Source organism: Lonchura striata, chromosome 12 (genome assembly GCF_046129695.1).
Source record: "Lonchura striata isolate bLonStr1 chromosome 12, bLonStr1.mat, whole genome shotgun sequence".
In the NCBI taxonomy this organism is placed as follows: Eukaryota; Metazoa; Chordata; class Aves; order Passeriformes; family Estrildidae; genus Lonchura; species Lonchura striata.
The window spans coordinates 19,880,915-20,006,209 of NC_134614.1; the positions used below are offsets into that span (position 1 = coordinate 19,880,915).

At 42.9% G+C, this 125,295-nt stretch overlaps 1 protein-coding gene across 5 annotated transcripts; it reads left to right on the forward strand.

Moving 5' to 3' along the window:
• The first annotated feature begins 20,938 nt into the window (after positions 1-20,938).
• MITF (melanocyte inducing transcription factor) lies at positions 20,939-120,320 on the forward strand. 5 transcript variants are annotated; one of them, XM_021550772.2, is made up of 11 exons: positions 20,939-20,957; positions 21,292-21,409; positions 76,171-76,417; positions 100,948-101,175; positions 102,302-102,385; positions 103,708-103,803; positions 109,256-109,373; positions 111,905-111,961; positions 112,954-113,029; positions 114,125-114,272; positions 116,342-120,320. In XM_021550772.2, the coding sequence occupies exons 2-11, from the start codon at positions 21,306-21,308 to the stop codon at positions 116,741-116,743; spliced, it is 1,560 nt and encodes a 519-aa protein (XP_021406447.2). In that variant the 5' UTR covers positions 20,939-20,957; positions 21,292-21,305; the 3' UTR covers positions 116,744-120,320. The 5 variants fall into 5 exon arrangements, with proteins under 5 accessions (XP_021406447.2, XP_077642293.1, XP_021406456.2 ...); XM_077786167.1 differs by lacking the exon at positions 20,939-20,957 and adding an exon at positions 21,096-21,199; XM_077786169.1 differs by lacking the exons at positions 20,939-20,957; positions 21,292-21,409 and adding an exon at positions 28,791-28,924.
• Positions 120,321-125,295: the final 4,975 nt, after the last annotated feature.

Below are 125,295 nucleotides of genomic sequence, written 5' to 3' on the forward strand. Positions count from 1 at the left end.
ATGATGATAGAGTTAATGAGAACCCTGGCTGGTGCTGAGGGCAGGGTATTTAGGCAGGCAGGAGGGTGACAGAGCTCTCCCTAGGCTGTCTGACAGTGCTTAGGAGGGGTTCACTGCAGAGCTGCAGTTCACTGTAGCATAAACACCCCTGGAAGTCTCAGCATCCTGCATTGCTCCTCAGGAGGATCAGATGAGTCAGGAAAAAGAGAAAAGTTCCAGCTGGGATCTCCCCTTCTAAGGAGGTACTGACCTGTAATCCAACCCCTGAGGCAGCTGTGTAACCACACGAGGAGTGTTGGCTTAACCGTGAAAAGGAGATTATGGATGAAGTGGCTGTGCTGCCAGGCCTTTAGCTTTTGAGCCAAGTCACTGTGGGAGCTTAGGAAGCTTCCCAATGAGCAGAGGGTTTGTTATTATATATTAATGATGGAAAATATAACATCACTTTCTTCTGAGGTGTGGGAGCTGGGGCATTGTTGAGCACAGGATTAGCTCCTGGGAGGATTTCTTGACACCCTTTCCACTTGGAGCTCACTGAAATCTGTGAGCATGAATCCAATGAGTCAAATGTGTTTTAATTTATCCCTGGGCTGTTGCAGGCTCTGAGCAGGAGCTCTTGTTTATGTGTTAGCTACAGTGCCCTGCTTTGCCTGGGCTGTGAGGGGGAACACCAGCACCTTCCCCAGTTTCTGGTAATTCTGGGATTTTCTTCTCTGGGCTCTCCTCTTGCTTCTCCCCAGCATTCCTGTGGTACTTCCAAAGAGCAGCTGCATAGCTGCTGTGCCATGGCTGTTGTCACCCACTTGATCTCAGCTTTGTGTCCCAAGATTTCCCTGGTGTCTCTTTGTACTGTGACTTACCCTACCTCTCTTAGGACTGGAATATTTACCAAATGCCATCCAAAATCAATGGTAGGGAGGTTAAGGTTTTAGAAATCTTGGCCAAATTTTAATTACAGCTGCTGTAATTAGCACTTGGGCTCTGAGTGCACCCACATGGAGTGGTAAAAGCTCCTTCTATCCTCAGTACAAAGAAAGGAGAATTGATCTCAGCTATCAGCCTTAGTCAGCAACGACCTCTTCTCCTTTGACACTTAGCTTATGATTTTTTACCATGTTTGTACATGTGAAGCACAGCAAAAGGCCTGAGAAGCAGGTAGGGTTGTAAATTGGGTGTGTGACTCTCTTGATGAGAAGAAGGTTCTTCCCCCTCTGACTTCCTCATCTTGTGACTTATCAGGGCACAGGAGAGCTTCCAGCTTGTCCTGTTTGATTTCAGGTGGCTCCTGAACCCTCCTGGTTACTGACTGAGGGCCAAGGAGCACTGAAGGAGAGTGTTGGAGTGTGTAAGGCATATGCACTGCCCTCCCCAAGGCTTCTTTGTTAAACAGAAGAAATCATGTTAACTCTCTACTTGATGCTTCTCTGAATATGATCAAGCATCATTCTACAGGCAATAAAACTTGGTGTCAAAACACCGAAGTAATTTATTTTATCCAGTCCATCCACACCCTCCTACTCAGGATGGAATAATGCACACCAGCTGTATTTTAGAGCCTAGCTGGCTTTGAACATTACAAAGATATAAGCTAAATTCAGGAAATTACCTTGCTAAGGGCTCATTGAAGATTTCCATTTATGGTGCTTATTACTGTTATTACAAATGAATTCATGGGAAATTTAATTAAGTTCTCAAAAAGAAACAAATGGGTTTCTATCTATTAAGTACACTGGCCAAGCTTACTTTTGGCATATTTCCTTGTCCCATAAAGGTTTTCAGAACATTACTTTTCTCTGAGTAATCTTGTTACTAATTTAAGCCTTGGGGTCAGCACCAGCTCGCTGTCTAACATGGGAAATGTGGATAACTCCAGTGTGCTGCACCTGCAGCCAGAGATGCTTTAAATATTGAAGTCACTGCTCTCAAATAACACTCACAAAGGGCTCACATTTACTTTTCCTGCATGTGGCTCCTCTGTATTTCAGAGTGGATATGTGAAAACATCACCTGAGCTGGGGAGCCAAAGACTGCCCTGCCATGCTTGACTGTCCCTGCCAGGCTGGCACGGCTGAGGCACCTGGTGCTGCTTTTGTCTCCCCAGACCCCAAATCCAACAACCTGGTCAAAGATGGGAGCTCAGACCTGTCTGCTTCCAGATAAGGACTGTGCTAATATGGGATGATCAATGACAGAGCAGTGGAAGATGGGGATCACTCATCCCTAACCTGCTAAACCCGAGGAATCCTGCAGGAGAACACAGGCCAAGAGAGCTGTAGAGGGGAGTGATAGGGCAAGGGGGAATGCTTCAAACTGGCCCAGGGAAGGGTTAGATGGGATATTGAGAAAAAATTCTTTGCTGTGAAGGGTGGGGAGGCCCTGGCACAGGCTGCCCAGAGCAGCTGTAACTGCCCATGATCCCTGCAAACATCCAAGGCCATGCTGGATGGGGCTTGGAGCAACCTGGGATAGTGGAAAATGCCCTTGGCAAGAGGGATAGAACAAGATGACCTTCTAGGTCCTGTCAAACCCAAACCCATTCTATGGCCTTATTTTGATGAATTAGCAAAGACTTTTCACTGTAAATCCAGAGTCTTATCTGCAAAAGGAATGTTATAAGCATGAGCAGCAGCACCAAGTCTTCTGCTTTTGTGCCCCTTTATATCTTGATGGGGTTTGTCATCTGATCAGTGAGGGTGAGGAGAATGTGATTTTAGCAACATAGATCAAAATAATACCAGGCATGGAAAATATTCTTCCTAAATTCTGCTATTTCAGAGCAACTACCTGTTCATCAGGCAGTGCTTACTGATTCTGGTATGCTGAAGGTGCTTTGCACAGGCAAAATCCTCGCTGCACTTCAGTGAGATCCTTATTCAGCACATGGAGCAGAACACAGATGGATCTGCTGGGCTGGAAAGAAATCCAGCAAATCTTCACCCCAAATGAGAATTTTCATGCTCTATGTATTCTGTCATTGTTCTGGAAACGTAGACTGGTCAGTTTTAGAGTCCATGGTGGGGAAAGGGGCTTCTGAGACTGAACACCATTGACACCACACCTGACAGCTTTAAAGCCATCCAGAAAGTGATGCAGAAATTGTCTGCTTGGAAACAGTAAGCTGCAGGAGGCATATTCAATCACTGCTCCACAGTGTGCATTCAGTCTCTGGGAATTTCAAACAGCATGTTACAGGCTTTATCTGCTCCCTGGAAATCTGGATAACTTAGGAACCTTATTTCTGAGATGCTGCCTCTCTGCCTAGGACATGCTGCCCCCAAAGAGCAGGGGATGGGCAGTGGCTGGAGGAATGCTGTGACTGGTCCAGCTGATAGAAGCTTGGCCAGATCTGTAGGGCTTCCTATCAGCCTGCTGGGAAAACTTGAGGGTGAAATAATTCAATGGCCCCAAGTTGCTGTCCTGGCAGCTTGGGTGGAGGAAAATATTCCCCAAAGCCACCCTTCAGCCATCTTTTCCTCCTAGCACAGGAAGATGCAGTGGGGTGGCAGAGATACCTCAACTAAACTGTGTTGTGTCACCAGATGTGCCACATGTGATGGTGAATATACATATATATGAATATGCATATATATACACGTGTAATTACATTGCCCAAATTAACCTTGCCCCAGACAGTTTGCTGGAGGGGACCAGCCTGGGGTGAGACTTGGTTGCTGGAGTACTGAAGGTGGCTAACTTAAAAGGACATATTTCACATATTTGCTGCAGATCTCTGAGGACATGAGACAGCCATCCTGAGCTTGGAATTACAGCACAGAAAAGTGGGATTTGCTGATTGGTTGTGAGGTAAAGATTTTTATGAATTTAGCAACAGACAGTAAATGATGTAATGCTTGGTCACTTTGGCCTTTCTAAACCAGCTGTACACTTCTACCTCATTTATTATTTATAGCTAATAGGTTGCTTTATGTGGTGAGGAATTTATGCTCTCAGATATTGATTTGGTGAAAAATCATACAGATACTTTGGGTATTTCTATTTGAGCTTGGAAAAAAAAGCTATTGTCAACTGTGTGCAGCTGCCCCAGGTCATGGTCTGATCTTGGGGTGATGGAGCAGGCCAATAATATTAATAGTATTTCTAATAATAATAGTAATGAAAAGCAAAGAGAGGAATAAAACTCCATCACTCAAACTACAATTGCTCATCACCCACTGGCCAATAACCAGCCCATTGCTGAGCAGTGATCAGTGGCTCCCAGTTTGTGTCCTGAGTGTGACATTCTCTGGTTTGGAACATCCCTTTGGCCCCTTTGGGTCAGCTGTCCCTGCTGTTTGTGTTCCTGCTCACTGGCAAAGCATGGGAAGCTGAAAAGCTCCTGACTATGTCAGCCCTGCTCAGCAACAACTAAACCACCAGTGTGTTACCAATGTTGCTTTCACCCTAAATCCAAAACACAACACTCTACCAACTACTTGGAAGAGCATTAACTCTATCCCAGCCAAAACCAGGACATTATGGATACCAAACCCATCCCCTCCCAAGGGGCAGGGATTCAGCTCAGGTAGTGTCAGACACAAAATGAGCTTCTTTTGTAGCATTTCTGAAATACTTCAATCCCTGCTTTCACTGGGAAGAAAGGAGGTATCCTAATGAATTTTGAGCAAAATCTCTGACTGGGAATTGGAGTTAAGACAAAAGTAATTATTTTATTTAGGGTGAGATCCTTATATCCAGGTAAGAAATTTTTTTTTTTTCACTCCCAAAATGGATCATGCATATTAGCAAATAAAAGGTTGTATATTTTCATTGACTTATCTTAAAACTTACCTGGACCCAGCCTGCTTTCTAGTTGGAGACTTGCAGGTGCTGGACAGCCCTTGGTGGGGTGACAAGCCCAGGGAAGGGTGGGAGGTGGGCTGCTCTGGGCCCTTTCCCAGCGTTAGTGGCTCTCCGGGCAGGGTGGAAGCGATGCTGGCTCCCGGCGAGTCAGCAGCACCATCTGCTGCAGACGGCCCAGAACGGCAGGATTTGGAATGAAATGTGGATTTCAGGGCTTGGATGCTGACTGCAGACAGCGCTGGAAATCACACAAACATTAGGCTGAAGTTGCTCAGTGCAGCAGCTCCGGTGCTCCTCAGTGAACAGCAAAGGGCTCTGCTGGTGCTCCAAGAGAAACACAAGCTCCGGTGTAAATCTGACTTGCTAAAATAAGAAATGTCAAGTTTCCACAGAGCCTTTGAGGCATTGCAGATGGAAAGGAGTTAGGGGAAGTGAGTCTTCCCTAATTATAGAAGTTGGTCAAAACCTCTGATTTAATCCCTGAAAAGGAGGAAGTTCAGCAGTGACCTCTGTATCTGAGAGCTATAGGACACAGCAGTTTTGGGACAGTAGTGGCACTTGGTGAGGTCATTCAATGAGAGGACTGACCCTCCTGCTGTGAGAGCTGTTTGGAAATATCTCTGCTGCCCTTTTCCACCCTGTATTTGGTAGCCTGTTTTTCTGCAAAGAATGGAAAATTGAGCAATGTGCTGAAGGCTTGATCCAAAGCATATTGGTTTTGAAGCCCATCCCAAAACTTCAGCATCTGGGGAATTCAGAGTGTGCTCATCCCAGTAAATCTTCACTTGGAACAATAGAGAACAAGCTTATTTTTCAACAAACATATAGGAGGTGCCAGACAGATGCACCAATCACCTGAAAATGTGGGTACCACGTCTTGAACCGATCTCAGCAACTGGAAATACTGTGGAAATGGTGTTGAACAGGGGCATTTTACCTCAGGGACCTGTACGCATGAATAACCTAAAAATTGCTTGTAGGTCTATATTGTGTCCTTGAAATTTTTTCTCTGGGAGGAGTGGAGGTGCCCAATACCTGGGATCCCCAGCTCCTTGTCAGACTGATGAGCAGATGAAGCATCCTGAGGGTGCTCCCCTGGGCATGGCAGGATGGTCAGACTCTGAAGCTGGGGATGCTCTGGGGCCTTTGGCCCTGCTCCATCTTGCTCAATGCCCAAGCGCAAAGCACAGAGGAGTGTAAGGAGACACCCCAAACAGCCTGGCTGTTGCATCTGTTTTCCAACAAGGCTTGCTCTGCACCCAGCAAGGGCAGCCCAAGGCTGTTTGGCCTATCCAAGAATATGTGTTTCCAGTAAGCTCCTCTCATGAGAGGAAGGCATGTTCAGGAAACCCAGAGCAATTTTATTTCCTCATTTCTAGACACACAAACAAAAAAAACCCCAGCAAAACCCAAAAAGGCTGTCAGAAACTCCCAGCAGAATAGAAGAAATCTGGTGGGGGGAGGACATTGGTGAGAAGGGGCTTTGAGATGGTCCTGTGTGACATGGGCCAAGAAACCTCCAGAGCACCCCAATACCAGGAGAATGCTTGGATGCCCACAATATTGTGCCACTACCTGAGCCAGAGTGCAGTCAACCTTCTGCTGGGGCTTTGGAAAGCAGTGATCAAAGCTGGGATGAAAATTTCCTAAATTACTGTTAAAGAGCTGCATCATACATAAGGGGCTATTGCAAAAGTAATTTTAAATGCAAAGTTCTGCCTTAACCCTGTACTTTGCAAAGCCCTGTTGATGGTAGGTAGAAGTTTTACTTCTATCTCAGTCCCACCCATCACATCCCACACCTGATGGCTGTGCTGGAAGCAGGGCTCTACCTTCTCCTCCAAGTGAAAGGTACACAGGCCTCTTAGAGAAAGCCCCAAGTTCATCCTCTATATTTATTTTGGGGACAGGCTAAGGAAGGATCTAAGATCCTGACCTACAGTTACATCAGCTTATTCAGCTTCAGCAGCCAGAGCACGTGGCTATTAGTAATCTAGTGAAAAATGTAACAGCACTTGCTTAAAAATAAACAGCCTACTCAAAAAAAGGAAGTTACAATAAATAATCTGCATGAGAGGTAGCAATAAAAACTTCATGGCCGGAGTCACAACTGGCTGTAGAAATAAATGTCTCCAGAGCAGGAGGTATTGAATATTTCCCTCCATACTTCTTGCCACTGAGATTTCCCCAACTGGAAGAAAGCAAGTGCTCCCAAGCCTGAGTGCCTGGGAAGGAGACATCACTGTATTTAGAGTCACCTCGGTGCTTCTGCCCACACAACTTCCTTTCTTCAAGTCACGCTGGAGAGAGAAAATATTTCCCTTCCACTTGCTCAACAGAGCATGGTGAGCTCATGAGCAGGAGACTTCAACTTTCAAAGGTTGGACTCGGCCAAGGGCTGATTTCCCTCATTATTTATGTTTTCTTCAGCTGCTCCCCTGAACTGAGGAACATTCTGCTAAACTCATATCCAGCAGCTTTCACTCCTCCTTGTCTGGAAAAGTTGTTCCAAGTGGCTGTGGTCGGCCTGTGAGTAATCCTCCAGAATTACTGCAATCCCAGATAATCGGGACTTGCCAGATGAGACAGGGACAGCCCAACAGGGGGGTGGCAGAGGTTGCTGCTTACATCTTCTTTTTGCTAGTTTTGAGTAAGTTCATCTCAAAAATGAATTGCTTAAAAACTGCTCTAAAATAAAGTGATAAAAGCAGACAAACTCTCACCTAGCTTTGTACCACCAGACCCCCAGTCAAAGAGAGGACCCAAATCCCATTTCCAGGGAAGAGAACAATCCAGACCCCAATAAAACCATGGCAATACTGCCAATCTACTGAAGCTCTGACCTGACAGAGTTCAGAGAGTTGTTCTTAACTGCAACATCCCACCCTGTGTTGCAGAGATGATATCCTCCCACACATGTTGATATTGTTCTCCAGAAGGCGTGTGGTTTTTATTGTGCTGGTAGAGTTAGATGAAACTAATGAGTCAATGGTCCCACATTTTTTAACAGATGGTTGAGATACAGCACTTTTGATTTTAGTCAGCTGATGTGCTCCAGTGCCTCTGTGTTTTGGACTGTTTGGGATTACACCTGTAGGGAGAAGAGGCTTAAAATGTCTGTGGATGCAGATTTTGGAGGGGTGGTCCCTGCTGCAGGAAGCCTTCCATGGGTTTTAAGACCCTTCAAGGAGAGTGGTGCTGTTGAAAAAGAATAAAATGGTGTCCTGAGAGTGACTGGGACATACTAATTAGCCCCACACAGGGAGTAAGTTGGTTGCCAGTGATGTCAACCAGATTTCATTGCACACCTTCACCCTCTCTCAAGCCATGATGTTCTTATTCATGCTGAGCAGTACCTCTCTGAGGAAGCAGTCACTGGTTACAACAGGACTACTCATGGCAGGCACCAATACTCAACATGAGTAAACAGCTGTACGTGTGTGATGGGGTGTACATGGTTCTTCAGAGCCTCTGGTTTGCAAGTCCAGGAATGCATGCACACTAATGCCAAATTCCAGATAAATGCCCTCAAGGTTGTGTTGGCATTTCTGCAGAACCAAAAAACCAAGGGTGTTCCAGTGATTTTTGTCGGGAAGTTTTCTTCTTCTCTGTTCTGAACTGATTTCCTTCCTGTCATTTTCTAGGTTCTTTTGACTGAGCTTAGAAGCTAGGAGAAGTAATGTGTGTAAAAAATAGACCTCATGGTATCTGAGTTCCTGCTTGGAAGTGCCCATACTGGCAGCTCAGAGCATGGCAACCAGCTTGAGGGCTGCAGAAGTTGTCAAGCACATTGCCATGCTTAGTTTTGCCACTTTATGGATGACTCTAAGGAGTGTATTTGTAGCTTCCTGTGTTGATTGTGTAGAAAAGCCATCACAAAAGAGCTGCTTGACATTTTGGACCCATTGTGCAGATTGGTCCATGCACCTCCATGGCCTCCAGGGCAGAGATGTTGGGCTGCCAAGTATGGCAACTCTCAACTGCAGGCACACCCCAACACCACTGATTTTGGGCTCCTCTGGCACTCAGTCCACAGGTATTTCAATAAATCCCACTCTGAAACATTTCAGAAGAGCTGGGAATGGATGAAAGGAAAAACTTTGTTAAGAGAATGGAAAAATCCCATTGCCTATGCCCTCTCCATAGACTCCTGGAGGTGGGAGGGTGCTTTGAGTGGCATTCGTAGAGGCTGCCAGTCCCACGTAATTCACGTAGGAAGTTTCTCACTGTTACAGTCTTCAGGGACATTTCTTCCCCCTTAGTGACCTAATTTTGGTGAATGAGCAACCGTTTGGAAGGACTTTCCTGCCTGACTTTCCCACTGCAGCTCAGAGCCAGCAGGAGCAGGAACCAGGTTCAGAGCTTCCCTGGTGGCACACGATCCAGCCACCCCAGGACTCTGCCTGGGAGCCCTCTTGCCTCTGGTGTCCTGCTGTGTCACAAGGTGACACTCCATGGACAGAATCTTGCTGGAATAAATAGATCCTTAAGATATTAAAGCAGCCTAAAGCAAGCTTCAGATCCCACTGAGAGTAACTGGATGTGGCTCACTGAACTTTCATAGAGCTTTGCCAAAAGAAAGTAACTTTTTTTTACACAAGGCACATGATTTTCCTTTGAAAATATGTTTACAGAATAGAGCCCATTGCTTCATCAGTCAGTGAATCCTTGATATTTTCATTTCTGTGGTTTCTTATTCAACACGTGTTTGAATCATAAGACTTCTGCCCCATTATCTGAATTTATCTACTGGGAGCATTTTTAAGAGTGAAATGTCAGGTGCATGCCAGACATGCAACAGTTTTTTCTCTGCTCCCCGACTCAGTTCTCTGGAATTCCCCTCTGCTTCCTTCTCATTTTTCATGTCCTCTTTCTAGCAGAGAAGAAATACAAGGTTTTCTCTGACCAAGGGAACACAGTGAGGTCCTAGAACCAGCTCCTTGCTTAGCATCTTCAATCCATTGACATCACACCATGAGATCTTTTTGTCTTCCAGATGAGAGTCTTTGAAGACTCCTCATATTTTGTTAGCTGGTCTGTTCTGGTTTGGTCCTGGAAGGCTCCCTGCAAGCTTTTGATGGGTCTAAAACCTGTCAGCAGCTGGTTGTGCTACTGAAGTGTTTTTCAGGTGGCTTTTTCCTTGGCTTTATTGACATAGCAAAGGAAAGGCTTTATTGACACAAGCAAACGGGTCAGGAGCATGGGAATCTGTGGGTGCACAGCCAGACCTGTCAGCAAGCACTTTTCTTGCCCCCTCTCTGCTCTGGATGTCCCTGGTTTCTGATCTCTTGTGCTGCAGCTGCATGGAAATCTGAGGATGTGGGCAAAGCTGGAATGGAAACAGAATGTCATTACTTGTGGTGAATTATTTCTTCATGCTGAGAGTAGGAGAGACTGTAAATATATGCAATGGCACAGCATTACCATACTTTTCTCTTCACAATCATAATGCAATTTTCTAGCAAATCTCATAGAAATCCAGGCCAGAATTTGGGTAAGTGAAATAGATATTTGTTTTTCCCACATTTAGTTTTTCACTTAAAATATTACACCTAGGTGTCACCAATAGCATGATGCATGGGCAAGAATGATGACAAAGAATAAACATGGGGGTGGTGTGATGCTGAGCAGAGGCAGCTTGATGTTTGGTGGTTTATGCAAGGCATGTTTAGGACCAAAACACTGTATCTAAAATATATGATCTTGCATATATGCCCCTGTTAGCTGCCCCAGAACATTCTCCTGGCTGCTGTGTGCACTGACATCACAGACAAACGTAGCTGCTGGCATTGATGCCTGTGTCACATGCATTGTATGAGAACAGGGCAACATCTGGCAGTAAGTATTTGAGGCCCTCAATCAGAAAATTGAGTGTAAGAGGAAATGTGGTGGTTCTGTTGTCTCCTGGGTGCTTTAAAAAATAAGACAGATTCAAGAACAAAACTATTTCTTAATGAAGCCTACATGATCTTTCCAGTATTAACACTGCAATGAGCTCAGATAGCATCTCCCCAGAGTGCTGATGTGGGGTTTCAGATGTGTCTGTAGTCAGCAAAGGTTTCACCCTGCTGCTGAGGTCCAGGGCAGAGCCCTCTCCATCACCCAGGGAGCTGAGGGACAGGGTGGCTTCAGCTCAGCCACACAACAAACCTGGGAAGGCCAACACATGGCGACGTCTTTTTTCCTTGCATTTTTGGATGTGCTGAATTTTACTGGCGATGTCCAAGCTGGGCAAGAATCCTGTTCACCCACCAGCAGTGGAAGAGGAGCTGCAGTGCTAAAGGGGCCTGTGACTTCCCACTAATTACAAGGTGCTGTGATTGCACATTTACATTTGCTGCTGATGACGGTGTCTTTCAGAAAAAGGTATAGAGGACTTTACATGGCTTTCATCTGGAACACAGTGTCACCAACACTCCCCCTCCCAGGCTGGTGAAGCAGCTCTGATTGCTTGCAACACTTTATTAATAGACTTGCTAACATCAAGGAAAGGTTGATGAACACTTAGGATACAGGAAAGTGCCAGTGACTGCACCTTGTGCTGCTTCTGCTAATAATGTGTAGAAATTATAAATAATGTATTTTTATTTTCTGCCTGAGACAAGTTAGTGTCACCAATGGGTGGCCTTTCCTTGGCCTTTCACAACAGCATTCAGCAGCCCTAACCTCTCTGATGTTCACACCAGGGCAGGAACAGGGGATTGAGTGCTTTTTGCTCCATGGTTTGGCAAGAGTCAATTTCTGGTAGCAGAAACCTGAGGGCTTTCATGCCTCAAACAGAAAGAGGCGTGAATTTCTTTTCCCAAAGAAACCTTTATTCCAGAGGTGATGATTGGTCTTGGGTGCATTGCTCTGGAGGGGGTTATGAGAGCCTCAACCATGTATTTGATTCTATCTCAGCAAGGTACATCAAGGTTATCTTCAGCAAGGACACCACAGTGGCTTGAATAGTGCTTTATGCACTTGCAGTGGATGAGAAATACAGCTGGTTAAAAACCCTTCTTCATGGGGAGGAAGATGATTTTCCATGAAAGGCTAGACACATATTGAGGTGCCTTGTAATCACCTGGCATGAACAGAGTAAAATTTAGCTCTTTATAAGAAGCAGGACTTGAGTTCCTGGGCTTGGACAGCACCTTCTCCAGGCTTTCCACAGAGCTTGAGCTCTGATCCTGCTCACCAGTACACCCTGAATCCAGTAAATCCAGCCACTGTTGGGGAAAATTAGGTGAGATAGGCTTTATCAGCTCCAGACAGAACAATCTACTTCAGAAATACCTCTCCCCTGATAGGGATCAGGTCTAACTGATACAGGAACTCCCACTGGTGTGTATCAGAGCATCTGTGAGCCACAACATGGAGCCTCCTCTTTGCCTTTATTGAAATGTAAAAGATTTCCGAAGGTTCTGGCAACAATCAGACTAATTAGCTGGATGCAGATGGGTGTGAGTTAACTACTGGGTTCCTTGATACTGAAGGCTGCTCTGCACTGCTTGGATGCCACAGGCAACCAGGTCTGTAGCAGTTTTCCTCAGCTTTCCTGAGAAACAGAGCCATCCTCACATCAACAACACTCAGGTCTAAATTTGCTTCCCAAAAATCCTATTACAAAAGGTGAGACTAAAATCACAGCCTGTTTTTAAAATATACAATCTCATCAATTTAGAGGGAAGGTGTTTGTTTCCTTTCCCACTGTCTAATAATAGTTTTGAATGGAAAAATTAAAGCCTGGGTGAGCAAAGGAAGGTGGATTTCAGGTAACTTTGGCTACTCTAGACTCAACCCTTCCAAAGAGGCTTGACTGGCTGCTGAGCAAGGCCTTTGTGCTGCAAATAACTTCATCTCAAGGCCTGCTGTGCAATGATTTTCCATGGATATCACTAGACAGTTTCTTCCATTCCCCCACAGCTGTACAGAGTGTACTTTTTGCTTCATTTTACCCCAGTAATGGCATTAACTGCTGGGAAAGCAGACAATATGAGCTCCAGGTCTGGCTTGCTGACTGACGAGCTCCTTGGAGAGGAGTCAGCTCACTTCAGCCATATCCCTGAAAGCTGCTCTGCCAGATAATTGAGGCCATCTGAAGTAGTCTGAGTACCCAGTTCTCATGCACTACATCATTGGGCAGGGTGTGGAAGGCTCAGCCCTGTGTCTGCTCATGGATTCGAGTCACTGAGCTCAGCACTGTTTGGTCCAGGCTGTGCCATCCTCTATCAGTTGTCCCCACACAGAAAGGAGCATTGGTGCTTCCCAGAGGACTGGGCTGGCACTGATGGGAACGAGTGCTGGATGAACACAGAAATGTGGGGAACAGTTGATGGAGACTATTTGCATCCCAAACAGAGGGGCAAAACCACAAAAGCATTTTACTGTGTAAGCTAACATGTTTTTTGCTTCTTGTAGGCACACATTTGAAGTAAACATTTAAACTCCTCCCTGGATTTGCACTAAGGGAAGGGACATCCCTTCTTCATGGCTGAGTGGCCTTTCTTCACAAGCAGGACATGGGCCCAATGGATTCACATTCAGCACATTGGGTTGGGCTAACAGGCCTTTAACTGCCCTTTTCTTAATGAAGCCTCGTTAAAGAAAAAAAGAATCCTCTGGAAAATTATCCTTTCCAGGTGGATGGAGGCAATGACATGGCCTTACAAAGCCTGTTCAGATCAAATGGCAACCTGCTGAGACAATAAGGGGAAAAAATGTATTACAGCCCTGTGGGGATCTGAAATAGGCACACATTCTGAGCAAAGCATTTTATGATCATTCAAGAAGAGTTTTGGGAAGATTTTTTTTTTTAATATGGGCAGTTTTGATCTCAGCTATACACAGTTTTGGCCCTTGATGCTGCCAATTACCTCTGTATAATATGGATTTAAAATACTTGCCACACTGTCTTGCTAGCTGAAGGCATCCTTTTTGTACATCTAAGAGTGTGAAAAGTAACACAAAAAATTTAGCAAATTGGCCTTCATCCCTTAAATCCTCTGCTTCAAAAGCCCCACAAGTCTCAGCAGGCTTTATGTACTAAAGACTTTTTTATTTTGCTTTGGATTTATGATTCTTTCACTGCTTAATTTTTGTTTGAAGACAAACTCTTTAGGTGGTGACATAGAAATGTAGAAATATAGCAGATAAGGGAAAAAAGGGATTCTGATTTCAGGTGGAGAATATTTTAGTATTTATTAGATTAAATATTATTATTAATATTTGATATTCTGATTTCAAGTGAGTGAGTAATTGAAGACATTTGAGGAGGGCTTAGTTTCATGATGTGTGTGTAAAGGCCTGTTGGAATGCAGAAATAGGAAAGTCTTGGTATTTGAACTCATTGTGACTACTAATATTCATATTCTAATGTTCAAAAAGTCTTATTCTCTTCAGATAGTGCATTTAATAAAATATCTCAAAAGACACATAAAACACAGAAATCATTCATGGGATTGTATAGAAACAGAAAGGCTGAGAAAGTTTTCACTGAAAAATCTTTACTTTTTCCATTCAAAACTATTATTAGACAGTGGGAAAGGAAACAAACACCTTCCCTCTAAATTGATGAGACTGTATATTTTAAAAACAGGCTGTGATTTTAGTCTCACCTTTTGTAATAGGATTTTTGGGAAGCAAATTTAGACCTGAGTGTTGTTGATGTGAAGATGGCTCTTTTTCTCAGGAAAACTGAGGAGAAGAAGGCACCAGAGAGCAGGGCTGCTGGGCCAAATCCCCTGGTCTCAGTGCTCTTTGCTCCTGGTTAAAAGCAATTTCTTACATGTCTCTACAGGTTGTACTGGTTTAAAAACAACAGGAGAAGTTTGGCAGAAGTCTACAGTTTGCTTTTCACTTTAAAGCAGTCCTGTTAAATCAGTGCCAGTACTTAGGGCAAATGTATTTAAACCAGTTAACTCTCTAATCAGTTTAACTACCACTGATGCTGTACTGAATTACATTAAATCAGCATAAGTGAGAGTTTAACCTGGTTTATCGATGTCTGCTCTGGCCTTTGCACCAGTTTAATTAACTGGATTTGCAATGCCGTGTTGGCCAGATGAGGTTTGGCCTCAGAAACTTTATTCCACAGAGTTTTACTGAGTTTCCAGCCCTTGTTGCCAGCCAGGCCATGGCCGTCTCCGAGTCCCAGTCTGTGAAACCTGCTGGGCTCCAGCTCTGGCTTCTGCTCCCTTCCCTGCCCTCCTCAAGAAACAAGACCCAAATGATTTCCCACTGGAGGAAAAATGCTCTGGTCCCCAGGAGCAGCTGATGACACGCAGCCTCCTGCCAGCCCTTCTGACCCTGTTCTTGGCCTTGGATTTGTCATTCTCAAGGCAGTAGTTCTCAGAGCTGTTCTAGCTCAGGAGAACCTCAGCTTTCACTCAAAGAAAAGGCCAACTCCCTGCTTCTCCCCTTGCAAATGCACAGTCACCACTTCCGAGCTGACCGGGTGTTACTGGCTGCAAGCCCAGTTCAGAGCCTGTCAGATCCTGATCTCCAGGATCTGAAGGCAGGAGTCCCCAGACTCTCCTCTCCATCCTGCAAGTCCTGTCCCTGAATACCTCAGCAAACCATGCAGGACTGACTGTTTGTCCCTGCAGAGGCAGCTGTGACCCCCCCACACCCTCTGTTTGAACCCAGGAACATCTGCCTCGAGCACCAGGCTCAGTCTCTGGCGTGGAAATCATGAAGGCAATTCTTTTGATGAAGAACCAAAGGGAATTACTTAATCCCAGTCTAGGCTTTTTGGTTGAATTTTTTTTTTTTTTTTTTGCCCTAAAGCCAAGTCAGAATGACATTGCTCTTCCAGCTTCTGTTTGTGCCACCACTGCTGTTGCTAACCAGTGTCATGAGTTAGCATCTGGAAAGAGGAACATGTGAAAATCAAAACAAGGATATTGAACAAGAGAGATTGTCCAGTTCCCTCTTGAATTCTTCTGTTACCTATCCAAATATGGCAGAGATGAAGAAAGGGAGGACTAGGAATTAGTGAATGATTCATTAGAGTAACATAATTCATTTGGGAGCCTCAGCTGCAGAATTAATCTTCAGTTCTGCTGATAAAACCACCCTGGGACTGACAGGGTTTCAGACTTTGTTCCAAACTGATGACACATTCTTAGAAACTATATTTTAAAATATGAACTCTCCTTATTTCTCCTGGTGTATTCATGTAACAAATTTTCAATTTGAGAACTCCAATTTTTTTTCTAAGAGGAGCAAATGCAAACTTTGGCAATAATATTTGTGTGGGACAGGCTGTGGAGGGCAAGGCTGTTCTGCTGAGACGTGGGGTAGCTGGCCTGTTGTTCTCCCTCATAAAACAATTTTTGGATTCCTTCTCAAAACATCTGGTTGTTTTTGGCTGTCTAGCAAAGCCCTGCATGAAAACTGACAAAACTTGGAAAAATGATCTCACAGTATGTGGCTGCTGGTTTTCACGTATGTCAGAGATATGTCACGTGCTGCTCTTGTGACAATCTGGCTAAATGATAATTCTTTGCAAAACCATACCTGGTATATGCACAGCAAAGCAGCAGTTAAATGTCCATGAATTTCATCCCTCTCAGGCATTTTCCACCCTAAATGGAAGCAGGATTTCCTGTCTGTTACACTTCTGAGGTCTTGTCTATAGAGAGCTGAGAGGAGATTATATTTTTTTCCTGAGTGGGGAAAAGGAAACCCTGGGTTTGAAAGCAGAAAGGGTGAAGACTGCACATTATTGGAGAAAAAGCTCAAACATCACTTGGGGTAGGCAGAAACTGTGATTAAATAAAAGTGTGTGGGTATCACTGGGAGGTGGAGGGAGCTGAAGTCCAAAAGAGGGAAAAGATACCTTGCCTGGGCAAAGAGATGGGATGGAAGCTGGGGATGGAAAGAGATGGGTGACAGGCTGGGGGTCCCCAGCGTGGCTGGAAAAAAAGGAACAAGAAATGAAAGTTTGGAGATGGGAGATTTTACCTGGCATTATATGTGTTTGGTGGAGCAAAGAAATGGGACAGGGATGTTCCTGTGAGACTCTACAGAATCTCTCCATGGCTACTGGAAGCTCTCACTTAAATGCCCCCTTTCTTTCCTACTCAATACTGAAAGCTTTTACCAAGTCTTCTGCCTTGTAGGGAGATAAAGAAACATAACAAGTTCTTGTATTTTTGTCTGCAGGGGTAAATTGCATTCTCTTCACGAATTTTACAGTGTACAATGCAGAGTATGAATGCAAAAGTCTGGGAACTTTCTTCAAAATTAAATCACATGTCTGTTTATTTTTTATTTTGAATAGCAGCATTGACTGCTTCCTATCCTCTTCACATGAATGCACAAATGGTTGGTGCGGGGGAATTCTTGCAAACTGGGAACTCTGCTGAGTTGTGTGTCAATTTTTTGCCTACTTATAGAGATATCAATCTATGTTGTTGCTCCCTGCTGTCAACTAGAGATCCCCAGACTGTGACTGGAGTAACATTACTGATGGGAGAATAATTTTCAATGGTACTTGTAGGCTAGAAGAAGAAGAAAAATACAAATGATGAGAATTATAAGTGAGTATATTACAAATAAGGGAAGTGCAGAGGGGAATGGGGGGGAAAAGTAGCAGCTCTGCTCAATGTGCTTGCTGCACATTAAATTTTGTACCCCACGGTGTCTGAAAAGCATTGCTGAAATCACAGGAAATACTGAATGAGGAAGAGCTGTGTGTCCTGATAAACCTTTCTCAGGAGCTGCACAACCAGAGTCCTTCAGTCTTCTGAACCTTCGTGCTGCTTTCTCAGTCTTGATGGGAACCTACTCTGAAAAGGAGGATTTGCCCAATAAGCTGAACACATTTTAATGGCTTTAGCAAAATCAGACCCATAATTTGAAAAATAACTGAACAATACTGACCCAGTATCTACATGGCATTGAGGAGCCCAGATAGAACTGCTCATGGCTTTTGAGGGGGTTGAGTTAATTTGGGTGAAAAATGAGACAGGAGTGTCACATAAACACCGAGACTGCCTTTATTGCTGGGTTAATTTCCAGCTCTGGAAAGGACTTAGCAAGGACTGGCTTTCAAGCAATAGAAAAATCAAGGTGACCACCCCCTGTGAGCCCTAAATCAGAATACAAGGCTATCCCTTACGAAACCTGACTTTACCTCCTAGAGAGTGTTTGGGACTTGCTTCTAGGCCATTATCCTTTTTGGAGTACAATTCTACAGAAATACTTCCTAGTAAGAGTCTTAGTAGGGTTATGTCCATGATGTGAACACCAGATTGAAGTTCATGTTCTGCCACTGATTTGATGTTTAACAAATGACCCTTCTGTGTTTTGTTTTTCACTCTGCTAAACTGGATAATTGTTCTTGCTCACCTCCCTAAAGCAGTCTGACATTCTTAACTGGAACTCAATCAACAGAGCTGTACAGAATTTCAGCTGTAGAGAGTAACTACAGAAATCTGTACCTTGCAGCAACACAATATAGTCACTTCATCTTAAATTTTGCCTGATATGTATTTTGGGGTTAATTTCATGTTTTTTTACAGCAATTTAATTGCAATATTGGCATAATAAGATTAATTTTAAGCACTGTTTTTGTTTTGGGGTATGCTTACGAGTCGGTATCCTGCTTAGGCACAGTTGAAGTATTGTTCTTTTACCCTGAAAGATGAACTCTAAGATGATATTATAAACACGGATGACATCTGTTATGAATAGAACACTTTGTATGACTCAGCAAAGCAGTGTCCAGGTCCCAGCTAGCCCAGGTGGAATGAGAAATTGCCTTAATCTGAACACCAGATAAAACTTTGCATTGCACAGAGGTTGCAGGACAGAAATAAAAGATTCATGGTCTGATGAGAAGTAATCCAGATTCCTTTCTCCCTGGGAGCCGCACACAGCTCCTGCTGAAGCTGTGGTAGCTCAAGTGAAGCAGCATTACCCAGGATATGTATTTGCATAAGAGATCTTTGCTCTTTAGAACTAGTGCTATAATTAAAACAGAGCTGAAGACTCATAAGCTATACATTTTGAACAACAGAAGAGAATATCTCATTTTTACACCTGGAAAAATAGAAGCAAAATCATTGCAAAGAGATGAGTCCTGCTGTTTACTGCCTTCATCAAATCATGGAGTGATTCCTCACTTGTGAAAATACAGCTCCTCAGCAACACCCCCTAACCCACAGAGGCTCAGGATGTAAATCTAGCCTAGCAGTGGGTTTATTCTAAGTTGTTTTTAATTGTTTGTTGGTTGCCTTTTTTTTTTATCCCAAAGCACTGTTAGCAAGCCTACTCCTCTGTCGAGCCATCCCAGCCATCTGCCAATGTGGGCTCAAAAGAACATTCTTCAGGGCATTATCCAATTTGTTGTATCTGATTCATTAAAGTAATTACACTTGCTATTAAGTCATTGCTTGGAGTTTGGCAGCTGCATGATAATCTGAGATTTGAATTTCTGAAACAAGATAGAACTCTTGAGTTTATTTTATCAAATCCTCACATTGCGTGAAGTGAGCAGCAGTCCTGGCTGCCCAGGTGTGAGCAGTCCCTGGTGCAGCTCTGAGCAGCTTTGGCAGTTGTGATGGAGGAAAAGGATGTAGGGAAAACACAACTTTTCTGTTTCATCTGGTGTGTTAGAGTCACCAGTGTTCCACTGGCACAAAACGAGCAGTGTGATTTTAGCTGTGCTATGATGGCACCACAATTATTAGACATCAGTTATCAACAGCATCCTCAAATGTCCCAGGTCTCTGAGTTGTGCTATGACTCCATTAAGTGAGGCCAAAGCTCTGGGAAAATGCTGTGAATGAAATTCCCTATGGAATTTCTGTACTGAGGTGCGTCCCTGCCATCCTAAGTCACAGTATGTAAGGAGACAGGACAGAGCTGGGGAAGGTTTCTTGCCCTCTGTGTTGTAAAGGAAGATTAGCCAGTGCTGACAGAAGGCCCCTCGTGAACACAGGGACGAACCCCATTCCTGAAATCCATCTTCCTGCAGCACCAACCCCCAAACTGAAGAAAACAACAAAGGCCAAACAGGATCATTTAACAAGTTCTAAATGGAACCCTCCACCTCCAGCATCTTTGAACCCCAGGAAGGACCAACACCATCACTCAGAGGGGCTGAGCAGGCACAGGACATCTCTGATCCCTGACACCATCCAAATGTTCCTGTGCCAAATCCTCCTTGCCACCCTCCCACCCAGCCCTCCCTCCTTGGCTCTCCCTGGGACTGACACCGGTGTGGGTACAATGGTGGGTGGCAGAGGCTCTTCCCACCTCCACGTTCTGAGATTATCTGCTCTTAGCGTCCCAAACACGCCAGGAGCCAAACTGGAAGATGAGAGGGCATTCAAACATTTCTGCTGGAAATAACTGAAGCCCAGCTGGGTTTGAATGCCCCATTTTACTGAATCTTTCTTTGCCATGTTTATGAGCTTTGGACTCTTGATAAAAGCAGATAAAGTTCAAAGGAAGCCACTTAGAGCTGTCAATTCTTCTTCTGGGAACTTAATTGGAGAAGTGCAAAGTCCTGGGATTGCTTTTGTACCCATCAAAGTAAGTCACAATAAATGTCCCATGCTCTGTCACTGCTTGAGCTCTGCTGTGGGCACTCAAACCCATCACAGCCTCCCCTCTAACAACTCCTGGCAGGGCTGATTCCTGGGTTTGCAGCAGCGCAGGAATGTTGTTTGCAGCTTGTTCCCAAGGGGAGATGCAGAGCCCTTTGTGCTGGTCTCTTCCAGTACCTGAAAGGAGCCTACAAAAAGACAGAGAGGGACTTCTTACAAGAGCCTGGAGTGACAGGACGAGGGAGAATGGATTCAAACAGAGAGAGCGCAGGTTTAGACTGTATATGAGGAAGACACTGTTCCCTGTGAGGGCGGGGAGGCACTGGCACAGACAAGCTGTGGCTGCCACATCCCTGACAGCGCCCAAAGCCAGGCTGGACGGGGCTTGGAGCACCCTGGGACAGTGGAAGGTGTCCCTGCCCATGGAGGGGGTGAACGAGACGGGCTTCAAGGCCGCCTCCAACCCAAACCATCGCACGACTTTGCGGTTTTAGGAACACCCGCAGCGCTCTGCGGCCGCTGCCGCTGCTGAGGGGGGCTGCGGCCAGCGTGACGTCACGCGCGGCACCGGTGCCGTCAGAGCCGCGTGACGTCACGGCGGGGGCGGGGCGGCAGGTGGCGCGCACGGCCGGGCCGGGAACGGGGCGGGAACGGGCCGGGCCGGGCCGGGCCGGGAATGGGGCGGGAATGGGGCGGGATGCGCGGGGCGGCCCCGCGCTCGGGCTGACAGCGGCGGCCCGGCGTGGCCCTGCCCTCCCGGCGCGGCGCGGCGGGACTTGTAGTGCGCGGCGGGCGGAGGCGGCCGGGCCGGCCCCGGGGCGGACTACAAGTCCCAGGCGGGGCGGGCGGCGCTGAGTGTGAGCCCGGCCGGCGGCGCGGCGGGGAGCGGGGCGGGCGGCGGGGCTCGCTCGGCGCCGCAGCCGTAACCTCCCGTCTCTCCCTCTCGCAGCGGCCGCGGCGACGATGCAGGCGGAGTCGGGGATCGTGCCGGACTTCGAGGTGGGCGAGGAGTTCCACGAGGAGCCCAAGACGTACTACGAGCTGAAGAGCCAGCCCCTCAAGAGCAGGTGGGGGCGCGGGGCGCGGAGCATCGTCCCCGCGGCCGGCGCTGCGCAGCGGGGCGGCCGCCGAGCGCTCCGTGCCATAATAGCGGCGTTGTTGGCGGAGGGCGGGCCGGGCCCGCGTTATGTAAAGGGCATTGTTGGCCGTGCGGGCCCGGCTGTCACCGGGGCAGCCCCGCCGGCAGCGGGGCCAGGCCGGGCCGGGGCCGCGCCTGCCCCGGGGAGCGCCGCGGCGAGACCCCGGCCGAGCGCGGAGCTGCGGAGGGTCTGGTAGCTGCAAGGGCTTGTGGCGTATAAGGTTGTTCTTGATTGTTTTTGGTTGAGGATTTTTTTTTTGTGGTTTATTTTGTTGGTTTTTTTTGTTTGTTTGTTTGTTTTTTTTGTGTCTGAGAGCGGGTTTGTTACTTGCTTGGGGACTGAAAAGTTTGGCTAGGTAGGTCACTTTCTTCCTAGAGTGGTTCTTCCCTGAAATAGACACTGTTTGCTTATCTGGAGCGGCTGCATCGCGTAGATACGCTCCGTAAAGGAAAATAAGGCGGTCTGCGTGTGTTTCCCTCCCTTGTGGGCTGTTAGCGAGCTGTTGTCCGTCCTACTGCTGCAAAAAGAAAGTCACTGCTCTCCCGCGCCTTGAGCATCCACCTTGTCAGCTATGGCACATTTCTCCCTCTGTTTTTTCATTCAGGGAACCCTCCATTTCACCTCAACACTCCTTAGCAGCACTCTGCTGGATGTAAGGTCATTGCTGCAAGTGTACTGTGGTTTTCATCAAGTCTGTTGTTAGCCTGTCTCTGTATTCACTTTTTAGTTTTGAACACTGCTCTTCCTACGTCTGTGTGTAATGGAAAAATAAATAAGAATATAAATGTTAATAAAAAGGTGCTAGAATGAGTTTGGATTGTACAGCCTGTCAGACAAACTTCAAAGTAAATAAATTACTTTTTGATCATTTTTTCAGTGTTTCAGAATACTGAAGGTTTGTAGTAAGAGGTGTTAAAAATTCTGTTGCTGTCACAAGGGCTTACAGATGTGGGGCCACCTCCTGTGGCTTGTCTTCATGGCAGCGCTGCCTCATGCTGTACCCTTGGTCTGGCTCAGAAACGGTGTGGTGGTGATGTACAGCCTGACAGGCCATCCAGCCAAACTGAAGTTGCCAGAACTCCTTTGCTCCCTAAGGTTATGCAGGGAAATTGCCATTACCCAGGTAATTATCTGAGAGCCAGGCTAATGTGCAGAGCAGATGGAGTTCACCAGCACTGATGGGTTCCAGCTGTGATGGAGGCAGCTGAGAGACACACAGGGCTTTGGGTTTAGTGCTTGTGTTGCCAGGGGAGTGCAGCAGTCATGACTGCTGTGCTGTGGCCCAGTAGCCCTGTTTGTACCAGCTGTGTGTCCTAACTGGTGTGCAGTTGTCCCTTTGTGGCTCTCCTCTCTGTAGTCAGCAGTTTGTCTGTGCTTTCCTGGTGTGAGCATGGATAGCAGGTCTGCACTGGAGCTTAGGTGGTAGGCCTGCATTTGACATTGCACAGATGCTGCAACTGCTCTTAATTCCTGTGACTTGATACTTTGGGACCCAAATGCAGCCTTGCATTGTTCACCTCTCTCAGGGAGAAGTGAATAAACTCTCTAATGAAGCACTGGAGTATTTTACTGTCTTCTAAATGTTGTCACTTCAAACTTCCCTGGATTGAATTTCCCCAGTTCATTCTTACCTGATATTCCTGCAGAGACAGCACTGCCCACCCTCTGGGTTTAAATCCTGATGATGCCTCAGGCCAACATCTGTCCTGATGTTTCCAGGACAGCTTTTTGGAGCAGTGACCAGTTCGTCCCAGTCTGCCTCGTGTCCCTCCACATGTAGCCGTGTGTGTGAGAAGAGGCAGCCTGAGGGTGGAATAACAATCCATGGCTTTTCTGGCAGATAGTGAACTGACATGTTAACCTCAGTGTGGAGCCTGCCCAGCTCACGTACAGCTCGTACCTCGAGGGAGAGTCTCAGCTGTCTTCCTGGTATTGTGGGAGATGAAGATGCAGAGGAGTCAGGGGCCCTGCCAGGTCCATATAAACCTGTCCCTGGAGCCAGGCTGATAAAACTTGACGATAACAGGAGGCAGAAGTTGCTCCCAAACCTGTTTGTTTCATGATCATATCTCGGAGAACTTCTGTAGTCCTTCAGCTTTGCTCAGGCCTGGAACCAGTCTGACTGATGATTATCGACGGTATCAGCATCACCCTGCTGCTTTCTCTTGTGGATGTAAATCAGGAGTAATTGCATAGCAGTGAGTGGAGTAGCAGCAGGTCAGCGTGGTGTAGTTGTGGAACTGGCCATGGGAATTGCTTTCTTACCCTCTCCACAGCCTGGCTCTGGAAGGGTGCCTGGGGAGCAGGCAAACCAGAGCTGATGTGAGGAGCTGAGTCTAAACAGCAATCTGCTCTTTTCCCTGGTGAGAAATGCTGATTTCCTAGCAACGTTCAGGGCTTTCTCTGATCTTTCTAGCCATAAGAGTTGAGAAGCATCTTTGGCTTACTCACAGCAGCTGAAATTGTGAGTACAGAGAAAATTTCATCCTGCTCAGAAATAGGTAAGAATGTCAGTGCTCTGAATCAAGAAGAAACAGTTTTGTTGACCAGTTTAACTCAGCCCTGCTCATACTGCCATCCTTCTCTCAGTGAAATTCTCCTATTTGCTTCCTCCCACATTACTTGTTTTCCAATAGTGACATCCAGTTAAAGATTTCTCCTCTTCAGTATGCCCTCACAGTTACTCTATCCCTGTTTCATAATTCAAGTCTGCAATCCAAAGCCGCAAGGGGTCCAATAATAAAAGCTTTTTGCAGTAAATACTGTGCTAACTTAGGCCAAGCCACAATTGAATGCTAGAGGCCAAGTTAAAATGTAAGCCCAGCAAAAGCTTTAATCACAGGGGGTGGAGAAGATGCATGGGGCTGAGATCGATCAGTCAAACCCATACTTCCCAAACCCTCCCAAATCTTGAGAAGTTGGATCCTTGGGTAAAGTAATACCTATATTCATGAGATCTCTGGAATTTGCCGTGGTCGGATGTCTTTGAAAACTGAGATGATGTTTCAGTTCCTTTGGTTTTTCCAGAGTCACTTTTCTCTATGGGAGGAAAATGGGCTTTCAGGCTACCCAGTAAGAAAATGAGATCTATTTTTTTCCCCCTCATATTCATATTTTTTTTCCTCTCCTACCATATTAACAAAGTATAATAGTCTTAATGTACAAGTACATACACTTAAATATGTATGTGTTTATGTAATGAACAAGCAGATAAGGTTTGTTTCCTGGTATGAGCACTGTACAATGAAATTGATGGAGCTTTATTACCAAAAGTCAACATGGGTCCTGACGTGTCTGCACACAGTCAGCAGGGCACTGGAGGATTGAGTTACATCTCAAATGGGGACACTTTAAATCATTTGGCAATGTTTTGGATGTCAAACTGGTATCTGGAGGTAAAGGCTGTACAGCCTGCCATTGCACAGGGCACTGTGAAGGAGCCCAGGTGTGACAAATGCAGTAGAGTTTTTGATATTAAATTGATTTTCTCTGTATTTTTTTGTTGTCTGCAATGTGTTTCCATTTGGATGGTCTGTGTGACATCGCAGGCACCAGCAAATTATTGTCAGCTGTTGTAATTTACTGCCATGCTCCTAATCCTAGCAGATAAATTACTGCTATTTGTGCCCTTTTCTGTTGTCTATGTTTTCAGACTGTTTAAAAAGCACCTGAATGATGCAGTTACTGAAGAATTTTTAGTGTAAGAAAATATTAGGAAATGCATTTAATTTGCATGATAGTTTCTTAGGAGGCTTATTTTTGTTTTATGAGCAATAACATTGGGATGTAGAGTTTGTTATTATTAAAGCAGTGATGTCTTTATAAAATCCTCTTCATTCCTGCTGTCCAAAAACCTTTTCCTTTGTGAAAACCTTCAATATTTTACTTATATCAGCTTATATCTCTCTCCAGTTAGGATCCCCTGTAAAGCATTCCTGTTTGGATTTTTACTCTTATCTACTCAACACTGAAGTTTTGATTTAGTTAAAGCTTCTCTTTTAATACACAATGATTGCTGAGGAGATACTAATTTTGCCAAATTGAAATGTATGCTTACTCTGGAGCCAAAGAGGACTCTTCTAAAGTGCCCTAGTGCCTTAGCCTGCAGATGATCAAATTTAATTTTGTAAATGAACTTTGCAGCGTGATTGAATTTGAACTTGATTACATTAGGCTTAACATTGAGTTTGTGCCTTATTGGAGGTAGTCTTTTCATATTACTGCTATTTATGGATCTTGTTCAAGTGTTTTATATTCTGGTTGGGTTCTGCAATGCAGTTTGTTCAAGCTACTGCTTATATCTGTTCCAGTTGTGCAAGAAGTGGAAAATATCCTTTATTTAGAACAGGTCACATGTTCTTGCATCCAGGAACCGTGTCTCAGTGTGATTAAAAAAAAATCAAAATGTATCTTGGAGGAACAGATTTAAAAAGTTCCTGAAATATTTTTCCGTCTGTTACAGAGGAACATTACATATTTTAAACTAAAAGGTAATAATAGCTGAGCTGGAAGTGCTACGTAGGCCAGTACTGCCTGAAATCAGTGGTAGAAGTCTGAACCGACGTCAGTGGGAGTAGAGCTAAGCCAGAAGTATGTCTCTGAAATCTCTCTGGTAACATTTTTGTGACTGAGTCAATAATTCCATGTTTATTCTGCACCTCAAATTCGCTGCACTGGGAAGGAAACCTTCACCACATCTTTTTGTACTTTTTTATTTTTGAAAACAGTCTTAAAAGGAAAGGCTGCTGTTGGAGTGTCTGTTGTATAAACATATGGAGACAATAAGTGATATTTCCATGTATTTCTTTACATATATTTCTTTACACGGGAAGCTGGTGCTGCTCCCTGTCTATAGCACAGCATTTGCCATGGTGAGAGATCCTGGGTGACCTTTTCTCTCCTGCACAACTCTCACTCTGCTATTTGCAGTAGGCCTTTGCTATTTAGCAAGGAAACAGAAATAGCCCATGAAATTCAGTTCAGCATTTGCTTTGATACGAACTATTGAGCGTCACCTTTTTGCTTCTCTGGCCTGCTTTCCTCGGGAGGGTTTTGTGTGGCTGCCAAGCTGATCAGAGAGGGCACAGATATTTTGAGGCTGAGTTGGCTGCACTGACTGTGCATCTTTTAGCAGGCACATGTGTTTGCTTTTTATTTATCAAGCTGCTGGCTGCGTTAGTTGTGTACAAGTACAGATGCATTCTGCTTGAAATAAATCCATTCTTTTCTGGTGAGCAGGAAACTTCCCTAGCTGGCTGCTGTTGGTTTGCAGATTCCAGGTGATCATTTGAATCAATATATTCTGTCTCTTAAAAGGATGAAAATAAGCCTGTGCAGCCCTGCTGATGGAGAGCTGGGCTGCCCCTAGTAGTGGTCATTTCCCCACATAGAGTGGAGGTAATTTCACAAGCTTCTGGTATAGAATTTGTGGGGCTGCTGTGAATCTATCCACTGTCATTAGCAAGTAATTGCAGAGCCTCTTGTGCACTGTGCATGTTTTTATTTGGCACTTAGGGCAGTGTATCAGAGGTCCTTCCCAGCAGTGTGGTAGGCAGCATGACTAATTCCTGCTGTACAGTCTGGTCAGGATCTAGGAGAAAACTGGAAGCAAGAGCAGAAGAGATTTGCAGATGTACAATTTTACAAGCAAATTCAGACTCTTAAACATGTTCTCTGATTAAAAGTTGATTGGGGAAAAATCAGTACAGCTGCTTAAAAATGAGGGTACAGGAGAAAGCTATTCTGACACTTAATGATGCTGTCCTGTTTCTGTGTTTGCTTTTAAAAGACTTAGAAAATGAAACAGAAGGAGTAATTTTCTGTTTACTTTTCTGCTAAAAAAATGTAAATTGTGTGTTGGCTCTTAATTGTCTTCTGTGAACAATCTGCTGTTTCAGTGTTGGGAACAAAATGAGAGTCCAACTTCCATTAAGCTGGTCAGGCTCTTGGCCATTATTGTCTGTCTTGTTCTATTTTGGATTCAAAATGTTTTTGAAATACACAGGCTGTAACATTTTTGCTTGGAAAAATTAACTGTCTTTTAATATAATTTTTTTCTGGAACAAAGACAACATGATTAAGCAGCCTGGCATGGCAGATTTTGCTGGATAGTTAACTGTTGCATCACTATCATACAAGAACTGTGACAATTTATTTTTTATAATCTCTAGTTAAACAGTAACAGCACAACTAATGGGTTGTGTGTAGTTTTACACTTCATTTCATACTGGAGGAAAAAAAACAGCACAGGAAAATGAATTTTATTGCATATTCGCAGTATAACTATGCCACTACTTTATCTGCAGCAGCTGTGAAAAACCTGATGCTGCTTTGAATGTCAAGATTGAAATATTCAGGTTCACTGCAGTCAACGTCTTGGAAGAGGTCATCCTTGTTCTCCAGTCCATCTGGGGCAGAAGTTAAGTGCAGTTTTCAGTGTTAGGCACCGCAAGGCTCTGCACTAACAGTTTTGGGGTGCCTTTTGAAAGGCTCTGTCTCAGTATCTTTGCCCAGAAATTCAGCTTGAGACTTGCATAGACCTGAGTCACTGCTGCCTGTGGGCTTCACCTGAGAACAGGTCTTTGAGAGGTCACAGCAGTGTCCAAGTGAAACAGGATAGTGTGGGTATCGCTGGTACAGGCACAAAAATGGTGACAATTACTAAAGAGGGCTTGCACTACAACTCTCAGCTAATACTTCAACACTAGTAGTGCCCTTGGATGGAGCTCATTTTTTCTGGTAACATCCCTGCTCCAAGGCCTGCTGTAATGTTTGTGTTAGCAGCCTTCTGCCAAGCATGCAAGACAGGGGCTGGTGGTTTTTAGCTTTTTTTCTCTTCATGGTAAGCGATTATGTAGAAACACTCTCTGTAGGCTCCCCCCCCAACCCTGACCTGCTGCTTGCAGCTGCTGCATGGACTGGACTGGCAGGTTGAAGGGCAAAATTGTGTTGCTGTGATGTATAATTACTTCTTCCAGCATGAGCCAACAGAGCAGCTTGCTGTGATGATTGTTACGTGTACTGCTATGTAAAACAGAATGCAAGTGTAATGTGGGGTTCGGGCTAGTATTTTAATGTTGTAATTAGCAGCCTCTAACTGTAAACAAGTTTTTTTTTTAAATCAGTTCCCATGAAGATTATTCCTTTACAATACAGGCGGACATACATTTGCAGATGTGGGGTTTATGAATTCTGTGTTCCATGCAGAAATGAGCATCAAGAACAAACAAGTGCCTTTTTTTCAGACCCTTTTTCTCTTACTTTAGAGCACCTCATGTGCAGTGTCAGGTGGCTGGACACCAGTTCTGCAGTTGGTATTTCATAGGGATATTACAGCTCAGGGAAACAATTGCATTGGGGATGATGCTGCAGCTGCCACCTCTGGGAAGACTTGGATTCATCCTCTTCAACTGCTTCCCAAAAAACACTGATCTAGATTCACAGGTAGGTTGCACCTTCCTTTGTGCTACTCTTCTGGCACAAAATGGGAATAAACCCACCTGAACCTGCTGTTTGGGCTGGTGTGGCTGGGGAGAGCATGTTAGGGGTCTGGTCTTCTCAGACCACCCTGTGAAGCTGCTTCTGAAGAGAGGACTGGAAAGTTGAAAGGATGTCTGTGTCTGTTTAAACCTACAAAAGCAATCTTTGTGTGCAAGGATTACGTTCCTGGTTTGGCCTACTGTTACATTAAAGATTTTTTTGGGGTGAATTCTAAGAAAATTCGGGTGAATATTGGTATTTTGGGTTCTTGGAAAGATGTTGGTAATTGCTGAGATATTTAGGTGCTGGAATCTTGCCAGTTTTAATGTGTTTAAAGCAGCATGATGATAACGTATTGTTAAAAGCTTGCCTGTAACCCAAATGCTGAGATGTTGTCTCTTTTCTTTGCAAATATGTGACAGAACAAACTGCTGGAGGAATGGGGGAAATGAATAGGGCAGGCAAATTGGGGTCTGGAGGTGGGAGAAAAGAAACAAATGGGGGCAACCAGAATGTCCCAAGTGAAGGATGCTTTGTAGGATGGAGACTGGAGCAATCGGTGATTGTTACTAATCTTACTGCCAGCTGTCCTGTGGTAACATATAAACACATACAACAGGAACTGCTGTGATCCTGCCTGGAAGAGGAGCAGCCAGCTAGAAAACTTGGGCTTGGAGGTGCTTTTGCAGGGTGAGAAGATAGGAGCAGACTTAGGAAGCTGTCAGATGGTGAGAAACTGGGAATATGGGCAAGGGGAACGTGGTTCTGGGGCTTCAAACTGGGAGGTCGGAATAATGCCATAGAAGTGGAAAAGGATCTGAGTGGGAGAGCCTAGCTGAGCATGTTTTGTGCACATGTACTATTTCCTTTCAGGATTCTTTGGGTTTTTATCTAAATAAAGGAGAGAGCTTCTATAAAGTACGACTTTGGAAATGCTTTGTCTGAATGTGTCGCTGCATGGTAATATGCAGCTGTAAAGCCAAATTAGAAATACAACCTCTTTCTATAATGTTTGTGAATTTCGGTCTAGATAAAAGTTGCAACCTGAGAGAGTGAAATCAGAAAGGTATTGACATGTGTACACATGCAGGAGGGAATGATCTTAGAGGAAAGCAAAGAGAAACAAAATTAGGGGCTGTTCCTTGGAAGCTGGAAGGAGTTCAGGGGCCTGTGGGTCTCTTGCACTGTGTCCCCTGGATGCCATTAACTACTGTGTTTGGGTTTCTGCTCAGTCTAGCAAGCTTTATTTTATTTGTAGCAAATATTTACAACTCTGCCCAAGCTCAGCCAGCTAAATGCACATTCCAGCTGTTAGTCTGTCTAGTGAAGCCACAGGCACGGTTCACAAGAGTCGCTGGGATCATTTATTTATGTATTGCTGTTGTATCACGAAGGTTGCTATCAGATAAATAATTATTCCACCCTTGGAGAAGGTACATTGTAAATCTGCTAAGCTGCTCCTTTGTTTGTTAGGCTTGTGCATAATGAGTTTGGAATTTAAGATTAGTAGTGTGCTGTGCAAAGTGCTCATTTTGTGACCTCATCTCGGCCGGGCTCGCCTGCCCCTCCACCTGTCACATCCTGTTGGACACTTGGGGCTATGTTCATTAGGGGAGCTTTGGCTTAGCCTTGCGTCATCCTGTTTTTATGTCTTCTGTTGCTTAGTGGAATTAAAAAAAACCCCATGAGGTGGGTGTCTGGGTGTTAAAGAACCTGGGGTGGCTTCAAAGTGAATGCAGGCCTGGAGCTGGGGAATGCCTGAGCTGTCCAGGGCAGGCTGTGAGAGGCTGCTGAGCTGAGTTGGGTGTCGGGTCCAGGGGAGCTGTTGCTAAACCCTCCTGGCAGTGACGTGCCCAGGGCAGGTGTGCTCTTCCAGAAATGAGGAAGAGCAGGTATTATGACATCCCCCTGCCCCAGCTTTGTCCACTCAGCACATAGAAGTTTTGAGTTCCAGTTCTGACTGTGATTCAAGACACAGGATATAAAGTGCCCACTGTCCTTGGGAGTGCCCAAAACAATAAACCGTGGGCTTTATGAGGTGTCTTTTTTTGCAGAAGCTACTCCATTTTTTGTTAGAGCCTGGTAGGGGCAGGAGTGACTTGGTGTAGCACAAGGGAGAGAATATTTTCATGAGATATTCTGACTTTGCTCCAGAAAATAGTGGTACAAAGTGGAACAGCTCTACCACGAAGCAAGTAGGATGTGCTCAGAAATTAGATGGTTTTCAGCTCCATCTAAAAAGTAGTTGTCCCAATCTCTGTAGTTGAGGTCACAGCATGACATATGGGGACCTCAAAGTAAGAGTGATGATATCTGGGGGAGAGAGAGTTGGATGAAGGGAAGGAGTCCTGAAATGTTGCAGGAAGGCAAGGAAGTTGAAGGGTGATATGGGTTCTGATTCCCAAAAGGCCTCTCAAGAGTGGTGTGTGTTGGTAAAGCAGCTTCAGGCAAAAGTGGATATTAAGAGTGACGACAAACATACATTAGTTCTTAGGAGTGCTTAATTTTTTAGGAATGTGAAGTCATTTGTGGTACAGCAAAAGAAGCTTGAATCTGTGTAGAAACAAGTTACAAAGGAGTAAGGTGAGTAAGGCAGGAGCTGAATTAAGAGTGTCTGTATCACAAACTTGTTTTTTAATTTAGCTGGTTGCACAATTTACAGTTTCAATCTAATTGCAAAACTACTGTGCAAGTGATAATTTGGTTCCCAGCTAATGCAACATTTGATACTGTACAAGGCTGTGCTGTAGGGGCTTTTAGCCCTGAAGATGTTGTGGGCCAGCAAGGACTTTGTGTTTTTCAAGTGTGTTAATGTAGAAAAGTGTGAAATGGGTCTGCCTGTTATAAGGCTCTCAAAGGTGCTGGAGCTGCCCCTACAACAAAACCAGGGTTGGCTGGAAGGGGCTTGGTGCTGCTGCTGGACATTTTCAGAGCTGGAGGCGGGGTCTTCCTTGCAGCTTTTTTGGTATTTCCCAATGAATTGGCAAACCTTACTTTTACAGCAGCCTCCTGCTTTCTGGGAGAAATCCCTCCAAGCAGGCAGTAATTGCTGTCTTTCCAAAGCAGTCCTCCTTTGTTTTATTATCCCTCACTTAGCCTTTCTAATGAAGGTGCTTGTAAGAGTTGTGCTGAGGTGCAAAGATGTCCATAAGGCAAAGTTTCCCTGTCTGTGCCTGCAGTGGTCTCTTGCCCCAGTCTGGGGTGTGTGTTCTTGGTTCTCAAGTGGGATCTTCAGGCACTTGCACTTTGAAACTGGGGACTATTTGACTTTTTGCCTTGCAGCACCACTTGAGACTATAAACAGACCTGCAGAGAAACAGGTCCAGTGATCTTGTGTTCCTGAAAGCTGCTCTGCTGTGCTGAGAGGCACTCTGGGCACCAGCTGCTGAGATAAGGTGGCTCTTGCAGTGAGCTTCAACCAGGGGCACCTGATGGTGGCTTTATCAGCTGCTGATCCAACCATTTCCATCCTCTGAGCTCTTCCTGGCAGCCTGAAGAGCTGTTTTAGGAAGGCACAGAGGGCAGCTGGCAGGGTCCTGCTCTCCCCAAGGACTGTGAGAGCACTGCTGCTCTGTCACTGTGCTGCAGGGCTGGGGATGAGGACAGCCAGCAGCACTGCATGAGAAAACAAACCAATGATCTACAGAAGAAATACTTCAGGTATTTCTTCCTGTTTGAGAAACTCAGTTTAAGTACTGAGATTTCTCACTGGCCTGTTTCCTCCTCTCAGTTTTGGGGTGTATTCAGCAGGATGGTGCTGGTTTGTATGACAACCAGTCCCATCCCCTGCTGTGGGGTAGCTCCTGCCCCATTGCTGTGAAACATTTTAGTTAGATGCCATGTGAAAGGGATGAATATCCATCTCTGACTGCAGAGAGATTTTTTTTTTTTTCATGGCTCATCTCTTGCTGATCAGTTTTCTGATTCTGCTGGTGGTGGATTTGAATGATTTCAGGTGGTGTTGTGTAATTATATAGATGCTTGTTTCCCTATCTGTAATTTAATTCCTTGCATTGAGATTTATTAAATAGCAGAGCACAGAAAATTGCAGTATCTCTCCTCATCTCTTCTCAGTGGGTTTATTTTCTGTGGCAAGGACTTTCACAGCCCTTGAAATTCTAAATCTGTAATCACTATTTAATCTAAGACAGTTTTCCCTGTATTTAAGAGCTGCAGAATCAGGCTGTGCTTTGGAGAAAATAGCAAATTTGCTAAATTTGGCTGCTTGCAGAGTCATTCAAAGTACATAGGTTGTTCAGCAGGTGCTCTTTGGCTTCTTGTGCTGTAGGGAATGCTGGGTTTTGGAGGTTAAGTGGGTGGGAATGCAGTTCTTCCTTTCTGCATGTAGCACAGGAAAAATTGAGTGGTTGAACTGTGTGCAGTTTATTTGGTGGTGCTTACAGCTGCAGAGCACCCCTGGCAGCAGAAAGATGGGTCCTTTAGAACTGCAAGATTGTATTGATTGTGCTGCATTTCTGCTGGAACAAAAATATAATGGGCTCAGCATTTGCACTTTCCACTTGTGCATTGTTTTCTCTTTATTTTGTGTATTTAGAAAACGCTATGCTTTGCAGACTGCTGGTTTAGTATTTTCTGTGGAATGAAAACCATCTGGGTAATTTAACTGAATTTTACTGAAGTTTTTTGGGAACAGGCTCTTTTCTGTTTCCTGGCATCTTGTTAGAAGAAGATGAGAATTTGTGTTAAACTTCAGGGAGGTGTCTGATGTGCTGGAATTTTAGAAACAATTTGGGCTTGTTTGAGGTTGTAGAAGTAATTGAAATGTTAAAATGATGTATAGTGACTCCCAAAAGCATTCTTCCTGAGCAAATGCCTACATAGACTGTTCCCCCCTAAATGTACTTTAAATCCTTGGCATAGTAGGAGCAGCAAGCTAAGAAAGCATCCAGTGTTCAGGATGAGGCTTCTTTAAAAGAGATCAGACTTAAATGCCAGCTGAAGTTAAGCATATGTTTAAAGATCTGCCTCAATCAGACCTTTGTTCAACAAGACACTTCTGTGTAGTCTTTATTTCAGAATCCTAAATAATTCAATTGGTTTTGTACTGGTAGGTTTCATCTTGTTGTAGCCCCAGGCCTGTAACAAACACAGGAGGGATCCACCAAGCCTAAAGCATGTGAGTGTGCTGCTCAGAACTATTTGTGCTTCAGTTTCAGCTCATGCTTTGAGCTCAAATCCATGTTGTTGGATTGGGAGAAAGTATTCAGCATATGGCAAGATCCTAAATCTGATGTACTTTCGAGCCTGACACTGTGCATTTAATATGTTCCACTTTCACTGAAATACTACTTAGAAAAGTGAAAAATCCCACTAGAAAAAGATAAATTCATAATCTTTTCAACATGGGTTGCAGAATTAACTGAATTTTGGTATATAGTCTGTTTAGCAGAGGATGATAAGTATAAACTGTTTTTTTTTTTCTTCTTTTTTCCCCGAAAGACTTAACTGCCCATTTAGTTTCTGATGTCCTGATGATAATGTTTGAGATGAGTATTTAGATCTTCACATGCTTATATCACAGACCAGCTCCTTCAACCCCCATATGTGTGTTTGCCTGCTGTTACAGGGAGTGCTCGTGTGGCTTCCCTGGAAAAGAAGCTTGATATGACCACTATTTTGTGGATCCAAAACTAGGTTGTTCTCAAAGCCAGCCACAACGTTGTCACATTTGATGCTGTGTGTCACAGGGGCAGGATCTGGAAGTTTGGAATACAGTTGTTTCCAACAGTCTGAAGCTTTTCCCAGTGGCTAGACAGACACAGTCACTGAGGAGACTTCACAACTTTTCTGGATGACTTCTTCCAGTACTGATGACCCTCACAGTGAAAAACGTGGAGCTTTTTTTTTTTTTGAGTTATACATGAACTGTTTTCCGACTTCTTTGTCAGAGTGCATACAAGATGGAATATGCAGGAGGCTGCACATCTCCCCAAGCTGCACTCCCTCAGCTTTGCTCTTTTGAAGTAAAACAAGGAGCTGCATTTCTTAGCTGAACTATTGGATTTTGCCCTAAAAACAATGGAATGTGCAGGTAAAGCTTAAGACATGGTGGGCAAAACTTCTGCATCCTTCCATCATGGCTCAAGGGCTGACAAGGTTTCTTCCTCATTTTGCTTCAGCCCTGTTTGACACATGTTAGTTTTTAGCTCTGCCATTGCCCATTGTGGATGGATGCAAAGCACCCCACAACATAACCTTGCATTTAATGAGCAGTTCAGAGCAGAGGTTGTGTCCAGTGCTGCAGAACTGTGCCTTGGTGTTGTTTGTGCAGAGCATTTGACAGATGCTCATTGCTTGCGATGTTATCTGGACTGTTTAACATGTGTAATAATTCCACCAGGCTGTTGACTAAAATATTCCTGTTCTTTGATGCACCAGCACTAACTTGTCTGCTATGAATTCGTATACTGAAGTTGAAATTACTTCCAAAATAGTAAACATGAACTTTGGCCATTTCTTGCTCTGGGATAATTCTAGAAACAGTTCCTTGGTGAGCCATGCACAAAAGGCTTTCTGTAACCTGTAGCTGTTTCTGTTCATCAGGACAGAACACAATTCACTTTGGCCAAGCTATATTAAATACATATCACATGGAATTGAGCATCTAATCTTTAGCTGGGACTGATCATCTCTTGGCTCTGTAGGGCTATGCTTTAGTTTCATGCAGATTATTTTTGTCAGCTTCAAGGGCCAATAAACTGGGGATTTTAAAGAATATGTTCTTTAGCATAAAGAAGATTTTATTGGAATTACTGGAAAAGTTTATTTCAGAGATGTCTTTCAGGATAAAATGAAGTGTAGCAATTAAATAAAAATCTTCAATGACGCTGTGAATAACAAGCAAGAAGACATTGCTATGTCCTGCCATAGCAGTCTCACTTGATTTACTTGGTATCAGCCATCAAGGTGACCATGTTCAGTCTCCATCTGTGTTTTCTGAGGCTGCCTTCATTTCTGTGTATTCTCCAGCTCTGACATGTTCAGATAATTGCAGTTGACTGGCAACATCATATATAGAAAATAAGTCATGTTTACTGTTCCAGACTTTGTTCCTTTTGCATTTCCAATAACCGTTGAGAAATAAGCAGAAAGTTACAGGTGATTTCCCAAAGCAGCATTTTTTGGGGAAGAGATAAGATTTCTTAATGCCATCTAGAAGTTCCAAAGGAACCCAGGACCCTGTAGATTCAATGGTCCTTCTTACTTCACAGTTTTAGATGAGGATGATATTAGCATTTATGCAATGCTTTTGGGCTTTTCTTGTGTAGATTAGAGTGCCTGTGGATGGGTAACAGTGAGCAGCAATACCTGCATTAGTCAGGTTACTTATGGCATGGTTAGCTGTTCAGTGCTTTAACACCATGTGAATGCTGAATGTTGGCAGATTTTGATAGCTGTTTTTGCATCTAATTCATGAAGTGAGAGCTCTTTTTACCCATTGCTTTTTGTTGTCTCCTCATGTTTATCCCAAGGCTCAGTGGTGTGGAGGAGGTGGGGGAGAGGTCTGGACATCTGCTTACAAAGCCATCACAAAATGCCACTTGAGTGGCTGACTGCAAGTGCAAGATTCGGGGTCAGGAGTCCTTTTCCTTGTCATCTGTGTAAAATGTGGGATCCTGGGAGGTCTCAATGTGTGAGCTGCAACTCGAATAAAGCTGTTGGGGCAGTTTAACTCTGCAATGCTTAACTTCAATTAAGTTGTCAAGTTTAGCATTGCTTTAGGCATTAATAGAGTTTTACTCTCACTTAAAAATCTGGTTTAGTAATTAACCTCCATTTTATTCTGGAGTTCAGAAGGTGCTCATTTAGTGCAGCAAATCTAATGTCATGTGAATTAAAACATGAAAGATATGCAGTAATGAGAAACTGAAACAGGGTAGTGCAGAAATTTGATTATATGCAGTTTACATAGAGCTGAGTTCTTAATGAGAAGTGTGTTAAAGGCACAGTCTTGCCTCTGCACTTGCAAGGTTAAGGGATGTTCTGAATTAAATTGGGAGTTAGTAGTGGAACTGGTATTTGTCACATTGCACACTGAGTTTTTGTTGCACTGAGGTTTTATTGTACAGCTGTTTCTGAAATCTGGACATGGAATGGCTCTGACTGTACAACTACCAAAAGATGTGAGGCATATGCAGGGGCTAGGAGAGATGTATAAAGATGAAGATACTCTTTTGTGTTCTAATGGAAGTTTGAACCCCGACTCCAGCATATTCTGCAGAGTTTATTGTTGAAGAGAGGTGCTAAAGGTGGTACATGAAGGAAAAATGTACCTGCTGGCAGCAGAGTTGCTCCACAGAAATTGGCCTGGTCTTCATGGTTTAGTTGGTAGAGCTTTTCATTCTGCTGTGCCTGTATTTTATACATCCTACCACTGCCATTAGTGTTGTAAAGAAAAGTCCCCAGCTCCTTTGGAAGGGGGGTGTTTAACTACTCCCAGCACTGGGTACAGATGTGTTTAATTTTTGTCAGAAGGTGTCAGTTTATTGCACGTGTGATATGTGGAGTATGTACCAGCAGGTGAGTCCTGCACTTTTCAGAGCTGGACTGCTGGCATCATGCTGGTTTATACAGGCTGACTTGCCTTTGGATATAAGGTACAGGCTCTCAGCTTAGAACACTGCACCAGTTTCTGCTGCCCTGGAGTTTTGGGTGACTGCAAGGATAAAGCATAGGTTTCCCCTTTTATACTGGACACTGCATGCACAAAATGCTGATTACACATCTCTTTCTGGTCTGGGAACCAGAGACTGTGTAACAGATCCAGTTCAGAACATGGACATTTTCCCAATTGTTTGTCATTGTCTTACTTCAGAAAACGTCGGCGAAGATGCAAAAGGCTCGAGTGTTTTCCAGCCATCTCCTCTCTAACTTAGGTATGTGAAATCAGAGGCTTTGTCTTCACTATCATTTGAGTGATTTAAGGTAAAAAATAGCTTCTTATCACTTACTTAGCTGCTTGATTTCCAAGGCAGTAATGTGGGGTAAAAGTTCACCTCACGCGTGTCAGAAGGACTCTGCACTATGTGGGTGTGGTTTTGTGCTACACCTGATCTCTGCAAGGTATGGCTGTGCTCAGTCCTGAGAAGGACCTGGGCTGCTAAATGATTGTAAGGAGAGTTGGTTTATCTCACTGATTCAGTGGGAAGGGAACACACATGTTCAAATACGAAGGGATTTCTATCTTCTGACAGAGCTGACTTGTGCTATGGCCACAAGTAACTACAAGACCCAACCCAGGAGAGGACTGAGAACCAGACTGTGGGCCAGACTCTTCCTGCTGTGGCAGTTTGCAGTTATGCTGGGTTGGATGGAACTTGAAATCGTATTGCTGACCTTATAAAAACATGGTAAAAGTCATGTGTGAGTTGCATGGTTGCTGGCCTGTGGTTGTTTCTTTGTATTCAGTTGAATTTTGCCGTCTTAAAACCAGCATTCCAGTAGAAAATGTGACAGGTACTACACTTACAGCCAGTGGCACCTTTACCAATGAATCCAATTTGAGGACTTTGTGTCTGATTCTTGACCTACTGAATTTCTGAAATGAACAAGAAGCATATGCCAGTGTGTTAACCTGCCAGGGCTCTCTTCTGAGCTTTATGCTTACTCCAGAGGAACCATGACCCAAAAATACAGGCTCACTGAGCTAATCATCTTACAGCTCAAGCATAGTTGAGTTAATTCTGTGTAATAATTTACTGCTGTCAGCTCTGCAGCAGGAGTTATCTGTGTGCAAAGTCCTGGTTCACAGCAAATACCACGCAATGGAGGTTAGCACTAACCCCTCTGACTACAGACTAAGCTGAACTGACTTAGAACATGCTGGCTGTTGTCTGACCACACACTTGGCTGCTCTGTCTGCTCTGCTGCTGGATAGTAACTTGTTTAGCCAAAGGATTTTGATGGACTGCTGGAGTTCTCCGGCCACCATGGAGGCCTGGAACCATTTGTGTTGGCTGAGGTTGTGATGGCCAAGTTATCCTGTGTTAATCCATTTTCCACGGAAGACAAAGTGTAGATCAAGGATGAAATGGGGTTAAATTCTTCCAGTGAGTTGCTGCTGCTGGTAACTGTGGACTAGTTTGACAGGGTTCACATCTGTATTAACTTTCAGAAGACAACATGAAGCTATTATGCAGTTACTACCCACTCCAGGATCTGCACATCAATTAGGAGAGGCTGCTTACTCATGCTCCTCAAAAGTTGTGCCAAAATAGCTATTACATTATGTCAGAGCCCATATTTTCATCCTGAACAATTAATCAGAATATAAACCTTGTTTCTCTTCAGCAGCTTTGAATATAGACCTACAACTTTGATACATGGTGCTTTCAGCTGCACTGGCTGAAGAGGGCTCCTCTGCTGTTGACACACATCAGGGAAATTGTGATGAAATGTGATATTATTTTGTCAGCAGTATATCTGGGAAGCTCCAACAACACCATGTTCTGTAAACAGCTTTAGTTCCATGTGTTATGACTTATTCTGCTGTAGCACTTTGGGTCCCTGCTCGGGACACAGCATCCCGTGCTGCTGGTAGGTGCTGTGTGAGCATGAGGGGAGGTGGTGGGCTGCTTCACAGCAGCTCTGCCATCATCTCAGAATAAGACACAAGAAGCAGATGGCTGCAGGGGGAAACAATGAGGCAGAGCTGTCAGCATGATGGGATGGAGTCCTTGCACACCCACTGCCTTGCTGTTGGCAGCGCCCTGCTCTGTGTCCTGCCCTGGAGAGAGCTCTTGATGGACTTGGTTGATGCAGGTACACTTGGAGGTACCTCTGAGGATCTTCCTTTGTAAATGGGATAAAGCACTGAGCAGGTGTTGTTGGAGAAATGTGGCATTATTTGTGACCAGCTTCCAGCTTTCCTTCTTGAGAATCAGGAACCCGGGACTCTGGATCCCAGCCCTGTCCCCTTGGGTATTTGTGGTGGTTTATTAGAGCCCAGAGGTTGATGGCAGCAGGGCCTTGGATACATGTAGGGTGTCAGGTAAGATGTGACATGTCAAGGAAGTAATGCCTGTGGTGAAGTGACAAAACCTGTTGTAACGAAAGCAGAATATTTGCTTTACTGATGCTTCTGCTTTTAGACGTGGAGGAACATGGAGACACGTTTGTCTCCTCATTTTCCAGGCTCTCCTCCTCTAAGAGCTGCCTGATAATGCTATTCAGGAGCTTCTCTTGTGTGAATATTTGTACTGTGCAACACAGGACTTGAGTGAGGATTCTGTACAGAAAACAGTACCATCATGCTGATGGCCAGACTAAGCTCTGTGCTGTTCTTGATCCTAATTCACAATTTTCTGTCTTTTTTGTCTTTTGCCAAATACCTTTAGTGCAGAGAACATTATAGCTCAGAAAAGAAGGTGTATGATAAAAATAGAAGCACTTGCTTCAGTTCTTCCATATGTTAATGGCTGGATTCTCAGGCAAGAGATCCCAGTGAGATGTGCCAGGAGCCTGAATACCTGCATGTGCTGTGGCCTTCTTTCCATGAAAAAGCTGTTTGGGTTGGAGACAAGGGTGAGGTCATTGGGAATTTGGTATCTCTAAATTGGATCCAATTTTATTAGAAGAGATTATGTATTGTAATTCCTGAGGTACTTGCAAGGTTCTTGCTTTGGAAATTCTGTCTTGCTTCCATTTATTTCTTCTCAATTGTAAAATTGTGAGTGCATAATTTCAACACACTGGAGGCCATCTGGAAATAGCTGGAGCAGGCTAAATTGCACATTACATTTGATAAAAACTTTTCAAAGACTCTTTCTCAGGGGAAAGGGAAGGATGGAAGCCTGGAAAAAACTTCAATAGGAAAACCAGAGAGAGATTAGGGTTCAATAAGTAGGAAATTATGGTAATGTTTTCATTGAAAGAAAATGCACAGGCAGACATATTAGATGATTGAATACAAATGTTGAACCATCAAAGTGTTCCCTTGCCAGTGGCTGGTTCTCTTGGTTTATTTTCTTCTACCAGCTAATGTATATGACTTCAAGATGCAAATCACTTTTCCATAATTTCACGATATACCTACCTGGATTAAAATAAAAGTAAACACGTTAATTAAATAATACAGGCTTGTAGGGAAAGTAATAAGCTTAAGCAGGTAGTTAACACATGTGTTTGGTATGGAGGTAGATTGTACTGAAAGGCTCTAAAAGATTGGGCAGTTTCATGGACAAACCAGACACTGAGGGCAGCTGGACTGGGGTTGCTCTGTCCCTCAGTTAATGATTGTGGATGCTGGAGGGGAGCAGAGCATAGAGAGTAGCTGGGCTTGTGCCCTTTCCCACTGGAAACAGGGTGCTGAACAGGACAGAGTGTGACTCTGCCTCTCCCGTGGCCTTGCCCAGCACCTGGGATCTGGGTACCACTCAGCCAAGCTCTGGCAGGTTGGATGTCTCGTTCCTTCTTTCTCTTGTTGTTTCCAACCCAGGAGCAACTCCTCAAAGTGTGGACTAATGAATCATTGCAAGTGCTTGATGTGTTGGCAGCTCCTTGCCACCCAGCTTCACACTCTGTTCTGCTGCCGTAATTTTAAGAAACTATTGGAACAGTGCCCTCCTCCCCCAGAAAAAGTCTATCCAGAGATCTGGGAAGTAATATATGCAGTCCTCCCCCAGTTTATTTGTACCAAGCCATTTGGGTAGGCCTTGGTGTTAGTTTTAGCAGCAGAGCAGGTTCTAGTCAAGCAATCAAAATCTTGGATATAGTTTATCCTGTGAAGGTAATTGAGTGAGTTATTCCAGAATTGGTGAAAACAAACTCATCTGAGTTGGGAGAATCTAGACCAAGACACCAAAAATCTCCCAAGTCCATAAGAAAGAGTTTTGCTTTACATGGGGTATTAGTCATTATCCTGTCAGTTGTGTTTGGTAGTTTGAATTAGAATTTATGTAGCAGTCTCTCACGCCTAGCTGTGTTCTGTGTTCGTCTTTGCATGTACAGGAGACTTGTTTGTTCTCCCAGTGTCTTAGTTTAGTTGAAAAATTGAAAACTGTACTTTTATCAACTATATGTCATATTTTATTTGACTCACAAGGTCCATATCATGATGTACTTCGGGTACTTCAGTGTGCATGTTAAAACAACTTAGTCCAGTGTTTCTAAAAGTCTCTGGGGAGCAGATGCCTTGTGAGGGGGATCTGTTTCCCTTGGCTTGACTGTGGGGTCAGTAGATGCTATTTATGCTTTCAGCAGAGAAGAAATAAGGAGTTATGGAGTATATGGTCCTCTCCTGACTGGGTACACAATGAATCTTTGGGTTTTCACCCACATCCCTGTAACACCCTGACCCTTGCTTTCTGAAGTAAACCACAAGTCACATTGCAGGTGAGCCTGGCCAGAGGAAGAGTTTCCATTTTACAGAGGGGTGAAATCAGGGACAGTGTTTCATCTGGAAGTTGGGAATTGGGCCTTTCCTTCAAATCCAGAGGAACAGTCCCCTTCTCCAAGAGCTTAAACCCTTTTCCAGTATTTGAAAAGTTGCCTGCTCGCCTCTGCTAGTGTTCCTGTCTTTTATTTTCCTCCATTTCTGCAGTGTCAGGAAGAAAAAATAAATCTGTAATCCAAGTAACATCCTAAATATAGAAGTGCTAGTTTACAAATGAGAAGTCTTTCTGATGGCTTCAAAATGGTTTTGTAATAAAAGGAAATGTATTTGACACTGCCAGAATTTACAGTCCCACCAGAGACTTGTGAAAGAACTGCTATACCAAACAGCCTGGGCTGAAATGGAGCTTGTTGACACGTAGGGGTTACTGAAGGGTATTTCTGGCTGTTGCCATGAGGATGGCTTAGCAAGAAAAAAATACCTTCTCTGTGACTACTGTAGGGCTTGTCTGTACCATCAGCTTTAAGAAAAAGTATTTAATGGATGGTGGTTAAAGGGGGAGGCTGCTTTTTAGACCTGGTACTAGGATATGGCCCCTGAGAGCCAGGAGGAAAGGGTTCTGAGCAAATCTGGTGTGGTGGTATAATCTAATACTGCTTTTGGCTGTTTAACTGAGTAAAAACCAGGTTTTTTGGAGTCCCTGCAACTTTCAGGCTTTATTTTTTTTCTCCCTCTCTTTCTTCCTCCAAAATTTTTTGAGCTTAGAGTCTCTCATATGTTCAGTTATAATTGCAGGAAGGTGTCACAGTGGTCTTCAGGTGCTGTCAAGCACAGAGATGATTCTCAGCCATTTGATGAGATTTCAGCTATGGGTTTAGAGGTGAATGGTCTTATTCCATATGACAGCAGTTACTTACAGCAGCATCCAGGGGTCCAGTTCTGTTTGGCACTTAGAGGCATAACCACAAAGGAGTTAGCAAAAATGGGCAGTTTGCCATGTCTTCTGCTTGGTCTACTTTTGGAGGCACTGCCAATGTGTTGAGGAGAGAGGAACCTTCTACCCAGCTTCTGAGAGTGTCCAAAAATAAAATGGGAGGACTTAAAATGTGGCTGAAGGAATAGTCTGTAATGAACTTTTCTCCTACCAAAATTAAGAGTGAAATAAGATGGCTAAAACAAGTATTGGAAGTTTGATCAATATAATTGTCTATAAACTGGGGATCTAATATTTCATTGTGTTCAGAAGAAGTTCCTATCTTATTCACTGTCACACACGAGGTTTGCACTATATTATTTTCCTCTGCAGGCCTCCTAAAGGCTTTATTGCTTGTCTGGGAATCCTATGTTGCTGCATGATCAGAAAACAGAATGTCATGGGATCCTGGACATTGAGGATTTGCATGAATGTTTTGCTAAAGATCGGTTCCCCGTGCTGAGTGGTAGTGGTTTACACAGCAAAACCCCAGTTTTAAAGCCTTAGTTTTCATCCACGTTTAGGCCTGTGATTGTATAACCTGTTTCTGTGGGTGCTGGGGCTTTGCTCTGCTTTTTGCTGTGATTTTAATTTGAGGGCTTCTGCTGCCCTCACACCACTGGCTCTTGTTGAGTCCCCACTGTGCTGAGACCACCAGGCTCTGCTCCACCTTGATCTGCAGTGAAAATACCTCCATGAGCTCTCAGAGATGTTTCAGGTTACATAAACCAGGATTTAAAATAGTATCTTTTTCACAACATTTGGAACACGTGTTCGTGAATATAAATTTTCAGCGCAGTGCCAACAGAGTTAGTTTAACAGATGCAGAACTCTGTTACTAAGTATAGTTTCTGCAGTTATCTCCCCACACAAATTTCTCCCTGGGCATTTGCTATGTGCTTATCAACACTGCAGAAGATCATATGCATGTTCTTTTTTTTCAGAAAACAGTCTGCAAGCTTTCTGCTTTCAGAAGCAATTGAAAGCACGTTCTTCTGAAGCCACATTGAGTTTCAACTGATGAATCAGAATTCTGCATGGAAAGATTTGGGTACAAACACAATAAGAAAATTTAGCAATACTTTTTTTTCCTTGTGGTTTTTTTTTTTTCCCATTCTTGCTTTTCCTTGGTAAACAGCAACACTTGCTGGCAAGAATGGGAATAACAGATCAATCTGCTTATTTTCAGTTGTTAGATTTGTGTGTGTCAGTCATCCAGCTCTTTTCCAGCTGTTACCCAGTGGGAATTTGCCTGGTGGAGAGGAAGATTTAATGTTTTGGCGAAAGATCAGAGTCCTCCCTAGTGACATTAAGTCCACAAGAGAGCCTGAAGTCAGTTTCAGATTTTATTTGAATGAAAGCCGAATTTTTGGAGTTTTCCCACCAAAATAAAATGCTCTCATGAGTTAGCCAAACGGGATTTGGTCACCAGTAAGGTCAGGAAACTATATTTAAATAAGAAAGTAGGAGTTAATTGAAGGTTGCCTACCAAGCAGCAGGACTTTTGTAAGGTGTGAAACTGTGGTTATTAGCCGTGTTGATGGGGATTGTCTTATTCATTACCACGCACTGTTAAGAGTAACTGTTGGTTCCTCTGTTCAAGCAAAGCTTCTGTTGCCAGTGCTGTCAGGAGATCTGCTTCATTTAAAAAAAAACAAAGTCCTGGGCTTGGTATGTTAGTAGCCATTGAAGTGGAACATAAAAGGAATACAATAGGAACAACATACTGAAAAGAAACACGGCTTTTAAGGTTGTTGAGTGCTTAATTCTTTTGTAATAAAAGAGAATTCAAGTGCCCACACACAGTAAAAATAGGGCTGGGGAAAAGAAAGCATCAAAACTAGCAAAGAGGCTTTGGGTTTGCTGAAGTAAAAGGGAAAAAGATGGGGAAAAGTATCAAAACCCCCTAAAACTAGCTAACCAAAATAAATAAGAAAACCTCTAACCAGATAGAAACCCCACCTTGTTTTGGTGGAGGTTAAGGTATGTAACTTGATTTGCCATGATGAACTTTGTGTCCCATCACATCTGGAACATGGAGGTTCTGTCTGGAACATGGAGGTTCTGCATGAGGTGTGAACACTGCAGAATTGTCTTCTGTCTGCTTTGATGTCCACTAACTTATCAATGGCTATAATTTTAGAGAAACATTGATGTTGAGGTTTTACATCTCTATTTTTGTGCATGTTTTAGGTTTTGTTGTTAAGATTGTGTTGTTTCTTATATGTGGGACAGCACAGTCCTAAATCTTTGGCTTATTAAGGAAAATGGAAGAGTTTCTATGAAAGAGTGTGGAGTGATGTGTGTGGCTTTGCTTGGGAGGGGGAACCCTTTGCCTGGGTCCTGTGAACATCACTGCTCTTGGGTTGTTGCTGGGGGTTGGCAGAGTTGGACGTGCTTGGATAACTCTGAGGCAAATGAGCATCTGCTAGAGAGGACATAGCTCTGTGCTTTGGGAATAGCAGGGGATAAGCTTCCCTAATAACTGGGTATTTTACTTTCTTTTATTGAACTTTTATAATAGCTGTTGTGAAGGTTGCTGGGATTAGTGGTGTGGTCTGTAGTGTGAATTCTCATCTTCCTAATTCAGAGTTCAATTTGTTGGCACCACTGGCTCTGGTAGGTCCAACCTCCCTCGTTGTCCCTTCCCCACCTTGGTGTTTTCAATGAAAAACGGATTTTTCAGCAATTTAAAACCTTTTCTGTAGCTGCCGTTGCTTTCTGCTCACCTTTTTCAGGCTTCAATATTTGTGGTGCAAAAATGCTGGGGTATTTTCAGGATTCTCTAAACAAGGAACTTCTGCTCCAAGTGTGGCTCTGAGTGTTACTGTCACTTTCCTTGCATTAAGACCACCTGTGTGGTTGGATTCTGCATGGATTCATCTCCTAAATGTTATTTCAGGGGCTGCTCTTGGGGGAAGAAAACATTGCTGGAATGTTTTCTCCAGCAGGAATCTGGAGCCTGCTGTCATGTACTTTACTTGTCTGCACCTGGGGGCAAAACTGATTCCTGAAGTTGTGTAGGACTTCCCCCCTTGAAACAGGGAGTAGGAATACGGGGAGGCAAAGGAAAGCTTGGGATTTTCCATATCCTTGTGCTTAATTTAAGACAGTGATTCAGCCAGCCAAGGGAGACAGTTTATCTGCTCAGCTCTGGTACAGGCGTTGCCTCTTCTTGTGCCAAATACCTTTGAGGATGGGAAGAGACAATATGGTCCTTCTGGAAATCTGAGAAGAATTTTGATGATTAAAAAGAAATAAAATAAACTTGAATCTGCTGAGTTTGTGCTGCCATTTACACCTAATAGAAGAGAGCGGGGATTACAGCATAGTTCAAGAAAAAAACCTCGAACCTATGAATGTGTAATATTAATGCAGCCTTTTATTTCTAACTGATCTGTGTACCTTGGTATTTTCATGTCTTCTGGAGAAGGCTACTGTGTGTCGTTTGTCCATCCAGCAGCTGTGGTAACCATAACTCTGGAGTGTTGTGCTGTAGGTCTGAGATTAGTGTTGAAATCTGCACGTTTATTTCTGAAACACGATACAAATGTAACTTCTGCAGATCAGCTATAGATTAGCAAATACTTGGTGAGTCATTCCTTCCCTTTGCTGCCTTTTTTTTTTTTTTTTTTTTTTTTCCCCCTTAAGCATGTCATAAACGTTTAGGAAAAGCTCATTCATCCCAGATAGGTGTGAAATCAATCTTTGATGCATAGGGCTGTGACTCAGGGAGTGGAAGCAAAAAGGCTACTTGGTGTAATGTCTGCTGCTGTGCTCTTGCCAAATGCCATAAGCTGAGGGGGAAATCTCTCCTGCTCCAGTTTGTTTGGGAGATGCTTTGAAGATTATGGATCTCTTCCATATAGCAGACACCCAATTAACTGTGATTAGGAGTGTCGCAGGTAATAGCTCTGCTATGAGGATGAAGAGAAGATGAGAAAGATGAATAGCACAGGATGTGCAGGTATTGGCTGGATGTGTGAGAGGAGGTGATGGGGTATTGGGAGTCCTGTTCCCCGTGGAACAGGACAGCAGGGGAGAGGTACAAGACAGCAGGGGAGCGTGAGACATTCCAGCCTGGAGAAGCTTTTCCAGGAGGGTTTCTAGGGCAGGTGTCAGCAGCCTGGCTGGGAGCTGATGTCAAGGTGAGTTTCTGCTTGATCTTCTCTCTCTGGCTTCAGTCTCTCTTTGTTGTGCCTTTGGCCCTTCTGATGAAATAAGTGGGACTGCATCCCTACAAGATCCTTAGGCCTTTTATGCAGCACAAAGAGGAACTCAGAGCCTTTAGAATCTGTCTCTTGCCCATTCTTTCTGACTTGAAATTAAGTATGTCATATATATCTTTCACTGTGAGAACTTTCCTTATCTGTCCTTCCATGGTCCATCTTCCTGTCCCCAGGATGCTCCCCATCCCTTTCTTCTCATACTTGCTATTTCAGCTTGGAGGTGGTGTTGTCTGTTAGTAAAGGGAACTGGTTGCCATAATTTCCTAACATATTCTTCACCTTCTTCCTTCCCATCTTAGAAGTCACTATTCCAGATTTGTCTTGTGTTACAGCACATCTGCTTCCCCTTCCCAAGTTTTTGCTGTGTCCAACAGATCAAGTTCCATTATTGTTATCTTTGTGAGCCATTTAAAATGATTTTGTTAGGGAACTGTGCTGTAAGTTGAGAGATGGCAGAGAGTGGGTGTCATGTTTTTAAGCTCTTAGTGGCACACAGGAGCTTCTGCACTGTTCCCAGTGGATGCCATGTACTCTGGAGCTTGCTGTCCCAGGCACAGATTCTGTCCAGCCTCTTGCACTGGGGCAGCTGAGGCTGATGGAGCAGTTCTCAGGGCTCTCTGGTGTGCTGAGTGTGTTTGAGCAGTGCTGCTGTTTCTGTAATTGCACTGGGTAGACAAACAGGCTGCTTATTGCTCCTGTGATTGCCCAGGAAATGTTCTGTCAACTCCACCCTTTTTTTCCTGATGTGTAGCACATCCCTCTGATCCAGTGTTGAGCTAAGCTGGAGAGGGGAGCAGGACACGGGGTGAGTCATCTCACAAAGCTTTTGCAGCAGGTGTCTGGCTGAATCTGCTTACCTGCCTTTCTTTCCTCATAGTAGTTTTTTGTCCCAGCTCTCCAGTTTCTTTGGGTTGTTTAACAAGGTGCTCTTAATAGAAAGAGACTTGTTAGCTTATTTTTTGCCATCTGTCTTCCATTATTTCAAGATCTTCAGTTGGAGCGCAGGAGATAAATTGGCAGGTAAAGATGATCTTGAGATACTTTCTGCTGCAGCATTTCTATGGCAACTTCATTCAAAGAAAGTGAAGGGAAGGGTCAGCAAAGAAGCACTTGGGGAGGAAGGAGAGGGAGGAATCCCAGCTGCAATGCTGTTTCAAGAAAAACTTTGTGTTGGCTTTGTTGCATCAAAATGATTTGACCATTTCATATGGAAAAGATATTTCTCCTTCCTTCAAAGGGAAGAAGAGATTCACAGTATGAAGTGGTTCAGGCTTTTTTGTCATTATTAAAAAAGACAAACAAACCCTTTGGCTAGCATCTATTGTGAGGACTGCTGCTGTCTCCTGGCACTCTTCTGTCTTCCCTCATGTTTCTTATGTTGTCTGTCTTCTATAATTAAAGTTTTTCAGGACATGAGTGGTCACGTTTGCTATTTATGTGGTGCTGTTTGTACAAGATGCTGATTGATGTTGTCTGCTCCTGTGCTCTGTGGCAGTGCAAACAAGTAATTAAGTAACAGAGATTTGGTGTATGTATGAGTGAATGTGCATAACCCCCCTGATATGCTAATATGGAGGGGGAAATACAGAGAGAGATTTAGGTTTTGTGACTTTGATAAATAAACTGTTTTCAGATAGTGGATAAAATACCCAGTGTGCTCAAGGGAATGTGGCAAAATAGAAGCCTGAATACAGGAAGCTGTCAGGAATTGCAGACACAAGTTGTTCAGCAGCTGCTTTGTTTAATAGTTTAAAATATTATTGTAACTTTTTATGCAGGTGGGCAAACCTTTACCCATTTAAACAATTAATTTTGTTCAAATGTCTGTAATAGAGTGTATTAATGCTTTTGGTCCTCATCAGTTTTTTATCAGTCAGAAAGAGAAAGCTGTAATAGGGTCTCCAGTAAGTCCATTTTGATATAAGTCCACTCTTCAACTCCTCCATCACTGGATAAATGCTGAATGGTTTCTTTTCACAACGTAAATATTTAAAGGGAACATAACTTGTCGGTGGAAACCATCTAATTAAAAGTATTAGTAGCTGTGTTTATTTATAACGTGCATGAATAATTATTACTCAAAGTCTGGGTATTATTTTCTTGGGAAGTCCCTCATTAGAAACTCTGCATCATCAAGGGTGAACTGCACTGTTACTTAACCAGTTTCGGTTTGTGTCTGGGCAGAGGCATCAGAAGAAAACTGCAGAGGCAAAAGGAACATGCTGTGAATATGAAAGCAAATTTTCCAGCATCCCAGCATTTTTTGTAATTATTTTTATATGTGTGTCTGGAGCTTAAGCACTGGCAGTGCTGAGCTGCTTGAGCAGTGCAATGTGACGTGTGTGCAGTGTTGTTCTGGGTGGTGCAGGGAGGAAGGGGGAGAGCAGTCAGGGGTGGGGGTTGTTTCCTCCCCTTAATGCCAGTGCTGCTGAGCATCTCTGGGCTGCCATGCACCTTCTGCCAGACTGCACTCCCTTGGTGCAGCTCTGCTTGGATTATACATCCAAGCATTTGGCTCCTCTCCATTTCCTCTAGAACAGGGACCATTGTTTGCGCTTGGACAACAGTGGCTGTGTATTATAGTTCAAAAAATACCTTTATCATCATCCCTGCTTTGCAAATGGGGAAATAAAGAGAGAAGGGAACAGCTTACCCTCAGGTGATGGAGATGAGTAGCAGTGAGGAGCAGGATCCTTGTCCTCGCCAAGTCCTGTAGTTATTTCATCTGATGTTAGAGCCATCAAGTAAAACTCTCCTGTGAGATTGTAAAATAAGAGTTTATTGCAGAATATTTCAGAACACAAACAACCTTTCCCTCCATGCAGCCAGAGCTGGATTAATTGCAATTACTGGTAATCATGGTCTTAAGCTACTGTCAATGATATTCTTTGACAGGTAGGGGACAGCTCAATAGTCAGTGCTGGAGCTTTGAGCTGGAGAGGCCTGTGAGACAATAACAGCAACAGCAGGCTGCTTCTCATCCTTCAGGTTCCTGGGAAGGGAAGTTTCTGTACTGTTTGCTCATGTCTGGGGCTGGGAAGTGTTCTTCTCATGGTCCCATGCATGGAGAGTGAACTCTGACTAGCTCACTTTGTGAAGCTACTCTAGATTTTGTTACACAGCACTTGTCCTTTCCTTAAACAGAACAAAGCCAAAAGCCTTTGGGGTTTCTTGTCCTTATTTTGTCAATTCTTCAATGTTGTTTTTTTTTACATTACTTCCCTTTTTTTAAGATCTGATGGTTAAGTTCTTCCTGAGCCTGTAAATACTCATCTCCTGTCCCATCTATCTCTACATACATCCAGACAGCTATTCTTCCATCTTTACTACGGTGATATTCAGTTGTGCTCTCCACACTTTTCTGGCCCTTTCTTTTTTTGCCTTTTACCTCACCTACCCTGTCTCTTACCTTTCTCATGCTGCTGATGCTTCAGACTCCACCTGTGCCGCATCCCTTGGGATTGTTCCTCACCCACTGACTCTGTCCTGACAGCTTCTTCTCTGCATCTTTTTCTTGCATTTTCCTGTACCCTTTTCTCCTGAAGGAGGAGGCCTCTTTGTGCTACATTATTGTTTTTGTTTTATATTTTCTTCTCTTCACTTTATTCTTTGCCCTCTCTTTTTAGTATTGAAGAAATGAAATTTCTGTAGCTTTGTGCCTAATAGCCAGATCTTGGTTCTTTGTGTTTTCACAGTATAAAGGAATCCCAGCTCTACCTCTCTACTGTATGGTGTATTGTACAGCACAAACCCAAGGGTGATCACCACAACTCTTGTTTTGTGAACTTAATTTGGGGAGCAAAGGATAGGAAAATAATACAGAAAGAAAGAATGGTAGTAGTAGTTAGAAATTCAGCTTGCAGGACAAGGAGAGGCTGCTCTCTGTATTAAGAACTTTTTGTTCAAAAGTGGAAATTGTAAAGATGTTGTGAACTGTCCACTTCTGAGACCAGGCTAGGGTGGAGAGCAAGCACTTGTGGCAGGACATGAGTTTGTTTTGTGTTCAGGATAGGGTGACAAGTGATTCTGACCTCTGACACTTTTTTTCTTTTATCCTCTGTTTGCTGTCCATTAATCCTTATATCCATGACCCAAACTAACCATACTGTGTGCTTTGTAGCTGTCATCTCACTGTGATTTATTTCTGCCTGTTTGCTCAGAGCTGTTTGCTTCTGTGACTAGAAGTGGGGTAACCAGGATCTAGCATGGGGGCTGTACTGCATGATGCCAGTGATGTTAAAGCCTTGCTGTGTTTCTGTCATGAAAAAGGAGGAATTCAGCATTAAATTTGCATGTTCCCATCATACAGCAAAGGAAAACTGAATTGGAAGCTGAGGCTTGATTGCATTTTTCTATTCTGTTCATAAACTATTATTTCCTGTCACCCACCCCCTCCCTCCCCAAGACGAACAGAATTTAAGCAGTCAGCTTTGCATCTAAGAACTGGGCTCCTGAAAAATGCAGTGGAAATGAATCAATTAATGCCTTAAGAACTTTACCATAGAAACATCTCAGTTCTTCCACAATAGCAGCATTTTTCTTGGTTTATGCAACGAGTCAGTGTTGCTAAAGATGATCCACATGTTGACATGCTTTTGGAGCAGCAATGTACTTCATGGTATTTTAGATTTGTCAGCCATCAAGCAGTGTTTTCTGATAGTTTGGTAGTTTTCCTTAATCATGTGACATTGTAGATGCTGGAACTGGAATATAACCTTGTAGAGCTCACAGGAGAGAAATGGCTTTGTCCTGTGCCTTGTCCATAAATACCAAAACCAAAAAGGTGTGTTTTGGAGGCTGGTGTTGGTGAGTGCTGTGAGCATCAGGAAGCCTAATGAAGAATTTATCTGCTAGAAGCTTGTGCATTCCCCTCCAAGTGTTGCTGTTGATCTAAAGAAGCAGTCTCCTTGCAAACTGTGGAATTGCTCATGCCCTGTGATCCTTGTGGCTGCCAGCACATTGCTTTTTTGTTATTATAAGAATATAACTTTTGATGTCTCGGCCGAACGTGTTTGTTCATCAGCTGCTCTTAACAAGTACTTTGTGGATGCATCCTGCAGGCATCTGTCCTGATTTTCTTTATATTTAGGCAAGGCAAAGGAGCTGTACTGAATACTGTCAAGATTGACCAAGGGTGATCTGGGCCATCTCCTTTGAGTCTTGCAGTGCTGGCCCAGGATCTTTAAACAATGACTTTCCTTGCGGGTGCCCGAGTGCAGCTCATGGTATCTGCAGCCTGTCACCCTGAGTGTGGGGTGAGGGGTAAGAAAGACCAAGCTGGAAGGAGGAAAAGAGGATACAGACAGGCAGACAACTTTGTCTTGAAGCTCAAAGCCTGACTTAGGGAGGAGATGTGAGAAGTGGGGGCTTCTGTAGGATTTGCTGGTTTGTCTAGAGCACATTAGTACTTGAGCTCTAGTCAGTGACAATGCAGCTGAAATCAGAGGCAAGTACTGGGGCACTGAGGTTTCCCCTGTCCCCACCAGTGCTCTGTTCCATGCAGAAACTGGAGAGATCATGAGTTTTCTTCAGGAGTTTTGGGAAGACTTGCTGTGTCAAGATGTCTGTGCTGCAGTGTCTGGTGGCATGAGTGACACTGCCAGATGGATTCTGTGCTTGAGTGGCTCTGACCACTGGCCAGATCTTCACATGTCTGAAGGCTTAGTCACCTATTAGATGATGTTTTTGAAATATTTTTATTATAGTTCATCAAACAAGGCTTACTAAATTATTTCAAAATGTATGGAACATTGTTTGTCTTTAGTCCAATAGAAACAGTAATTTTAAAGTGCTTGGAAAAAGTGTTTCTCAAGATATGCTCTGATATTTCTGTTGACTGAAATGGCTTATTAATTTGGTGGTGCAGCAAGGCTGCTGTCTGGAATAGATCATCTAATACACCCTCTACTGCTCTGCTCAGTCAGTGTGTGTGTTTCCTTTAAAGTGCTACAAGAAGCACGAATATAGCTAGAGCACCTAGTCTGGAGTCAGGGACAAAAATAAACATGACATTATTATATTAGCCTTGGCCACAGTTCTGACTGGTGGTGTTCTTTGATAACTTTGACATCTAATATTTTTAAGCAGACTTTAAGGTTCAGAGGCTTTGCTAGTTTGGATAAGCCTTTCTCAGTCAGTTTTTTTCTTTGATGTTCTTGTTTTGGTGTTTGTATCCTTCTCTTAAGGCTGCAGTTACAGAGAGCCAGGTTTGTGCTTTTCCTTGCTCATACCAGAGTGGCACTTGGACATGATGCCCCAGCTGCAATTTTTTTTTTTTTTTTTTTTTTTTTTTTTTTTTTTTTTTGGTACAGCAAGGTCAAAATTACACAGATCTGCAATCAGCTTGCTGTGCTACCTTACTAAAGCATTTTTGTAGCTCTCCTACCTCCCTTCCTGCACTGAAACACCTAAATTTAGAAACAGCAAAGCCCAAGGGTTAGATTGTGCTGTGAATTTGCCACAACTCATTTGGTGTGCATTATGCCCATTCAGACAGTTCAATGGCAGTTCCCTTTCTCCTGCTTGTGTTTTGGGAAGCCACGGGCTGCTTGCCAGCTGAATTTGGCCACTGGGCTGCTTTGGGTCCATGTCACTGCTGTTACTCCCACTGCTATAGCAATAGCTGTATTTATATTTGCAGTATCACCAGCTACAGCCTTTCTATTTTAAGAATCCCTGGCATGCTGTAGCCTTTCCAGAACATGATTTGCACTCTTAGGAAGAATGAAAGATGCATCCAACAGAAAGGAGCAAGCTTGCAGAAGTTTGGATGTACATCAAGTTTTCCTTGGGGCGTACCTTAAGAGAAATGATGGCTGGTTATGAATTATGACTGCTAGAAGATTTCTGCCACTTACAGAAAACTAACAAGGAGAGATTCAGACTGATTCTGATTAATTTTTTCCAATGCATATACACTGGTCAAGTACTTCTTGTTTTCAGTTCTGAATAACTATTAACTCAGTATTGTGGATTTGTCACTGAAACTGATGTTCAGTAAAGAAGGTGCTTCTCCAAGCCTTAATCTTTTCCTAAACTTGCTTAAAGGTGATAAAAAGTGCTCTGGCACACTGGCACTGCTATGGAATAGCAGTATGCTGAGCAACCTGTGTGTGTGCACGTGTTGGGTTTGAGCAGGAAGATTGCTGAAGGTTGACTGTTGTTTCAGGGCAAGAAGGGGAATTCTGACTCCGTGCAGTCAGATTTGATCCATTAGTGTTTAAGAAGGCAGTCAGGGAATTTGCTGTCTCCATGTGAAGTTCTGTGCTTGATGAGGAAAAGAGAGCATGTGTAAGGTTTCAGTGGTTTCTCGTTGGCTTGGCTAACTGGATTTTAGTAGTTGTCAACATTATTAAAAGCTTACATTATATCTCTAGTTAATTCTATTAAAAGGGTTTGGCTGGGATGAACATTCAATCTCCGAATCTCTTAAAATTACTGCAGGTCAACAGACAAATTTACAAGGATTAATAAAGAATTTAACAACAAGGGCTCAGAGAATAAATGACTTGTGTAGAGCCTATGTAGCAATACATGCACAGAGGAGTTACTGGAGAGGATCAAGAGTCTTGTTGCAACTATAAATGTTCTTATTAATCTTTCCAGTGGGTGATGCAGTGCCTGGGCCACATTGTTCTTGATCCTGTGGCTGAAACCTTTCTAATGTGGATGAACAAAATATTTTTAGGTCTATGACAATTAATTAAGAAATTAAGGATTGAATGTCACAATTTCTGGACCAGAAATCATTTGGGTTGGAAGGGACTCCCAGAGGTCTTCTGGACCAACCTCTTTTGTCTGACCCCTTTGCTTTGCCCTTCTAACAGCCCCAGCTCTAAACCATCTTGGCATTGAGCAGCCAGCCAAGGAACCAAAACAGGCCCACTGATTTCTGAGGTATTTCCTTTTAGTCAGAGGGCTCAGCCATGCCAGGGCTGTGGGGCTGCTGCCTTTCCTTCCTAGTGCCAGGCACTTCCCAATGCACTCCACAGCCTGGATGTTGCAGGTTTCAGAACATTCTCAGCTGCACTGATAGGTACATCGTGGGTGGGAAGAGTTTGTTTCCTACTGAAGAAATTAATTGCTGGTAACTTCCCACATTCTTCTTTCTTGGTTTTGTCACTGAATATTTTCCAGGACCTGGCGGTTTTTTTCCGGTAGCAGTTTTGGCTGGAAAAGCTATAGGCTGTTTCTCAGTGCTGTTCACTCAAAAGCAGCTAATATTAAGAGAAAAGTTCATTTGCATTTTCAGAACTTGTGGATGATTAATTTTTTGGTAGCAGAGGGTTTTTTTTTTTTCCTTTATTTAAGTGCTAACAAAATATGTGCATATACAAAAGCTGTGTTTGAGTGCACAGAGATTAAGCTGGCTAAAAATAACGACTTCTGTGACCCTGCTGGAATTTTCTTTAAGCTTGGAAACACTGAAGTGTGTGTTTTGTCAGATTTGAATCATGAACCTTGAAGAAGAGCTAATGACTTCTTATTTCTCACCCCTAATCTTGAACTAGAGCATTCTTTATGTGAAAAGCAGATCAGTCTGAAACTGTACCTCAGGCTTCACTTACCTTATTTAACTTTGCCTACTTGCTTTGTTCATTGTAACATTTTTTTCTGCTCCAGTGAGTGTGTTTATGAAAATCATTATTTTCAACCCTTATTGTCAGACCCATGCAAGCTGTGCAATTGTTGCTGGGAGTGACAGTTCCCCAAATCTGCCTTATTTTCTGTTGTACTTAAAACCAAGCTTTTCCTCTTGAACATCTTGTAACTCTTACCCTGATGAAATGTGTGGCTTTCTCTGATATTCCATCTTGTTTTCCTGGCAACTTAATGAAGATTTTTTTAGCTGGGACTAAATGATGAACTCTTGGGACAAAAGCTGTATTCTCTGCTACCTGTCCTGGTGGATCTGGTTGTAGGTAAGGGATGGCAAAGCTCTCGTTTGCTTTTGGGGCTGAGATTCAGTTCTGGCCTTCAAAAGTGTTCCCAGGATGTGCTGCACCCAAAGTGGCTGGGGTGCAATTAGCAAAAAGTGTTTTGAAACACCCCAGTAAAGTTGAAATTGAAACGTTCTTGTTGCAAGCAATCCTAAAGCCTTGCACGTCCCTTTTTGATGCAGAATTTCTTTCAGATATATTAGTATTTAAACTATAATAGATGTTTTAGTAATTGGTTGAATCCTCGCTTCAAAAAATCTTTTCTTTAAATTTGTCTCTGTTTCTGTGTAGAACAGAATTGCAAAAAATAAATTCCAGTGCTTGACTAGCTCTTGTTTGGCATGAAGTTGTATAGCACTTAAAATTCCTCATAGAACAGCTTTAATTGCTTGCTAATCTTGCCTAAAGATTGGCTGAGAATGTCGGCTCAGTTCTCCTGTTGCTTATTCTCAGTAGCACAGACTGCAAATGCTTGGGGAAAATGTACTGGGAGCGTTTACTGTGGAAGGTGGGTGAAGGGGTATGGAAACACTTGCCTAAAGGTCAAACTGTTGACGTTTTAGTAGCTGGTTATTGATCTCTATCAGCAGCCTGACAGTTGTATGCCTTTTGTAGAATGAGTTAATAATTTCTTGGTGTGATGCAAAATCAACACCCAATTGACCCGAGCCCCTGAGTGTGACCTCTGTGGAAGGGGATGGTGTGAGATGTGTGACCTCTGTGGAAGGGGATGCTGTGAGATGTGTGACCTCTGTGGAAGGGGATGCTGTGAGATGTGTGACCTCTGTGGAAGGGGATGCTGTGAGATGTGTGACCTCTGTGGAAGGGGATGGTGTGAGATGTGTGACCTCTGTGGAAGGGGATGCTGTGAGATGTGTGACCTTTCTGGAAGGGGATGCTGTGAGATGTGTGACCTCTGTGGAAGGGGATGGTGTGAGATGTGTGACCTCTGTGGAAGGGGATGGTGTGAGATGTGTGACCTCTGTGGAAGGGGATGCTGTGAGATGTGTGACCTCTGTGGAAGGGGATGCTGTGAGATGCTGCTCCCAGCACGTCGGTTTGCTCCATGGAACCCTCCTCAATGAGCAGCTCTTCTGGACAAAGCCTGCCTGATAGCTGTGCCTTCCTCTTTCCTTCCCACGTTGTGCTGGGCTTTGATGAATGTGTTAGTGCTCATGTTGGTGGCTGTTCCCTTTTTTTAGAAACAAATCTTACCCACAGTAACTCTATATCCACAGTGAGTAATGGAGAAATCATTGCTCGTTAATGATTCACTTGCAGGTTCCTGTATTGCTCTTGCTCAGTCACTGGTGTTGCTGTTGGCTCCAAAGTGTTGCTCAGCCCAGCACTTAGACCTGATTTTCACAGTTTCAGTGGGGTTGTTGTAATGACAGGGTGGTGGGTGGCTGCCCTTGGTTACAAAATACATCCCTCCAGAGCTGGTCCTGATGATGCTTTTGGTAGGATTGAAGAACTGTGCAGTTGAACCTTTCAACTGCATGCAGACCACTTTTATCAGCTATTTTTTTGTTAGTTTGCAAAAACTGTTGAGTGTTTGCTTAAAGACTACCTCATGATTTACCTCTCTTGCTGTGTGTATCCCCTCTGTGCTCAAAAGGTTAAATACTAAACTTGAAATTTCCATTTTGAACCTTATTTTCAGGTAGAGTTCTCATCCCAGCCTCTCCAAAGTGTTTTTTTGTGTGCACACTTGGTGATACATTTTCTTGGGAAATGCCAGTGCTTTGGTGCTGCACTTGTAGGAGTGGTGCCTCTAATCAAGGAGCAAAAGCAAACTTCAGGTTTTAATAACTCAGAAACAGAATTCTGAAGGATGCCTGGGGTCACAGAGTCCAGTCCTTTGTCTTGGTCGTGCCTGTCATATCCTCCCTAGGCTGATTGAGTTACGCAGACAGAGCTTGCCTAATAATTCAGCTTCCTATTTTGTAACAGTCATTATTGTAGGCTGTTTCATGGTGCTATTGTTTAAATAAACGAAGAGAAAAAAAATAAAAAAGGGCTCACACAAGAACAAGAGGATGCTTTCGCTGCTTTTGGCTTGGTTACTTCCTGTGAAAAAAAAACATTCGCAATGCAATGCTTGGGATCATTCAGCAACAGTCAGCCCAATAACAGAAATTAATAAGCTAAAAACCCCTAGAGGCTTTAGGATGGACAAATGCTGTGGCTTGATTTTGAATATTCAGCATTTTTTTTTTCTTGATGTCTACTCACCTTCCATCATGGGCAGCCAAAGCTGAGTGGCTCCGAGTCATTTTCCAGCACCATTTGTAGGATAACGGAGGCCTTGGTCTTGGCTGTGCTGCATTGCAATCCATGATTGGTGTAAAACCTGCACCCCAAAAAAAGGAAGGGAAGAGACGTGTCCTTTGCTTGGCCAGGGACATGAGTATGGGAAGAGCAGGAGGCTACAGCAGACCCCAGGCCAAAGGGGGTGTGTGGTGGCAGGCTTCATCAAATAAAGCCTGGCAGGCTTGGGGTGATTTGGGATCCTATTATTTTTATTGGTTTCAGAAATTCTTGTAATTGATTTGATTGCAGAGAGGAAAAGCAGAATTTTGTACCAACAGTAGTTCTTGTGGCTTTTCTCGTTTCTTTTTCTCACATAAGGGAAGGCTTTCCTGCGGTCGTTCTCCCACTGTCAATTCACAGCAATGGCTTTATCCCCTCTCTGTTTTCTTCCTCTCTTGTTGCCCTTCTCCACTTTCTCTTCCCCACACGCTGCCCTTTCCCTGTGTGCCACCTGTTTGCTCCTGGCACAGTCAGGGCTGGGCAGGAACCAGGAGCTGCCCGAGCTCCTCTGCCTCCCCGAATCCATCAGCTCTCCTGCCAGGGAGCTCAGACCTGCCTCTAGTTTGTGCAAGAATGTCTCTGTTCAGATTTATTTTTAATTGAACTCCCAATGTCTCAAATGAAGGAGCACAAAACATGATTTTTAAAATTTTTTTGTGAGGGAAGCCCCCTCGAACAGCCTGAGATCACTCCACATCGTGTTGATCACAGAAATTGTTCCAGAGTCCTGGGCCTAAGCTCATATGGGGAAACAGCCCTGGATCAATGAAAGAAAACATTCAGCAATGTGCATTTTATACAAGCATTTAAACTTTTTTTTTTTTTTTTTTGGTTTTGTTTAGTAATAAAAGGAACAAAGCTATTATTAGTGACCATGGGCTTGGGAGTTTGCTAAAGCAGCAATAGTTACTCATCTGTTTTCATTTGCAGAAGTGTTCTAACAAAGGCAGCCACAAATGCAGCAGCAGGGTTAGGAGGTGGATGGTAGGAGTGGAAGTGCAGTTTCTGGAAGCCAGTGCTTACTGAGACCTTTCTGTTTAGTCTTGGTTCTGTGGCCACCAGGAGCTCAGGTCCCAGGGAACTCTTGCCTTGCCTTGGATTGAAACGTGAAAGGATGAATCCCCGGGGTAAGTCCTTGGTCTTTTTTGTTCTCTGAGCTGCAGCAGAGCTCCACAGAGCAGTTGTCCCTCCTGGTGCCAGCCTGGGGTTGTGCCTGCACGTCAGCTCCTGCAGCTGGCTGGCAGAGATGGAGAAGCAGTGGTGTGTGATCATTCTGTTTTAGTTTTCCCTCTCTCCTCCTGGCCCAGGTAGGAAGAAAACAGAGAAATTACCTGACTTGGAGCCACAAAAAACTCCAATATTTTCTTGCTCATTTCTTTTTCTTTCTCAAACCAGCTGAACAAGCATACACAAGAGCTTTTGCATGTGCTTTCATGTGCAGCCAGCTGGGGCAGGGTTTGCTCCGTGGCAGATGCTGTGGACTGCAGAGCTGGCTCTGTACGTGGTGGGATCCATGCTGCCTGCGAAGGCAGTTTCCTCAGGTGCTGCAAGGGCAGGCAGGTTTTTGGCTAAAAATGCTGTGTTGTTCTCAAAGATTCTATGGGAAATCAGAATAAAATACTGCTATTGATTTCCTTGGGTTTGGGACCATGTCCCAAAGTTTGGTTGTGATGTGCTGAGTACCTGCCTGAATTTAATGCTGGAATTAAATGTTCCGTGAGAGTTGCTGTCTAATAATTTCAATCAGCCTCTTTTTCTCCCCAGTCCTGCAGCAGTTAAAAGTCTGATTTGCAATTTGAGTTTACATCCTGAGGTTGCTATGACAAATACCACAAGAAATATCTTGAATAAGTAACAAATTTCAGGAATTGCTGTTTGCCCACATGTCTGTGTGCTGAAGATACAAACTTAAAACCATGGTATTGCAGAAGACCTAACTGGAAAGGAGAGATACAGAAAGAAAACTCTTGTTAGTGCACAGGGATCTGTTGGGGCAGCTGAGCAACAACCTAGAAAGTTTCAATTATTTTTCTAGTGTCAGAAATGATACTGGGATAACAGATAAGCAGGGGAGGAGTCATTGAGCTGCTTTATCATGCTGCTTACAGAAATGTGAAATTTAGCATGATAATTGAATAAAAGGTCTTATCTGCAGTTACGGTTGTTAATGGTCAGAAACTGCCATCTAAGAGGACAGATTATGTAATTTTTACCAACGTTGTAAATACATCTATTTTTTTTTTCTGGATTTCATGCAAACATTTTTTTGAAACAAACCTTCTCTGTGCACTGCATGAATAATATTTTGGATTCAAAGATTCCAAAATTTTGGAAGTAGACTGATAGAATCAGAAAGATGTCAGACTTGGTGATATTTTTACACATGGCATGTTGGAAGGCTTTTTTGGTTTTTAGGAGTGGGTTATTAAAATTTTTCATCTTCAAGTTTTCTTTTTTTTAAAATTGTTTTGAAGGTTTTGCAAGCATAGTAAAGTATGTAGGCACAAAAGTTTGAAGTGACCTGGCATTAAAGGGAACAAAGAAACCTTCACCCTCTTGAAACAGGATTCTGCACACAGAACTCCAGTTTGCTCAGTTTTCCTCCATGGCAAACAAATTTTTGACGTTTACTTTGGCAGGAATTCCCACCACCATTATGTTAAACAGAAATGGAAGGGTGTTTCCAAGCAGCATGTTTCTTTGTTGCCATGCGGAAATACAGTTTTAAATCTGTTTTCTGTAGGCACTTTGTTTTGTTTTTCATTTCCTTGTCTTCTTCCCATGCTTCTCACCACCACTGGGAATCCTAGAATTACAGATTTGTTTGGGTTGGAAGGGACCTTAAAGAGAATCCAATTCCAACCCCCATGCCAAGGGCAGGGACACCTTCTACTAGACCAGGTTGCTCAAAATATTTTAAGATAAATAGCTATATTCATGTTTTTATTTGAATTGAGGAAAGATCTTCGTTCTGGCTTGAACTTCACTGTTTACATTTTTTTGCATGTGAAATGTTAACTGATACAAAAATGCCTGCAGGTTGGGATCCACCTTACATTTGTGTATTTGTTTTTTTTAGTACTAAGGAACTTTATTACATTTAATCTCAAATGAAAAATTATAAAGAAACTTCGCTGTAGAAAATCTATCAGTTTTCTGCCAACATAATTATTTTTTTGGTGCTCTAGTGATTATGGAAAACCCCATGTGTGTTGCTTCCTGGAGGGTAGTATTTGAGAGGTTGATAAAATGATGCTGCTGTTGAATAGTGCAATGAGAAAATCATAAATATGGGAATTTTTGTGCTTAAAACCTGTGTTTTCATCAGGCTAAGGCTAGTCAGCCCATCCCTGCTATCTCCAGCTGTTTGCATGTGGACATGGAAAAGGCTTTTTTTCACCCTCTCAAACATTCACTGGAATCACAGTAGCCTTTTAATGCCTTTTTATTTTTGATGGTAGTATACTGAGCTTTTTCTTAACTAAGGATTAGTACAGTTCACCTGAAGAAGTAACTGTCAGGCTGGTTTTGGTGTTAGCACCTCCCTTCTGGCACTTGCTAGTGCTTCATCTGCATTTTTTGTCCTGGGCCACCACAGTACCAAGGTCTTGGACCTGCTTGAAAGCCCTTTGGCCTGGGAACTGCTTTATTCTGGCTGACTCTGCAATCCCCAATTTACCTGATGCTGGTTCTGCAGAGGCATGTGGTGGGATGGGTGGAGAAAATTGATTATTATGGTTTTTTGCCTAGGGCTTTTTTCCTCTTGTTTCAGGGAATTTCTCAATCCTAGTCTGTAAAGATTTAATGTGCTGGCATTTTGGTAGTACTAAACACTTGTGAGATTTTTAGAAACATATATAATCACTCAAATATTAAAGACTCCAGTTTCAAACAAGTTGGATATAGACTTACATTAATATATTCTTGTGATTAAATTATTTGCTCTGCTTTGTGTTTTTTTTTTTTCAGTGTAACTTTTTCAGCTTAGCATTGCTGTGTATTTTTGAGATCATCTCTGCTTTTCCCAAGTTACTTTTAATAAATGATTTTAGCAGCAGGAGCGGCTAGGAGCTAGTGTGTCCTTAGAAAGCACTTGCTCTGCCAGACAGGAAGGTGTTTTTCAGGTTCCATACTTTGGTTTTGTCTACTTAATTATTACTTTTTTCAGAATAAATTAGCCTGTATTAAAAGCACACCGGAGGCTGGAGTTCTTTGTTCCCAGGCTGGAAATAATATGGTCAGTGAAGGTGTTTTCATTATGCTCCACTCTTGAACTTCAGGGGAAATTTTGGTGGCACGTTGAGGGTGTTGAACAGATACAGGCTGTCACAGGTTTGAGTATTCATGCTGCTGTAACAAACTGAAAGGTTCTTCTCTGCTAAGGCTGTGAGCAGATGTTGTAAGAGCCTGGAAGCTTCAGTTGTGTCTTGTGCTGCTTGTCAGTGCTGGATAGGATAACAGGGCATGGCTGTTGGCTACAGAGGATGGAGCGTTCTGGGATTTAGAGATGTTTTCCCCTTCTGTCTGTACTGCCCAGGCCGTGTGTCCCCAAGGGGCTCTGCTCTAAAGCCTTGTGTTGGAAGCCATTGGGTGATGGTGGCTGTTGGACTCTCCAGCTGCTGTCTTGCCTTCAAAAGGTATCCCTCTTAAATCTGCTCTGGATGAAACCTCCTGCTCTGCATGCCTTCTGTCTACTTTAGGATGTCTCTTTTTGTAGTAGCTATTTCTTGAGTTTGTTTGTTTTGAGGGAACCTCTAATCTCTAATTTAGAAAGGAGGGGTTGCATTTTTGAGGTATTATCTGCTGCTTTAATTCAGCATGGTGTATGTGAAGGCAAGAGCTCCCGTTGTGTGCAATATTCCAGTACTTCTTCAGATCCATCTGCTTTGCCAAAGGGTTTGCTTTGCTCTACATCTGTCCTTTTGCCTGCAGGGCATCTTCTGTGCTCAGGAAATGGCTGGACATGGCACTCAGTGCTGTGCTGTGATTCACAAGGTGGTGGTTGGTCAAAGGTTGGACTTGATGATCTTAAAGGTCTTCTCCAACCTTATTGATTCTGTGATTCTCTATCCTGCAATTCGTTGCTGGCTGCTTTATTCCACAGTGACCTACTTTGATTAGGCAACCAGTCTTTATTTGCAAAGGAGCATGTTGTTCCTTCGCCAGTCCTCCAGCTGGAAATGGTTCCAGGTCTGAACTTCTCAGAATGAGACTGCTGATACCAATTTAATCTTGTTCATGGCAGGTTTATATCGCTTGGTGACGTGCCAGGGTTGTTCTCTCCTGGGTGTTTGTTTCTCTGCTGTATTTATAGACAGCAACACTCACTCCTGTCAACCTCCAAACTTTTCTTTAGCTTCCCACTATAATGTGGGCTTGTTTCCCTTATCCCCTCAATTTTAGCTCCATGTTCTTGGGCACGTTGCCCAAGCAGGAGCCCTTGCCCACAAGGCACACACAGGTTTTGTGCTTCTCCATCCTCTCTGGCATTGCCTTGTCTGATACAGCCTGAGGCTGCTGCTTTTTGTGCTTTGCAGTGCTTGGCCATTTGTGACATCGGGAGTGACTCATTCCCCTGGGCTCCTCTCAGTCCCATTGAGTTTAAATTCATCAGGGAAATACAGATGATGTACCATATCCTGTTGTGCTTTGAAAGATCCTAATGGAGTTGTGGCAGCTCACCAGAAGGATGAGCTGTTTCTTTTGACCTGTGATTTGAAACAATACAGACCAAATCCAACAGATACAAATCATGGGGAATTTTATCCATGAGTTGCTTCCCCAAAGTGTCTGCGGATCCAAGGCTGGAGCCTGAACAGAGGCATTTGGAACAGATGTTTCAGGTTAATAGAGAAGAGATTGAAGAGCTTATTTTGAAAGAAAATAACTGGGAATATGAAGAGGGATACAGGAAGGCCAGTGAGCAATTCAGGTCTGTAATCTGGTAATAAGCTTAAATGCTGTCCCTTTATAAGGGGAGGAAAAGAAGAGTAATTTGACTGTGATGGGAGCTCAGGCAGTGCCTTGCAGCCATGGTAAAGGCTGGTAGGAGCTCAGCATGGATTGGCACATGGAACTGTTGAAATCTTCCATTCTTCAAAAATGGCAAAACAGGGCTGTGTTAAAATCAGAGAGCCAGGAGGGCACGGTGAGAGCCCAGGTCTCGCTGGTGTCTTGCTGTTCCTGAAGCCACTGCTGCAGGCTGTTTATCTGGGGTGATGCTGCTGTTTCTCCCTTTGCCTCTTTACCCTTTTTATTCCAGCTCAGGGCACTGCCAGAGGGCTGGTGAAGAGGGGACAAAGCTCCATCTAGTGTGGAAAGGGAGATGTCTGGGAGCTGGCCAGATCAGAAATTCTACAGAAGCTGCCTTCCCCCAGTCCAGGCATGGGGGTTGTCTTTTTGGCTGTTTCTGTTTTGGGGTTTGTTTTGGAAGCTTGTGTAAGGATTACAAAGTGCTTTGGCTGTGTAAGTGTTAATTGAATAACTCTGGCATTGACAGCTGATGTCTGTTTTTGGTACTCTGAAAATTACTGGCTTTAATGCAACTTTAAGTAGTCTATATTGTCAATTCAAGGCAAATTTAAATATATATCCTTCTACTGAGATTAGAAATTCTGTAGCCAGGTTGTAGCTGTGTGATGGGAAGTGACACAGAAGTATAACACTTCAAAGGTAGAATATCTTAGTTTAAGATGAAGTTCAAGATTTGTACAAAAATACACTTTGGTAAGATAGATGATAAAAGCTGTTATCCATTATACTTGCATTATCTGCTTTTAAAAACAAGAAAGTTTAGCAAATCATCTTGTTTGTTCTGGAATTTGTAAAAAAAAAAAATTGTTTTTCCTCCCATGAATACTTGTAAAGCCAGTTGCAGTTCGTGAATGTGGAAGGAAAAAATATTTTCAGTGTATTAGGTATATATTTTTTGTTTTACTTAATCCACCTGTGATGTCTTATTCTTACCCAAACACATGCTGCTTGTCCTCCTGCCTGCAGTACCTCAATGCCAAAGGCCACTGGGCAGAACTGGTCCCTCCCCGAAGTGGTAGATCAGTGTAATCTGTGGGAACTTGGGATCAAGCATCTCTGTGGGTTTTCATTGTTGTCTTGGGGGTTTTCATGGTTTCCAGTTTGTTGGGAATATTGGGGATTGTTCCTGCTGGAGGAGGATCGTGAGGAATAGAAGGTGGTGAGTGCAGAGAAGGTGAACTTTTCTTCCAGTCTAGTAGGGTGAGGTGAAGGCATGGTTTGTTTAGCGCTGACTTTTCTGAGCCAAGAAGCTGAAGAAGTGGCAGGGTCACTTTGCTCCAGCAGCATGTTTCCAAGCATTTGTTTCCCCCAAAGTTGCAGCTGCAGGTCTTGACAGAGAGCTGCTACAATGCTGCTTTTTAGGGATGGCAGTACAGTTGGCTGCTGGGCTCCAGCAAGTCTGGAGCTGCACATCATTTCCAGGTGACTTTGCTGCGTGTTTATGAACGTGGCTCACTAATGCAGCACTGTACAGTCGCCTGCTGAGGCCTAAAATAACAGAAGGTGTGAAATGCTGCTCCACAAAAATGGTGAGTGCTCCAGCAGGTACTTTGCCAAGGTCACAAATGCTAAGTAAACCAGATTAAACAAAACCCTGTTGCAGGAATGCATGATTAACTATAGTCTTTGCAGGATTTATTGGTTATAAGCTAAGCCCTGCCTTTATTTTTTTGTCCTAGTAACTAAGGCAGATGTGAACTTCAAGTCCAGTGAAATATTTTTTTGGCTCCTGCCTCTGTTTACATGATTCAGGAGTTTGCAGTAGTTCCACAACAAATATAGCTTTGAACAGAAATAGCCATTCAAGTGCTGTGCTTCTGGCCGTGCAGAACAGATTAGGAGGGTCTAACAGAAAGGCTTGTAAATAGTTTTGAGTTGGCTGCTCTTTTTTCAAAAGTAAAGCAAGGGCTGTAATGTATTTTGAAAAGTAAGAAGTAGTGTTCCTGCTACAAGTGGCATGGGCAACATGGCTCAACTGTGCAAAACATGGGCTGTGCTGAACAGTTTTACTTGCGATAATCCCATTTTCTAGAAACTCAGCAGCTGTGTTAATTTTTGAGATTGTATTTGGTTGCATAAAGTTATTTCTGAAGATTGTTCCTAACATCTCCTCTTTGAGATGTGCTTGTGCATTTTAGATGCAACATAAGACACGCAGAGCAGAAAGGTAATTGCAAAATTAAATTAAGGCTGTGTATTAGCAGGACCATATTTGAGGTGTTAAAAGACCTATAAATAAGTTAGGGTAGGTATTTTTGTATATATTTTTGACTCTGTGAATTCAAGAAGTATAAATGTTGCTTGCATGTTTTTATTTTGAATGAGACTTCATTCTGTACCATGGTTTTCATTTGGTATTTCTTGTATTTACATGTGATCCCATGTTTAAGTAATTATTTTCCTCATTCTCTCTCTGATGTTCATGAGCCGTTTCTGGCTTGAAACAAGATGCAGAATTGTTTTGATGAGGGAAGAGGGGGAATTACCAAAAAAGTCCTTGGAGATGCCCTTCCCCAGTGCTGAAGGCTTTAAATCAATGCCAGATATTTCTGTGAAAGACTGTAGATCCTGAAAATGTGACAGATTAAAACAGAATTTACAGCTGTGGGTTGGCAGGTAAAAGGTCCCTCCAAATAATATTTACACTGTTCTGCCCCAGCCATCCTGCCCCACAGTGCACACTCTGAGGTTGCAAGCACACAGAGACTGTACCAAACATTGGGAATCCCCAAATTTGGGATTTGGGAGAGGTGCTGATGACAGAAGGGCTCTTTACTGGGTGTGCCTGTACTGAGGATGCTGCTGACAGCATAGCAGTGATGCCTAATAAACTGAGGAGGTTTGCTTCCTCCAGGAGCCTTGTTTTGGGGTTCTCCCATGTCAGGGGTGTTGTGGGAGCACTGAGTGTCTAAGCAAGAGAATTAAAGGCCACCTGCCTTTAGCTGTTTGCAGTTGGGCAATTCCTCCGTTTTGCTTTGCCTCAATTAGCAAGTTTGTAAACATCACTCATGCTTCCTTACATGGACAGCTGGAGCTTATCCCACCTTCCTGTCTGTGCTGTGAAAACCCAAGGCAGCAAGTCTGGCACATCTGTCCTGCAATTGCAAATTGTAATTGCAGTGTAAATATCCAAGCGGTTGGTAAAGTAACTTGTCACTGGATAAGAGCTTTTTTTACCCTCGCCCCAAGTACTTCAGCTTGCACAATCCTCTTTGCCCCAGTAACTTTTCCACAAATAGATAAAAAGGTAGAAGTAACATGAGAAATGCTTAAGGCACTCTAAAACTGAGGTTTGTTCCAAGCATGGGGACACTGAGGAATTGGTTTATGCAGCCTAGGGAGTTGCTTTGTTAGAAAGAAGAGTTGCTAAAGACATTGCTGATCTGATCAGGTCCAGTAATGAACAGCTAGTGCTGTGGCTAGAGACTCAAGTGAGAGTTTGCATAATATCTGTCCAAGACTGGTTTAATGTTAATATTATTGCAGTGATGGGTTGTTTGTTCCCTTGCACATTGCTTTTAGTGTTGTGAGCAAGTCCTACGTGCTGATAATGCTGACATACCAAGCACAGAAGTCATTGTGTGGTTCTCATCATGACTGTTTGGGATTCTTAATCATTTAAAGCAAGTCTTCCATAAACACTTTCCCTTTTGCTCCTCAAGATCCTGTTTGCTCAGCATGCCAGAGCCAGGATGTCATCTGCAGGAGATGAGGCTTCCAGCTGCCTCATCCTCTTTGGAAGGTGTTGAATAGTGCTGTAACAGTGGAGTCAATAAGCAGAAAACCTTGGATGAATGGAATGGTTTAGGCTGGGAATTGCTGGTCCTGTAAGCCTTGAGGAACACTTTTTAGCAGGGAAGGAGTCTGGGCATGTGAATTATGGCTAGAGGCTGTGAACACTACATGATTGAGCCTTGTCATCTGCTGCAAACTGCCTCTGTGAATAAACTTGTTATCCAGCTGTGGAAGCAATAATTTCTAAGCCAAGATACAGCAGAAAAGTGCTGTGAAGCCAGACCTGGGCACTGTGTAGTTGTAAAGTACCAAAAAGTGTGGTGGTCATACCTCATCTTCCCTGTCAGCAACAGTGTTATCATCGCTGTTTACCCAGATTAAAAAAGGTAAATTCTGCATTACAAAATCAAAACCTACAGATTGCTCTCGGAGCCTTATCTCCTCGCTTTTTCTTTTATCACCTCTTGGTTGTTTTAGCAATCTGGCTTTTTGTTTTGCAAATTTGCGTAGAGCCCTTTAGAGAGGGAAGTGCCCATAGATGTGGTGTCTGAAAAAAAGTTTAAAAAGCCTTTAACAAGGTCAGACTTTTAAGTGAAAGGCAAATCTGCACCATGCCTTTTTTTCCTCTTTTATTTTTTTGTTAATGTTTTCTCTGAGTTTGTGATAGAAACTTCAAAAATTTGAGGAGAAGCATCAAACCAGTCGGCTACATTTTAAATTCATTCAGCCCTTCGTGGGACATTTTTGGGAGCTTGGGTATTTGTGTAGCTGTGTGTTCTTTTCCAGCCTGTTTGAGCAGAGGTGGAGCTGGGGAAATGGTGTGTGCGCTGTCACATCGACTCTGTGCCATTACAGATGTGGTTCAGGCTCTTGAGAGGTGCATGTCCAGTGGTTCCTAGGTGGAGGTTCGCCTAGGTGAACCTTGAATGCGAAGAAGTTGCATCCCAGAAAACAAATTTGTCTTGCACCCACCCTTTCCCTTCATCTTTTTGGCGATAAAGATCGTGAGAAAACGGTGCTGTTACAGACAGCCCTTATCCGCTGATGGTGTTAATGACCTGATCACACCCCTTTTAATTAATGAATGGGAGAAGTGCTTTCAATGCCAGCCCGTGTCTTGGGTTTCTCCCATTCCTTGCGGGGCAGTGAGGGTGGTGCAGCCCCTGGGATCCGCTCAGCCCACGGAATTTACCCCAAATCCCGCGGATCCAGCGTCCCGCAGATCCGTGCGCATCGGGCGGCTGCGCGGCGCTCCCGTGCAGGTGAGACGGGATGCAGCAGGATGCTGACTCCAAACTCCCGGGCTGTTTCGGAGCCTTTTCCTGGGACCCCCTGGCCGTGCCGCCTCAAGGCCGTTGTTTTCTCCTCGGTAGGTGCTGGATTGCACAGGTCTGCAGTGCCGGGAGCCGCTGCTCCCTGGGGATTGGAGTTGCCAGGTCCTTATCTGGAGCCTCCCCTGGAGACACAGCCGGCCCGGGCGCCGCTTGGCTTTCACCCGGGGGTGCTCAGCACAAGCCCTTGGACACAAAATTTGGGGGGAAAAGATGGAAGCTGTCCAGATGTTCATGCCCTGCTCCTTTGACAGCCTCTGTCTGTGAGTGATGCTTTGCCGGGGCACCGTGAGCGGGGTTGGTTTGGTGTGGTGGAGGTTGTGCTCTGGGAATTGAGGATTACTGTGCCTGGGGCTGGCCACTGTTCTCTGCAGAGCCACAGCAGCTGGGCTGCCCAGCTCAGGTACTGAGGGTGCCTTTCAGGAGGGGAAGACTCTGTGTTTAAATGTATATACATATATGTGTCTCTTGGTCTGAAACTTCATGGCAAAACCACCGATTTGGGCTAACAGAAGTTCAGTTTCGGTGCAAAAAAAACTTGGTGTATTCTCACTGTTATAATATGGAGGTCTTTGATGATACTTTAGGTTTGCAATTTTTCATCTCCCTTTTATCAGCAGTAGTAGTAAAGGATTGTAAAATGTGACCTTTGCAGCTTCTAGACAGAACCTCTTAATTTTACCTTGTTCCTTAATCTGGACAAGATCAGGCTTTCCAGGCTATACTGCAAGCTGTGTCCCCAAGTAAATGGGCATTCAAGCAGATCAACTTACGGCATTTTATTAAGTCAACACTCATGCAAAAGCCACCTCCAGAGCTTAATAATTATTTACTGAGCGCTCCTGGGTCATGAGAGAGGTTTTCATTAAGTTCAGAAAGCATTATGTTCAGCCACTTGTGAAGGTGTGTTTTAAATACAGGAAGAAAAATGGAAAACTACTACATGGTGTACAACAACTTAAAAAAATTTTTGAGGATTGAATATTTTTGTTTGTGGGGTTGGGTTGTTTTGGAGGGGTTTTGTGTGGTTTTGATTTTGTTTTGTTTTAAGCAGGTTGGTTCCCTGAATTAATTTGATTTGAAATTCAGCCCTTAGCTCCTTGGTGTAGTAGGTGTGCATGGTGGATGGAAGTTGCAGGGTTCTGCCTTCCCCACCCAACCAGGTGCACTCAGTGCATCCAGGCAGATGGGTGGGTGCCTTCTGGGCTGTGTTCTGTTCTGTGGGTGCAGCCCGTGGTACAAGGCAAGCAGTGCAGGTCAGGATGCAAAAGCATTTAGGAGGCACAGAAAACATTTACCTCCATGGTGGAGCAGGGTCAGGCAGCCTATTTCTTTAAACGTGTAACCTTCGAGTGCGGAAACCTTTCATGTAGGAGCCTGAAACGTTGTCCTGGCTTTATTATAAAGGCTGATAAAGGTCTCCACACTGCTTTGTCCTTGGCAAGTCAGGACGTAGGAGGGTGCCAAATCTTGGACTTGTTTTTTTTTGCATTGATACTTCAAGCAGCGCCAGGCAGTTGGCGCGGCGAGCGGAGCGTCGCTGTAACCCACAATCAATTATTAAATGTTAGGAATGAAGTACAAAGTGCTCCAGGGAAAATGCTGTAGTAGTTACAATCCCTTACCTTGGCTGAAGGGGAAAAGGATTGTGTAGGGGTTTTTTTGTTGTTTCTGGACTTTTTGTGTTTTGTATTAGACTTTTTTTTTGGAGTGGTGGTGGTGCGTGCAATCTGGCTCCTCCTTGCATTTATTTTTTTCTTTTGCTATTCTTCACTTTCCTGTCACTCCTTTCTGAGGCAAACAGCATTGCTGGCTAGAAGGTCAGAAGCTAATACAGGCATTGTTGCTTCAGCCACATATGCAGTACAGGGAACAAAAAAGTTTCTTGAGATTTTACTGCTTGGTTGAGAGATTGAAAACAGAATTTGTACAAATCAACTTTCATTTTGAAGAAACTGTAGTGATTTTCTACGAGCTGAGTGGTGGTCTCCTCTGAAAATGACTTCTGGAGGTCAAGTATTTAAGTATCCACCATTATAGCATAGCACAATCTTAATCTTTAAAGTAAGAAGATGAGAGGTTGCCAATATTACCACTCAAATGTGGATGCCTTTATTTTCTCTATGAATAATTATGAATGGGAGAAGGGTAGGACATAAACAAAAACATTTAAATCTGGTGTTATTACCTCTGAGATCTGGTCCAGCTCAATGGATTTCTTGAGGTGCTAAATCTGCTTTTCTTGGCTGTTTTCTCAGTGGACTAACCCATTAACAAACAGTTGGCATGAACGGAGGAAAGAGAGCAGCAGCCTCCCTCTTATGTGCCATTTCTTAGTTAATAGCAGGGTAGTCCATCCTTCCCAGAACAAGTGGCTTTGAAGGCTCTTTGTCTAATTTGTCTAAGAAACATTACATTGGAGAAATTTTTTTCTTAAAAATCTTCAAAAACAAAGTTTCTAAAGTAGTTAAAAAGCAAAGTTAATTTTTTCCCCACTTCACAGTCTCCAGAGAAGTTTTTTAATCAATGCATAGATAGTGCAAAATAATACTTGTACATCAGATAACTCATAATTAATGCATGTGACCCAGAGCATTTGTTTGATCAATTTATAGAATCTGAAAACAAAACTGTCCAACGAAAGATGAGTTTGTCTTTTTGCCTAAGGGGACAGATAAAATAATCAGTAAACATCTGGGAAGGTTATGGTTTCTGTGGGTCTATGACAACAGAATCAAACTTGATTTTAATGTGATCAGTTGCCTTTTATTATGTAATGGCTACCTGCATAATAACTCACATATGCAGTAGCTAACATTTCCCAGGCATCTGTGCAAAGGATGTGTAATTTAAACTATTTAATACAGCTTTATCACTTCATGATTAATTGTATCAGCTCATGACACATAACTAATAACTCCCAGTCTATATTTCACTGTGCTTATTAGCGTGCTAATGGATAACTGGTTTAATCATGTGTCAATTAAAAGGATGAGTCGGTTTCATTTATTGCAATTAGATGGTTTCCATAAATTGTTTGCAGGAAGTATCTGAATTGCATAGTATATTAGCTGTGTGTGGGCTCTGCTCCTGGCTCCACGTAATCTGGGGGTGAATCAGTTTGTGTAGGGGAGTTTTGGATCCACATGTCCACTCTGGATTGTTCTGTGGTACCTGGCACCGAGCGTGGTCATGGGAGATCTGCCTGTGCACAGCATGTAAGGTCAAGAAGCTTTAAAAATGACCATTTTCAAAACTCTCTGGATGAAGCTTGTGAAATAACAAGTTTTTAATCACTTCTTTGGTTGGAAAAGTGAGTTTCTGACAACACTCCTGTTTACTCTGTGGAGGTACATGGTCACAAAACCCAAACCATCTTCTGTTCCTTCTATTCTGTGCTTGAGGAGGTGAGCAGACGTGGTGCAGAAGGGAAGCTGGACGGGAGAATGATCTGTGTGATGCATGGGGCAGACTTAGAGGAAGATAGACTAAAGTTTCAAAGTGTTTTCCATGTTTGATCAGTGCCACTCTTGGCAGGTGGAAAGAATACTGGTATGGGGAGACTGTCACGCACATAGGAGGAGCTTTGCAGACACCTGGGAATAAATGACAGGAAATCTGTCCATGTTCCTTCCCAGTTCTTGTGACAGAAGCGTCTGGTTAGGCAGGCAGGTGTTGTGCAGCAGCTTTTATCCCAGAATAAGCATTATTTGAACTCACCTGCGCTGATGGTGTGATGGTTGGGTGCCCATCTCCCTTTCCCAGTTAGTAATGGGTAAGATAAGAGGAGATGGCCCCAAGTTGTGCCAGAGGAAGTTTAGATTGAACATTACAAAGAATTTCTTCACTGAAAGAGTTGCCAAGCACTGGAACAGCCTGTCAGGGAGATGGCTGAGTCACCATCACTGGAGGTATTTAAAAGACATGTAGATGTGGCACTTGGGGACGTGGTTTAGTGGTGGGCTTGGCAGTGCTGGGTTAATGGTTGGACCTGGTGGTCCTGGAGATCTCTTCCAACCTAAACAATTCCATGATGCTGTGGCAGTAGCTGAAGTCTGGCAGCACGTGGCTGTCCACACTCTCTGCGTTCAGGGCTCCCCTGCCTTTTTGCCATGTAAAATACTGAGCAGAATTGCAGAAGAAAAAAAGTCTGGAGCATCTTTGCCCTTTGAGGAGGAATTTGGCAGACCAGCATTTTCAAGGACTGTTGTCTCATTAAAAGACACAATACTTGAAGCTTTTGTTTATGATTTTTGATCAATAGTAGAGTTCTGAATCGCCTGCAGGAAGCTGGAAGGACGCTTGGTGCAAGTAGGTAAAATAGTTGTGTGAGCAAGATGAGGTTCCTGGCAGGATCTGTTTGAAATGCTGTGGAAATAATTTCTCCTTCCTTCTCCCTCTTTCCCCAACATTTTTTATGTAGGAAGGTTCTTCTGAGATGGTTTTTAGCGCACTTGGCTTTCATAGATGGAGAAACAGTTCAAAATGAAAGAAGGTGGGAGGAACTGCTGGGTTACCAATTTTGCAACATTAGGTATCTGTAAAAATTGCCAGTAACACACAAATGAGAATGCTGACAAGTGTGGTACAAAATTGGCCTTTTTCCAACATGAGGAGAATGAATCCTTCCCTGAATGCAGCATTTGGGTGGCTTTTATTTTTCTCATGGTATTACAGTGGTCTCTGAGGTGGGATGTGCAGTGTTATTAGTGGGCAGAAAGAAAATATGAGCATTTCAGCAATAAATGTATGTAGTTCATAAATAAATAAGTAAATTTATTTTGGGGCTGCATGTTCAGACATTCCTGGTAGGAATGCATAATCAAAACAATTGGGAGACCACTGATCTATAACTATCCTGGTCATGGAAATAAAGCATCTCTTTTGGTTTGGAAATGTGAAAGTGGTTTAGATGTGCAGCCAGAAAACAAGCTGCTGGATTTAGATGTGAGAATGCTTCACCCTTAATTGAAAAGGGAGTGTTTTTTACAAGTATCACAGTCAATGACTTGTCTTGAGCAGCTAATTAGTACGATTATTCCGCAGCTGCATTAGTTTCACCACAAAGGTTTTCTCTTGTTTCATCAAAAGGATCAGTGTCTCTGTGAATGTTTCAACATGACAGGTCTTAAATAGCAAGATGGTCCCCTGCCTCCCTGCCCCCAAAATGTGTGCTCTGGAAGAGCAGAGTTTGATCTCTTGGGGTAGTAAGCGTGGGTTCTCCTTTTTTTTTGTTTCTGCCCTGAACTGTGTTCAACATCAGTCCTAAACAAAGCCGGAAAACTTCCAGCAGTGCTGGCTCTGGCTGTCGGAGTACAAGCAGTGCTCAGTGCCCGCGGCTTCTGAGCAAGACCTGGAAGGGATGCTGGCTCCCAGACTTGTGTGTCCTGCCAGCATCCTGCAGGTATCTGCACCGGTGCCAGGGGTGGGGGTTTCACAAGCAGCTTCCTCCTGGAACCAGGAGGGTTATTGCTGGCTTGCCAAGGCATGGCCCATGGGTTTTGGTTCTGTGGGCTAAGAAAATGATGAGTTGCTCTAGAAAGTGTCCCTGCAGTCCATGGCCAAGTCCCATAGACTGTCCCAATGCTCTGCTTGCCAATGGCCTAGATTTACCTCTTGGGTAGTAAAGTGTTGCGTGCTGGCTTGGGCCAGCCTGTTGCTCTTTGTGTAGTATGACTGGAATAAAGCTGTTACCGTTGTTTATTTTGCCTGTTTTTTGTATCTGACGATGCTTGGAAGATGCTGGGGGGCCTGGGGTGGGAGTTGGCTTTTTTGTAGACGTCTGTTTTCTATTTCTGAAAAGTCACTGCCAGCAAGCCCAACCCTAAGGTAGCATTATGCAGGAAATAAGTGAACTATGTTTTGTTGTGTTTTCATGGGACAGGTAGATTCACTTTACTTTGAGCTAGATCATTGGACTGGAGTCCAATTGGTATTATCCATACCAATATTAGACTTGCTTTAGTTCTTTATTACTAGTTTTCTTTAAAAAAAAAAAAGGAATAAATGTGCCTACCACTGTCTATAAAAGCATTTCTTTTTCTCGTGGGTGGTTACTGAAAAATTTGAAAGAGCAAATGGCTCTTTACAGCTGGATGTTGGCGTTTGGGGAATGGCTTGGTCGTAGTCAAGTTAAGGTGGCCGCTACGTACCTGAAGTAGGTCGGCTCCGAATTCCCCTCTCGCGGTGCCGCGGATCCTCGCCCATCGCGCCCCACGTTCCCCTGGGACTCCACCAGCTCTGGCCTGGAGCTGCCATCCTGCTTGCTGGAAGCTGACCTGTCTTTCTCTCGTCTTCCCACAGCAATTCCGAGCATCCTGGCGCTTCCAAGCCTCCCTTAAGCTCCTCCAGCATGACCTCACGGATCCTGCTCCGACAGCAGCTCATGCGTGAGCAGATGCAGGAGCAGGAGCGTCGGGAGCAGCAGCAGAAGCAGCAGGCAGCTCAGTTCATGCAGCAGCGAGTGCCCGTGAGCCAGACACCTGCCATCAACGTCAGCGTCCCCACCAGCCTGCCCCCCGCCACCCAGGTGCCCATGGAGGTCCTCAAGGTACGCACCTTTCCGCTCAGGAGCTCCTCAAAACCCGCTTCATTTAACGGGGACGCGGTTATAGGCGTTTTCAGCAATCAAATTTTGCAAATAAGCTGTGCTCTGGCTTATTTTGCAGCTTGTTTTGTTGGGCTGGTAGCAAAGAATGGAAAAACTTTTTAAAGAAATTTATCTAACTCTTGTTTTCTTTCAACTTTGCGATCTCCGGAGGGAGGTTTTGTAACAAAACTAAGTTTTCCGTCATTTTCCCATTGGAAAGCGCTTCTCCATCTTTCTAGTGCGTAATTTCTTTTAATACAAAGAAATTATTAGTAGATAACAAATCAGTGTTTTGGTTTTTAAAGGAAAACAATGAAATAGTTTTGTAAGATGGAGTCAAAACACTTTACAAAAGAACTCCTCAGAAAGCCTTAATCTGAAATATGGGTGAGTTTCCAGCTACTTGCAACAAGTCTTTGTAATCCTTTTTTTGTTTAAATGACTTGTTTGCTATTAGTAGCTTTGGATTCCTTGTCCCACTGGAAACTGTGGGAGCTTGTTAGTGTCCCTCTGTCAAAGGGGATGTAGCTTGCTAATTACTCAGGGAAAAACGTGAACAGCTATAAGAAAAGAGATAATTTCACGCACTGTTTAAATTCAAGTAGGCTGAAGCACCGTGAAATGTGTGAGTAAAACAATGTCAAATGTTTTGGAGAAGTTTGCTGACATATTTAATGAAAATATGATTTTTACCAATTTAGTAGAGTTTGCTCTGCTTTGTTGTTGGATCTTTTTATTACAGTTTGTTGTTTAGTCAGCGAACATATTCTTACCACATAAATTACCACATAAATTTGGTGACAAACCGCTCGTGTTTTGCTTGTTGCTGTTGTATACCAATTATACGCAGTCAGAAATTCAGTTTTAAAATAGACTTGCTCTCTCAGGATTTTGGGGGGGGTCTGTGTGACAGGTTTATGGGGAAAATATAGGATCATTTTATTTATATAATCTGCATTATGGTGTTGTGTTTTCAGCACTAAAACTTGATTTGGGATAGTAGAGTCATAGTCCAGTATGTGATCTAGGAGCAAAAAGGCAGCAGTTGAATTTTTAATTCTGTCTCCATACACACATTTCCATTAAAAATTAAATATAATATTCTTTGAGCACGTGGGCATATATCCATCCTAAGGAGTCTGAAATTGTCTGGGAAGAATTGTTTTGTCTAATGTTTGTGTATTACTCACAGTGTTTGCGTATAACAATTTCTTCAGCTTGTTTCCAGGTTATGCCTGTAGTTATAATTCAGATCCAGCAGATGTGTAGGTGCTATGAAATAGGGGTTTTTTGTGATGCACCTAGCTAAATAAGCATATATTACATTTTTTACATCCTTTCATCCTAATCTGTTATAAAACAGGTTTTAGGGTATTTTTTAAATACTGTGAAAACTTGTAGGAAGGTGTTTATTTTCTGATGATATTTTACTGATCAGGAATGAGCGTAACATCTTGAAAGAACCATTAGCAGTTGTCATTATTGTTCATTTTGCAAATGCCTCTTTCTATGGGAGAGGAGGGAAGGCAGCACTTGATTTCTGAGGGACAAACTTAGAAATCTCTGCAGAGGGACAAACCTCAGAAATCTTTGCAGCCAAAAGGTGATGGAAATGGGGTTCCTGGGACCTAGCTGGTCACAGGATTTGTGTGCAAAGCTGTAACCTGCTGGAGCATTGCTAGGAAACTGCACCCACAGGACTTAAACTTGACCCCTCTAACCTTAGGATTCTAAAAAAGGTATTTGTCCCCCATTTCCCTCTGATGGGGAAGGATCTCCTGGAAAGAGGCAGGACACCTCTCCTCCACTTGTCTTTAGCCTAAATAGGAGTGCATGGCCCTGTAGAAGAAAAAATTAAGAGTATGTGTCCTTAAGCGACTTGTAAAATAAAAATAGGTACTGGCAACAGGTACCTTTTTGGCAATGGAATTCCATTTTGAAGGTGATAGTTGTGGAAATATGAGCAAACTGCTGGACCAAAATGATGTCTGTTTTCTCATCACCTACATTTCCATAAGTAACAGTCAAAACTAGCAAAACCAAGTCCTCTTGGACTCTGCCTGTGAGAAGAGAGGAAAACTGCAAAACTGAGAAAAACAGCAAAACTGCTTTGCATAGTTTTGCTGTGTGTGTTTTTGGTGGAGGAAAATGCTCACCTTTTTATCCTTATTCATAACAGTGGACCAGTTCTGTACAAAAAAATAAAAAATAATTAGTACAAAATTCCAGGTTTGAAGTAATGATCTTCCTGAAAATTACCACTGAGGCTTCAGTGGGAGTAAGATTTGGTGAAAGATCCATATAATTTTCTTTGTTGTTTTGGGTGGGATTGTTTTAGGGTTTTACCTTTATTTATTTTTTTGTGTGTGTTTTTTGTGGGTTTTTTTTGTTTTCAGATACAATATCTGGCTCAAAAGCTGAGATTAACAATAACTCAGGATCTTCCTGGTGCCAGTGTGCTGACAGCCAGCTCTGGCTGCAGTGACATCATTTCCCTGCAGCTGCTTTTTACACTTCAGTTGTTTTTTAGCCGTAGACAAATTTTCCATATGAGCTGTACAGAAGTTTTAATAGATAGATGGGGAACTAAGTTGCTAGCTTTACTATCCAGATGGCCTGGATTTAGTGGCCTTAAAGAATGAGACAAATAGGGAAAATAGACAAAAAGTGGATTTTTACACTTTCAGAAATGTTAATCTGCAAGGCACTTTGTTTAAAAGTGATCTTTTTTCAATGTTACTTCACAAACAAGACCAAATCTAGCAGCTGTTTTTGAGTCTGTTTGTTTGTTTGTTTGTTTTGGTACTTTGCATCAAAAAATCCCACTCTAAGCCTGTTGAATTTGTCAGTATTTAGTGGTTTTAATTATGTTCTGTGACTTGCCCTTTCACCCATATCTCACAGTGTGAGAAGGAGAATAATACTTGCATATTATCTGAGGATGGTAATTCAGAATGACTGGTTGAAAAAGAAGCCAGAGGTGTTAATGAGCTTGGATTTTATATTTGTTTTCAAGATGTCCATTTAGAAACAATACAGAAAGAGAAATATGTACTAATCTATGTCACGTTGCATAGGCATCTCCAGATTGCATAACATAGAATGCTCAAGGCCATGTGAATAAATGGGATTTCATTTTCTTGAGTAATGACTTCTCATTGCATCACTCCTTTGCCAAGTAATGTAGCTTGGCAAGGTAGGAGATGACCTGCTGGAATTCAAATTTTGCATTGCTTTGTGCTGCCTAATTAAGAGATTGACTGGGAGTAGATTTGATGCTTTTGGAACAGTATCTCTTCAACTCTAATAGCAAAAGGAAGATTTGTTACAGCTTGTGGTTATACTTCTGCAGAGTTGGGGTTGGCTTCATGGGCTGGTTTGTCTTTGAGCACCTTCTCATCCATCTCCAGCACTGCAGAGAGATGTCACCAGGAATTCTTTGCTTCTGCTGCAATTCACCTTCTTTCTCTGCTTTGGAAATAGGAATATAACATAAAAAAATTATTTATTGGAGTGATTTCAAGCCCTAGTAAATCCCATTAAGGATGGGATCCCATAAGAACCCATTCCTTATGGTTTTTTTTATTTACATTTAAAAGGATTAGCATCTTTGCGAAGAGTTCATCTTAAAACTGAATTGTAGCTGTGCTGTGTGACTTGTATTGCTTTGCCTGATATCTGGATCAAGCTTACTGTATAGAAGTATGACACAATGCCCTAAATGCTTTGAGCCTGCCTGCCCAAAAGCCAGTGTGGCATTGCAGGAGCTGAGGCTGGTGTGTGTCCTCCACGGGAGCACAGGAGCATCCTCAGGAGGCAGCAAAGGAGGCTCAGGGCCAGCGCCGGCCCACAGAATTGCAGATCACTTCCCCTGAAAATATTCCCAGTTCTTGCAGGATTGAAAACATTACTGGTGGGCAGCTGACACCCAGCCCTCTGCATGTCTCACTAAGCAGATGGAAGGTGGAGAATTAAGGGTGAACATTTCTTCCCTCTGGCCCTCCGTGTCACTTGTTGGCGTTTCTCAGTGCGTGGATGTGACACTTGCTGTCATGTTTCTGATGTGATGCACCAGGTCACGGGTTGATGGAGCCTAAACTGGGGATGTGCTCTGGGTCCCTGTCCCTGCTGCTGGATGCAAATGCTCCCAGGATGAGGTTGCTGCACATCCCCTTCCTCCTGAGCATTGTCACACCAAATGCATAGCAAGGCAGAAATCTGCTGGACTTCTCATACCTCTTCCTCCTTCTTTGTCTGCCATTGGGGTTTGAAGAATGTAACTCTTCCTTGGCACAGATGGGAGATGCTTGATAATACTGCCAAGAAGAGCCTTAAGGGCTGCAGTGGGAACCTGCAGTGGTACAGATATCTTTGGAGAGCTACAAAAATGCTTTGCAAGTAATAAAGTAAAAGCAGGTCTCCTCACCAGCAGATAATGTAACAGGTCCATTTCATCCCCTTTGAGCTTGTTTTTGGAGAATAAGAAAACAGTTCCCATGCTCCAGGGGAACTGGAGAAGGTGGTCCTGCTTTGGGGATCTACATGTTGAGGTCTTTGCTTTCTGGAGAGAAATCTCGACTTGTGCATATACTGCCAGCTCTTGCTAATAGGGCAGTTCACCCCAAAATAGACACATGTATATCTTATATATATGTATCTAAAATCATTTGTATGGAAGCATAGGCCACAAACTCATTTTTAATGTTTGTCATTAAGGCATTTTAATAGTCTGTCTCTATACAACAATGCTTATAGTATGATAAATATTCAAAAATTTGTCTGCCACTAAAGCCCTCACTGCAGATTCCCCCTGCTAAACTGCCTGGGTTTGTCTTCATGGTAGATCTTAATTGCTCTTTTGGTGCCAAAATTTCATCATGGCCTTTCTTTCTTGTCCTAAGCAAGATGAAACTTCTTCAAAGCCTGGAACCAGATCCTGTGTACTGGATTCCCTCTCTTGCTTTATTATTCCAACATCTTTGCTCACCTCATGGTAGTACTGTGGGCTGATCACTGCTGATACCAGGGTGGCTGTGGTTGTCTCCTGCTCAGTGCCATCCCATTGCTGCAGTTTGTACTCATCTTTCCCTGTTCCCACTTTTCTGAGTGGACAGGAGTGCAGGCAGCCAGCCTTGCCTCTCTCCTTCACCCTCATGTCCTTACTCATTCAGACTTTAAATGTGCCACCACAATAATCTCTGCATCAGAAACCCTGTATTTCTTCATTTTTGAAATGCCAAACGTTTCTTCTGTTTGATTTTAATGACTATTGGACACATATCAAAAAAATACCTCCTCCTATTATTTTTCCAGAGTGACCTGTGGAAGCTCTGCCTGGCAGGAAAGGCTCAGCAGCTGGCAATAGTATTCTTGGTGTAATAATTACCATAAGACTTCATTGTGTGGAGGACTTATCTCACAGTTCTGAAGAAGAGAACAATGGGATGGCAAGATAAACGTGTGGTAGTGCCTGCCCCAGCAAATGTGTGTTTGTGGACATGATTATCTGATTGAAAGTTAATTTAATCTCACCTGACAATGGTAGATAGTAGTGTGTGCTGGTGTGTTAGGTAAGCCTGCTGTGTATTTGCAATCAAGAACTTAGACAAGTGATTTGCCAGACTGAGTCTTGGTGAGCTGCAGATAAAACATTTAAACTAAGGTTACTTACTTTTGGTGACATACCTTAAGTCATCAGCAAATTCTTCATAAAGAAGAACTTGCATTTAACTACAGAACTACTAAAGTCTGCCTTGCTTCTTCAGCTTTCATGTAAGTAAAAGTATCTCTCAGGCCTTAAATCTTTTGCTTGCTCAGTGGGTTGAAAGCTATTTTAAAACAAGCACTGGTGCTTGAGGTCTGCATCAGTAATAGGGGTAAAATGTAAACTCTTGCTTAACACCCAGGGTATTAGACATTAAAAATGCATGGAATTCGAGGGGGCAGCATACTTCTGTGTACAAGTATCTGATGGTTGACTGCTAGTGCAAAACGCTGCTCTCACCCTTCGTCCCAAATGCCCTTTTCCAATGCATGCAAACATGTGTGTTGCTTGGCTCTTGAGAGAACTCGTTGCTGATGAAGGTGTCTGATCTTTCCATCTTGTTTCTTCAGCTGTGGTCGCTGTGACATAAAAATGCAGCTCCCGAAGTTGTGAGACAGACTGTGCTGCTGCTGGGGGTGAGAGGATTTCTTGGGAAAATGATATGAGCAGAGTGGGAAAATAGGTGAGAAACTGCCCTTCACAGAGCTATTGCCTTGCAAGCTCAGTAGTTACCTGGAAGTTTGAAATAACAATATTTGGCACAGAGGAAAGCAGGATATTCTCCGACAAAATGCTACAGATAGCTGGAGGTCCAAGCTCTGATTGCTCCTTGGAAATTCTTGCTGGTTTATATCCTAGTTGGTGGTCTTGAGGATTTGCTGTCTTCCCGCTGGCAGGGTAGCATCTACAAAATTAAGAAGAGCTTGCTAAGTTGTGTCTGTTACAGCTTCAAAGCACTCTTTTTTTTATGGTCTAGACATATTATCTGCTGGCTGAGTTACCAGACCTTGGGAAAATGGTAGTTCACCACGTGTCAGTGGCTGTTTTGGACCTGCAGAAGATGAGTTAATCTTGTGCAGATTAAGATTTGTAGGTGCCCATAGTTGTGGGTATTAAGAGCATTGCTGAGGCTCCACAGCCCCCAGCTAACAGGTTTTAGCAGCTTGTACCAAGTCCTTTGTCAGGCAACATGAATTTAATAACCACCTTACTCCTGGAGCCAAAGCTGTAAGAAGAGGGTGAGTGCTGGTCACTGCAGTTGTGTTTGCTGAAGCCATGGCTTAATTTAGCAGAAAATAATACCCAGAGCCACACACAGTGCTGGAAAATGTAGGGGCTGGGGGGAGATCCAGGGGGGCCTCTGCTGACACCTTTGATAGGCGTTAAATTTTAAATGTGAAAACTCAGATCTGCTTAAAGTAATCGTTGGGTATTAGGTATACTCACAAATATTTCAGTTCTTCAGCTGGTTTGGCAGCATTATTCTCTGAGATGCTGAACCTGTGTAGTGAATGAATTCAAAGTGACAAGCTGGAGGCATTCCTGCCATTCAAGAGAGGCTTAAGGAATTTCTTATTGGCTAAATTACAAATATGTAGCATTTTGCCCAGCACTGCATGGCAATTTCAACCTGCCTGACCGTGACAAGATTAGTACTTTTCTTCCCTCTCCCCAGCAGTATTTTTTTTTTTTAAATTAGATTAAGAAGTACCAGGCAGAGATGCAAAAGCTTGAAAGAGTGAAAACCAGCCTTACCTTGAATGATTCTGTCTGTCATTGGATTGGTTCCTTAATTAGCCCCATGTCCTTTAACCTCTTGAGAAATAAGTAAGGGATAAATTTGGGGATAAAGACAAAGACGCCTGGAGATTTACCACACACCGCTAGGTAATTCATCAAGGAATGTTGGTAATTAGCCCTGCCTCTTTCCTTTCTGGCTCATTTAATAAAACTGGTTGATTTAAAATAATGCCTGCTGGTTCATTATCAACTACTTTAAGAGCCAAGTTATGAACTTGAAACAAAACCCAGTATTGTGTTGCCTCCAAGGACCTGGCAAGTGTGTTTTGTTTTGTTTTTTATAAGAAAAGAAATTACTCTGTCTGGTCATCAGTCTCCCCAACTTGATAATTAAATATTACTTTGTTTGGATTACCATTTGGCTTTTTGGGTGTATTTATTCCTGGTGTCTGCTGCTGAGAGGCAGAGAAGAGGGGAAAAAATCCAAGATCTTGAAAAGGTACATGTCAGATTGTGTTAAGACAGCATGGCCTGATGGAATTCAGCTGAATAAGGACTTTACAATAGTAGTAGTTGTCCAGTTGAGGAAATGGGCAACTGTTTTAACCCTTTATCTCTCAGATATGAGTGCCAAATACGTTCCTTTGTTCTTTGAGCAAAATGATCCATTTTATTAACCCATCTCTTTAGTGCTTGTCGTGGAAGTTTTCCCAAGCTAAGAACAGAACTCATTTAGTTTGTATTTGCTTGGGAAACCATGCACCAGTCTCTCTTTTTCTTTATAGATGGGAATAGCATTACTTGGAAATTAAATGAGAGGATCAGGCTAACACTGGCTCAACACTGCTGCTTTTGCACTGTCTGGGAGAGTTTCTCAGCATCCACTTCGAGTTTGTTGCAGGAACAGTTGCTGGCCAGTGGATCTGGTTGGGTCAGTCTGCCTGAATTAAAGAATGAACTTACTGTAAATCTTCCTTTAATAATTAATGTCAGTCTTAGGTTGCAACACTTCTGAAACTGTTGTGGGCTAGCAGCAGGCAGTGCTGGCCTTCTGCTGATGGAATCCTCTATAAGACTTTCTGAACATGGAACCTCTCAGTATCATTTGGAGCAGAATAGGATGTAGTGTTTCAGTGCAAATAAGGAAGAACATCCTCCTACTCATCTTTCATCCATCAGGAGTAGTGCTTCCATCCCCTGGGGTAGTGCTAATTCTGGGGGATCTTGTGTTCCATAGGTGCTTTTGTGACCCAGCAAAACTTACATGTCTGCTCTTATATGTTTGGCAGATTAGTAAATAAAAAAAGAAATCACATGTGATGGCCTCTGTGGAAATATAACTCTGTCAGTGATTCTTTTGTCACCAATTATAAAAATAACTTTCTCCTGCAAACAGCTGCAGAGAGGCCTCTGGGGTTATGGGGTAACAGCTCAATCCTGCAGGTTGTCACTGGAAGTTCTGCCACTGGATGCCAGTTCCCTACTTGTTTTGAGAGCTGTTAATAAACACTGATAGTTTAAATTGATTTTAAACTGGGTTTGGTTTTTTCTAGCTTATAATGATGTGGAACAGAAAATCGATTCTCTTTTAAAGAAACACCCAAATAACCCCCAACAAACAAAATTCTAATACCATTTTTCGTAAAGTTAGAATGTCCACACCAAATTAATAGTTTGGGTTTTATACATCATACTATTATAACATACTGGAACAATACTTATTATGGACCTCTGTGACTTTGTGTCCTAGACTTACTGAATGTCAGTAGTTGAAGTTCCACTCAGTTGTTTGAAAATTCTTGTGTAAGTTACATAGTGCAAACAGATTGTTTCTGCATTGATCCCCAGCAGTAGGCACTTCCACATCAGCATTACAGTAATTAAGCAGTAGCTCATGGTGCTGCACTTCTGTAATTTCTCAGCAGATGGCATTACTGTTTCCAAGACTGTATTCCTTGGGAGAGCTCTCAGCTGCCATGGACTTTATAATTCTAGACTATTCCCTTTACTGGTGAGGGTCTAATACTCAGCTTTTAAGCCTGTTTTGACACATTGTTCTGATCGTGTTGTTTGGTTGTGTTACTGTATTTTATTTTTCCAGAGGTGCATTTAAGCCACTAGCCAGGTAAAATGCTTTGTGTGATAGTTATTGCATTCAAAAACTAAGGCAAGGCTGCCTGTTTTCAAATAAAAGTGCTACTGGTGTCCAGCAGAAGTAATAAACTTTGTCAGCAGGTAAGACTAGAACATTAAAAAAGGTGAAAAGACCATATTTTCATTGAACATGCCCAATCCTTAAAGATATGTAAGACACAACAAATTCTACGCCCTTCCTGCTTTGTGCTACAAATCCTGGTTTTTGTAGAAAATGTCAGCCAATGAAAAAAAAATAATTTCGAGCAGTATTTGATGCCATTGTGGAAACAGTAACAAATATTAGTGTGTTCCTAAATAAATGTGGCTTGCAAAGCATAGAAGGCATCAGCTGTTTTTGGGCACCCCACTTCTGTGCATCCCTGGCTTCTGACCTGGCTGGAATCCGTGTCCTGTCCCCAGTGGACGCGCTGACATCAGTAGGAGCATGTCTTGCGTGTCTAAAGAAACCAACGTTTCAAAGAACTGGTGTTTTTGTCTTGGAACAATGTGCTCCTTGTATCTGTGTGTCCGTGCTCTCCTCCCGAGTGCAGAGAGGGGCAGATCTGCTCGGCAGGGAGCAGCTCCGGCCACGCCGGTGCCGCGAATCCGGAATGTCCGGCAGCGCCGCGAGCTCGGGGCAGCAGCAGCAACCTGGGGTTATCCTGACCTGCAGTCCAAACCAGTCCACTAATCTCAGAGCAAGCTTGGAAGTTAAGCAAGGTGAATCAAAGCTTGTATTTCAGGCTGCCTTCCTAAAAGTCACCCAGAAGCTCCTGGTTGAAACTATCAGAATTTAATTTCGGGAGGTAACGGTTAGCCGTGAATGAAATGTTTCAGTTCTGTCAGGAAAAGATCAATAAGCAATTAATGGAAATTCTCTTCTTGGAAAATAGTCCCTTCCTTGAAGGCGTTTGAAGGCTGAGGTGTAGCAAACAGCCTGTCTCCCTCTTTCAGGTCTTCATAAAGCTCGTGTCAAGAGCCTGCAGGCAACACACTAAACTTCGTGTTTGAGACTACTTCTAACTTCCTCAGGCTGTGATTTCTCTGCTTGTTTTTTTTTGTTGTTTTTTTGTTTGTTTGTTTGTTTTTATATAGGTGTGTGGATTTCTTTGTTTTGTTTGGGGGTTTTTTGTTTTTGTTTCTGTTGTTTTTTTCGTGTAGATATGGGTAGCCCTGGGAGTAATATTGTCAGGAAAAACTTACTCCAGTTTACCAATATCAGTAATCCAGAGTGCCATTGCCCTTAACCAGCATCTCTGTCCTGACAGCACCTAAGTGATAAACCTGCTTTTGGGGAGAGAGCTTGTTTTTACTGGGGGGGAAGACCTGCTGTTAGTTCTGCTACAGCTTCATGTGAAGTAGGGCTGTTCTGTTGAATAATGTTCACATTTCAGAAACTGCTTTAAAATTAATTATAATAGTGATTTAAATTTAATTTTTTTCTTGTTAAACAGAAAATTCTTAGAAGTGAAACTTGCCTTTAAAAAATCTTGGCAATCATCTATAAGTTACTGATTGAAAACTTGAGCTGTCTGAAAGCCCTTTTTCTGTTGTAATAATTTGTCTATTACACAGTTCTGCTTCCTGACTGCCACTGAAACCATACTTTGCTGAAATACCTGTGTCTCAAAGAAACAGTTTGTTCTGGGAGGGAATAAAATGACCTTGAATGAGTCAGCACTTGTGTGTAGCAATCGTAAGCCTTCCGTGCTCTTTGCTTTCCAAAAGGAAATGAATTCTGGACCACAGGCACCATTCATTGCAGGGCACTTAATGGGCTCCATTCACATGAAAGTTCATATCTTCCTCAAGGCTTCAGCCCTGCATGGTTTGCTGTGTAAAAGGAAAAATACTATTTAATCATGCTACTTCAGCTTTTCTAAAGAGTTGATCCTTTTCCTACACTGGCTTTTTGAGGGAAGGAGTGATTCCTTCTTATCTGGAGTGCTGCTTTATGTAATTAGTGGTCACGCTGTGTAAAGTGCCACTTCCTCTGCGGGTCACTGTTCCAAATTGCCTTCTGCCTTTCCCTGCAGTGTTTGATCTAAGACATGAGGAGAAAGCTTCCAGGCAGGGCTTCTGCAGGATTATCCTTGGAAAACCCTTCTCTCTGAACTTGTACCTTCCCCCAGGAAATGTATTAATTCTGTTTATCTGCTTTGGTTAAAGGCTGAAAGGACTGAGTTGGTTCTTGATGGCTCTGCATGATCTGAACACAGAATTTGGATGCTCCTCCCTGGGTGCAGAGTGAGGAATGTGCTGATTGCTACTGGAGCCAGGGAACAATGATAGGAAACTGTTAGAGGAACACAGTTCAACTTTGCATTTTCTTCTCTGGTAGCTGCAATTCCAGAAAACATGCCCAGATAACTATTGCTCTCAGCTGTACATATTCAATAGGCAACTTGATGGGCTAAATCAGAAGCAGATTTGGCTGTTACTCAGTCATGGAATCCTGGAATAATTTGGGTTGGAAGGAACTTTAAACAATGTCTAGTCCAACCCTGCTGCCATTGAAAGGTGACTTTTAAAAAATCAGTTTAGTGGTTTTGATTGCCTGGGTTGGTGTAGTCCTGCAGACATCTGTACCTGTGTCACAGAGAGCTGCTGTGGCAGGGCAAGGACAAGCATTTGGACACCAGCCCTGGGTATCCAACCTTCTGGGGCTGACTCTGCCTTTAGTGTGTAGCAGCAGCATCGTTTTGAATTCCCAGTTGCCCCCATGTATTACATATTAGCTTATTTTTGCTCAGTGCTGTTGATAAGTATTAATTAGATTATTGTCAGAGGAAATTAAATCAGGAGACCTGATGGTATCCAGCCACTCCTGGGAGTTCAGTCACTGAGAGCAGACTAGAGCTGGTCTGACACCAGTGGCTTGAAACACATCGTAGTGTTCTGAACCATTCACCTGTGGGTCCCACATCTCAGACCATGCTGTTATCTATGGTGGATCTACTGGCATCCCCTTAGCTCCAGCAGATGTTAAAATACCCTAAATTTTCACTTTTCAGCTGTTCAAACTTCATTTAAAATGAACTCTACAGTGTGAGCTTATTTGTATTTTTTAAGCAATTAGATCTCTCAAAAAATGTGTCCCATCCTGTAGTGTTATGCTAAAATGGGTTTATACTTGAGTTTTAAAAAAAGGCAATGGAGATGGGGAAGTCTGAGTTAAGATCTAGTTAATCCCCATCTACTCTGTAATTACATCCCTAGCTCTAGCATCTGGTTGCCTTGAATTGTGTTATGAGTTTCTTGAGCAGCTACAACCTTGTCAATCAGTGTTGTGAGGTATGTTGTGAAATACATGTCACGATGTTTGTATTTTTCAGTGTTAAAAGGAGATGCACATTTTTTTGCATAAATACAACTTTAGTGAAAGATGCTTTGCCTGTTTCCCTGTGTGAAAATCAAGCTGTTCTTGCAATAGCACTTCAAGGGTTACATTACTTCAAGGGTCAAGTGCGGTTTAAAATAGGATTCTTCTGAGACCAAGCCTGCAGGCCCTGAATTTCTTTCTCAAAAGACATTTTGATCTTCTGACAAACTGTTACTTCTGAATTTCTTGGTGCTTCATATTTGCAGCTAACCTTTGGAGAACTGGAATGATAACACACACTCTTCTTTGTATTTTGTGAATGTGCTTCCCCTGGTGAGTTGATGGCTTGTCCTTTTTTGAAGTTCAGATGAAATCATTAAAAAGAGTTTTCTGTAAGATGTTTGGAAAGATGGAATTTTACTGGTGTCATGTAATAAAATGTGTTTCCAGTCCTGCAGAAAGAGCCCTAACCCTTTACCTTGACAGGACTTCACACAGGACAGAATCAAGAGCTTGTAGTCCCTTGCAAGCTGGAGGGTTTATATTTACTCACATGCTGCAAATGCTGCTCTGACAGGTTTGTGCATATGTTGGAAAAACACCATGGCAGGATTTCAGACTATCTCTTTATATAATCTGTTTTTCAGTTCTAAAATGTTTGTGATAAGGAACACGCTTATGCAACATCTGTTGAAGTAATGAACCTGAGTGCAGTTCTTTATTACAACTGTAATATAAACAGAGCTCCTCACAGCTGACTGGGCTTTTGTCCAAGATTTCACTCTTTCAGCTGATGGTGCTGCCAGCACCCCATCTTTTGGCCTCATCGAGGGCCATTTATATGGACAGCAGCTTCTCATTTCACAGGGTAAATAATTATTTGCTTGCCATATGTGAAATAACATGAGGAGGAGGGTTTTCAACAGCTCATCTCGGGAAGATGTGGAGGGGCAGGTGGTGGGGAAGGTTAAAAAATCGGCCAGAGGGGATGTATCTTGTTTATGTAGGTATAAAATAGATTGTGATGTCATGGCTCCATGCATGTAAAGCTTGAGATCTTAAAGGGCTGAATTGTTGACATCCTTGTTTAATAAATGGGCCCATGTTACTGTTGGTTATTTTTGGGAGCCAGACGATAGCTACTGTCTGAGTGTTGTGGGAATAAGATCATGGGGTGCAGAGGCGAGGTCATGCAGCCTAATGGCTCTTTGTCCTAAATATGTCTTTCTGTTACAGAATTATTATGGTGACATGTCTTTAGCTAAGAGATAACTAAAACACTATATTTCATTGTGGTTTCTGGATTTAAAATGAAGAGTAAAATAAACATACTTAATTTCTTACTCTTGTTACTTTTAATCTCTTGTGGCTGCTTTGCTGTCTGCTCTGGCATCTACTTTGTGAGTGACATGTCAGGAAAGAAAAGATGTCATGGTGCTTAATGGAAGTGTTGGACTTAAGCACTCCAGTCCCAAGGAAAAGCCACCATCATTCAGAAGTAACCCTGACAGTGTAGCTTTCAGTTTGAATGCTCTCTGTGGCATCATTTTGGCCTCTGGGTTAATTCTCCTCCAGAGTGGTGTCATGCTGCTCCACACAAGGAGTGACCCACCTTCGTGGCTTGCCAAAGTCCTGAAAAGAATCCCCGTTCTGGTATTTAGCAGAATGCTTCAGATCAGAGCCAGTTGGGTTTGCATGAAGGTGACTTGGATTATCTTACCTTAGCGAACATGATGATCAAGCACTCTGAGGGACTGAAACTCTTTTATTATAACTCAGTAGGTTTTAATACAGTAATAAATAACAGCACAGCTCATTGAGCAGAAGGATAAAAATCAGGGAGTTCAGTGGTAAGCCAGCTTGCATTTCCTTCATGTAAGTGAAGTCAGCGATTTATTATTATTTTAGGCTGTGTCTAATGATCATATTAGTGGTGTGAATAAAATGGATGTATCTGGAGTGCTTTATTCTTCTGCTTATTTGAGCCTTCCATATTGGGGCTGACATGAGACATCATCAGCTGTAGGCAAAGTAGTATAGAGCCTGGCTAAGTCCTTCTAATTCATTATTAGCTGCCACATGTAGAAGCTCAGAGCATGTTACTGGTATAAAACTGGTTTCAATTAACACCATCTTCATTCTCTTGCTTCTTCTGGTGGTTCTGTGTGTTTGCTGTAAAGCAGATACCCTCCAAACAGGTGTGTTCCAGGACTAGTGACCTTTGTGCTTGTAGCCAGTGTGTTGCCAAGTGTTTTGTTAAAATAAATGGTCCTTTCAGAATTATTTTCATTATTTTGGGATGCTTCTTCAAATGTTTTGGTTGGAAGACTTTCCAGTTGATGTTGAAAGCTGTTCCAGCAAGCACTGTTTGGGTCTTGGTGTGTATTGGGGTCATGAATGGTGGCATGCTCTCAGTATGTGCTGTGTAAGTGACCTTGAGAGCAACCCAACATGTCCTGTGGAATTATGTGTACAATGAATGGGGCAGTCTTTCACTTGCTCTTTTCCAGACAAGTAGGTCAGGAGTGTAGATGTCATTGGACAAGTAAGCAACAAGATGTGGAGGATGGGCTTGATGACCTTTAAAGGTCCCTTCAACCCCAACTATTCTGTGACATCCTGCTGATGTACAGTGTGTCCCCAAAAAGAGGAGATTTTTCCCCTGTGATAACCCAAGAGTTGCATTTGAGTTTACAAATGGCTTTTATTTTAAAAAGAGAAGGATACAACTGTTTCTGTGTGTGGCATTTGGGTGTTTGATAGATTTTGATCTGGTGCCATCTTTACATCTCTTGTGTTTCAGTGCTGAATGTTGAAGTTTTGTAAATAAATACTTCAGTAGCCCGCAGGCAATATAATGAACACCAATTCATTCTCACAAGCTAATGCTGTGGATTTGAAAGACTTGTAAATCAAGCTCTCTTCTTGCTTAGCCCCAGAATGCCAACAATTACACTCCTCAACAATGGAAGTTATCTTGGCACAGGTGTATGTACATGTGCTCTATATTTGAGCAACCCTTCACAAACCTCATGGTGACAAATGAGACCAGGTTTGAGGGTATCAGGTTTTAGGATTTATGAAAGCAACATGCTGGGTGCTTTTCCCACTCTTGTACTTCTTATTTATGGTTTGGGCAAAATAGCCAATTTTAAATTAATTTCATTGTGAAAATCAGTATGGCATGGTACATTAAGAGAAGATCATGCAGGGGTGAAGTAGATTTACTACACTAAAATTTTGAAGCTACTTGAGTTTTATTTCTTAAAGTCTGGACAAGCAAACAACCTGTGCTATTCTGCACATGTGTAACCCTACATCTCTAGGAAGTTGATGATAAGGAGTTTCATTTAAAAGTCAGCATGTGCTGTCTCTCCTACTGTTTTAAGCTTAGCTGTGGTTAACTTTTTACCCAACACCTTTTATAAAACTGTTTTCAATTTTCACCATTATTCATTTTGTATTAAAGATACCGTAATTTTTACCCAGTCCCATTTGTGTTCTTCACATTTTGCAAATGCCTGATGGATGAGCAACCTGAGCAAAACCAGGTGTGGCGAAGGATGCCTCTTCTACCTTGTGGAAACTGCATACTCAGGGCTTCTCAGGAGCTGAGGGAAAACTCATGTTCCTCCTCTTTCAGAGCAGAGAGCATGCTTTCTTGCGTTTGGGCTCCAGAAATATACCCAGAATCTCCAAATCCTGTGCACATGTGAAGGTTGATGTGATTTAAGCAGCACTCTGACCTGTCAAGGATTTTTTGGGCCGAGGATGGGCATTCTGCACCTCTTCCCTGCCATGGGAAATGCAGTGAAGTTATTAAAACACCCATTTTTGCAGCTGTCTTACAGCACTGGAGACCTGGGAGCTCCTGTGCTTTGTCCCTTGGGTCTAGCAGAGGTTACTGTGGGCTGGAACAGGGCCAGGGTCAGTCCCCCCTCGGAAATGTCACTGACCTGCCCAGGCTGCCAGGACGTGACTGCCACTCTGAGCTGGCCTAGCCAACGCTGTGCTTGGCAACCCCTGAAGCAAGATAAGGTTGGACAAATTCTTTTACCCCTCTAATGTGACTCTTTCAAGCCAGTAGTGATCTATGAGAGTGCTCTGGTAAATCTTGTGTTGGTGCGGCTTGGGCTGTTCTCGGGATTGTTTTCGGGCTGTGGAAGGCTTTGCAAGGGGAAGCTGGCAGAATAGATGGCTTCAGACCATCTGCCTGAGCTGGTTTTGGGCTTTCAGGCAGCTGAAATATCTGTAGTCCTATGACTGTGCTCCCTCTTGAATTCACATCTCTATGCCAAGTCTTGCAAGAGATTTTGGAAGCAACTTTATGTCTATCTTTGACAGTTCCTTTGAGGAGGAGTCATCAGTGTCCCACTATCAGTAATCTCAAACCCTCTAGTGCTGATACAACTGCTGCTCAGCTTCCTTTTGAGAGAGAAGGGTGGCAGAAGTGGACCTAAACATGTTGTGCTTGAATTAAGCTTTTCAACGTGGTAGTACCATAACTCAAACTTGTGTGCCAGATGTAGTTGTGTGGCTGCTGTTGCTGCCTGTGAAGTCAAAATATTTATTCTCTGAAGCACCTGGGGTAGGTAAAATTGTTGCAAAATATTTGTGCCTGACATTTTATGGAGTCAGTTGCATGTCTGTCCTAAAATGTTGCAGTGTTTTTTGGTAATCTTCTCAGAAACTGTATACAATAAAAATTTATGGCATGTGTGTTGGGAAGTAAACAGCTGAAATGTTGGTTTCCTAACAGAAAAGTAGCAGGACTTCAAAGGACCGAATTCTGACTGAAAGCCACACTTGTAGAATGGCAGCCAGCAGGCCACTAACATGCAAATGACATCAGTTCCTATCTCCCTGAGTACATTTGGCTAAACTCTTTAATTTCCTTAGATACAATTGTCATGTGCTTCTATAGCTAAAGCACAGTATTTAAATACTAATCTACAAAAACTTTATTATTGTTTGCTTCATGGCTTTCCCTTGGATGAAAAAGCTCATTATGCAGAGGAATTTTTGGTGATGGACTGAACAATCCCTGGTTGTGTAAATGATGATCATTCTGTACAATGTGCCTTTTCTTTTTCATAACGTTGTGCTTGAAGATGAGTGTTGGATTCACTTAGACTGTAATCATGATGCCAGATCTTAAATAACTTTCCCCTGTCTGCTTTGGTTTTCAAGTTCAGAGGGATTTGGGGTGAATTAGGTAACCAGAGAGTTTTGTTTGGTAACTGATACAGTTTCCTTGTGTTTGCTGTGTCCTAAGTTGAAATGATGGAATCAGTTCACCATGGTTGTCATTCCCCAGTCAATACAAGTTACTTTTCATCTTTTTCTTGCTCTTGGGCTTTCTGGTCAGTATTGTTCTGGCCATTTTTCCTGGGTAATGGGCTAAAAGAAAGGGAATCAAATGTACTTTAGAAAATTTGGCATTAAGGGGAGAATGGCAGCTGGAGAAGTTACTGAAAAGGTTTATATATTACTAAAAGCACAATTGGCCCTGTGGGGAATCACAACCCAATCAACTTAATTTTGATGACATTGTAAATGAGGTGGCTGTTCCATCTTGGAGGACTGGGAAGGTCTCAGCAAGAGGACTGAACTTCTCATGTGAAGCTACTTCAGGCCACTGACGTCCGTAGAGGTGGAAATGTGATGTTGTTTTTTAATGTTTGAATGCAGCATGTGAGAAGATGTCTTTGAGGATAAGTTAAACCATTGTCTGGTTATTTGGATTGCTCCAAGCTTTGTGGTAGGAGGGTACTTCCTGGCATTGCCGTGAAACCCATGATCAATATCTAATAAAGTTAATTGAAGGGGTTTTGTGGTCTTTAAGATTTTCAGTCTTAGTAACCGACCAATGGTGAACATGATTTTACGGATTAACAGAATCTTGAACCTACTGGAAAACTTAAGGAGAATAAATCACTCTTACTGTAAGTGGCACTAATTGATTATCTTTCTCAGATACCATTCTCCTCAATTTTTTTTCCCTAGTGATAAAGAACAAACACTTATTGATACAGCTCCCTATTTTTATTCAAAGTCCTAGAAAATAACTTGTTCCTGCTGTTGTGTTTTTATACTTGGAAGGGATAGATTGAAGCAGCTTTGAAGCCCAGGACTAACATGGTTAACAGGCATGGCTGTGCAGTGGACACAGCTGAAGCCTGGAGCCCTTGCAGAGCACATCAGTGGATGTGATTTTATATAGTTTTAATTTGGGTACCGTTAATTGTTAAATGACACAGAATTTTAACCTTTCTTAAGAATCCCATGACATTTAGCTGTCTAGGCAACAAAAAGTTCTATTGAACTGAGAAAACTGACCCAAAAGTATTTTACTTGTAATTGTAAACTGTAAGTCCTAAGGCAATTTACTTGAAACAAATGGTCTTTTTAATTAAAAAAAAAAAAGGGGGAGGGGGGGTTGGGGGAAGTAGGGTGGGGAGAAGAGTCTTCCTCCCCTTCGGCTCACTGTCCTCTGAACATCTCTGGTATGTCCCTACTTAAATAAAGCATTGAGTGCTTCAGCTCTACTGTCACAGGAAGCTTCAGAGATGTTTTTGGTGAGAACAATCTTGTGTGTGGTTTTGGGAACAGGAATATGTTCCTTCCCAGCTTGTGGTGGCCAGAGCAGTGGGGCAGCTTGGAGCTGCTGGCATTGTAGTGGCCTTTGGTCAGTTGTATTGCACCAACAGAGGATTTTGGGGCATCTTCAGCTTTGCTTTGAAAGCAGAAGTACTTGGAGATGAGACAAGTAAGATTATGTGATTTGAAGTAGTAACTGCAATGACAAAAGCAATTCTTGGTGTTCCACCTTCAAGAAGTACTCTCAGCACAAGACCTGCTGGGTTTGTGCTTGCTTCCAGAAGTTACCCATTGCAGAGAAATCAAACCTGTGCGAGGACAAATTCAGGAGTGTATAAGGAACCCAGACCAGCTAACTGAGCCGGTTACCTTCATCCAGAGGTACCAGAGACTCAAAGCTTGAACCTACAGCAATTAATTGACTCCCAGCTATGGTTGAACTTGACGGCCTTAAAGGTCTTTTCCAACTTAAATATTTCTATGATTCTATGACCTTGAAGCTTTCCTAGAGGATGAGTGGTAGTAATGCCACAGTTCATTAAATAATTTTATTCTGGTGTAAGTCCCGTTAGTTTTTATTGTTAGCCATTTAATTTCTGGATTACATTGTGCAAAACACATTTCCCAAGCCACTGACCTGTGCCTGCCCAAGAGTGAGCTCTCCTGGGTGCCTCTCCAGAAGGAACTTGGTTACTGCAGCACTATTCCAAGTTCTTGCCATCATTAGCAAGTCATTAGTAAATTAAGTCTGACTGATTCCCATCAAGACTGGACGGAAGGAGCAAGAATCAGCAGTATTGTTTCACTTGTTTGTGTTGGCTTCATGCAGAAGAACTACTTGAGCCATGTGCTTTGTGCTTAAGCACACAGCTATGCTTTATGTTTAAATTCCTGAGTCCTTGATCAGGAAACTTAACAGGAGATATTTTTTCTTTTGGAAACTGAAGGAAGTGTGTGGGTCTACTCAGCGGTTCTATTACTGATGTGTAATATAATGCGGATTTTGAAGAACATCTGAAGTACACCTAAAATTTCCACTGATATGGTGTGTGTGCTTCAAGCTAGTGAAAGCCATTGATTGAATGTTTGCTTGATTGATATCAGACCCAAGGTCTGTGAAATCTGCTCTATTTATATGGGTTATTACTGTTCTTTTCATAATGTGGAAGAAAATAGTTACTCAGATACTTGAAGTGGATGTCTGCACTGGGATTAGCAATCAGATTTCAAGATGAGTGAAGGTCTGAGAAAGCCTTTCCCTTGTTTCAGATAATGTTGTTCTCCAGGGTATTCCAAAGTGTGAGGGATGAGTGCTGAGTAGTCAGGGTGGCTCCATCCAACACTTTTCTAGCCCAGCTCAGCCTTGTAGGCCTAAGTTGGGTTACACGTGGGTGCAGTCAAGCTGATTTCTTTCTGCTGCCTTTCTCTGCTTCATCTGAAGAAAAAAGATCCTCCTCAGTGCCAGCATGGCAAGAGCAGATGGAGCTTGAGTGGCTGACAGAGAGACTCAGTGCAGGAGTATGGTGCTGGGACCAGCCCATGGAGAAGTGGAGATGCTGCTGAGCTGGCATTGAAGGCTCTTCTGGAACTGAACCAGATTTGGGGCTCTACCTCTAAGACAGTGTTTTACTCTTGTAGCCAAATTCTTGTGTTACTATGCTGTGATAAATTTAGCTTTTTTGCCTTCTCAGCTCATTTCTGAAGTACTACAGATGATGATAGTAATTCTTATTCTTGTTTGTCAATACCAAAATGCCCAAAAACCAATGTTATACTCAATTGAGTAACAGTACAGCAAAACTTTGGTTGAGATTGCTGGAGATAGATGGTTGGAGATCCAGAGGATTTGGTTTCAAGTGGGTTTGTTTTTCCTTTCATGTTCTTATTCTGTCACATTTCTTAGGAAGTGTATCCAAACCAATAATTTGTCATCTTTCACTTTGTGTCTCATGAATTCGGATGAACAACAGGAACTATTCTTCGCCCAAAATGCTTGAAGGGGCTGAGAACCAAAATTAGATCTTAAAGCTTTTATTCACGGTTTCAAGTTCAGGGTAGTGGAATTTAATTGTAGGGTTTTTGGGTTTTTTTGCAACTCTTTGCTCATGAGATATTTTGTCAAAAAGGAAGAGTGCTTTATGGTTTATCTGCATAGTGACCCTGGGCCATCTTGGGAAGTTTGCCTGAGAAGGCACATTTAGATTGTCTTTGATGTAGAATCTGCCAAACAGGATACTCTAGACCAAAGACAAATTCTCAACAAACAGCATGGAGTCCATTAAGGTAGTCCCCACCAGATTTCCATGATGGAACTCCTAAGGAAACTCAAGAGAGCAGCCAGTGACAAAACAGAATCAAAGTCATCTTCATGTCATTTTGGAGCAACTTAATGACAAAAAAGGCACTTCACTGTGTTCTTTGGTTCATGACTAGACTTATGTGCTTGTGACATGTGAACTCAGAACTTGCCTTCCATGGCATGCTGAGGGCAGCACAGGCCATTAAAAAAATTAAACTAATAATTAAGTAGCAAAATAAAATACTGTAATGTAGAATGGCACAACAAAATCACAGGGAGATTATGTTCTTGTGACATAAGTTTGTGTTTAGCCAATGAAAATCCTGTCAATTAGGTGGTGTGTGTCTCAAAACTTGACATATAGTGGATTCAGTTAAATATAAATATGTTGGTATTTATTATAAATAATGTAGTATTTGGTGATACAGGGTTGAGATGTGGATATTGGAACTTTGATGGTGTGTCTCCTGGGAGTGTGAAGAGTGGACAGGCAATGGGCAGAGAGGAGAGACTTTGCTCCATCCTGGGACAGAGAACAGCAGGGGTACCTGGTGCCTGCAGAGGAATAGGAACGTGCAGATTCTGACAGGCAGTTAGGGATTGGTTTTAAAATAACATATTCAAAGAGAAGTGTTACAAAATGTTCTTGTTTACTGGCAACTTCATCTTCTTGGAAGATGAAGATTTAGTGAAAAATAGACTTACCTGGATAGAGTAGCTCTTAGCACTGATGATAGGAAAATCAATAATGCAGTTTGGGACTGACAAAGTGCATGCTGTACTTATCACAGCACAGTGTTGTCTATTGATACAGTGCAACAAAGCAGATTAAACTTTCTAGAAATGCTATCTTATTGTGCTTCCCTGTAAGCAGAGACTTCAGAAAATAATGCCAGTTGGGCAGTTTTTATGTGTTTGAGGACCTTCAAGGAGCTGGATAGAAAGAAAAAGTTATGGAAGGTGTAGGGACTGTGCCCAAGTGCAGATAAGTGCAGTTGGAACATGCATTAATCTTTTTTCAGCCATTCCTGAATGGGAAGACTTCTTGCAACTCTGGGTTGAGACAGAATTAATGCCTCTGAAGCACCAGGGAAGCTGGGGACAGGGTAGAGCTTCTTCAAGTGCTTCACATTCCGCTGCAGGTCCTGGGTTGTGCTGGGAAGCTGAGGACAGGACTGCAGAGCCCTGTGGGTTTATCCAGGGTACCCACTGCCAGGGAATACGTGTTAGGCTCATAGGGCGTTTATTCAGTTATTTGTTACTCTGTACTTAAAAACTTTTAACCTTACTGCTAAAGAAAACTACCATTGTGTGTTAGTACGACTGGAACGAAAGCTGAATAGCGAGTTAGCCTTGAGCGAACTGTCAATCTGACTTTGATAGCCCATCACTTAAAAGGTCCTTTTATGTTTATGAAAAAGCATGACATCAAAGCCAGGGGAAAAAAAATACCAATACTTAGAGCTTAACTTAAACTTGCATAACTTCCAAGAAGAGGCCTTGTGTGAACTGTTTGTTTGTCCACTTGCGTGGCTAATTAGCATAGGTTACTAAAAGTCTGAGCAGTGGCCATCAAGTTTCTTCTGCTCTTCTGGGGTTCATTGTGCTTCCATATGTGGATCCCTCAAACTGGAATAGCATAGACAAAGGATATTGCAGTCGCTTCTCTTGCAACCTCTAGGTAGCATGCTGGAAATGCTTGAGTATAACCATTATCAGGTGAGTTGTTATTGGAGACTTATTTTAAAAATTATTGCTAAGATGTACACTGTACAGGAAATTCTTTTCCTCTGTGTCTTGTGTGCTTTATTTAATTTCTTTCATTCCAATTACTGGGGGCCATGCATAGTCACTTGTAACAGCAAAAGTCACTTTAATGGAATTGTTTTAAAGCAAAATAATTTCTCAGCCTGTTGCCATATTTTGGGTTGATTTCTAGCTGCCAATAATAATGTTAATGATCAATGAAAGGTGACGAAGAGTTTCCAGGATATGGTGGAAAATTTTAATGGGAAAAAAATGCCCTTTCTTCTCTTGCTTATTTAGAGTGTGCAACAGTTGTTCAGTATGAGGATTTTCATATTTTGTATGTAAAAAATTCCTAAGTACTGAGAAGCTTATCTTAAATACAAAAATAGCTGTTGCTGACGACAGTGATTGATCTGAACTGAAACACTTCTTTTCTTGCATCTTATTTGCATGATGTGTTTATAAACAGGCTGTCTTATTTGTATATGATTTAGGCTGTATATATGAGCTATAAATAATCAGTAGGCAGAAAAAGGTGTCTTTGTTTCTTCTTTTATTTTAACGAAGGTATTAATTTAAAAAAACCCAAACACTCAAAACCTAAACAAACTTTATATCTTCTATATCTCTGTTATTTGATACTAGATTAAGGATAGCAATCCATACTTCTTGATTTTAATTGTTAGCTACTAACAAGCATAATGAGTCTTGTGGTACATGTAATTTCTCCATATTTTAGTGAAAACTAAATGTCACATAGCGGAAGGTCTGAACTCAGAACTGACTGTTCTGGATTGTCTGTATCAACTGAAAACCCAAGTGCTGGTCTTAAGTGAGAAATCTCATGTTGTAGAAAAATAGCTGGGACTTCTTGGTGTACTGATAGTAGTCAGCTGTTGAAGGACCAAATCATAAACTGATTTCTTGCCACCAAATGCGAGTTAGTGAAGCAGTGTGGACTTCCCTTGGAGTTGTACAGGTTTGTGTTTTGTCACATAGCTGGTCCTTATGTCACAAATCTGTAGCTCAGATCCGTAGCACCTGCATCGATGTTGTAAAACAATAAAAACCTTTTATCCTTTTTAAATTTTGTCCTACAGGTGCAGACTCACCTTGAGAATCCAACCAAGTACCACATTCAGCAGGCCCAGCGGCAGCAGGTAAAGCAGTACCTCTCTACCACTCTAGCAAATAAACATGCCAACCAAGCCCTGAGCTTGCCATGTCCAAACCAGCCTGGGGATCATGTCATGCCACCTGGGACGGGGAGCAGCGCGCCCAACAGCCCCATGGCTATGCTCACCCTCAACTCCAACTGTGAGAAAGAGGTAAGAACTCTCCTGTTCCTGTTTTCAGTAAAACAGAGCTGTCGTCTGCTTTAATTAAGTTGTTTTAAAACCATATTTGCTCCCTGTTAAGATGTTCTGTTTATCTTTTCTGTTCGTCGTGAAAATGTAACGGCTAACTCTGTGTCTGCCTGATCAATAGATATTTTTGGCAAAAAGCCCACGTCCCTCTAGCTTCCTCTGGTTTGAACCATTTTAGCTAGTTTATACTTACTAAAACTACTTTTCTTGTTTCCCTCTCTGTTGCTTGATGCACACAGTGAATAATTGACCTTTGGAGAATACAAAGCAGCTTTGTCAGCTGTAGCTTTCTGGAATAATGTTATTTATGGCTTGTTCGTCTATAAAGTACAAAGAGCATAGCGAAAATAACTGAAAAAAAAACAAAGCTATTTTGAGATATTTTAGGTATTTTTATGGTAAAATTTGAGCAAGTCTCATGGGTAGCTGGAAGGCCAGATTATCCAAGCTAATATGCCCTAAAATGTTACCAATTGCTGTTCCAGTGCTGCAAATATAAGACTTCAATAGCCTATGTCTAGAAGTCCTTTGCAACCTTGCCTTAATCTTCAGTGGCAAAAACTGAGTTAGATGTTGTATGTGTGCTCACGCTCCAAAGGAAAATGGTTGGGAAGATATTAACAAATACAAGAATCATGTCAGAATTTTTGTAACATGAAAACTAGGAGGCAATTGTAGAGTTCCTCTTGTCTTCTCATTCTCCCTTCAAGCTTTTGTGCCAGATTTTTAGTACAGATGCATTCCATGAGCAAAATGTTACACAGCTTGGAGAAACAGTGATTACAGAACATATTTTGCACATGCAAGGGTAATAATACTTGTGCTCCATAGTTTTGAAAGAAATGAAAATGAGATATTTCCATGCTATTGTCTCAGCTGTACCCAAACACTTTTTTCTTGAAGATATTTACAGCTTCACTTTGCTGTGTCATCAGGAACATGTGTGCATGACACTAATTTCATTCGTGCTCTTTTTGGGACTGAGACTGTGCCATGAACTCAGATCCATGCTTTGCTTTTTCTTCCTCTTCTTTTTTTTTTTTTTTTTTTTTCTTTTTTTTTTTTTTTTTTTCTTTTATATCTGCAGGGATTTTATAAATTTGAAGAGCAAAGCAGGGTTGAGAGTGAGTGCCCGGCTCTGAATACACACTCACGAGCATCATGCATGCAGGTACTGGATGACACATGAGGTGGAGCACAGGTCCCCTTTCTAAAGAGCATGTTTCTTTCATGATATGTTGAAAAATAAACTTATCCACAGTGTCTTTAAGAAGTTGAATAGAAGATGTATTTAAGGTACAATACAGCAATGTTGTTTATTAGCATTGGTGTCAAAAGTACATGAAGATAGCTGGAAAAGGCTCATGCTGTTCTAGCACAGTAATGCCATAGCAGAAGAACACATCAACCATTTAAGGTCTTGCATCAGGAAATGTTTTCTAACTGGATTTTCCAAGACTACATGGATGTGGTTTTGCCCTGATAATCATTAAGTCCACATTTCTATGCAGATCCCACTTGTGCTTTAAAAAATTATTGGAGAAGGCTTTGAATTACCATCTGTGGTAATTCACCCTCAGTAATAACCCTCTTATACTTTCATTCTTTTTCTTAAAACTAAGGGTTTTTATTTCTCACCAGAATCAGTAACAAGACTTCGGGTATGGGCTGTAACTGTTGCTTCCTTTCTTGCCCTCACTTCCAGTCAGTGTAATTTGTTGTGATCACACTTCCTGGAGCTGATAAAAAAATCCCATGTACTTTTACCATCACCTTTATGCATTGATTTGGTAGATCTCTGTCATTTAAGCTCCGTTTTTATAATGAGCAAAAAGGAAATAGCCCTGTCCTGAAATAGTCAATCCTGCTGGACAGTTTGGAGCACACGTGTGGGTGCTGTGAAGGGGTGTTTCCTCCTGCCTGTGCAGGAGCTTATGGAAGCTCCTTCCAGCCCAACCCCTGAAAAAAGGTGTTTTGTACCACCTAAAATCAGCTCTGAGCTGCCCCTGGGTGGTGCTTCCTGAGAGGGTGTATGAGGGACACAAATCCAATGGATTCTGCTCTCAGGGGCCAGCAGCAAATCTTTGCTCCCCCTCCTTCCCTGCAGGTGTCCAGGGCTCGGTGTTCCTGCCTGTGCCCATGTTTTGGGTCCTGTTTTATGGAGGGCAGGCAGCAGTGCTGCAGTGGGGAGAGGGAGTCATGTCCTTAGAGTAATTTATTCCACGGGCAGCTTCCTCCTCCCCTGCTGCTGGAGGAACAGTGTGTCTGTGGGCAGGGGTGCAGGGTGGCTGCTGGTGGGAGGAGGGGGTTGCACCACGAATCCTCGGCTCTGCCATGACCTGAGTATCCTGCCAGGACAGCAGGAGTCACAGCTGGAGGATTGCCCCGCTGCACAGGCACCTCTGCTGGGTGGCTGAAGTGCTTTGCCAGGCTCCAGTGTCCCAGTGGTTCTGATAACTGGTGTGTTTCTCTTTGTCCACCTCTCTGCTGCAGATGGATGATGTGATTGATGACATCATTAGTTTGGAGTCCAGTTACAATGAAGAAATCCTCGGCTTGGTGGACCCAGCCCTGCAAATGGCAAACACGGTACAGTGGTCCTTTCCTTCTGCTTTCCCTGTTAAGTCTAACTGGTTTTCCTTGAGAGGGGCCAAAACTGCAGCAGGACTTTTGTTCCCTGCAATTAAGTAGTTATTGCATTACTCTACAGAGAGTAGTTTTCCTTTGAAGTGTTTAAGGTGATACAGTTGCAATGAAAAACTTGAATTTAAAAATACAAGCTGGAGTTGAGAGAATACAGAGGAGAATTTTACTTTTCTGATTGCCAAGATTACAACAGAGGAGTAAACTGTGCTACCAGGAGTGGCTTGTTCCCACTGATATTGAAGCTTGTTATGGACTTTATCCTGGGCTTCAAAAACAAAGGAACCTCTGGCATCCCAGGTTCCTGAATGTTGTCATATTCAAGTAAGAAATTGTCTGCTGTATGTTAGCATCCCTATCCAGAGACACTTTCTGTTATCTCTAACATCAGAACTTTATCTCTGCCTGATTTCAATTGCAGAGAAGTCCCCAGCTAGACAGCAGCAAAGATGTTACAGAATTTAGCAGGAGGAAAAAAAAAATTAAAAAAGCAATCTTCCAAACAAACAAAGGGAAGGAAGAAAGAAGGTGAAAACTGAACAAGGCAGGGGACGTGGGAAGCCTGTAATAAAAGCCAAAAATACAGAGGTGCAGAAGGCACTGAGGGAAAGCACAGGTGTCCTCCAAGTGGCTCTTTAGGTTTGGTTCACATTGCTTTGAGAATTAATATAATCATGCTTTTGGCATAATCTGATTTTGATCTTCTGTGGAGGGTAGCTCCAGTGAATTTTTTGCCTTAGGCTTAAGCACTGTTAGATCTGGCTGAGTAGATGTCTGCCAGTGCTGGCGTCTGTTTCTGTTTCATCTGGTGCCAGAATTTACAGCTTACCACAGAGCACTGATTTTGTGGCATAGGTTTGCATTTGCTGACAGTAGCTGTCTGATGTCATGTTAACCTGGTCCTGTGCTCCCACAGATTCCCACAGCCCTCTCAGAGCCGTGGTGGATGACGCAGGAAGCGGCCCACCAGCTTCCCTTTCTAAATGGTGCCCTTTGAGCACACAGGGAAAGAGCTGCACAGTCCTGCTGGAGAGAATAAATTTCCCTTTAATCTAAGATGACTTGCAAAGTGCAGCTGTCCTGGAATTTGAGAGAAAACCTCAAGAAGCTGACAAAAGATAGCTTTCAAAAAGTTAATCTGATTTTCAATTTGTCTTTTTTTTTTTTTTTTTTTTTCCATTGAGGGATGTGGTTCTTCTGGAGTGCTTTCTCTGAAGTACTGTTGGGTTGGAACACATTAATTTAGAAGGGGCTTGGATATCTCTATGCTGTTCTTATTTTCTCATTTCACAGGGACCCCAGAGTGGCTGTTTGATTCCAAACAGGGATAGAAGGATACTCTGCACTCTTTTGGTGCAAGGAGCCCCTGTAGTCAATGTTTAGGGCAGTCTGCATCCCTCCTGTGCTTTGCTGTGCTTGCTGCATGGCAAGAAGCCTTGTAAAAACTGCCTGGTCCACATTTTCTGTGGAATATCAGAATTTTTCTACTCTGTATGGTGCAGTCTGAAAAATAAGGATATGAAACAGTGAAATTAAGACTTCTATACCAATAAGGTTAAATAACTGGAGGAAAAAAGCATATTTCACTCTCTGAATCAGCCTAGTACCAATCTTGAAGAGATGGAAATTGAACCATGTTTCTCAACAATTGGTTTAGGAAAAAAAAAACAAGCCAAACACTTTTCTTCTGGGACAGGACTTAGCTCTTAAAACATGCAACATGTTATTAATAAGGAATTAATGCCTACAGACTGAACTAAGTCGAGGTAGGAGAAATCAAGAGAGGAAATGGTCTCAAAAGAGACACAAGCTATAAATAGCTGTGCTGAGTCTGTGACACAGGCAGTTGTTGTTCCATAACCAACAAAGAACAAAAGGACCAGTTTGTTACAGTTGGTAACAGTACTTAATTGATAAGCAAAATCAGAGATTTCTGTGCAGAGCAAGCTAAGGGAGTTTCCAGGTACCTTGAATTGAAAATGCCCATTGCAGTCAACTGCTTGTGGGAGTGTTTGTCAGCTTTGGTGTTTGGTGGAATAATACCTGTGGTGGCAAGTGTCACAAAATGGTAACTAGTTTATAGAGAAGCTTTTCTGCCTAGATGTCACCTGCTAATTGAATTAATGAGTACTATGGAAAGTGCTCTGGTGGAGATGACAATTAATTCATCCAGCTAATCAACTCCAGCCAGAGCCTGGCATGGAGAGCTCTGTGAATAGGTACAGTTCCATTTCTAAATGTGGCTTTCTTCTGGAATTTAAACTCCAGAGTAGAGGAGTTTTGTTACACGGGCTGCTGCTGAGCATATGCTTGTAGGTCAGGGAACATCACAATACACTGTGGGCTGCACGAGCTGGGGTGCAGAACCCATTCCAGTGTGTGCTGGTACCTTAGAAACAGCCTTGTTGATCACACAGCTGATGTCTCAGTGATTTTAGACACAATGTGGGTGCTTGTTTTGTTGGAGTAGTGGAGGAGAAATGAAAGCCTCAGACTTCCCTGAATGTACAGTGTGATGAATCTGCAGTCATAATTACCATATTTCAAATTTCTGTTATATAAAAGCTATTATTAAAAAGAAAAAAAAAAAAAAAGAAGCAGATGCAAAGTGATAGGAAGATTTTAATTTGTTTTACTTTGTGTTTGTGCAATTTGTGATACCAAGACCTTGAAATATGAAATCTCCCAAGTGAAAGCATTTTCAACCATGTTGTTTCAATGAAGATAACATGCTAAACCTGGTATAAGCCACCCTTCCTTCATTTACTTTTTGGAAGAGTAAAGGTGGATGATCTGGCTGGTGCTGTATTTAAATTCCTTCTTAGCCAGAAAAAGCTAAGAAAGCTGTAAGGAAAATCATATTTAGGTTGGAAACATGCTAGAATTTGTAGAAGACAGGGAAGGATCTTCCTTATCTCCAGAAAATTCCATGTCTTTCTCAAGTTTGAGATTCCAGCTCCCTATGAAATGGCTGTGGAAGTTTTGACATCTTCCCATCTTGTATTTGAGGATGGTGGTGAAAGGCTCAACTGTCTTAGAGCCAAAATGTTTGCCAACAATGTGTGGTTTTCTCCAGTTTCTTCAAATAAGAAACAATTTAAATAAACGCCCAGGTGTCACTGCAATGGGCACATAATAAACTCCTTTTGGGCTTTTTTTGCCCCAAGTCTAGTGGCTGCTGTTGTGTACTCACCACACTGCTGTCTTGTGCATCTCAAGCCAATGCCCTCAGCACAGGGGTCCTCTTTTACTTTCCCAGTTCCCTAAACCCCGCATTAATGATTATTTGGTTTACCTTAGTCAACTGATTTTATTCCTCTGGGAGCTGTTATAAAATTATGAACTGAAGATGTGCCTCAGTTTTAACTTATCTTTAGCTGCAGGTATTTTAAGTGACATGGCCCAGAGTGTTGCATGCACTTTGTGTTTTTGGAAAAGAATTAGTGTAAGTTATTCCCAGAGATGTGACTGCAGCCATCCTGGAGAAAAGGCTTCTTAGGGACTCATGCTGATCATGGACCATGTGTAGGAAAATGTTACAGCTGCAGCTTTGAGCTGTGGAGTTTGGATGCTGGGGAAGTGGTCAAAGAAAGGAGCTGCTTGCATAGATCACTGATTTAAGTGGAGATGGTTGGCATCTCCTTCCCCCTAATGTGAATTTCTCTAGTAAGCATTGGTGTGGACAGCTTTAGCAGCCACATGTTGCTGCCTGTCTTCTCTGTCTCCTTTTGTGATTATTGCTCACACTGTCCTGTTTACTGACATGGAAATCTGGCTCATTGTTTGACACCTTAGGGGGAAAAAAGAAATCCGTCACAAACTGTTGTAACAATCAGGGTCCATGTTGCAGAAAGGAAAGCAGCTTGATGTTCTCCACATTTCATTACAACCTGACTATTTTACCCAGGCTTTGAGATGCCAGTGTGAGATTTCTAACAAAAAATCTTTTTTATTTCTAAATTCCCTCAAGTTCCTAATTAGTTTTCACATGTCTCCTTACGAACTTCAAGTCCTTGGGCTACAAACAGGGTCTTTGTGCTCTCCCCATGCTTAGGAGCATGAATAGGACAAGCACATCCAAGTCAGAAGGGTGTGTGACGCTCTTGCTGTGTCGGTGTCAGGGATGTGCTTGGGGGACCCAAAGACACAAGGGTCAGCCTTGTAGAGCAGTGAGATTGAGTGTCACCCTGGCACTGATGTGGGCAGGTCACATCAGCACAGCTGTGACCTGAGCAGCACTATTAGATCTTCCTTTTTTTCCTTTTTTCTTTTTAAACAAGGCTGACTTAATAGTGAGAATTCAGTTACGTTTATTCCTCTGTCTCTTAAAGTTTGAGGCAGGGGACTTTGGTTTTGTTGTTGGCCATTATCTGTTCTCAACAACCATCAGCATGGTGGTATTTTAATATCCACTCCTGTTTAATCTGCTTCCATATGGCAGAGAAATTTTCTTAGGTCCCAGTCTGGCAAGGCCCATCAGTAGGAGTTTAATAGTCCTGGCTGTGACTCACTGCATTGTATTCACCAGCATTATTTACATGGGTGTAAAGTCAATACCTACTCTAATCTCTGCAGGATCAGTGTCTTGGAGGGATTGGTTTTCTTTGCAGCACTGATGATTAGTGTTGCCACTCAGATAAGGTACCTGAGTGTTTTATACCTGTCTTTTCAAAACCAAATAAGAGATGGATAAAATAATCCACTCAGGATAATTGCAAGCTTCTTTAAATATGTTTCAATATAAAGGGATAGCTTTGATAGATCTCATTGAAATACTGTCCTATTTCTGTATAAATCTACTTGTTTAAATGCCTAAATAAACACAGCAGAGTGAACAAGTAATTGAGGAAACTAACTGTAAAAATAATCTTCCTCCTACTGGTGTGCCTTCTTGTTATGTAAGGCGAAAAACAAAGTAAACTGAAATGTTTTCTGTGTAGGTAGTTTTCAAATCACATGAAAAATGTGATTAATTAATACAGTGTTCTTCTTCCAGCATGTGACAACTTGCAAAGTGCTTCCACTCACGTATCCCTGGAAAAAGTGGGGGGGTTTCTCTGGGAAAGTTTTGTAGGCTCTTTCAGATATGAGAGAATTTTAAGGGATATAGATGTAATAATATTAATGAAAAATAAGGAGAAACAGTGCAGCAATATCATCAGCATCTACCTCTTCTGTTACCTCTCGATATTTTAAATCTGCATACTTTTGAGGAGAACAGAATTTCCCAGTGTAGATGTTTAATCCCTCATGCCCATAAATATCTGTGGATTTTGCTGACCTTCTTGCAGGCTCTGTTTGCACATGGAAAAGAGCACAGATTACTTAGCATATCCTGATTCTGTTCTTCTGTACAAAGGCAAACCAAATGATCCTTTTCCTTGTTTATCTTTTCCAGTTGCCTGTGTCTGGCAATTTGATTGACCTTTATGGCAACCAAAGCATGCCTCCTCCAGGACTAAACATCAGCAACTCATGTCCAGCTAATCTTCCTAATATAAAAAGGGAGCTCACAGGTAAATACATCTAAAATACCACCTTGGAGTAATTGTATTATTTGAATTCAGGTGATACTGGGCATAATTTCTGTTATGAGAAAGAATATATGGGTGAGCAGTTACTCTGAGCCCGTGTTCCTGTGTGGGTGCATGTGTGTTCACTGTCACAAGTTCATATAAAATCCTTAATTGTTACAGTCACACCTGCACTGTCTGGTGTTCCAGGAAGCTTCCATGCATCTTTTCTAGAGCTGTGTTCTAGTTTGGGATTACTGTTTGCCCTATCAACAGCAAACTTTTAACAACTTCACATCTGGAGTCTCTGTGGGATTCATGTCCAGGAGTGATACAGATTGGGGCTTTACTTCAGTAGGGGAGGGCAGTAATGAACAAATAACCTGTTATAATGTGAAGTCTGGGCATGTAGAGCCTTTAAAATGTAAAATTAGGCTCTGGGGGATTGGAATTTGATGATCTTTAAGGTTCCTTCCTACCCAAGCCATCCTATGATCCATTAATATGCATCACTAAATTAAGATGAAAATGAAATGTTCCTTAAATTTTTTTTTGCCAATTCCTGCAGCAATGCTCTGAACAAGCTGTGGGAGGCAGGGGCAGGAGAGTACCACACTAAAAACCTCTTTTTCTCGAGCACATGTGTACAAGAGCAAGATAGTTTGAAGCAAATAATAAGTTTCATATTTGCAGGCATGTTTTATTTCTGCTCACTTGGAAGGATATAACCACACACAGGGTACATATGCAAAGTGTGGTTGTCTGTAGGCTGAACAAATGGAAATCCATTCTAGAACTGGCAAAATCATATTAATGCCCAGAAATGCCTATTCCTAAGCCCTACAGAGAGTCACTGACCATGCAGTAGGGTAGGGGCCTGGTTTCTTTGTCATCTTTCTGAGTTTCTGTTGTGAAAACTCACAGGCTGACTCAGTTGCAAAGCAGGTTCTGGGTAGAAATTAGTTTAAGCAGAGCAGTTTTAATAGGCTAGGAGGAAATGCCACCTCTCTGAGCCAGCAGATATTTGCATTTATAGGACAGCACAGAATTTAAACTCAGCACCAAAAAAAAGACACACAAAGCACAGAATGATTTGTGGCTGCTAGAAAAATGCAGCTTGTACAGAGATGGAATTGTGTGAGAGGAAGGTGGGAAGGGAGGAGAGCTTCTCAAAGTCCTGCATTGCAGGCAGTTTTGTTGCCCCAAGTATAGAAAGCTCCAGGGGCTGTAGGCTGCAAACTCAGCCCAACTTGGATGTGCAGACTGGTGGATTTTCTGCAGGTGCTTGTGTCAGGCTTCAGGCCAAGAAGGCAGAAAGAGAGGGGAAATTGTGAGTGAAGTGGTCTTTTGGAAGTCCTCAATACATCAACTACATCAAAACAGAGCTGAAATAAGTTTTAATGTCTATATGCTACACTTACCTGTACACAGAATTAATTTAGGTGAGTCTTTTTGTGATCAAAATAAAGTAACACAGAAAAGAAACTTACTGGCTACAGTGAGGGGTTATTTTCACAATGGAATGTGTGGTAAAAGATGATGCATTCATTGCTTCTCACTGATTTACTGTGAAACTTGCAAGTGTTTGCTGGTTTAGGGATTCGAATGCAATGGGGCAAGGATTAATGACCTCAACTTTTAAGAAAATGAAAAGGGGTAGAGCAAAGATAAAATACTTGAAATTGCTTGAGACACTTAGATGAGAACTGAAAAAAATAAATTTAGTTGTGCTGTTGCCTGAACTATTGCATGCAGAAGTTAGTAATTATATCATTATTATAGAATATAATAGCAATAATAATAGAATAATAAAAAATAGGTAATAAGTGTGTGGAGCAAGGTGAAGGGCAGTTCTGAGTTGAGGAGACAAGTTCTGTGCAGCATGGCTGCCATTACTTTCCTTTTTGCTTTTCCCAAAGCAAGAACCATTGTTTTCCAACTTTTTTTTGCTAAGAAAGACATTGAATTTTTCACCTTTTTTTTTTTCCTTCATATAAAAGGAACAGGTAGCATAGCTGGAAAACACACTGTTGTTAACAAGTCACTTAAGTTATCCCTTGAGTGCTGTCGTGATGTGTGTGCACGTGCCACAGAAGGATGTAGCTTAATTTGGGCGAGCAGAGCCCGTGAGTCCTGCGTGTGTCACATCCTGAGCAGGCAGCAATGCCCCAAGCATGCTGCTCCTCTGGCTCAGCTCCCGTGGGATGCGTGTGCAGACTCGGGGCAAGGCATGCTGGATTTCAGCACTTTGTTCTCCTCAAATCCCCTGCTGAGTCAGGGCCTCCGTGGGAAACATTCCCGTCGTGGGAGTCACTCTGGGAAGTGTGGGAAGAGATGCTCCACAGGTGCAGAGGCAAAGCTCAGTCCCAGCCGTGTGTTTTGGCATCCACAAGCCCTTCTTGCTCCTTGGAATGGGAGTAATGATTGGTGTGACAAATAATCCACCAGGCTTCCCGTGCAGGTATTTCAACGCTGTGATTGAATTATTTTAATATTTATTACCTCATTCACATGCACATGTATTTTTCCTGCAGAGTCGGAAGCGAGAGCGTTGGCTAAGGAGAGACAAAAGAAAGACAATCACAACTTGAGTAAGTTTTGATTCCTCATATTTTGCACCAATTCTTGGAAGGATTTTGGGTATTAAATGCTCAAATACTGATATTCTAAATCTGGATGAGGTGCTGCATGTAGTATAAAGCACTAGATCATTGTGTTATGCCCAATCAAATATCTCAAATTCTTGTGATATGTGTCCTTAAATCTACTACTGAATTTTAACTCTATTTTTATTTATTTTCAATAAACTAAATGAATGAGTGGTTGTTACCAATGGAATTTCTGGGTTCAACGTATGACCCAATTGCTTTTAACAAAACCACTTTGCACAATTTTACTTTTTTAATTTTAATTTTTTTAAAAACATTAGATACCTGGCCAGTTAGTGACGTTAAACCACAAATGGGTCCTCAGTATGGCAATTTTATAAATTTCATTTTTGAAAGGAGGTTGTATTTCCAAGTCGGAAAAAAAGTGTTTTAAAATAATGAGCATTTTAGGACTTAATAAAGGATCCATAACTTTTCTTTTTATACTTTATAGTAGTAGAAAAAAAGAAAGTTTTCATGCCTTGAGCCACCCAGAAGCCTTTTCCATAGCATGAAAAGGTAATGCAGGAAAATTGATATTTAAATTTGACTGTTGGATCCTCAAAGTGTTGCACATGGAAGACTACTTGAAAAAAGAGACTGTGCCTTTTGTCCCTTTTTCTGTCTTAGGATTGATTTCCTTGAGCATCTAAATATTAGTCTCTGAATTTGTCTGTGATCCTTATCCCTAGAAAAATGCTTCTAAGTAATTCTGATTTTTAGTCTCAGTTAAACTCTGCAGTCCTAAAATTTACAGTATAGACAGAACTTCCTTCTTTGTGTGTCCAGCTGTAGGAGAGCAAAATCAATTATCACTGGATTTTAAGCTTCAGGCAAACATTTCAGTGGTATTTAAAGAAGTCCTAGATATAACACTTGATAAGTTGTGATTAAGTTGAATATTACTTGTAACATTTGTGCTGTTTTTCCTAAAGTTGAACGAAGAAGAAGATTTAATATTAATGATCGTATAAAAGAACCGGGCACCTTGATACCCAAGTCAAATGACCCGTAAGTACAACATGCCCAGGGAGACTGGGGCAGGGAGGAGGTGAAATCCTAGGGAAGAACAAGAATTTATAAAAAAACCCCAAATTCCTATGCTTTCTATTTGCTCTGAACACTCTGTGACAGCAGAAATGCTTGAAAGGTTCCATTATATTTTTTGAAGATTTTTTTGAGAGGTTCATTTTTCCCCTTTTGGAACCTGCTTGTGTTTATATTAATTAGGTGATTTTTGTCTCAAAGCTGGGCTTGGTGCTGCAAGTGACTGACTGCCTTACCAGAGATGTGAGGATGGGAAACCTTATGCTGGTCTGACTGCTTTGATGGCTGCATGTCTTCCTAAATGATTCTTTTAATTAAATTAGATGTTACAGCTTGACAAGATAGAACTGGTATCTGTTTCAGTGAAAACGGAGGGCAGTTTATCTGAGAAGCCATTACAATCCCCTTCCCTCCAAGGGAAAAAAAAAAAAAAAAAAAGGAAAACAAAGAGTATAACTCTGTGCTTGTTTACTGATAATTTGTCAGTGTTTGCTGTAATTTCCCAATTGTTTGTGATAATTCTACAATGATTTTGCTGCTTTTAGCTTGTATTTATGAGTTCTCAATGCTGATTCAGTATCAAGAAACCTTCCTTGCTCTGGAGTTTGAAAGTGTTCTTAAATCTGAATCAGTGAAGATTCTGGGGAGATTTCCCAGTATTTTGAGGCACTTGCTTGTGGAGCAACTTCAGAGCTACTCTGCAGCGAGACTCTGCAGCCTCCTCCAAGGCCAGCAGGACAAAATGTCTCAGTACCACCCTACAGGACAGGTGGATCTTTGTGCTGACAGGCTGCAGGAAGATGTTTTTTGCCCATTTAGAGAAAGTAAGATGATGTGAGGCGATGGTGATGCAGCAGCATCTCTCTCTCTCTCTGAAGCAAACGTGCTTCCCAAGGGCTGTGCTCCAGCCCCCTCTAGTGCGCTGCAAACGCCTTCTGTATCCACAAACCTGCAATAAATAGCAGCTGGGTGTTATGTCAGGATGAGGTGCAGTCACAGGTACAGGTGTGAAGAGCTGTGAAGCAGAGCCTGACCTTGTCCTTTTGTGTCGTTCCAAAGTGACATGCGCTGGAACAAGGGAACGATCCTGAAGGCATCGGTGGATTACATCCGCAAGCTGCAGAGGGAACAGCAGCGCACCAAGGAGCTGGAGAACAGGCAGAAGAAGCTGGAACATGCCAACAGGCACCTGCTGCTCAGAATACAGGTTTGCTGAGAAATGAGCTGCAAATGCTCTTGGTGTTGCAGCGTGTGATTGCAAATAGTGGTGGCTTGTGGGGTGCGGGTTAGGAGGAACCAACGTTTAAATGAACGGCAGGAAGGGCTGAGATATCTGCAGAGATTTTTCCAGAAAAAGCCAAAGATATCTTAGTTAAAAAAAAAATAGAATCCTAACACTCTAGTAGAAACACTTACAAGTGGTCTGTTTTTGTTCTACCATGGCTAGTGCTAGTTCCAGACCATACCATCAAAAATATTTATATGTTAATACATTCTTTTGTTTGCCAGGCCTAAGGCATTGGGACTTTATGTATCACTTAGTTATTGATAGTAACAAAATTAGGTTCAGGTCTTTGGGAGTCTTCTCTGCTGCTTGCAGTCTGTAGGACTGTACAACAGTTCTCCTCAGCACTGAAAAGCAGTAGGTGGCATGAATATGTTTTCTCTGTGGGTTGTTGCCTTGTTAGATTCACCCAGGTTCCCAGTGTTCTGAGCTACGCAGAGATACAAGGGTGAAAACTCCATTTCTCTAATTCCTTTGTCTTTACCTCAAGCTGGATAGGAAACCTTAACCTTGATGTCAACACAGGGTTTTTTCTGGTTAGCCACTGCTTTCCATAGAAGGGAAATTAAAGAAGTGAACCAGAACTGGGTGTAAGATACCACCATCTTACTGGGTGTAAGATGGTGATATCCCAGATATCCTCGTGCTGCTGCTCCCCTGCAGCACAAACAGCTGAGCTCTGCATGCAGCTGTGGCCTGCCAGGAGACCCCTCAACAGCCCAGCTAATCCACCAGAGAGATAATGAAGCTGCAAATACCTGAGAGTCAAGTGTGGAAGTAAACAGCTTTAAAATAGAACAGGCCGAGTTGAGCCCCAGCACAGTTTTGTACTTGGTTGAGCAATCTGCTGCCAGAATGAGATGATAAAAACACACAAGCCTTCTGCAGAGCAGCATCGAGCAGTGGTGTTTCAAAGCTAAGTGAGATCACTTCTTAAACATCTTTCATCTTGCTTTGTATTACCCATCTGCTCTGGCTCCTTCAATCAAAATACCAGACAATAATGGGCAATGCATCTGGCAGCAAATAACCTCAAGTGTGTATTTTCCCCTTTTTTGTTGATTCTGATTAAGCATGGAATAAGGAACTCCTCATTCTGGCACATTAGCTGATGGAAAAAGTGCTTGCTTACTCCACCTTCTCTTCTGATCTTACAGTGTGCCATTACAAGCTTGTTTTAGCCTGGAAATTATGGAAAAGGGTAGTAGTCAGTCTCAGTGACAGGAATATCCAGAAGCAGCACAATCACATCTGAGATTGTGATTGCCTAATAGAATGCAGAAGTAGAAGCAAAACATCTCTTTCACTGATGTATTTTTGAGAAAGCATTTCTGTATGATTAAATGTGAAGGTGAGATTTAAACTTTCCGTGGAAATTTGAAGAATCCTGGCTCTGTGTGAAGTCTGGAAGCTTTCTGTGACTTCGTGGTGATTTTTCTGCACAGGAATAGTGTTGTTGCTCAGTTTTGATTGACCTCTTCCAGCTCTGCTAGACTTGTAGAGTGAGAAATGTCCCCTCCAGAGTCTCACCAGGGATTGATAACAATCTCATAGACATGCTGTGCCTTCACATATGACTTTTTAAAAATTACTAAAAAAACATGCTTCTTCTAGTTTTTTTTTTTTTTTTCCTATTTTTAAATATTTTCCTCACCCTACCTGATGCCAAACCTGTCTGTCCTGGCACTGGTTTGAGAAGAAGCCTGAGGGGAATATGTCTGTGCTGCAGGGTGCTGGGTTTTGGCTGTGGTGTAGGTGTTGAGGAGGAGTGTGAAGGGTCTGTGTGGGATGGTGTCCACCCACCTCTTCAAGACTCTGCTGTTCAGGTGAAAATCTGCAGGGCTGGAGTGTGCAAGGTACAAGCACTTGTCACTAGGGGAAAGCAAGGAAACATGTACAGGAGAAGGAAACTGGAAGCTGCAAGACGAGCATAAGATGACAGATTCTATTTCCAGATTTTCTTTTAATTTGCCCCTTATCCTCCTTCACAGGAACTCGAGATGCAAGCCCGGGCACACGGACTGTCCCTTGTCCCATCTACAGGCCTTTGCTCCCCTGACATGGTCAACAGGGTCATCAAACAGGAGCCTGTGCTGGACAACTGCAGCCAAGACATGATGCCCCACCACACAGACCTGTCGTGCACCACCACCCTGGACCTCACCGACGGCACCATCACCTTCAGTGACAACCTGGGAAACGTGACTGAGCCAGCTGGCACCTACGGGGTTCCTGCCAAAATGGGATCCAAACTGGAAGACATCCTGATGGACGATACCCTGTCCCCCGTGGGGGTGACTGACCCGCTGCTCTCCTCCGTGTCTCCTGGGGCGTCAAAGACGAGTAGCAGGCGGAGCAGCGTCAGCATGGAGGACACTGACCATGCTTGTTAGCATCAGTTGGCACACCTTTCATAAACTGCTTTGGTTCTTTGATCAGTAGATGAAATAATTTACCTTTTGTAGATTTTTTTTTTTTTTTGATTTTTTTTTTCCCCCTCCCTTTGTGCTTCATCAGTGTGTGTGTGTGTGTGTGTGTATATTATATATATAGAATTTTTTTTAGAATTTTTGTGAAGAAACTTGTATATTCTATTTTAAAACTACCAATGCCTCCAAAATATTGTACAGCATATGTACAGAATCTGTGAACTGGATTCGCCAAGAACTTTGAACTGGTCAAATCTACTCAAAGCAATAGAATTACAGATGAAGAGTCTGTTTCTACGGGGGGGGAGGGGTCAATTGTAGGATTGTAAATGCAACCTATTTACTTGGAAACAAAATGTAAAGTTTAAGAATGTAAAGAAACAGCAACAACAACAACAAAAAGTCCAATTTGTAATTGTGTTAATTGAATAGTGCTGCCTTAAAGATACAGTGTCCCTCAAATGTTGGTCTTACATGACAAGTGTTTAGGGAAAATACCCACCTGACTTCACTCAGAAAACAAACTAAACCCAAGTGTTAAGACATCCTGATTGTGTTGATTGTGATATAAAATGCTGTTGCTGAAAGTGCAGGGAGATGTGAGTGTCTCAGAGTGTTGTTTAATTTTACTCTGAGCTGATTTGGATTTTCCTTTTGATCACGGTTCAAGTTTTTCCTCTTAAATTTTTATTTTGTTTTGTGACACACATGGGTGGCTTTGCCAGTGGCAAACCAAGCCAGGAGCACTGTAAGTTGGGATACACTCTTTGGACAAAAAAAAATTATACATATTATCAGCTGGGCACATTATGTTGTACATATCTAATTGGCTTTTTTTTTTTTTTTAATTGCATTGTACAGTTTCTTTTGATTTGCATGGATTCCTTAGTTATCCTCAACTTTTTGTTTTAAATTTATTTGTATTTCATTTGTAAGATTTTTGCCTCTTAATATTGCAGCAATTTTTTGACATTTTTAAAACTCATTGGAAGTTTTCTGCGTTCTTTGTAAACACTTGAAAGAAAGCTTTTATGCAGGGTTCTGTGTTTTAAGAGAGATTTTGAGAATATTTTGTATATTACAGTCTCACTTTGAAAATGTTTTTAAACGCATTTAAGGTAGAGTAAAAATTTAGATTAGGTAATAAAACAACTCTGTAGAGAAACTGAACTTACATATTTATTTTTAGTGATACAGAAAAAAAAGTAGTAATATGCTTGGAAACATAACTATGTAGTTAATATACCCGTTAGAGCAATTCGTGTTCTATTTCAGCACCGGGGCTGACATAAGAGAAAAAAAAAACAAAAAAAAGAGTAAATTACTGTATCTGCAAATAACTGTTACTTGATAACAATGTTATTAATTTTTAACATGCAACCATGTTGTAAAAGTAGTTTGGTGCATTATCTACTCAAGTGTAGTCCTATGCAATAACGGTAGTTTTCCTTGTATTATATCCAGCCTAGGTGTTCCACGGAGGTGCCAGGTGGTGTTCCGAGCTAGACGGAGGGAATGGAATTCTCCACGGCAGCCTACAGCTGACTGGCAGGCGTAGCTCGTTCAGAATGAAGTGCCTTAAACTCTAGTTGTAGTCTTCCTCGACTAGCACTGACTGAAGTGTGGCGTAGACAGAGCTTTAGGGTGGTGGTGTACAGGGCATTGAGGTGTATCATGGTGCCTACGGATAGAAAACCAGAGCTTCCCTTTCTCCTTTGTGCTACACTGGAAATTGCATAGGATGAGTGCCACGGTGAGTAACTTGAGTGCCAGTTTGGCCTGCTTTCCAAAAAAAACCTTGGGCTCAGCAGGTGGTGTTCAGAAACCAAATGTGAACTGGGTAGGACGGGGTGGCTGGGGATAGTGATGGGAGTTCCCAGACATTTCCCCAGGAGAGCTCCCTGCCTGACACTGCTGCTGTGGCATGGGGGCGAGGGCTCCTGGGGTCTCCTGCCTGGCACCCGTGCTGCAGCAGGGCTGTAGAACTCGGGGTCTGTGTTCCTGGCACTCTTCCCATGGCTGTGTCCAGCCCTCCCTTCCCGCTTCAGCGATGTGTTAGCATCGATGCAACCATGGGGTTGTGGCTTTTTTTCTTTTTTAGTTTGTGAAGGAGGAGCTGGAGCTGGGTTAACGATGCCTCTCCCCCTCACCCCAGACAGATTTTGGGAATATATCTTTCCTAGGGTAGAGAAGCTCTGGCCCAGGCAGGACCCAGGAGGCTGCAGGGTGTGCTGTGGTCACCATGGTCCTGGGGTAAGAAATGCCCCCAGTTCCTGCAAGGAAGCTGTGCCATAGCTCTGAGTCAGGTGTGGGGATACAGGCTTCTGGTGCTGTTGTTTGGCTGGGGTGACAGGTAGGAAAATATGTAAAAAATGGTTGTAGCTGTAACACAGGGCTGTGTTGCCCTTCCCCAAAAAATGGGGCAGCTCTGCAGCATTGGTACAAGTCAGGGTGTGCATGCTGGAGTGTAGTAGCTGAGAACCACTGAATGTATTGAATGAGGCTTTTGGTTTGGTGCCTGCCCTGAGCATTCAGAAACTCAAGTCTAGACTGTGGTATATGAATATTTTTCAAGCTTATGTGAAACCACTGGTACTCGCTGGCAGCCGTGACTTCTGATTTTTGGCTGCGTGGAGGTGAGTTAGGATTCAAGGCCAACCATTCCATCAAGAGCTGGATTCCTCGGCAGAAGTCTCTGTGGCTGCAGCAGCTGTGTTGTGTGCTCCTGTACCTTGTGTTTTCTGGGGTAACACAAAACTTGGCCCTGCCCTGCTCACTCTTCCCCCCGTGTTTCCTTAGGTTACAGCCCTCCTCTGAGCCTGCCCACCCTTGGGATGGTGACACTGCAGTGGGGACGCCTCTAGGAGACACAGACCCCCCGTGGGTGCAATTGGGAGGTGCCTTTGCCCCTTGGAGCACGGTGGAGGGTGTGGCTGGGACATTTTGCAAGGCTTGGTGGCAGAGGACAGGGGCAGCAGTCACAGGCACGGTTTGCATGGCCTGGGTGGAGTGGGATGGACAGAAGTTGTTGCCCGGTGTGGGGACGGTGACGTGTGTGACGCTGGGCAGCGGTGGCTTCCCTGAGCAGCTGGGTGGGGAACAGACCAATTCTCACTTTGCCAAAGCCATGCGACAGGCAGGGACGTGCAGAGTACCACGAAGTTCTTCCTTACTGCTTTTGGCCTATAAAGCAATATTTAACTCTTACAACCTGTAAAAGCAAAAAGAAGGTACATAAGGAAAGCACAAAGCACAAAATAATGCACTTACATTTATGTTGTTTGACATAAAATGCACTGGGGGGGAAGCTGATGTTGATAATAGTATAAATACCTATATTTCTTGAAAAAGTGACATTAATTACTGCCTCTTGCTATGATGCTTGGTACTGTAATGTTGATATTCATCTGCTGTTGACTGCAGCAATAATTTGTGTATGGTCCATAGCACTGTAAATTATGGATCAATATTAATGTATCCAATGAAATAATTTGAACTGTTGTTCTTGATAGATGGATTAAAGCATTTGGTTTTTCACATACATCTGTGTAAGTCACTCGTTTTCCATGTGAGTGGATCTTGTTTTCCTGTGCATTTGAAGTCCCTGCAGTGCTTCTGTGTCTGTGACTTGGCCATGGATGTGTCCATGTCCCTGACCTGCTGTGGTTGGTTCTACCAGAGCTGTCCAGTTGTGTTTGTGGCAATCACACAGGGGAATGAAGCTACAGACCAGACCCCACCTGGGCTTTGCAGGTGCATGCCAAAGTGGAAAGACCCAGAGCTTATGGTCCAGAGTAAGGAATAAAACAGGTGGGTTTTATTTAACACAGCCTCCTCCCATGGGCTCTTGTCATTTGCCTCCCTCCCTCTCTGCCCCTTGGAGCTCATCAGGTGCCCTGTGAGGTCTTGGGGTACCTGTCCCCCTTTGTTCTGCTGTCACTCCTGCACGGTCCCCTGTCCCCAGCAGTCCTAGACAGGAGCACCTCACCCCCTTCTCCTGCTGACCCGTGCATGGTGGGATCCCCATCCCCTCTCTGCTCACTCCTCCCAAACCTCTGAGCCAACATACAAGCAGCTGCTTCAAGTTTCTGCTGGTGAGGAAACTGCTGCAGTCTTGTTGTGTCTTCCCATCTTCATTATTTCTCTGTGTTTCTGTTCTCTCATCCCTTCTGGTCCTGTTTTTCAAGAGCCTTTTGCTTCCTGTGCTCACAGCATTGAGTTCCTTCTCTCCGTGGACCTTGCTGCAGCAGCATTGGGGGTTATTGAGTGTTGTCTCAGGGGGCTTGAGCCCCGAGTGTAAACAGGAATATTGAATTTGACCAATGTCTTGAAATTCTGATACCTATTAGAGTAGAAAATATCTAATTCAATTGGATTAAAAATTACTAGCTCAATTTAAAAACCAACCCAACAACAAAACAAAACAAAACAAAAAAGTCTGAATCTACTAGAACTTGTGTTTCCAGCAGATTTTGTAATGTAATTTCATAGTACTAGAATGTAGTAGTACTGCATTAGAAAATCCATTTATTAGCAGCCTAGGATGTAATTGCTATTTGAAATTTGAGTTCTTAGATGTATTTTGACTTTGATTTTTGTGGTCAGTTGATTTTTTTTGTGGTCAGCTTGGAGTGAATTTCTTGCTGTGGGTGGCAGCACCTCAAGGTTTTGGCTGGGTTGGAGAACCCAGGAGGAGCAGGAGGAACACCCATCATGGGGGCATTGGCTGTAGGCACTAGATCTATGTCAGTAAAAGGTTGGTGGCAGCTCTGCTTAGAAGCTTTTTCAGTTGTGTTGGACAAGCCTGAAAAATTCAGTGCAGGGTAAAAAAGTGGATTTAAAAAGTTAAGTCCAGCTGTGCCTGTGTGATCTGTTTTGCTGAGAATCCCCGTGTCTCGGCTGGAGGATGCTCAGGGCTCAGCTGTGTGGTGTGGTGGCACAGCAGGACATTGCCACCGTGTCACCTCACTGTGCTTTCCTTCCCAGGAGACTTGGGAGCCCAGCAGCTGCCCATGCCAGGAGGGAGGTGGTGATGGCTCTGCCTTGGTGGGTTCAGCTGTGCTGCTCCTGCTCTCACACCTGGGGGTGGTCCCAGTGCTGAAAGTTGTCCTACACTGTTGCTCCAGCTCCTTCGAAATACACTTGTTTCAAATTGCGGGGGAATGGCTTGGAAAAGTGCTCCTGAGTTATTAAAATCAATGAGGCTTGACAGGATGCTGGCTCACAAGTCAGATGTGTGTGCACTGAGCAAAATCATTGCCTTTGCCTGTGACCTGAGCTTCACCCTTCCTTGAAACTGCTCCTTTTCCAGCCCAGTTTCTGGGCGTGATGCTCTGAGCAGGAGCTGTGCTCAGGCAAGTGATGGTTCCTGTGACAAACTCCTTTGTGTGAGTGCTCTCCAAGAGCTGTGCAAGGAAAGGAGAAGGCTGCTGTGGTCAGCAGGGAGGGCCAGGGCATAAAAATATTTATATGCAATATTTATGGGCAAAGTATGTAAATATCGATTGTTCTTTTATATATATATATATATAAATGTCACCACTGATGTCCATATTGAGCATGCTGCCTCAAAGCAGGGTTTGGTGGACGGGCACACAGCTCCAGGGACTCTGGCCCTGCTCAAACACTTTGCCTGCTCTCTTGCTGTTCAGCAGCACCTCTCAGAGCTCCCTGCTCCCTCTGGCTTTCCTCCTGTGTGCCTGTGCCAGCAGCAGGAGTTAAGGCTTGGATGAAAGGGGAGCAGCACACTCTGTGGGGCTGTGTCCTTCCCAGCACAGACCCACCGGGCGTGGATTCACTCCTGTGCTCCATCCCGGCAAGCCCACCCTGTTCAAGGCGAGTTGTGATTTCCTGATGTCCTTTGCAGATTGTTTTCTCCGAGTGCAGTTTGTAATTCACACCAGAGGTATCAGCTCCAGGGGAGCAGGAACGGGGCATTACTCTTGTGTTCAGCACTGTTTCTTTAGCCACTTCAAATACATTTAGTCTTTTAATGTCTTCAAGAGCTTTGGTCTGATCCTCATTTTACACTGACTACACTGAATGTACTGTTCACTGGGCATGAGTGATTGCTGCTTAGATACTCCTTTATGCATTCCAGAACCACAGAATCATAGACTGGTTTGGGACTTTATTAATATTCCTTTTCTTTTTTCCTGCTGAAAAGCAGTTTATAGAGCAGGCTGTTGCAAAAGAAATTATTTCAGCACTTGTAAATAATAAAATAATTTCTTATTCTCTGACCACTAAAGTAATTTTGTTCAAACAGATCCATGAAGAACTTGCACTGCAAGCAGCCAGCTGGGACTTCTCTGCTTTTCTTTTTGGAGCAATGCATCATAAGAGAATAAGCAGAGATCTTAGGTCCAATATAATAGTCCTGTTTAAAAAAGCAGGAACTAAATCAAAGCTGAATAAATAGAAAATAATTAAATTCATGCTAGACATTAAAAAAAAATGCACCTCAAACAATGAGGGGTATTTTAAAAAGTCACTGTTTTATTAATAATACTTTCCATCCCTTTCCCTTGATCTTTTGATGACAAGCCTGGCAAAGGCACTTTTTATCAGACACTGAGGCAATTTTGCTGCTGTCATGTGCCTTTCTTGATACACACATATTAGTCACGCAGCCGTTTTATGTTCTTTAGCATATTTTAATATATAATTAAAAATGTGCCTGTCTGCTACCAAGCAACCAAGCACGTCAGGGGCTGATTGTGTTCTGTCACCCACAGCAGAAGGGAGGGTAAAAAATAATAATAATCATGTGTTCACTTTTCAGTCCTGATTGTGCTTCAACTCCTTGGATATGTTGTCACAGACACAACCACTGGCTTCTGAAGGCAAAGCCAACATGGGGGAATGGCTGGCAGGTGACCCACAGCCAGGTCACTGTCACCAGTTGTACATTGGTCCTGGATGCTGGGTTTTTAATGTGCACGTGTGCTTTTGTGACTCTTTCTAGTTCAGTTCACCTCGACCCTGCTAAGCTGCACCTTGGCTTTCCCTGGAAATGGAATTCCAAATGCCTTTGGGCTCCTGAGCATCTCTCCCGGGACATTTAAAATAAGCAAGTTGAGAGGTAGAGGGGAGTGGGACACTGACTTGGGCAGGTGATAATCCTGTGCTTCATTCATTTCCAGGTTATCTGGTGTGAAAAACGGCCCACACAGCTGCTGGAGAGGAGGAGGAGCATTTGTGAGTGTGCCCAGGTGATCACTGTAAGCACAACATTAAATGGCTCTCAGCACCTTTGTCTCTCAGGCTGCTGTCCCTGCGTCTCCCTCATGCTCCCAAAAAGTTAGGGAGCATGAGAGAGCTGAAAAAGTTGAATATTTCAGGTTGGAAGAGACCACAGTGGGTCATCTGGTTCAACCTCCCTGCTTGATCAGGGTCATCCCAGAGCACAGGATTGCGTCCAGACAGTTCTGGAATACCCCCAGTGAGGGAGACTCCACACCTCTCTGGACAACCTGTTCCAGTGCATGTTCACTGCACAACAAAGAAATTCTTCCTCAAGTTCAGGTGGAGCATTCTGGGCATCACTTTCTGCCTGTGTCCTCTTCTCCTCTTGCTGGGTACCATTGAGCAGAGCCTGGTTCCTCCTCTGGCTCCTTCCTTCCTTCACTCACGGGGCCTCACCTGCTCTCCTGCTGCACTGCCTCTGTTCCAGCAAAGCTGGTGGTGCTGGTGGGTCCCTGAGAGAAGCTCTCCCCACACCGTGGCTGCTCTCAGAAACTCACTGAATGAGCCTGTGTTTGATGCCTGGAGAAAGGAGACAAGTTCACTGATCTCCTCAGCCCCAACTTATTTAATTCTGGCAAATATGGGTTTCTTTCTAAGAAGCTGTGGCTCTGAGGATGTGCTCTAAAGCCCCTTGGTAAGCTGGTACTCTCTGTGTGAAGCCCTGTCCTGAAACTGGAGAGATGCACTGCTCTGGAGAAGGCTGAGTGGGGCATTCCATTTTAAACACCTCTTCTCCAGGCTCAAGGAGAAAAAGGATTTACTATGTCAGCTCTACATCACATTTCTCCAGTCTGTGTCTCTCAAGCACGTGCAAAGGTACTCAGGCATCCACTGTGGGCAGTAACGCAATCATTAGTTCAAAAATTTTTCAATTTTAGTAGCTTTTATTACTTCAGCAAAACAGGAGCCAGCACATTAGCACAAACTGGTGTGGGACAAAAACACCAGGGGAAAAAACAAATAATGTTGTCAATAATTCAAAGGCTGTTTGTTGATTGCAATTCCTTTTGATTGGAATCAAAGGGAGGAGGGTGGCATTAATTTTACATTTTTTCATCATCAGCATCCATTATGTAATCTGCTCTGGGTCTGCCAGGATCCTGAGACATGACACTGCAACTTCTTGAAGATGATGAACTTGCTTGGAGTCCTCTAATTTCTCTTGGTTTTCCCCAGCTTGCCTTTTCTAACCAGAAGAGGCTGAGATGGGAAAGGAGCCTGACAGGGTCTGACAGGTACAGGGAGCCCTGTGGCAGATGTGGGGACAC

What these genes read in the sequence shown, in the direction of transcription:
- MITF (XM_021550772.2), top strand. Translation starts at nt 21,306, where the DNA reads ATGCAGGCGGAGTCGGGGATCGTGCCGGACTTCGAGGTGGGCGAGGAG. An exon ending in CACGAGCATCATGCATGCAG is followed by an intron (nt 102,386 to 103,707) that starts GTACTGGATGAC and finishes TCTCTGCTGCAG; the next exon opens with ATGGATGATGTGATTGATGA. An exon ending in CCCTGCAAATGGCAAACACG is followed by an intron (nt 103,804 to 109,255) that starts GTACAGTGGTCC and finishes TATCTTTTCCAG; the next exon opens with TTGCCTGTGTCTGGCAATTT.